This window comes from Emydura macquarii, unplaced genomic scaffold, assembly GCF_026122565.2.
Source record: "Emydura macquarii macquarii isolate MOO-44397 ecotype Brisbane River unplaced genomic scaffold, CSIRO-AGI_Emac_v2 contig_3220, whole genome shotgun sequence".
In the NCBI taxonomy this organism is placed as follows: domain Eukaryota; kingdom Metazoa; phylum Chordata; order Testudines; family Chelidae; genus Emydura; species Emydura macquarii.
Window position 1 is genome coordinate 8044360 of NW_027133357.1, and position 124300 is coordinate 8168659.

The window sequence follows — 124300 nt, forward strand, 5'->3', positions numbered from 1 at the left end:
AATGAATGAACTCAGCTAACCAGTAAATCAAAGCAACGAAACAACGCTTCTCGCTCCAGTCCTCTAGAAACATATCAACCTTCCTTCCCAAACCCTGTCCAATTGCAGCTCGTCTGGAAGATCATCAGGTTTATTTAGGTCCAAGACTTCTGTTTTGCCCAGTTTACCTTTTAAACCCAGGACTGCAATGCAAATTCCATTTATGGGCTGGAGATGCAGATTTTTTTTTTTTTTTTTTTTTTTTAGAATAAGCTATGCATTGTTCCCTCAGGTTACTTGCTAAAACGGGTGTGACGTAAGGCATGAGTTAAGGGCTGACAACCCTGCTACGCCTCTGGGCATGGAACTCCCAGTGACCTCAGCTGCAATTCAGCAGGAGGAGTAGTTGCAGGGCCAGGATATTTCTGCTCATTTGAAAGATGCAGAATTCTGAAATTAAGCAGAGAAGACCCTTGCCTAGTTGCTATTTACTTGGGAAGTTCCTTGGGAAGGCATTTCAAGGAAGCTACACAAAAGTCCTGCAGCTGCAGAACCGAAGTAAACAGCCATGTGGCTATCTAATTAGCAAATGGTAACACAAACCACAGAAAAATATAGAGGAGAGAGAGGAAATTTACAGTCCCCAGCCAGGAAGCTACTCAATCTTGCGAGCCAAGGGCACCAATAGCTTAAAGGGAAAGAATTTCCCCAGCTTTCCATCCAGATAAGTAAATCCCTGCTGCATGATATTCAAGCCCTGCGGTAAATCTTCAGTCTTCTCCTTGCAAACCCTTACTCACCTTAGCAGCCCCACTGACACCAATAGGACTTCGCAGGCGAGTAGAGATTTAAAGCAAAGGGATCTTTATCAATTTTATCAGATACAAAGTTTCTGCCTCATTTTTAAAAAGGTATCAACAGATGAGATGAATCCTGCAAGACTACCAGATTCCACTGGTATCATCAGAAAGCCGGAAGATTTTAATCCTCTCATCAACTATAAAAGATGTTGGCAAGTTAAGCACATAACCATAAGGAGCCAGCAAAGAATTCATAAGAGATTTTGCCACAAAAGGAAATTATTTTCTTTGGAGGGTGTAAAGCTCCTCAACAAAATCAAAGAAACTCGGCTAAGAAATAACTTCTTTACCATTCGTTAAACACATTTGTTTAAAAAACAAAAAACAAAAACACATACACATACACACCACCCTTGCTGGATATAAAGACTCCACATCCTCATGTGATAGGAGTGGCCAAACTGTGGCACATGAGCCGCACGTGGCTCTTTTATAGTTAAAGTACAGATCGCGGAGCCCCTTATTACCCTCCTCCCTTCTCTGCCCACCAGACTGGGGTGGGGAGTTCGGAGCTTCTGCCCTGCGGCAGGGTGGTGGGGCAGAGAATTCGAGGAGGATCGGGGGTGGGGGAAGGGGGGGGCGGGATCAATAAGTTTGGCCACCCCTCATATGAAAATAAGCCTTTTTTTTTTTTTTTTTTAATTAAATTGAAGTGGTACCAAAATGCTTTCGCATGAATATCCACAAAACCCACATTCGACAGTCAGCAGCCAAGGAAAATGAGGGACAATAAAACCCTGCCCGTGTGCGCACATAGCTGGCATTTCTACTTTATCCTTCTGCAGTACAACAGTTACCCTCAGAATCAAGCATTTCCATTTCATTGAGACACCCCAGTGCCAATGGGCTAGCCACTGGAAGCACTGAATAAGGGATGGGGAGAAGAAGAAACACACATTATATTCGAGAGCTAAGCTTGGAGGTAGGAAAAAAACTGTTTCTGCCCCTGCTATAGGGAGATGAATAGCTTTTTTCTTCAGGGGGAGACTTCATGAGGACATTACAGAGCAATGGGCTCTGATCCACGAGGACAATCAGGAAAGAGGATATTGTCACTTTAAAAAAGGTCTCCTGGAGTGGTCTTCATCTGATCCCAGCCACAGGCACCTGCTGCTGTTTGCGGATCTTGTTGAACAGTTCCATGTACTGAGCCATCGTGTCACCTGGGCCGTAGATGCTGTCATGCTTGTTGCCAAACACGGCTGGGATTCCAGGAGCGTGATTCCCCATGAAGCTTTGCATGAACTCCATTAGCAGGTTCCAGCAGTCGTTGGCTACCACACATGGGCAGTATTCCACCTGGCAACAGAAACAGGAGCACTGAAGCACGGAACAGCAGACAATAACCATGCAGGAGACAATTCGCTCTCCTCCCCTTCCAAAAATATACATATTGACTGGCGGTTTGAACCCGGATACAGAACTCTTTACTCCTTTGGAGACAAAGGGATATACAATTCTCCTCATATAAGCAAACTAAAAGGAGATGTTTATCAAATAAGTGAAGGAGGAAAAAAATTGAACAAGACAGCACCTTGGAAAACATGCAAAGAACTCGCCTTAGTCTTATTTACAAAAGCAATGGGAATGAGGGAAGTAAAAGGTTATCAGAGAGCTGCAGAGGCATCATTATTATTAAGCGACCCAAGTACTTGAGGGGCTAGATGGCACAGCAGAGGTTAATGCACTAACTTTTCGCCTTTGCAGATCTTGGTTCCATTGCCACTCTGTCTAGGAGGGACTTAGGACTGGAATAACAAGGATGTTGCATGTCAGAAGTGAGGGGGATTGGAAGATTGTGAGAGTATGTAAAAAAGAAAATCCGACAGAGAGCTGCGGACACTTGCTCAGAATATGCTACCAACAGCTGCATTTTCACCAGGCATTAAATTCACCTATTTAAAAAGCAAAACCATCCTCACAAGCTGGCAAGAATGATTACCTACAACTGGGGATCTGATAATTATATCCTCTCCTCTGCATGCTGATGAATCTCACGATTCACCAAACCCAGCTTGCCTTACTCTACAGGGGTGGGGTGAGGGCGTTGCTTGTAAGCAGGATTAAGACCAGACATGTACTTTGGGAAACCTATTTAATTAAAACCAAGACAGGCAGCTCAAATTGGGTCCCAAACACAAGTTTAGCATAAAGCAAGCTTCTGCTAAAGCAAAGATCAATAGAAATGCTGCTATTGTTATAGCAACTATGTTTATTCTACTGAAATATAACGACGTTATTACTTCATCTCTCTGTCTATTGACTAGGAATGTTGAAATGCATGTTTAGATATGTCCAATGAGGTTATTAATCAAATATTTGTAAAACAGGGTTTAAAAGTATTTAGAAAAAGAGACAAAAATCTGGCTCCCCTTTTCCACTGCATCCAAAACAAAACTACTCATCTTCACTTTCAGAGGCCACTTCATAGCTTAGCACAGCCCCATCTACTATTCTCATACACTACTGAGCCTTCAACACATGCCTCTATTCTGCTAATGATGCCAGCCGTTATTATCCATCAGTCCTATTTTTCCCCTCAGACACCTTTGTACTTTTCCCCACATCATTTCAGACACACTAGAAGATCTCCCCATGAAAAATCGGCAAAGCCAATGCATCATCCTTCTAACCTGCCTCTGCTGTGATGCCTACAATGTACCCGACAGTATTTAGGAAGCTGCTGTGCTACAACTGATGCTCATTAAGACCCTAATCATGCTCCCTCTGTCTAACAGTGAGTATAAGTTGTCTGTTGGCATATACTTACACTCTGATCCTGCATTGTAAGCTCTTTGGGGCTGAGAACATCAAGTGTATGTACCTATAAGAATGGGGCCCTGATCTCTGACACTTATCACAAAACCATTATCACTCACCTCCCCCCCCCCCCATTTCAGTGGGAACAGTTTTGTTTAAACAAAGAAACATTCCCCCTACACACTGCAGTTGTGTGCAACTGACCTGTCCATTTCCATATTTCGCTAAAGCAGGGAAGTGTTTGGGGGGGGATGGGAAGGAAAGGCAAAACCCACAATGACTTGCCTGAGTGAGTCTATGGGAGAACCACAAATAAACCACAGACATCCTAACTGCTAGTTCTGTGCCTTAATCACATCATGCCCCTGAAAGGCCCTGATCCTGCCAACTCATACGCACATGCTTAAATTTTAAGCATGAGGGCAGCAAATGCTGAACTTTTTCCAGGATCGGGGCCCTAAGTTTTCCTGACTTTGGTTGTAAGTAACCATCCTTTACTAGAACTACAGAAAAATGAAAATCTATATAGGGATTTAGGCCCTGATCCAGCAAAGCACTTATGCACCAGCTTAACTTAATGAAGTCATTGAGACAGAAGTACGTGCTTGAGTGCTTTGCTGACTCAGGGCCTTATACAAGGCTCACACTGAGCTGGTTGAGTCCTTGTCTGTTGTGCATTTCATCACATCAAGGAACAAACAGCCTTACCTCCACAGATATTCCCCGGGCACTGGGCCCCATGGTAACAGTGCCAACCTTCACCAAGAAGTCACAGTACTGGTACCGTGTGCCCCGGCTCTCTATCTTGTTCGCCTTGGCATTTTGGAAGAAGCCTTTCAGTTTCACCATCAGGACGTCAAAATTGGCATCTGCTATGAGGCAGGGGCCATTTTCAAAGAGAGCGAAACAGCTGAGGGGGTATTCAGAGTTATGCATCACATACATCAGCTTGCCAGCCTGCCCTGGAACAAGAACAATGGTATTTTAGCTGTAAAAATGTTGCTTCTCCCCTCTTACATGCTTTCAAGAAGAAACATCTGTTCGCTTTTCCTTTGTCCTTGTCAATTTTATTTCAGGATTTCGATATTACTCATGCATGTTTAATGTTATTTTGGACGCGAGATGATTTAAAAACAAAACAAAAAGAAAATCTCACACAGCTACATTAACTGTATTAACTCATTTCTGCCATTCCACAGCATGTCCTGATCTCTGTATTTCCTGTGCCCACTGAGACGTATGAGCCAAAAACTCAAATTTACAAACGTATTTTGCACTGATTATTTGAGAAAGCCATCAGACTGCTAACTTTGTCACTGTATCTCCATTAACCAATTCACTCACACGTCAGCTTGGGAAATGGGATATTTTCCTGGGGAAGGGAGATGGGAACTGCCGACTGAACTGAAGGTATTTAATGTCTAATAAAGAGAGCATGTACACTGGATGCCCTCTGCCCTTTGTAAAAAGAAGCCCAACTCTAACAAATTTAATATTTGGAGCCAGGTTTTCTTCCATTTTCAGCAACTTTACTCTTTAAAAGGGGCACTGTCAACTCATTTTTGGACCAAAATTTAGGTACTGGGGAAAAACCTTAGAACCTTCCCACAACCATCGCTTCTACAAAACTTAAGAAAAACAGGAACGTTTCCATTTTGGTTTTATAATCCCAGTGGAAGCATATTTTAGACAAATAACCCCTGCTCCACTCATGCCATAGACACAACCAAAAACCTGCAGCACTGAAACAGAAACTGACTTATAGACAGAAGTGACATTGATTTACACTGTCCAAGATGAAAGAAAGGCAAAATGTAAAGAAAGAGCATGGACAGTGATGAGTACCTTGGATTTCTAGTACTCTTTCTGCTTTAACAACCTAGGGGCCAGATTGCTAACGAGCAGTTATATGAACAATGGTAGTGACGTCAATGGGATTACCTGCATAAGTAATTCCTCACACACGTAAGGGGGTTCCAATGTGGTGCAAAGGCATTATAAATAACACAGGGCTAGACTGTGACTTAGACATACTCCCATGCAAGAGATTTAGAGGAAATAAAGAATCCCTTTGCCCATCTAGGTCTTAGGTCTGGGCACCTGCTTACTGTCCTTGTCCAGCCCTGGAGCAGGTGTACAGGGGGAAATGGGGTGAGTCTTGTCTCAACTCTCATTCTGGCCAGCACAGCTAAGCTGGGGGGGGTGGGGAGGGGCTATGTTGCATGGCCTGGTATCATAATTGGCGCTAGTACAGGCCAGCAGCCAATCACTACCAGCACATTCCAGAGTGAGAAGGCAATAACAAGGGGAACTGTGACACACATGAGAGAATCACAGTGACTCTGTGCAGGGGAACCTGTGCACTCCCGCTGAGCTCCACTGAAGTCTATCTGGGTGCAGGGATGTGTCCAGGTGTGGTCAGTCACTGACTCAGGGCCCAACATGCTTTCTGCCCACGGCACGTGTTTAGAAAATACACACATCCTGAAGATTTAGGGATCTACTCTAATTCCGATACATGAGAATTTACACACACTGTTGCTATTAAATGCTGTGGCTCTATAAGGCTAGAAGGGACCAACCAAATCATCCTATCTGACCACCTGTTTATCACAGGCCACCAACACCACCTGCACTCCAAATCCAACAACCAGAATTAGACTCTTAATGGGAGCTTGATGCAAGAATATGCCTTACCACATCGCCTTTACTTTGTTGTGAAGGGAAGTTCTTTTTTTTAAAATATAGGTGACAAAGGAAAAATACCTCAACTATATCTTAGATCACTGTTGATTCGCTAACCAATAAAGCATACCATCAGCAGAAAGCTCTTTTGGGTATTCAAGGAAAATGTATTCTTTATAACTGGTTTACATGGGGCTTTAGAACTAGGAGCTATGAAACTGTGCAGCAGCCTATATTAAGAACTAGCTCTTTAGCAGATTTCTGCAGACAAGACTCCCCTCCATGTAAATCACCCAAATCAAACTTCTGTTACTTTTCTTATATGCAAATAGCTTGGAAGTGATCAGCAAAATCCAACAGCAGGGCCACGTTGCAAGAAGTACCTTGAGCCACAGAGCCCGGTCTTAACAGAGAACGCTGCATAGGCAACAGTGAAGCCAGGCAAATTCACAGACCAGACAGAAGCACGGATGCACAGGCTCGCTGCTGACCTCTAGAGATACAGCTCTGCTATAAGTAACACTATGAGGTGCAACTAGTTCCTTGAGTCACTTTTTTTAGCACTCTGTAATCCACATGCTCAGTCAGATAGTCTTGAAAAAAATCACTGTGCATCATGAGGAACCAGGGCAGGGTTCAGGGTCTAAATCTGAAGCTGTTTAAGAAAGTGTTTCTGGAGATACAGCCCCCGCTCCCCTTTAAAAGAGTCACAACACCATTCTATGGTCTTCCTAGGAAAACAAGGGAAATTCACTATCTAAAATCCTTGTTAACAGTTAAGGTTGACTAGCATTTCCTTGTACCCTTTCAGAATAACAGGCAGAAGGACAGATTACTACAGTGTCTGTAATGGTGAGTTTGGGGCTTCACTCAAACAGGGAAAACTGGTGTATACCATAACTCTGTACTTCCTGGTTTTCAGCAGTTTAAGTACAGGTGCATTCAACTTTCTGGAAGGTACAAGGCACCACAGATCCATCTTAACTCTGTGTTAAAGCTTTTGGGAGGGTGAATAATCATCTTATTTATGGAACATCTTTCCTCCAAAGACCACCAAGTGTTTTACTACCAGCAATCAAGGCACCCAACCCCACGTGAGGTAGGTCAGTGTTGTTGTTTACATTTTACACATAGGGAAAAAGGCACAGTGATTAGCAACAACTTGCCCAGGGACACACAATGAATGTGTGGCAGATCTGAGAACAAAACCCAGGCACATCTGGCCCCTATTTTACTTTTCTTCCCTACAGCTACCACAAAGTCATTTTGGTAGTGACACCCTGGACAGAATCGCTGGAGAAAAGAAGAAGAAAAAGCCATCAGTGAGATGGAGACTCAACCTCAGAGCTGGCGCTGCCAGCTTCCTTGCCAGAAAATAAATGAGCAATTATTTCCTGTGAAATGAAGTGAAATGCAGACCTTGGTTGCCCATGGTGGAGGCAGCGGTATGGTAGGTCTCACAATCCACACAAAACGTTCCTTGTTTCTCTGCTCCCAGCAGCTCCAATTTCCTTGTTAGGATTTCGACGGTTTGCTGGACGCTCTTCCCCTCCGCCACAGGCATCTGAGACACACTGTCATATTAAAAAAGGGAAGCGACAGAAAAGATTCAGTCACTGCATACATAGATATATGTTAACCAAATTCAGCCAGTCAAGGTACTTAGGAAGTCTAGAATAGAGATTAGAAGCCAACATACATGATAGTTATCTGATCTGTAGAGTACTTAGATGCTTCCCTCGTACACTTTAAGGCCAGAAGAGACCACTGCGACAGTCTAGTCTGACCTCCTGAACAACACAGGGCAGAGAATTTTACCCAGTATTTTTTCTATCAAATGCATAAACTTCTATTTGAGCTCTAGCATGGCTTTTAGAAAGACATCCAGCCATTAAAGAGATACGTCAGGATCAGGATTTGAACCCACAGCGATGTTAGAACACCCAGGACAAGACCTGCTGGACCACTCAGCCATCCCAGCACAGCTGTGACAGGGATTTAAGAACACCCTAAGGCAGGCGGAGTAAATGTAACAGGCATCGGCATTGCACAACGTACCAAAGCAGTGCGTGCTGGCCCAGTGCCAGGGCAGATGGACACTGCAAAGAGAATTTTCCTTGTCACCCTAGACCAGTCTAAAACAAGCGTCACACAGAAGAATCCTGCGCATTTTGTTTTACACGAGGTTTTTGCTGGTGCACTGGAAGCTCCGGATAAGCAAAGGGAACGTTTGATTACAGACGTCCTCAGAGCTCGCCTATTTCCCCCTCGAGCAGTACAAAGCCTTTATTTACCTCCTGTTTTTAAACACACGTCCTCCATGCCCCTCACCTCCCTTGCCCTTACATTGCCACCGCCGAATGGACAGCGCTTGGGGCTCACAGAGCCCCCGGCTAGATGGCTGTGGGAACACCACCCAATCCCTTCTTTGCATTCGCTCAGCAGCAGCTTCTCTCTCTGCCAACACCCGCTCCGAAACAGGGTCGGGGCTCGCCCAGCCTCGTGTGTCGGAACGACCGAGGGGGTGCAGCGCCGGCGGGTGCTGGCTGAGCAGCAAGACACCTCAAACCCCAGCCAGGCTGCAGGCGCGGGCCCGGCGCGCTCCCAGCCGGCATCAGTGCAGGCGGAGAGAGCCCGGGGCAGAGCAGAGCAGCGAACGGCCGTCCCTCCCAGAGCGGCGGGGCTGAGGGGTCCGGCGGTAGGCGATGCTTCCCCTGCGGAGGCTAGCTGAGGTCCTCGCCCCTCTGCCCGCGGCCCGGCCCAGCGCCCGCACGCCCCCAGCAGCACCTACCCTGCTGGAGCAGAGCTGCTCGCGGAAGACACGCGCCAGCCTACAACCATCGTGCAGTCACCTTAATTGCAAGGAAATAAAGACCCCCCCCCCCTTACACACACACACACACCAAACAGGGCCCCTTTTAAGCCACGCAACATAGAAAGTCCCACCAGGTGACGCCCATGCTTCTTGCAGTCTGCACGTGGGGCTGGATCCGTCCCGGTGGAGGAGGAGGAGGAGGAGGATCAGCTGATTCTATGTGCAATATATTTGCAGCAGTGACTCGCACGGGTCTCTCTCCTGGGAGGAAGGAAGCAGCCTGGCTTCTCCCTGCCCTATCCCAGTGAACAGCAGCCCGCAGGAAATGATGTCAGCAGAAGAGTTTCAGGAGGGGAAGCCGGGAGTCCCTCCCCGCCAGCCAGCCGCCTGCTGTCACAGCACCGGGCGTGCTGGGCAGTCGCGCTGCTATGCGGACCCGTGGCTCAAACCTGTGAGCAGCAGCTGGCAATACACAAACGCCGGAGGGGGGCGGATTAAAATCAGGTTTTAAAGAGCCCAGGGGCACGTTATTACCAGCGATGCTAAAGACTGTAAACGAATTCCCGTGCAGAGCTGGTGTGTGTGTGTGCGCTGCTCCTGCTCGATATCCCCCAGCAGTGGCTGTCAATCTTCCCAGGCTACTGTGCCCCTTCCAGGAGTCGGATTGGTCTCGGGGACCCCCAAGTCTCACCTCACTTAAAAACAACTGGCGTGCAAACTCAGACACAGACGTAGCAGAGTGTCACCGCGCGCTGTGAATGGGCGATGGCTTGCTCTCCCATCGTTACCATGCAGTTATCAAATACATCAGTTGGAATATAAACATCGTACTTACGTTTCAGGCTGTCCTACATAGAGCAGCATAAACAAGTCACGCTCTGGATGAACGCTGAGTGTGTACTGACTTCGCCGGTGCTTTGTATGTAGCCTGTTGTTAACCTAGGCAAACAGCTGGACGAGCTGATGTGCCCCCAGGGAGACGTACCCCTGGCTGAGAACCACCGATTGCGAGTAGACATGCTTGGCACAGGACTGCAGAACCAGAGCCACGGTTCTTAGACGAGCAGGTGTCAATGCTCCCCAGCGTCCCAGCAGAAAAACACAGGCGGGAATTGACAAACGCCATAGGGGGACACACTGCAACATCCTTCATCGTGCAGAGGGCACCGTTTGGGAGGGGCGGCTCTTCTAGAGAATTATTTGGCCCAGTGACCGACATCCCCTGCCCCTCCACCAATCTCTTCCAGCCTAATGCATCTCCATGGAGTTAACAGGCGGGTCACCTCAGTCAGTCCTTCTCCTCTTTCTGCGGCGCTGAAAGCTGGGCTCGCTCTCCGTAGGGTGAAGGGCTCTGCAGAGAATGAAGGCCCTGCCCGAAGGGGAGGTTCCTGGAAGGCACAGGAAAAAATGGGACGGCTGCGCCTTTAAGAGCCGAGCCTTGCGACAGGGCGGATTCTATACTGTTGCCAGTTTTGGAACGTCAGGCGTCGCAACGTCACGCGAAGGCGCATGCGCTTTGGTGTCCCTTTCCGTTCTCTAGCCCGCCTGGCAGCAGCACCAGCGCAGCGTAGCGAAGTGCACGTTCTCCGTCCCGGTCCGCTCCCGCTGTCTTTCCCACGCCTATGCCCAGCCCCCACAGGCAGCTAGACACGTGCGCTTCCTGCGCCAGCTGCGGCCTGGGCGATCAACATGCCTAAGGTCAAGCGGCGGAGGGGCGCAGGGGAGGCGGCCAGGAACGTCTCCCTGGCCGAGCAGATCATCCAAGGGGACTCGGTGAGGCCCACCACGCGGGTGAAGAGGCGCGGCAGAGAGGGGCAGCATGGCGGTGGGGAGCAGCAGGACCAGTACGTGGATGAGAAGCTGTCTCGGAGGATCCTGGAGCAGGCTCGGATCCAACAGGAGGAGCTGGAGGCCGAGCACTGCCCTGGCAAAGGAACCGAGCCTAGGAAGGAGAAGACCACGGTGCTGGGTGAGTGGGGACGGACTAGAAGGGGACTGAGCACGCAGGAGGTGGTGGGGCGGGGTGGGGGTGAGCTGGGCTGGTTCTCCAGCCTTTGCTTGGAGTGAACTCCCCTCCGTGTTGAAGTGCAGAGCAGAGCTAGCTTTGGGGGTGCTCTGTCACTTATTAATGAGCCTGATCTCTGCTTTCTGTCAGTTTCAGGTGGGTGGGGACAACTGAGCCCCCCACCCTGTCTGCTTCCCTTTTGTATAGCAAGTTTGATGGGGAAGAGAATAGCCCTGGCTAGATTCTCATGGGAGTGGGGAAGGTAACTAACAGCCTGATTTCTCCCTCCTCTCTCTGAGGGCCCAAACTGGGGCCTAGGTAGATAGCACATGCCTATCTTTCCCTGTTTTCCCCAAGAAAATCCCAGGAGGCTTCAGGAAGTGGTACTGGCAGTTCAGGACATGGCAGTGCTCACCATAAATCCGTTTTAAACAGTGTGGGATCTGAAACTGCTTTTAACTCTCTTTAATCCATGAAGCGTCAAGTTGGCAGTGTAAGTTTTAAGTGCACTGCTGTGCTCCAACCTTACTGGTAGACCACTATAGTTCATTAGACGATTGGCAGAGGATAAGCAAGTTTTGGGCCCTGGCTGGAAATTCGGACTGCCCCTTTCCGCTGGACTGCTGCTGGAAATCTCTGGTGCCCCTTTCTCTAGCGGATGTTGGGCTACTGTGAGACAGGGGCTTCTGCAAATCACCTCACTAGCCCCACAGTGTCAGAGAGGAAAGGGTTGGAGATCATAGTGAGGCCAGCTAAGGGGATTGCGCTCGTTCAGCTGCATCTTGGCAAGCAAGTTGCCCCCTGATTTGTCCAACCTTAACTGTGTCTGGTTTATTTCAGGGTCTGGATCACATGGTGGGGATTCTGACGCAGAGGATGAGGAGTGGCCCACGCTGGAGAAGGCTGCATCCCTGGGAAAGGGGGAGTACTGTGAGGAGGTGACGGTGAACCCCGAGGACGAGCGAGCCATTGAAATGTTCATGAACAAGAATCCGCCGCTAAGGTAGGAAACAAACCCCTGAGCCAGCAGATACAAGCTAAATGTTTCCGTACTGTGGGCAGCTTCTCCTGCAGCCCTGCACTCATGTAGCGTTAAAGTTCAGAACAGCACGTGGAAGAGGGTAACTGACCGCTTAGCGGGGTTGGTTCAAGCTCTGTCACCCTTCTCCAGCTGAGGAGAGTGAGGCGTAGAGGTGAATTGTCTTGCCCAGCTCATAAAGCAAGGCTGAGGCAGAGCGAGGAATAGAAGCCAGGAGTCCTGTGCTCCAAGCAGTCGATAATGCTTCATTTCCTCTAAATGACACGTGCATGGAGCCATATGTAGTAATGCCTAGAGGCCCCAGCTGAGATCAGGATTCCCTTTGTGATTGGTGCTGTGCCCATGCGCGGTAAGACAGTCTGTACCCTATAGAGATAAGCACCATACATAGACAAGGCAGAAAGGATGGGAGAGGAAACAGAGGCACAAAAAGGGGAAGTGACTTTCCAAGGTCACCCAGCAGCTCAGTGGCAGAGCAGGCTGTGGAACTCAAGTCTGCTGAGTCCTATTGCAGTTCCCAGTCCCCTAGGCCCTGCTGCCTTTACAGGTTGGTTTGCCAAAGAATAGGCTGATACCGTCCTAAGACCAGATCCCAGCTCTACGTCGTTTCCTTCCCCTGTGTCTGCTAGGCTCACTCTAGCCGATATCATCATGGAGAAGATCACGGAGAAGCAGACGGAGGTGGAGACAGTGATGTCGGAAATATCGGGCCATCCCATGCCTCAGCTGGACCCCCGGGTGCTGGAGGTCTACAAGGGTGTCAGAGAAGTATGAGCAATAGCATTTATAGCAGCATTCAGCTTCAAAACGCCATACCTCTATGAGGACGTAGCTCAAACTGAACCCAGGTTCTTGAGCAGCCACTATTTTAAATGACTGTGGCTTGTGTCTCTATCCTTGGGGCTTGTGCTGAAAAATATCTTCACCCACTGCTGCTGTGCAGCCATCTCTGGGGGGGAGGACGGACATGGCAGTTGTTACTGTATAGCAATGTTGTGTCGCGCTCTGAAGAGGGGAACGCAGGCAGGGTGCCGCAGAGTGATCCACATGGCATTAGTAATGGTACTCAACAGTTCTGGCTCCCAGGTCCCTGTTTGTACTACTAGGCCACACTCCATGTACTTCTTGTTTTAAAGGTGCTGTCCAAATACAGGAGTGGCAAACTCCCCAAAGCATTTAAGATCATCCCAGCACTGTCGAATTGGGAGCAGATCCTTTACGTCACAGCGCCAGAAACATGGACTGCAGCTGCCATGTATCAGGCAACTAGGTATGATTATAAATCACTGTGGCTTTACTGACAGTAACTTACTGATTTTGGGTTTTACTGTGTACCTTCCATGAACTCACACCATGTCGCTGAAATCCAAACCAACCTCTTGCTGTCAGCACAGCTGAACCATGGAGGATGCAAGCCACTTGCCACCTCAGGAATCCCATGCCAATGCTGTAGATCTGGCATTTCATGGATGCTAGATTGACTCCATCCTGATGCAGTGCATGGTGATTCCCTGCAGTGTATTCTCCATGGCTGTATCCACTGGTCAGAATCCTGCCCTCTAACTTGGTGCTCATCCTGTCTGCAGGAGAACTTCAGCCTGTGACACTGGAAGCCTCCACAGCTGGAAGCGTGTCTGGTTTCAATGTTACAGGTTCACATGCCAAACTATAAAATGTTTTTTTACTCAGGGCTCTAACACAGACGCAATGCACAATCTTCTTGTCAGACAAGGGAGTATAGGACTTTAGTCTCTGATGCAGTAGCTGGAGTCTAATCTAGTAGCCGGGATACCAGTTTTTAAAAAGCAGCTGTTTAGTCTCTTCATTGATTCCCCTGGACTCTGATACTAAGCCCAACAGGTAACGCAGAGCGCCACGCACTTCTGTAGCACTTCTCTCTCCAGATCTCCAAGCCCGCTAGCTGAGCCTCAGGGCCTTACCCCTCTTCTGAAGGTAGGCATATGGTTCCTGTTCTATAAATCAGGCACAGGGGATCAGTTCACCATGCGAGTGAGTGGCAGAACCCAGACATCCTGACTCCTCATTCTCTCTACCCTCACCCCTCGGCCACACCAATCCAGCGTGGATTTCAGCAGAGCGTGTGCGCACACAAACGCTTGTTGGGCTTCTCCTACGGAAGCTTCAAACACCGGGTAATAAAACAACCAACAGCAAACTAGGACGTGCGTGGTGGGAGAGAGAGACCCTCAGATAGGAATATTAGACACTGCTTCATACTTGACTTCAGTGGTGCAGCTGAGAAGGGGGCTGAAACTTTAGTTCAGTTTCCCACTCCATCATTCCTTCTAGGATCTTTTCATCCAACCTGAAGGAGAGGATGGCCCAGCGCTTCTATAATTTGGTGCTGCTTCCTCGAGTGAGGGATGACATCGCCGAGTACAAGCGCCTCAATTTCCACCTCTACATGGCTTTGAAGAAGGCTTTGTTCAAGCCGGGAGCCTGGTTCAAAGGTAAGAAGAAACCATGTTGCAGTAAGAGGAGGGTGGGTATGTCTTCCAGGGCATTGACTGAGTGGGGTCAGGCACAGGCTGGGTTGTATACGTGTTCCTTGTTTCACAGCTATGTTAGGAGTTGTTTTCTGGAGGAAGTGGGTGGAGGACTCGGTTATCTACTTGCTCTTTGGCCTTCTAGCAGCGGCACTTTTAACCTTTCATTTTGCATGGTGAACTTCTTTCGTGTACACAGCCACCCCTAAACGCTCTCTGAAGAGGAACAGCACAGACAAGGAGGAATGCTGAAACAATGAGAGAAAACCAAGGGAGGTGCAGAAACCCTCTTGGATGACTGATTCCCTGTATCCATTTATGTGTGCTATCCATTGATGAGGTTGGCACTAGATGAATGGCAGGAACAAGAGAGAGAGTGCAGCACATCCTGCGATTCCTGCAACATTTTGCTCCGCTATGTTGCTCGTGTCAGATGTTGGGTGCCCAGAGATGAGGCGTGGATGTCCTTCTGGGGAGTGCATTCTCTCAGGCTGGGCGTGCAGGGAGATGGGAATGCGTGAGGCAGGGGTCAATCAGCTGGGACGGGTCAGGCTCCAAGCCCTGTAGGTCCAGCCGTACTGCGTTAAGAGCACGGTTGTCCAACTCTCTTCCCTCTCCCTCCCAGGGATCCTGATCCCCCTGTGCGAGTCGGGGACCTGCACGCTGCGGGAAGCCGTCATCATAGGGAGCATTCTTGCCAAGTGCTCAATCCCCGTCCTTCACTCCAGGTAATGTGGGGGTGAGGAGGGCTGGGCTGGTGTCCCAGGGGAAGGATTGGGAGGGAATATTCTCCCATTTCCTCCCCCAGCAATGTCATGGATCTGCCAGAAAGCCTCTCTGGCATTTCACAGAGCTAGGAAAGATCTGCAAGGTCCCACCTACTCCAGCACAAGGCTGGTCCCCTGCAGTGTGTTCCAGGGCTGTGTCCAGTCCCAAGCAACAGGGCGTCCATCACTTCCCAGGGGAGACTGCTCCCCATTCCAATCTCTCTTCCCCCCTGGGAAGCTTGGCCAAGAGGCACCGGTTCAGCCACAGCTACACGTTGCAGGTAGCTGGGAGTTTCCTAGCCCAGCAGCTCAGTATTAGCAGGTGGGCTGTGTCCCTGCTGGGTTATCCCACGTACTCCAGTGGCAGTGGAGAGGATTTGGTGCCGTGCAGGATCAGACCCTTACTGCTATTCTTGCTTCTGTCTTCCCAGGGTCTGGAAGCGGGGAGGGAGCTAGCACAGTGGCTGGGCACGTAGGGAGACTGCCAGATGCTAGAGAACAGTCTTGGGCTGGGTACTTGACGTCCCTCCAACTCAGTGGGAACCGACTTACATTTGCAGGGATGGGAGGGAGGAAGGTGCTGCCCGGTCTGCGAGTGCCCTCATGGGCGCCGATGTGCCATGGTCGCTCCAGCCTTTCCCAAAGGACTAGGAAAGCAGTGGTGGTCACCAGCCTTCAATCCCGGGCCCTAGAATAGAGGTGGCGGGGAAGTTTTAAGGTTGCATGGGAAAGAGCAATGGTCAGAGACTCCAGAAACAAACCTGCTCTGAACTGAAGATGCCACAGGTGCAGGGTGCTTATTGGAAGGTGCCCAGACCCGCCCCCTGCCCAGTCGCGGGTACAGCTCTGCACTTGGCTTGGTGTGTGACCGACAAGCACCTGCCCCGTGTCTTCCCTGTCTTCCTCCCCACACGCTTTGACCCTGCTCTCCCCCCTGCAGCGCGGCCATGCTGAAGATTGCCGAGATGGAGTACAGCGGCGCCAGCAGCATCTTCCTGCGCCTCCTCATCGACAAGAAGTACGCCCTGCCCTTCCGTGTGGTGGACGCCCTAGTCTTCCACTTCCTGGCCTTCCTGACCGACCGGCGCACCTTGCCGGTGCTGTGGCACCAGTGCCTCCTGACCTTCGCCCAGCGCTACAAGGAGGATCTGTCCTCGGAGCAGAAGGAGTCCCTGCTGGAGCTGCTCAAGTTCCACTGCCACCCACAGATCTCCATGGAGATCCGGAGAGAGCTGGTGAACTCCAAGTCTCGGGACGTGGAAGGGCTGCAGCCGGTGGCGATGGAGTGAGACAGGGAGAGAGGAGTGGGGACTGCAGGGACCAGGGGATTCTTTCCATCAGTGAGAAGCTGCAGCCCAGCGTTTGTCTGACGGCTCATCACTTGAGGGGGACTCTGCACCACTGCTGCCTTCTTCACTGGACGAGGATGAGGGGCTCAGCTGGTGAGCTCTACCCTCCGATGGAACCAAGCAAGCGTGTGTCCATCACTGAGATCCCTAGACTCCTTCCCTGTAGCCCAGGGTGGGAGCAGGCTGTGCTCTTCACCTGGACCTTCCTTGGGAGTTAAACTCTGCAGTAGTGGAAGCTGCCTCAGATCAGAGCATGTTCTTAGTGGCCTGACACCATCTCTGGTGTCTCTGGGAGGGTGAAGAGCGCTGGGCTGCTCCTGTGTCTGAGAATAAAATCTTTCCCCAGGACAATTGGCGCGTGCTCTAGTGTCTGCTGGAATTGAAAGGGATGCAGTCACTCACTGTCCCCTTGAAGTGGCAGCAGCTGCATGTTGCACCAGGTGGCAGGGAGCCAACCTTCCTCCTGGAAGAGGTGGCACGTTCGGCGGTGGTAACTGAGAGTGCCTGTGATCTACCCTGGTCCCAGCTCTGCTCCACCAGCCCCGCTGTCTTGGTGCACGCTAAAGAGCTCTTCCCTCCCTCCCGATGCGCCGAGCCTGCCTTCTGCCACTCATCCCTCATTTCACTGAGGATAAATTTCAAAGGCAGCCCTCGGTTCCCCTGCACAGCAGGGAAGGAAATCGCTCTCTCCCAGCTGCATCTGGGCTGCTGGTTGGTGATGCCCTGGGGAAGGACTGGTGTCTGCGTTTGCAGTTGCAGATGTTTCTGCTCGGTGAGCAGCATCAGTCATTCCCCCGTCCGAGGTGCAGTAGGCGCTGTGCTGCTTCTGCAGCCCCAGGCAAGACGGGAAGAGAAATGCGTCCAAAGGGCGGTTAGCTCCAAGGGAGGCGGATGGAGCAGCAGGTTTGTTTGGCTCCCTCAGGGCAGCCCCTCGCTAGCGTGGAGATTGCTGAACAATTCACAGTGCTGCCATCAATCCGCTCTGTAGCGTTTAGCAGGAAGGGTCACAGGGGAAGGCAGTTACTCTGTAATTACCCAGCTTCACACTGATGCACTCTGGGCTGCTTCCATGAAAGCAGCTCTATCAGAGCAAGGGATTGATAGCAGCCTGCAGCCAGTGGGGGGGGGAGCAGTTCTGCATCTTGGTGAGGAGGCGGCTGGGAATAAGCCTCTGACAGGATGTGATAGTAGCCAGTGCCCTTGAGGATGTCACTTGTCCACACACTGCACATGGTGTAAAGTTGGGGGGTGTGATGATCTCAGCTGAGCCGTGGATCACCCCCTTCTTAAGCCCTAACCATGCCTTGGCCATTTCCCCTCGAGGAGGTGCGCTGATACAGAGGAGGCCAGAACGCCTGTTGGAGCTTTTCCTCTCTCCACCTGTCCAGCTGGAAGTTACTTCTCCCTCCCCCAGCTCCTGTGCAGGGGCAGACGGTGGGACTCGCCTGTTAAATTGATGTTAGCTCCCAGGCTAAAGAAGAGGCCCATAACTCTGACCTGACGCAGCCTTTCAGGGCTCAGTTGTGATGTGCACTGAACGCTCACCTCCCCTCTCCCCCATTCCCTGGATTTCAATTGGCTCCTGAGCCACTGTTAATCCTTTAGAGGCACCTAGTCTCCTTTTCTGCAGTCAGCTCCTTTCAGCTCAGCACGTACTTCAGCTCCCGCAGTGGCAGCCAAGAGAGGAGGTGGAAGGAGACAGACACTTCGCTCTGTACAGTACCTAGCTCACCGAGGCCCGGGCCTGATCCATACTTGGGGCCTGTAGGTACTACTGCGCTACAAATAACTAACAGCAGTTGGACTCACGCCTAGAGAGGAACAAGGGAAGGGGGCTAGTTATTTGAAGAAGACGCCTCCTTGGGTCTGCCCCCTCTCAGTTGCTCTGGAAGATCAGTGAGCGTGAGAGTAAGTCACCCACGCAGCCCTTTCCACACCCACCCATTCTGCTGGAGGCAGCTAAAAGCTGGAGCTTTAAGTGGCTGAGCCGTGGTCCTCAGGCGGCTTATCCCACCTCCTCACCGCCCTGCAAGTTCAGGGCCTAGTCCCCACACGGGCAAAGCCGTGGGCTTGAAGTCAGTGGAGGCTGTGCCTGTGTCAGGCCTTAGTCCTTGCAGGGCAATGGCCTTTCTGACAATTGTACCCACCCACTCCAGCAATGCAGGCAGCTTAGAGCCTGTCCCTTAGCCTGTTCAGCCGGATCATTGTTTAATTGTCCCCTCTCTGCCTAACAGCCACTAAGAGGCTTTCACACCAAGTTGGGGTTCATCTATCTCCGTCTCCCACCAGGTGGCAGAACACAGCAGGCAAACAAAGGGGCTGGCAGAGCTGCTGGCAGAACTGGCCCTATGTCACCACTGCTCTCCCCAATTCCTTGGGTGCCACCCCAGCTGTTGGGAGAGGAGAGATCCTCCCGCTGCCCCCACCTGACTGCGAGAGGTTAGGGTGCAAAAGGGTCAGGACGCCTGGGTTCAATTGCTAACCCCCACTCACGGTGCTAGCAGACTGAGCCTTGTACCGTGGGGGTAAGATCTACCCTGGAGGGAACAGGGAAGCTTCAAAGTGCTAAAGCCCTGGAGACTAAGGTGATGTGGGGATCAGTAGATGCACTGCCAGGCATGCTTGGCCTGCTGTGAGACGTCCCCCCACCACCCCGGGCTGCACTGAAGAACGTGAAACAAGCTTACGAGTCAGTCTGCTTCTGCCCTTGTCTGCAGGGGGAAGGAGTCACCCCCAGGGGGCAGAAGCCAGGCTCCCCATTCCATGGCCTTAGGGGAAGAACAGGATGGCTCAGATGTGTTAAATACCCGAAAGGGTGAAAAAGTTTCTCTTGCTGCTGGAGGGTTTCCTGCAGGCTGGGCTGTTGCCAGGCAGAATGGCAGGGAGGAAGCAAGGTGCTAAGCTGGCTTCTGCCTCAGCCCCACCTCAACCTTTGCTCAGGCAGCTAGAGCCCAAACCCTCCTGCTGTCAGCCAGGATCCCGCAGCGCTCCGTGGAAAGTACAGCCGGCAGCGCCAGGCAGAGCTGCGCAGGGGAGTGTGAGAAAGCAGCTTGGCGAGGTGGCGGCTTTGAAGGGGGGAAATCCCCAAATGCAAAGAGCTTCTGGTACCCACGGCTAAACGACCGTCACTACAGGGAGCAGCTCCGTGCCTGGCGGGGCACCCGTGGCAGTGCCCCAGTCCCAGTGCTCCTGCCCTGTACCCCTTTCTCCAGCATGCTCCCCTCCTATGCACCCTGCTGCACCTCAGTGGAGGGGGGCCCTTCCCCGCCACTCCAGCGACCCCACTTCGCACACCCATGCGCTGCCTGCTGCCTTCCCCACGCAGCACACTTGCTGCTGTCCAGAACTCCAGCCCCCCAACAGTGCTCTCTAGTGCACTTTCCCCTGCAGCTGCTTCTCTAGTCATGCTGATTATTTCGAGGCACCAGTTTCCCTGTGCAGCTAGCTGTCCCACCTACCCTGTGTCACCTGGGCCATGTGTGTCAGTGTTCTGCTTTACTTTGTAACCCACAGTTCCTGTTAAGACTACAGCCTTGTACCCATATTTAATGTGGCTATCACTCCACTTAAAGCTGGGACTCTACTAGCTTTAATTCTTACTTTGGAGCTGCTCAGTCACGCTAGCGTCACAGGAAGATCATACTCTTGCAAAACACTCCCAGCTAGGATTGCTCTATACTAGTGATTCTCCGCTTTTTCCAGGTGGGACCCTCTCTCATGCAACTGGGATTTCCCACTATCATTTAGCAACATGGGAAGGGCAGGGTGGTCTTGCCCCCCCAGACATCTGTTCGCAGCCCTCAGGAAACTCGGGGGGGTTCTGTAAGCGCTGAAAAGTGACTGGCATTACAGGGTTCCATGTTTGTCCAGATCAAGCATTCATCATTGACACGTAAAAAGCTCATTTCCCTCCCTCTGTAATGAAATGCGACAACCTGCAAACTCAGCATGGGATCTGAGAGTCAAGCTGGGCTTCTTCACGTGTTGCCACCAGTCAGAGTTTCTGCACACCACATACTCCCATTCTCTCTCAGTTAGGCCCTCAGTGACATCTGTACAGCCCTTCGCATCAGCAGAAGGGATTGGCCCCACCATTGAAAGGTGGCAGAAAATTCTGCTAGTGATACAGCGGGAGGAGCAGACTTCAGCTCACTCTCCTGTAGCTGTGTTGGCCCTGCAGTTTTAACAGCGATAAAGGTTTCGTTGGCTACTAACACCTGCAACTCGCCTCTGAGATGCAGAAGAAGAGCAGCTGAGGACGAAAGCACCATTTTTAAATCATATTTTCTGATAGAAGATGTAAAATTAGGTAATTTGCCTGGAGCCCATCCACCTTGCACTGGCTGCATGCTTAGTGAGAGCTGCCCCTTTTCCCACACTCCCTGATTTTATCTCCTTCCTTTAAAGAAGTCAGAAGTAGATAAAATGGAGAGAGACTCTAGACTCTCACAGCAGAATTGCCATGCGCTCTCCTTAGCACAGCAAGTTGTATTTGTTGTACTAAAACCATTTGGCAAAGATTCTTCAGAGTCAGTAGATAGTTATAAAGTCTCTGTCTTCTACAGCCTGCCCCCGCCAGACCCAGCTGGCTTGATCCAAGCATACCCTCCCACCCTCCATAAACACTTTTAAATATGTATTTCTACTCTGAGCTCTGTCCCACTTCGAAGGTGACAAGCTGTTCATCCAACTATGTTCACAGAGTTACAGCAGGGGGGGTTCATTTAGCCTCTAACAGGTGCATCAGCAAAGTAAGGTACAGCTCGAAATTTGTCTTCAGCCTGCAAACGCCTGCATGTTCTCAAGGAGCCCAGTTACTGGAGCGCCCAAGTTTTCCTGCATTCTCCCATGTACTCCCACTACGACCTGTTGCTGGGGTTCTGATCACAGGGTACGGGAGTGTCTTTCTCTAATACAGCCTTCCAGTTTAGTTGAGCCACTTCTCCAGTGAGTTTAAGGCTGGTTTATTTTTCATCTTGCCACTGTCCAAACTGTTGCTGCTGCTACTACTGACTGCGCCACCCCACTGAAATCTTGCTCTCCGCTTCCCTCTCACCTGCTTTGGATTCTTCATTCTGGATTCATTCTGCTTCAAGACTTTGTCCACATCCACCCCATCCTCCAGCTTTGTTCTTAATACAACTTATGCTCTGCTCCTCCCCACCTCTTCTTTATATCTTCTCCCATGTGAACCCTATTGACACTTGGCACTTCCTTCCCCCAATGTCCTTCAAGAACAATCCACTTAATGGACACTGACATGGCAAATTAGCCCATAGCTGAGGGACCAATCAAACTGTGGATCCCCTCAGCTGTGGGCTCTCTCTTTCTGAACTAGGTCACCTGCATTTGAGTGGGTTGTAAACTCTGGGCTAGGGATCAGAAAGAAAGAGACAGCTATTATTTTTGCTGCTGTTGGGAGTGTGAGAACCTGGATAGATAGATCTCTTCGTATACAGGAACATGGCCCCCGCAGGCACTCCAAAAATAAGACACTCCAACTCAGTCTTTCAAAGGGGAAACTTTAGACACTTTAACTTTTTTATTTTTTGTAAGTCTTCTATTCCAACATCATATGCTCTCACCTGGTTTCCCAGCACTGAGATTTCTGCGTATGATTATTTCAAACAATTTTATTTTTAAATTAACGCATTTATATATATATCTTTCCTTTTATACAAACAGCCCCCAAACATAAATTCTATCCCCTCCTAACTTGAACAGCTAGCAGAAGTCAGTGGCAGACAGCTTTCCTTTTTGGCAAATCAGGCAAAGCATGATGAGGGGCAGGGATGGAAGTAAAAAGCAGCCTGAGGTTTTTGCACCTGACAAACAAGACTGTTTCCAGTGGCATCCTAGGAAGGAGTGATTCATGTTCCTTTCCCCATTTCCCCCCCTGGAGGGCGACACAGTCAGAGAGTCAGACAGCCCCAGTGTATAGAAGTCAAGGTAAGCAGCAGTGTTCTACCTCCCATCTCAGCAGACATGAGTCCAGCTGGCTTCTGCCTTTTAATAAAATAATAATCTGTAAGAATCTCTCTTATAAAAGCAGCATTCCTTTTAACTTCTTGAAAACTAACAAACAGGAACAACAAAAACAACAAAAGTCTTTTTCAGTCCGTAAGTGCTTGGAAGTATTTATGGCCTATTCTGTATGTGTGTGTATATTTATATATATAAAATGTGTATACATACACTCTATATTTGCCCCCTCTCTTGCCATTACCCTCCTGCTTTTTATTTTTCCAGTTAGTTTTGTGACCTTCTGGAGGCGTTGATAAAAATTTAGGACTATAGCAGCACAATCAGTATATACTTGAAAATAAGAGTGGCATCTGAACTAACTAATTTCCAAGTGAGAGCCCTGGTGGCACAAAGGATTGATGGAGGTCTGTGAAAGGGCACTAAAGGCACTGTTTTGGAAGGGAGGGATGCGTGGAACTAGCCATTTCCCACCCAGAAGTTGCAAATCTTCCATTTCGTCGTCTCTTTTCTGCGCAATTCGTCAACACCTCTTTTGGAACAGCAGAAAGCAAAGGCGATTTAAGGTCGTTCAGGTGCGCTGAGTACAATTGTGCCATCCCGCCAATAAGCCTCACGCTAAAGGTCTCCTTGTTGCAAGGGCTTTTACCTTAGGTACCGGCTCTTAAGACTTATCCCCAAAACAGGGAGCACTTGCACAAAGCAAGTGCAAAACAAAAGGCCATACACTTGTTCTCTAAGTTAACAATAACAGAAGCAACCCTGCTATTCCCCCCAGTAGGAGAACCCAACCAGCCTGATGTTGAGCAGCGAGGAGATGGAGTCACTCGCTCCTGTTATTTCTCTTCATACGGCTCCCCATCAATCCAACATCCAGGCCCCAAACCAAGCCACTGCGTTGTACTATGGACTGAGGGCTGCTCCACCGCAGGAGGCTTTGGGTGAATGTTCCTTCACCACGAAAGTCAGGATAATAAAAGAACTACCCCTTAACATGCGTACGGAAGGGCTGGCTGGGGTTGAGGCTGAGATACCCTAACAGCAACATTGCACCAACTTTGTTTAAGACCAACTCAACTGAAAAACTCCCTAAAACTGAAGTTAGGCTTTCTCACCCCCTCCCCAGCTGTATTTTAACCCCTGGCCACCATGAAAATCCCCCCCCCCCCCCACCATTTGGCGAGGCAGGTTAACAGTATGGACAGCAAACTACTGACAGATGCCAACCCATCAAGAGTCGCTTGAGCCTCCTCTTGAAGGGTCACCACCACTACTACCTGTCCTCCCACCCCCCTTTGATGTTACTGGGCTGATGGGTGGACAGCTGATGGGTCCTTGCCGCCTCTCAGGTGAGTGGACTGAGGCCCCAGTGTGTTTCAGACAGATGGAATTAATGGGCAGCAGGTTCCACAAGGCCTCTCTTGTCTCCAGCAGGAGGTCCCGTTCTCATGGGGCTGGGTGACTCTGGGGAAACGGGGTTCATCACAGGTTGATGTCTGTGACGTCTGTAGGCGTGCTGGTCATGTTGACGTCCTGGCTGGCTGGGTAGTATGGAGTCTTGGTGGAGCTGTATTCCTGCGGGGGTTGGGAAGCCTGCTTCAGGCTCTCAGCTAAGGCTGCCTCAATCTGCTCCTGACACGCTTTCAGGCAGTCCTGCGAGAGGGAAAAGAAACAAGACCAGAGGCTTCAATTCCACTCTGCCTCTTGGAAATCAGAGAGCCCTGCCAATGTCTCTAAACAGGTGCTGGCCTATATTTCAGGCCTGAGCATGTAAACGGACTTAGTCCTAGACAGCATGTCTCCAACTTTTTTATGAGTTCATTCTTTAGGCACCTTCTAAGAAAATGCTCTGCAATGACTCCACCTCCTCTCCCCACTCGATTGGATTCTCAAGGTTACTTTTACGGCCCACTACGGAGGGGTGCAGCTTGTCCTGGAGCACTAATCCTTAGACATGACCCCTTTCTCCACGATATCATGGCTCTTCCTACTTCTATTGAGAGAGGAAACCAAATAGATTTTGCATTGGTATTTACCTACACTACTAACATGAACCAGGACCCATGTCAGACTGCACACGCCTTAGTCTAAACACAGAAAGAAGCTCTTCATTACTTAAAGAGAAGCTTGTTTCTTTAGTCACCTGGACCTTCCAGCAATTGCATACATGCTCGCTCTCTATTCCATTTCTTCTCCCGCAGAGCTCAGTCTCTGACTGGTCTGCCTACGTTCTTTGGGGGTCACAAATCACTGCGGTATCTGGCACCTTTTGTGGAATTAAATTAAACCCACAGATCGTGGTCCTTCAGTTCCTATAGAGGACCAAGCTGTGCTATATGAGGGAAATTAGTAAAGTGAGGAACATTTGGGAACTGTTTTCAACTGAACTCCATGCCTTCCATGAAAGCTAGACCCAGACGTCTCATGCTCCAGTCAACTATCCCAACCCAAGGCTCTCATGCAAAACTATTATTTTTGCAGAGGACACTGACACTCTGCTAAGATCAGGCACATCCACATGATGAAGTAGGCACCTCATGCGGCTCCCACACTTTCTATACCATCAGAGAGCTTAATCTGATTCTCCCTAGGTTCGTCATGCACTGGAGCACAATACTGCATCCCTTGGTAACATTTTCAAGGATCCTGATGCTAGTACAATGCTTGGTGTGAGGGTCATGCCCAAGATCAGGGATACCTTGCAGCAAGAATGATTTTAGATAGCAGAGCGCTGCATTTATCGAAGATGATCCCCTTATAGCTTCGGCAGGATGAGGAAACTCCTTCAGTTTGACTAGATTGCAGTGACTCACCAGAATGCTGCACAAGATGCAGCAGAGTCTGGGGCCTCCTGCATCTACGAAGGGCAGAGGTCACCCTCTGCCCCCGGTTTCTGATGAGGGAAGGTTGCATTTTGCATAGGCGAGAGCTGGTGTTCTGGCTAAAGCCAGGCTGGACTCGGGGCCGTCTCTGTTCACAGGATTGTGTCACACATAGAATCTCTTACCAGGAATCCACAACTGGTTCTTAGAAACTGACAGAGGATGTGGCAAGCAAAAATAGCAACACCCACCTCCCCTTCCCCAAGTCATTTCCAGTAAGCGTAGCCTCTAGCCTTCTACCCGCAGCAACGAGGCGAAGAGAGCTGTACACGGGCCCCAGCAACAGCCTCTTGGCTAGTTCCCTGCTGTGTTATACCCAGGGCAGGAGGAGGAGAGGGGACAGCATGCAGGCAATGTCTATGGGCTGCAGGGGCGGGCATGGAGGATGAACAAAGAGACACCGGTTGAAGTTCAGCACAGGTCGGCCGTAACCAGAAGCTGCCACTGCTGGATGGCCTCTCTGAATTCAGCTGCTAGGTCTACTAGGAACCGAGATGGAGGTCTGCGTCTTATAAAAGCCACCACCGCAACCAGCAGAGATGCTACGAACTGTCTAGGCATTGAGAGGGAGCTCTCCTCTTGCCTTCTGGAGGGTCCTTGTACACTGGCAGAGTATGCTGTGGGAAGCTTGCCCTGCCACTTGCCCCCACCCCCGCGATACTTGTTCTGTAACCTGTCATCTTCCACCAGATGCATATTTAAAAAATGAGAAGCGGTCCCATGCCTTAAAGGAAAGGGGGAGGAAGAGTCTATCCTTGGGGAGACAGGCAGGTTAATACTACACAATCACAATCAAACCTTGTATGGGGCATGTTTACCAGAGAGCAAAGACTTGTCAAGTAGTAAACTGGCGGCACCTAACTCCTCGGTGATCACATATTTAAGATAAAATCTTTATATAACCAGGATTAATGAACCTATTAGATGAATGAGGCCCTGAGTCCTTACGACCCAGATGTCCAAGACAGGAATTTAGCAGCCTGGTGGCAGAGGCAGAATAAACCAAAGTAGCGCAGCCTGCATAATGGTAAATCATTGCATGTCCTTAATGCCCCTGGCGGAATCCCCATCATTCATGAATTAAGCCTCAATGGCCCAGGGAAGGAGGCTATCACCAACTTCTATTTAAGCAGTGGAGAAACAGAGGAGTCGCAGAGAGGGGAAACGACCTGTCCAAGCTCATGGACTGAATCGATGGCAAAGTCGAGGCCCAGGAGTCCGAGCTTGGAGTCCTTGCCCTCCCCGCTCCATCCACTACAACTCCTGTGGAAGTACCCCAAAGAAAGGTTTCTCCAGTTAGAGAAGACATCGCTGTCTCTTGTTGTATACATAGACAGTAAGCTCCTTTGGAGAGAGACCAGCTTTTTGTTCTTTGTCCGTACAGCACCTAGCACAATGGGGTCTTAGTCCACAAACGGGACTCCTAGGTACTACAAGAATACAAAGAATAAATAACAACAGCTGAAGCTCAGAAGATCAGCCTTGAAGACAGGATTGGTGTGGAGAAGTAGGAATGAAGCTGAAGGAAACTGGGAGGGGGCTATGAGGAAAGGCTGCGTTTAACACACACACTGATGGGGTTACACAAGCGGAGGCAGCCTAGTAACAGCTTTGGGCCTTGGCGACTCCCATGCCCTCTAATCTTCCCTTTGTGTTCCCCCTCACATGCCTTTGAAACCTTCCCTGCTTCCCACCTGTTCTCCTCCGCTGGCTTCAATTAACTCTGCTCACAGGGCAGCATTCAGCCTCTGCCCCGTTCACGGCAGCAGCTTGAGAGCAGCTGGCTGCAGGCAATTCAAAGTTGCTTTTTAAAGGCTCAGACAAAACGAAGTGAGCCCTCCCTCCCAGCCCCCCTCTGACAATGCTAGGCTGTGATTATCCCTCTCCCAGCTCCACTACACCCTCAAACCTCCCAATTCCCCGGAGCTACTATCTGGGGAGTGTAACTCGGTGCCAGAGTTCAAGCATTCAGTATCTGGGCAAATTCAGAGATCAAAGGGCTTGAGGGGTAACAAGGGCTTCCAAGGTGCTCAGAGCAAGGGATGAGTGAAGACAGGGACCCAGAACCATCCTAGTTAAAGCCCTGCCACTCTCTCCCCAAAGGTGCCAAGGGACCAGTTCTCCTCACTCGTGCCTTAAGGCTCTTTGCACATCTGCCTTTGATCAAGAGTCCTGGAATGCCAAGACGCTTCTGGCTCCCTTCCTGCTCGCGCTTAGAGCGGCAGCAATTGGACGCTGGCCGAGATTAGCAGATGCTGAGCCTGTTTCCCCCCAGCACCGTCAACCCAATCCCGTTAACACCTGTCCGCTCAGGAGAGCGGGCGCCTCCCTCTGTGTCTGCTTTTCAAAAGCTTCCCGCACACTCCCCCCATGCAGGACAAAAGGAGAAAGCGATCCAGGCCGTCATGCCACTGGGCAGCTGGGGAGCAGACCTCGGCATGCAACACAGCCACGCACCGCGCTACAGGCTACAAGCTGGGCAAGCAGGAGAAGAGGGGGATCTTTAATGCTTCCTCCCATGCATCCCTGCCAGTGAAGATTCATAGCCCTTGCTCCCAGCTAGCCACGGCAGGAGTCAGCACTATTATTACTATGATTAATTATTTGTATAGTGATAGCATCTAGGCACCCCAGTCAGAGACCAGGCCTCCACTGTGCTAGGTGCTGTACAGACACAGAACAAAAAGCCAGTCACTGCCTAGCCTCAGCTTTCTAAGCCAACCTGGTATGTAGAGAAGATATGTTCAGTTTCCGGACAGCGGCTGGGGAGGAGAGGATGGTGCTGGCCTGAGAGCAGCCATATACAACAGTCTGCAGGGAGGGCACACAGCCACCGCTCCTAGCACTGTCATTCCGGCAGCGTGCAGCCAAGAGAGAAGGAGCCAATGGTGGCCCACGCCCTGGGAGGCTGAAGCAGCCCTTGGGGCGAGGAAACCAGGCACTCTAGTACAGCACTCAGGGAGAGATTGGGGAGTCCTATAACAAAAACACTCAAAGGGTTATGACAGTCTGGACATTTGGGTGGTGTAGTGTAGTCAGCATTCCTTCCCTTCCATGACTGCCTAGTCTAGCCAGGACCTAGGGAGACCTTGCGTGAGGACACTAGGCAGCATAGACCGAGTTAGTCTGGGAGCTAGAGAGAACCACAGGGTCTGCCTTTGTCCAGCAGCCTCAGTGAAGAATCCCCTTTCATTCCATTACACCCAAGCCCTGTCCCTTCTCTACTTTGAAGGGTAACCGGGGGGGGACACACGACACCCCTGTATCTGAAGCTGCAGAATAAAAGCGACCAAGACCCCAAACCTGAGAGTGAGAGAGAGAAATATCCTTCCCTTCCCGCAGAATGTGACCTGAGACATCAGGCCTGGGCACTAAATTCCTGTAACACTTCTTGGCAAGTGCCCGCTTGAGCAGCTACTTCTCCAATCCCCACCTGGCTATTCCTGATGACACAGGTTTCCCTCCCCCGCGCACATATGCAACCTCTCCTCTGCCGTAAGCCCGCTAGGAGGCGAGGAAGAGCACAAATGCCTTGGGCTCTCTAGATCTAACTTAATGCAACTACCCAAGAGGGTGACGGTGACAGACTTTCCCTGGCATAATCTCTCAGCCCTTGTGCTGCCTTCTCACTTAGATTCCAACTCTTTATCCCAAAACAGATTCCTCCTGGTTGTCTCCCCACCCTAGAACAGCAACAGCCAGTGGTCAGATCAGCTGTGCAGAAATCATAAATACTACTTTGCATTACAGAGCATCTTTCAGCTATGGATCCCCAGGCCCTCTATATATATGCAGGTGAGCACCATCCTCCTGCCCATTTTACAGATGAGAAAACTGAGACACAGAGCGGGGAAGTGAATTGCCCGAGGACGTGCAATGAGTCCAGTAACCGAATCCACAGTCACCTGACTCCCAGACCTCTGTGCCAGGCTGCCTCCGAACCAGTACTTACCACCTCTGTTCCAGTAATGCTAGCCAGCAGCTCCGTGAATGCCTCGCTGGATAACGAGTCAGCCGCGACAGCCAGGCCGTGAATCGCTGCACCAATGCTGCCCGTTGCAATCATGGATGGTGGATACATAGCAAAGGTGTAGTCTACAAACCCAGGCAGGGAATGGAGTAAGGAATGTTAGCAAGGATCCTTGTGAATGTGGCTGCTTCCTGCCACAACCCTGTAAAACTAACCAGTGCCTGCAGTCCAAGGCCGGAAGAGGGATAGCTTAGGGTGGTGCAGTAGGTAGGACTAGGAAACAAGGGGTAAAACTATGGGCTTGTCTACACAGGAAAGTTATTCTGCAATAAGGAGAATGTGAATTTAAAGCTATTCTGGAATAAGTCCCCGCGTAGACAAGCCCTAAGCAAGGGAAAAAACATAGGCTGAATGTCAGGAAAGCACTGAGATCTCAGCCTGTGGAACAGTCACCGCAGGGGAAGTGCTGGAAACCTCGCTGCTTGGGTGGGTAGAACTAGACTGGAGAGTGCCCAGCAGGGAGTGATGCTGCGCTGCGCCAGTACCTGGGAAGCCCCAACAGGACTTTGCCATCCCTAACTTTTGGAATCTGACGTTAGACATTAGAACCCTGGCCTAGAGCAAAGGGGCAGGAGGTGGGGCACGCTCAGGAGTGGTGCCTTTGCGCTGCTCTCTCCACTCCAGAGGCCCGGCTGGGTGATAAGAACCTGCACAGACCACAAGCAAAATGGTAACTTTAGCGAAGAGCTGACTGCACCGTGCCAGGCTGTAGCCACTGTAATAATATTCTTATGAGTGCTTTGCTCGTGTGTGGGGAATTACAAACATTAGTGAACTCAGCCTTGCAGCCCCATGTATTATCATTCCCAGTTTTTCAGACAGGGAGACGAAATCACTGAGAGGTTAAGAGCCTTGATTTCACCAGGAAATGTGGGTGCTGAGCTTCTCTGGAAATCAAGCCTCAGGTGACTTACCCAAGGTCAACCAGCAAGTCAGAATGGCCGGGCCAGGAATCAGAACCAGGTTGCCCAGCTCCCCGTCCTGTGACGTAGCCACCGCCCAGCCTTGCTAATTGTGCTAGCCTGCCCATTCCCAACGGGACAGCTCGGCTCTTCCCAGTGCAAGGAGCAGCACCGTACCTGTGGCACACAAGGCGATGAAGGTCTGGGCATGCTTCTTCACCAGCCCCACCTTGTCCGTGGGCAGCGGGAGCTGATAGAGGATGTGAGCCAAGAAGTCGTTCGCTATCACTGACACCAGGTCCCACTTTAGCTTCTCAAGGACTAGGACCTCATAGTCCTGAGTGGGGGACAGAGAGCGAGTGTTACACAAACAGGCCAAACCTTTCCGTACAGAGAGTGCTTTGCTACTGAGAAGGGAGAGTTAGTGAGAGCTGAGAGCATGTAAGCACGGTGTCTGGGGAGGAGCCAGCCACGTGGCACAGCATCCATGCTGCAACACTACGAGGCAGGACAGAAAGAGGGGAAGCAAAGTTCCTGCCAGGGGATTCATCTCTTCCCTGTCTGTGACTGTGGGACAAATCCACATACTGATGCACAGCCTGATGTAGGGATCAAGAGAGGAAGCAACTGGCCTTTCCTCTCCTGATGCAGGTTAACTAGACCTAAAGGCTTCCCTAATTTGCAAACCTGCTGCCGTGAGCCTGGGATGGTGCAGAATAACCAGGGTTTAGGCACCCACTGTTAAGATCCCTCTCTGCTCCCAGAACGTCTCCTGCAGCAGTGGCTCCTTGTCCCTCCTGTAAGGGGACAGAGATGGGCACACCACCTCTGTGCTTGCTGGAGATGCCCCTGACTTATGGCTATGCGGCACAAAGGGATGATAGGGCACTGATGAATTCTGCCCCTAAGAAAGCCCACAGCAGTTTACAAGGGATGGCCCTGAATATTATGGCAGTGGATGCACTTTAAATGCCTACAACAGAGAGGCACAAAATGAGGGTGCAGCTAAACCAAGCTATCCTAAGGGCAAAATTACCCAGTCTTCACTCAGCCTAACCTCCCATTGATGGTAATGGGAGTCGCCAGAGTAAGAATCACAGAATTCACCCAGTAGCATTAACCTTAATACCCTCCATCTCTAACCACCTTATGTATGGATTGTCTATACTGATTGCTTCATTGACTAGTGAAATGCAACCACCTCTAGGTCGGAACACAGAAGCCATTCTGTAACCGCAACAGGGTGCGATATGTTCCTTGTTTTAGAAAAGGAAAAGTAACTTTTCCAGTTGCATCTATAGGGATGTTTAGTTGGGAGATTACATTAGTGTTTGGCTACCATGCAAAGCTTAATAGCCACCATTACCAGTATACAGGGCAATGGGGTCTTTAGTGACAACAAAGGGTCAGGTACCTCCAATAGCACAGTACCCCCTAGTGCCAGGCTGGGCCACCGGCTCAGCATAGAGCACAACCAAGTCACCACACCACTTCCATCAACCCCTTTCCGTAAGAGTCTCTTGTCGACCAAGCTTGACCCAGCTTGGCTCAGAAGACCTGGTGAGACCCCAGCCAGAGGCGTGATGGCTTCAGGCCATGGGGTGGGAAAAGGATCCTTGGCAGCTTCAAAGGACTGCCCCACTCTTCCAAATGATGCAGCTGAGTGGCCATGTGAGTTCCCATCTCTGGATCTCTACTATGAGTTTCATGAAAGGGAAGGTTCACCCACAGTTTTGAGTTTAGGGAAGAGAGGGATGCAACCATCTCTGCCCACCTTTGTGCTGTCCTGCATAAATGTCACTTGGCAGGGACAGAGGCTACGGTAAGGGCTGCTTTCAAACATGGAAGAACTAGAAAGCAGACAGAATGACAGCAACCGTTTATAACCCTAACCTTCAGCATTTCCACAAGCTGGTCTCAAAGGACTTTACCGACTCTGGGCTTGATCCCAAGAGGTGCTGTGCCCTAGCACTCCCACCGATTTCAGCTGGAGTGGCGGCTGCTTGTCCTTTCTCAGGATCATGCCCACTAAGCTTCCAAAAAGCCCTCTAAGCATTATTCCCGCTTCAGAGGGGGGAAACTGAGGCACAGAGTGGTCAAGCGGCTTGCTCGAGATCTCACAGCAAGTCTGTGGCAGAGCTGAGAACAGAACCCAGGGATCTGCGGTAGCCACTAGGTGTCATTTCCTCCTTTTATTTAAAAACAAAAAAAAACCCCTAGCTGTTTTATTCCATAGCCACTTCACCAGGAAGGATGACCTATACCATGGAGAGAACAAGCGCTGCCCAGCCCCACAGAGGAGTTGTGAAGATAAGCACATTAAAGCTTGCGTGAAGTGCTCTGATATTATAGGGGTGGGGCCCATGTAAGTGCAACAGATATTGTGCACGGGTCAGACTAGATGATCATATTGGTCCCTTCTGGCCTTAGAATCTACGAGTCTCTGAGATAAAGTGGTGACTCTACCGCTTGACATCACCTGGCCTTGACTAGGTCACTTGATTTCAAAGCGTAGTTCCCTCAGCAGAAGTCCTGTTAGTTTTAAGTGGCAATGGATTACGAGGTTGATTTTGCCCCTGGAGAAGCCAAAATGGTAGCCAGTTCTGTCAGGATATGCAGTTTTGAAGAAGTGAGATTGATTTTTCAGAACAATCTGTAATACCCTATTTTAAACCCCCCCTTTCCCCCTTACACAACAGTACCAGTTTTGAGTTGTTAAAACAACAGACTTACTCAACCTGTTTCAGATCGCTCACTGGGCAGAACGCGCGGTGTCATCTCTGCGTGGCTGCAATGCCATTTCATAGCCTGTAGCTGTCCAGCCAGCAGATGGTATTTTGCCAGAATCAGGGTTGTTTTAGGGTGTTGGGTCCCGTTCCCTCCAAGCTCCAATGGATGGATTTCCTATACACGCATCAATTAAATGCGGTGGGGAAAGCAAGGAGCAAGTAGAAGACTGATTGTAAACCACAGGTCTAGAAGATCACAGGAAAAGGTCACTTGGGATGCACAGTATAACAGGAGAATATAGAACGGACATCAGGCTTGGCTATAGAAAGGGGGTCTGAACTGCTGCAGAAGAACAGCAAGATGACCCAGAAAAAGGCCAGAGGCCAGGGGTTGGGAATGGGATACAGAGCTCTTCATCGCTAGATCGCTAGTTAGAACACAGCCCTGGCCAGTCATGACTAAAATTTGTCACCACCGGATGGCCGGCAGCCTGCCTGCCTGTATGAAATGGGCTTGCTGGGTCTCAGTCCAAATCCTTGGGAATAGGGGATTCAAATTACAGTTAGCACCTTTATTGCCAATGTCACCAGGAAGGCTGGATGGCCCGAAGCGAAGACTCCCTCTTGCCCCTATAGGCAGGCTGTCCAGGGCAGGCTAACGCCTCCTTTGTGGGGTTGGGACACCGAAGGGAAAGCAAGCATGGCCACTGCTCACACTTGGTTTATGGATAATAAGATATGCTTTAGTCAAACACGTTATTGGGCTTAACACAAGAATTACTAGATGACATTCTCCGGCCTGCGTTACACAGGTCAGACAAGATGATCTAATGGTCCCTTCTAGCCATAAACTCTATGACTCTACTAACAGGAGATGAAAGCCTCAAAGGTTGTCAGTCTGGGATGTCCCACCCAGCTCTGAAGAGAAACAAGACATCCCAACCGCAAACAAGAGACAGAGGGAGCCTGTCCCAATGGCAGGAAATGTTTGGCATGCCCTTCCACCCACCGGGAAAAACTGTAACCCAACTGAGAAAGCCAGGTAGCACAAGGGAGCTCAGCCTGGATGCACCAGACGTAGAGTGTGCGGAACATTATATCCCCCCTGCAGCACTGATCTGGTTTTATTACCTGTCTGAGTGTCTCAGTCTGCCCTTTCAAGGCGGACAAAGAAGCAGCTCTTCCCAGGGCGTGCCGGGAGGCTCAAAACCGTCTTGAAAGCTCTTCTTTCCTCAGTCCTTAATTCTGAGCAGCACCGTGCACCAGGAAACTTCTACTGAAGCCAACAGGAGCTGCAGATTCTCAGCACCTCAAAGGATCAGGCTCACAGAAGCTTCTTGCCACCCTGTCTAATAAAAACCTCTCGCTAATCTCTCTGCCTCCCACCCTCCCTCCTGGGCTTCCAGCTTTGAACTGCATGTCAGAATTTCTTAATCACTAGAAGAAGCAGAACAAAAGGCTGCAACAGATAGGATAGCAGCACACTAAAGCGACAATGTTCTCAATATTACAAACATCCTTTTCCTGGAGTTTCGTTGGCATCTAATTGACTTGCTCTGAGTTGTTAAAAAAAAATTAAAAATAGGAGATTATCCTTTGTTTCTCTAGACTGCAGACTCTATCATCACTCTGGAGGGCTGGAGAACCAGCAACGCTTCCCAGCTAGCTCTGAAGCTTCTCTGTATTGGGAGAAAGTCAGGTCCCAATCCTGCAAGATATTCAATGTGCAGAACATCCTCCACTTTGCTGGGATTTCCATGCACGGAGAGCACTCACAATCAGGTTCTTCACTAGCAAAACTGCTCTCTTGATCTCTCCCCACTGCATCGAGTGCTGGTTTCAGTAACGCACCTTCCACTGTACGTTACTTCCCCTTCTCCTGCCAAGATGACATCAAAGTATGGTTCTACTCTGAAACGGAGCCTCATGGGACCCCATGTTTATTATGTCTCAGTGATTTCTAGCTCAAGTGAACTATGCTTACAAGTATAAAGATGTTTTTACTGATTTGCAGCCCTGCAAACTCAACCTAGGATCTGAAAGTCAAGCTGGGTTCTTTTCTTAAGAATGGCCATACTGGGTCAAAGCAACGGTCCATCTAGCCCAGTATCCTGTCTTCTGACAGTGGCCAATGCCAGGTGCTTCAGAGGGAATGAACAGAACAGGTCATCATCAAGTGATCCATCCCATTGGCCATTCCCAGCTTCTGGCAAACAGCAATTCCTGCCTATCCCGGCTAATAGCCATTGATGGACATATCCTCCATGAACTTACCTAGTTCTTTTTTTGAATCCCCTTATAGTTTTGTAGATCATCATCCACAATAAAGATGCTGCAGGTCAAATTCTACCCTCAGAAATATCTGAGCAACTTCACTGCCTTTCATGCGTTTGCATACGTTTAAATGACTGGAATTTAGAAAGCAATTCTGTTCAAGATGCCCAAGGATGACTAGAATCCAGCTTGTGTTCCCACTACTGTGCTGATCCCGGAGGAGCAATGGGAGACAAAGTTCATGCTAATTTTTGTCACTAAAGTCAGCAGAGCTGATTAGCAATAAGGCGACATTTTAAATTCATTTTTCACAGCAGAGCCGCGCTTTACATTAGAAACAGCAGATTTGAGCAGCTCTGACCTCCTTCATCTACGTTCATTCGGCTGACTCAAAAAGTGGTGGGAAGAGACTGCAAAGCTGCAGTTGGTCACCCAGCCTACTTAGCAACAGATGCAGAATTACTGAAATGAGCAGAACGTGAAAGTCCATTTGCAAATAGGAAACTTTGGTTAAATGTTTGTTTCTGTCTCCTGTGACGGATCAGAGCTCAGGCTGCAGTCTATGGCAAAGGCTGGAACAATTTCCGCCTCCTCCCCCCCCCCATCTCCCTAAACATAGGAACAGTCACATCAATTGCACCCGGGAATTAAGCAAAAGCAAAACTTGCCTGATCTGCTTTCCTTGGAAATGCTCTGCCAAGGGCAATTGTCCCTTCCCATAGTCTACTGCTGTCTCTCTTTCCCTATCTCTACCCACCATGAGCTGCTGGCACTATTGAGTTTTCTGTCTAAGGGCCCACTCCTGCTTGGGAATATAAGTGGAAGATGTCTGGCATCCTGCAGGACTGGATCCTTCAATCTAAGCTCCTCCAAGAGGGGAACCTGCCTTTCTATGGGTCTCTAGAGCATCACGCACACCAACAGTGCTGTATAAAATAACTCTCCCGGCAAGGGCCATATTTTCAAGGGCTTAGCCCCTAGAACTGGGGACAGATTTTTAGAAGAGCTCTGCACCCAATGTGTTGGACTCATCTGAAAATCTGACCACTTGTTCTGATGCCTAAATGGGTGCTGAGCTTGTTTGAATTCTGACCACAAATGCCTTGGAGTCAGGAAGTCAGACTTGCTAAGATCAAAGCCCAGGAGATCTGAAGTGTAATGTACCAGATGGCAGATCCTGAGCTTTCTTTGAAGATGGCAGCTGAGAAAAGCGTCAGTGAAAGGGACTCTGGGAAGAGGGGAGGAGGAAGAAATGTTACTGCTGCCACCTAGGTTGGAGAATCTGCAGAGATGCCGGTAAGTTCTTTTGCTCGAGACTCTTGCATGGATTTTACAAGGCTTGAGCAGCAGGAGCTGGGAAGAGCAGGACAAAAGCAAGACTCCTGCTTGACAGCAAAGGCATTGGCAACTGGATTGTTTTCTTCCCTCCCACCCCACGAGCTTCAGGTCACCAGCCCAAGTGAAATTGTCTTCAGTTGCAATAGTGCAAGTCATCTTCATTCTCAACTCCCTTCTCCTGCCCTGCAAAGAGCACATGGGTTATGCACAAACAGTGAACGCCTGTGAAACCTCCTGGCAACCAAGATACTAGGAAGCACCATTGCCATATTGGAAGCCAAAACTATCATCTCTTTATAACCATGGTCTCCAATACCTAGCGGGAGGTTGTCTTAGAGGACAAGACATGCCACGGGCAAACTGGACAACCAATAAACGAAACAAACCAAGGGACAGCATGACCTGCTGACAATAACTGCTCCCTCTAACCATCTTGTGGCTAAGCACCATCCTGAACATGCAAGAAAAGCCTCTAGTCTCCTGGTTAAATGAAAAAAGAAAGGTAGATTAGATAACGCCCTTTGACGGAAACCCAACTTCCTCCAAGTGGACAAGTCATTTGCATCATTTCCTTCTACCAAGAATAACTCCATCAAGATTTTGTTTTAATTTATCCTTTTTAGAACACTGGGCTTGTGCCAGGCATCGTCTCCAAGAGGAGGAAGTGAACCTGCTGGGAAAGTGAGCCAGCTTCCTTTACAAGGGCCCAGGAGAGCGCGCCGGAAGCACAAATCTGTGATGAGAGGCCAGGATGTATCCATTGTCCAAACCTTGATGAAGAAGCTCTCCTTCCCCTCCCCACCCACTCTCACTGCAGTGTTGTGAAAGAAGAGAAGTACAGAACATTATTAGCACACAGGAGGAAAGCAGCAGCTTTCTCTGGTTTTGTAAGCAGAGCATTAACTCTGTCATGTCCCAACACAAATGCAAACCTCACCAGTTCCATACAAGGTTACCCTGAGGAGTTTGTAATCTTTCTTAGGCCATGGAGCCTATGATCCAGCAAGAGGAGAGCAGAGTGGGAAGTCATACGATAGTCTGTTCCCAACTGGGCTACAGAATTTACCAAGAGCAAGACTGCTGGGTGGGAGGCCAAAATGACTTTCAGATCACAGCTTCTTGGTGTCTTCTCTCCCAATGACCTTCAAAACCAAAGTCCTGGTCCAGGCCCACAACTGCTCTGGCCCACCTACTGCCTCTAACTACAGTGCTGCTTACTGATTAGAACACTTTCTGCTCAATCCTCCCCAAAACTAGGTAACCCCAATTACTAGAGACAACTGCCCTTAGATCTCCATGCTAACGGGTGGCGGTTCCACTCTATTGGCCACAGAAACATGCATGAGAAGCCCATCTATCAAAGCATCAGGCAGGATGCTTGGCTCCGAGGATGAAACTGTTCTTGCTCATCTCAACTGGGCATTGATTCTGAAACCTAATTGTGAAAATGTAAATAGCAGCACCGTTAACTGTTTCACTGCTGAGCCAAGCACAAAAGAAAGTGTTGCACCATTATGGTGATGGGTGCTAACGTAAGAACTAAGATGACAGAAAGGAGAGTCATAAGAAGAGCCATATAGTCTACTGAGTGTAGCGTCTTATTTTAGTGTCACAAGTAGGTGGAGCTTAGGTTGTGGGAGGAGCCTGGCAGAGGACCAATACTTATTCTCCCCACACCATAGAACACTAGGTGTTTGTGTATGAGAGAGAACTTAGGCACATCTTACCCAAGGCTCCTTGCTTACAAACCCTTGCAGTGACTCCAGGTTTGGAGCCATGAGCATTTCAGTTTAAGAATAAAGGAAAACTTCAAGGTTGGTGCCTCTTTCACAGCACAAGAACACACAGTATCACCTGCCATTTTGGCACTCCCTAATTGTTCTTTCAAAAAGTGATGTCTGTTATGACTAAGTCTGAAAATTTTAATAAAAAAAAACAAAAAAACCAAACCCACAGCCAAAAATCAAAATGATTTTATTTTGTACTTCAAGACAGCTGAACCAACCTGACCCCCGCTCAAGACCTGTGCTTGATGGTGATCAATCCAATTTCTTAGGAGCCAGATGTCCATTATCACAGAAATAACTGCAACTGACACTAACTAGCTTCCACTAATTGGTGCTCTCAGCAGAGAGGCGAAAGATTGCCTGGGCCAGGAAAACTGAGCCCCTGCCTCAGCTCTGGTGATCAGGTAAGTCAGCAGTGGAGATGATGGCAACCTATGGGAGAATGCCATTGAATCGAAGAATTCTGACCTATACGTCTCATTCTCTCCTGTGGGCATGGGGAAAAAGACCCTTCCCATCTCTTCTTTTAAATACATGTCACCCTCCTAGAAGATAACTGGTGACCCTCTCCTGCTCAGTTGCTCGGCCAGCTGCCCCCTCCCCCATCTTTGCCGGCCCAGGCGTGAATGGAGATCAAATCTGTCTCTCCACCAAATGGGAATGCTCATCATTACCACAAGACCAAATGCATACCAACCTCTAACTTAGGGCCTGATCCAGAAATGAACTCCATGCCCGTAACTCCCACTGTAATCCATGGGACGTACGCGCATGGAATACAGTCAGGCACCAGCAGGGGCTGCAAGGGGTGAAGTTTTATTAACAGAAGAGTGAAACCCCTGCATGTAGAGTTTTCATGCCCACCAAGACCCTTCTCTACAGCAGCACTAGCAAAGTGCTGCCTTCCAACCATGGGGCCAACTCCAAAGACTCAACGAGCATCTGCGACTCCTGTGGATACTTGTATCTGGGCATCACATATGGCACAAACCACCTACTCTGGTAGTGAGCATCCTCCACCAGTGTTACTGATGCAACAGCAATCCTTCATAGACCTCAGGGGAAGTCGCATGGAGGTGAAGGGAACTTCCCCCAACTCTCATTTGCATAATCATAATAAAAAAGTTCTCCAGTAACCAGAAATGCCTATCAGCTCCCACCTGAAAGTTTAGTGGGTCCACTCCCCACCCCAGGGACGAATCACTATTAGATCATCTCACCACCCCCACTGCTCAAAATAACCTAACGAGAAGATGACTAACCCTAGGAAATTCTGTTAGACAAACCGTCCTAAGGGATGTTTGTTACCCTGAAGTCAGGTGGTGGTTCCCCCCCGAAGGTCACATGTTCCGACACCGCTGATGCCCCTGTACGTTCTTCCCCCATTGATTGAGCTCCGCCAAGAAGACTCCGCCTCATGGGACACCCGGGCAGCGATGGAGTTTAGTAAATAAGTCCCAGTGTCGCTTGAGACCTTATAAAAGTTGCTTCGCTTAATTCCCAATCCCATCGCACTATTCCTGTCCTCCTGCACACAATCTCAAATGGCAACAAGTCCGCAATGCTTCCCTACACCATTCCAGCACCAAGGACGGCACTCTCCCAGTGGCAGGCATCTAGGTCACAAAAACCCCCTTCATAACTCGTCCTCTTGTGGGCAGTCTCAGAAGACCACAGCTTAGAGGACATGGAAACTCTGCTTCCCCTCTCATCCCCAGAGATTAAGTCCCTCCTGGTTTGGGCACATAAACACATTGACAGCACCTTCCCTATCCACTGCCTTTTGCAGGACCTGTTCTGTGCATGAGGGCTGTTGGTCCCTCCAGGGCTGTTGATCCAGAGCTTTTTACCATATTAAGGTTAGCCAAGGTGCCCCAATGTGGGATACAGTGAAGATCCGTGATGGGTATGTGTGTTTAATGCAGGTAATGTTTTCTATAATCTCAGTGTCATGATTTTGCCTACTAGAGCAATGAATGGGGGACAACACCAAGCCTGCACAGGACGGAGGCACGTGTCGTGGCTCTAAGTGAGGGATGCAGTTCTACCTCTCTGAAAGGTAGCATGTCCATGGGCAAGGAGGCAGAAAGGCTGTTAGGGGAACATGAGGGGAAGTGCTTGAGGAAACAAGGGAAGGAAGACAGAAGAAGCCACAGAGCAGGTATGTTGCGAAGCAGCAGCAACATGTAGATGAGAGAGTTGGGGCATGGGGTAAAGGGCTCTGTCAGGCAGAGTGGGGAGGTTACCAAGAGCTGTTTTCGCGTGATGGAATTGTCTGTGTAAATGCAGAGTTTCTCCACGGTCAGGGGCATGGTCTCTCGCAGCTTGGAAGCCAGGAGCATGCAGACGGCCCCCAGAAGCTGCAAGTGATTTTTTGGCATCGGGACTGATGACAGGTAGCGATCCACGTAGTTCATGGCCAAGGGGAAGACCTCCTCTTCGCACTTCTGCTCCTCACACACCTGACGAAACACAACAGAGGAAAGGAAGCATTTTAAATGCAGGACCCCTCGGCTCCTATTTGCATCTGGACTTTAAAACTACTAGTTACTGTAGAGCCTTTTGTCTGGTACTCTCAAAGCACTTTTGGCCTTAAGAGACAAAATTCTCTGCTGGTATAACTCCAATACTTCAGTGGGGTTACACCAGCAGAGAATTTGGCCCAATGTCCTACAACTCCCCGTACCTTCCCCTGGGATGCAGGGGAAATAGTAAAATGGGTATAATGGAGGCACAGAGAGGGTAAAGACCAAAATCTTCCAAAGTGTTCACTGATTTTGAATGGCTCCATTTTTGATTCCCCAACTTCAGGCATCTAGGTCTTAACTACCAGATGTGCTGATCACTTTTTGCTCTCCTCGACAGGGGGTGCTCAGCACCTCTGGAAAAGCAGTCCCAATGTAGCTCCAGGTGGCTACCCAAAAACCAAGGAATCAAGAATCAGTGGCCACCTTTGAAAATTCTGGGCTAAGTGACTTGCCCAACATCAGAAAAAGAATCACTGGCAGGGCCAGGGATCTAACCCAGGAGTTCAAACTCCAGGCTCCACTCCTCTATCTACACCACGCTTATGACGGCCATAAACAGAACTCAGGAGTCCTGAATTTCAGTCCCTTATTCTAGTCACTCAACTATACTATTAATACCCCAACCATATTTATTTCCTTGTTTTAACAGAACTATACAAATATTGAGGTTTCCCCTCGTGCTATAGCAAATATCATCCTTCTCTTTCAAACTGTAATTTTGCCTCCCTATGTACTCTCTACCCACATAAAACCACATGCCAGAGACTTTCTCCTTTAAAAAAAATAGACTCACTTCTCAATTCACAGACTTAATTTTGGCTACATTCCCCCTCGCCCACATTGAAAATAAAAAATGAAAGATTAGCCTTTAGAACTAAATCCCGCTGCCACTGAAGTCAATGGAAGTTCTGCCACTGTCTTCAGTAGGATCTAATTTGGTCTTAATAGCTCAAATCCTATTAAACCGCACCCTTGAGCAGTCCCAGTGATACAGACTCTAATTTTACATCAACTCCTATTGACTTGAGTGCATTACAGGGTTGGGCCCCAAAACAGCTTTTTGCCAAGTAACTATCTCAGACAGCGCATTTAAGAATGAGGATAATTTAAAAAGTTGGAATCAGCATGTACTTAAAAATGGAACCAGGCAGTTTGTCACAAGAGCCAGAGGGGTGGAGAGAGCGACAGACTGAATTCAATCCGGATTCTATTTCTCCCTCGTTTAATTTCATTTTCCTTTGAGACCAGACTATTCACTGCTTGATCATTTATGAAAAGAGACAGAGACATCTAGGATATTTTCCTCATTCCGTTGTTGAATGCTGAGGATTGCATTCCTTTTAATTTAGCGGAGTGGGTGGCTGTGCTGTTTTTCTAACCAGTCTCTCTCTTGGCGGCTTTGGAACCCCAGATTTTTCAACTGTAAGATAAAGGACGGAGAACTTGCAGCTGGCAGTTTTGGGGACTGAAGTAAGGAGGAGGAGGATGGGACCTCTAGAGGCACAAGCACACACTGCCAGGGTGTGGAGGAGAGCATGCTGTCTGGGTGGGGTTGCCCTCTGGGTGCAGAAGGGAAATGCTGCAATTCCCCATATGCAGAAGTGGAAATCATGCCCCCAAATCCCACCATCACCACCACAAAAACCCAGGGGGATGGGGACCTCTTACAAATGCCCCCTTATCCCACTATTCCCCCTACCTAACCAACCCCCCCCAAAAAGATTAACCCCTCAGCACTCCCCCACCACAGACTGAACCCCCACCAACCAGAGGGCTCTCCCTGCCCCATCAGACAGTGTCCTCATCCTGCAGCAAGTGACATCCCAGATCCCGCCATAAACTTCCCCCTAGCTACCAACGGAGACAGATCCCCTCCAGACCAAATGACTTCCCCCGGCAAAGGACCTCTTCCCCCGAATTGCCCACCGCCGCCGCTAGGTGACCCCACGAAGACAGCCGGCTTCCCCTCCACCCGCACGCCAGTGGGCTTGGGTTGGGTCGCTCTATCCCATCACTCCCGGCAGGCGCAGCCCTTCTCTCCTGCCGGAGCAGGGCCGCCGGGGTCTGCGGGGCGGAGGAAGGAAAGGAGTTGCTGCTGGGCAGCGGGATGGATTTGGGTTTTTTTTCCAGGGGCGGGGGAAGGACCCGAGTTGGGGGGGGAGGGGGTCCCCCGTACCTCCAGCATCCAAAAGGCCAGCATCCTCCGCATGTACGGCTTGATCTCCATCTGCACGCAATGGAAATAGGAGACCCGCGGGCTGTAGCGCTCCTCCTGGCTCAGCAGGTTCTGCAGCACCCGCCGGTCCCCCAGCAGCTTGGGGTCCCGCTCCGCCCGGGGCACACGGGGGGCCCCCTCCACGCACAGCAGCTCCATGTGCCTGGATCCCGGGGGACGGCTGGGAGAACGGGGGCAGCAGGAGCGAGGACAAGGGACGGACCGGGGTTTGGGGGGGGGGGGGGCAGGCTGGCGACAGGGAGAGGGACGCTCCCCGGCGGGGAGCGGAGCGGGGGGGGGGCAGGCTATCAGGCAACGCCGCCACCGAACCCAGCAGCGAGCGACCTCCCCCCTCCGCTTCGCCCCGCGCTCCCCGCGCACTGACAGCGCCGGGCTCCACGGTCACCCTTTAGAACTTCGGGATGGGAAGTGAATGGGCGGAGCCACGGGCTGGGCCCTCCTCGCCGGAGGGGAGGGGCGGGGGGACGAGCCCAGGGTGGGATGGAAGCCCCCTGGATGCCCACGAGGGGGTGGGCGGCTGCCGTCTGGGGGGAGGGGGCCGTTTCCCCGCCCAGGCGTGCTAGGCTGAAAACAACAAGGAAGGCTTTTCCCCCCCTCCTCCCAACCATTTTCTTTTTGCAAGCATTGCCTTTTTGGAAAGGGGTTCCCCCCTCATGCCCCCCGGAAATCCCCTCCTCTCTCTGCTTGCAGGGTCTCCTGCGACGGCTGCTGCTCCCCAGCCGGTGGGAAGGGACAGGGGTTTGTCACTCCAGCCAGTGGGCCCCAGCTCACCCATTGCGACTTTGCAAAGACCCTGCCTCAAGGCGTCCGTGGCTTGGAAGCATCAAGCTGCAGGGGTGACAAAACATCTCACTGCATCCATCTAGGTGACCTGCCTCAGACAATGTGCTAGGGGCTGTGCAGGAGGCACAACTGAATATTGCCCTGGCTCAAAGAGTTTAGAGTCTAAATGACGGAAAGGAAGGAGAGAGATTGGACTGGGAAACCCAGATGAAGGAATAACTTGAAGGGGGGTTGTTTGTTATTATTTATTGTTAGCATTAGTAATATTTTACTACAATATCTAATCTCTCTATCTTCAGCGCAACCACCAATGTTGTCAAGTGGTGTCAGAACATCACATCACGTTTCGGGATCCCTGAGCACACCTTGAGTATTCCTTGTGGGGCACAGGCTCACCTGGTTCACAACAGGACAGTGGAACTCACAGGACGGTGCCAACTCTATTAATCTATTATTTGCAATCTCTTCAACACTTAATTCCGCAGCTATTTTTGTCTAGGATCCCTTGGAGCTATAAGAATAATCAGCTGTGAGTCTGTTGAAAGGATGTCTGCACTAGGCTTTTTTCCTCCAAAACCTATCCCAGTATTGCTCATGCTAGTGGAGATCCCCTGGAGATAGCAACGTCGGGAGCTTGCGTAGATGAGGCTTCGCAGCCACTGGTGTTTTTAACAGCATGTAATAATGGTTTTGAAATAACACATTATTAGCTTTTGAAAACTATACAGAGCTCTTGCTTATTTAGACTAGACTCTTTAAGGTAGGGACTATCTCTCACTGTGTTTGTAAAAGTGCCTAGCACAATGGGGTACTGATCTCTGTTGGGACCTCTAGATGCTACTATAATACAAATAATAAATAATAATTAATACTTGGTTTGTCTACATTAGTGTTCCTAATATTGCTAACACTGTTGGAGCTGCACCAGTGCTGGCAATGATGAGAGATTATTTTTAAATAAAAGTTTTTACTATGTGTCTCCGCATACCCAAATCAAAGCACTGTGTATGCCCAGCACATGGTTTTCACACATGGTTTTCAAAAGTTCATAACATTTTCTTTTAAAACAATTTTTTTTTCAAATTTAGCACAGATTAGATCCCGCTTTCCGGATTGCTTGTATGTCAAATGTGAAGACTTAAAGCTGGTTTTGAGTTATCTGAGTTCAAAAGAAGGTCAACATGCACCATTTAAAATGTAAAACATATTCTCCCTTCACAAGTACAGAATTAGAAAAAGCTGAATAGAATTTCTTCCAGCTTTCAAATTAAAAAAAAAAAAATCTTTATTGGGTTGAGAATGAGCGTGAGAAATTTCAGCCCAAACGGTCAAATTATGAGAAAATTCTGAGCATATACTATGAAAGGGAAGAGGTTAGAATGAAATGGCCAGCTCATATGAACTTTGTAACTACCACAATGTTGTAATATGGCAACTGCAAGCATAGTTGGAAGCTAGTGATTAATCATATAATCATAGCTGTTAGTGGTGGAAAATACTTTCTAGATCATCTACTCCACTCATTTGTTCCCTACTCTATTTTAATGCTTTATTCAGTCTGGGATTAAATGTCTCAAAAGAAGGTGCTTCTACCATGCTGCTTTGTAAAGGGCCACATGTACCAATTTATAATGCAGTGTTACTGTGCTAAAACCACATTAGGTGTGCTGAGAAGTGGTAGCTGACCCATGAATTCAGACTGGGATGGCCAAAATTCAGTTTATCTGCAGCAATCCCTGCTAGGAAGCTTGGGAAAAAAGATGTGTAAGTCACCATGTTCAGGTAGAATTGAATACACAGATATCATGTACCTGTTGGATGAAGTATCATGTATAGCATCCTAAAATGGAGATTGTGATTGATACTGCAGGTAATAGATTAGTATAAAGCATTCCAGGAGCGTTGTCCTGGAAATATGTTTGTATGATATTTCATCTTAAAAGAATGTAAGATCAAAGACGTTAGAGATTGAATGACCAACCAGATCTTTGAATTTATTTTCTCTCTCCCCAGATGTATTCACTACCACTTTGAGGCATCTAATACTTTTGCTTAACCTTCTAAAAATCTATGTTCAATCATTATAAAAAACAGTAACCAAGAAAGAACACATTTTAAAAACTGGTTTTATTTAGTATAAACAAAACAAAAGTCTTTATCTGCCCTGTTCAGGAACATTGACTGCGTATAGAAAAAAGAAAAATCAAAAATTATTTTTGATCAGAGGCTTCAGCGTTCAAAATGCTGCTCGTTTTACATCTCCATGAACATGAAGGTCATGTACATACCAGATTTGATATAATTCACACACTAGAGTCCCAATCCTACATTCCCTGGGCATTTAAAACTTCCATTTACTTCAATGAATATGGGACTAAGCATCAAATAATCTAATCTAATCTGATTTTATCTAATCTACTATGTCTAATGATCCCATCATCATAATTATCATAATATCTTGGTGCTGATTGTATGGTGTGTTACGCAACACAAACAAAAAATCTTACAGCAAGGTAGCACAGAAGAAGAGTAAAGTGGCAGAGGACAGGCTGGGCTGATTTAGCTGAGGTTATTCCTGCTTTGAGCAGGGCGTTGGACTAGATGACCTTCTGAAGTCCCTTCCAACTCCAATATTCTATGATTCTATGTGGAATTATATTGATTCCATCCCAGTCCTAAAACGAAAAGGGGAATTTCAGTAGGTGATATTAGAGAGACAAGTTGTGTGAGTAATATCTTTTAATGGACCAACTTCTATTGATGAGAGAGACAAGCTTTCAAGCCACACAGAACTTTATCCTGGCTACAACTACACTGCATACAGTAGGGTGATAGGACATTCCAAAAATCCACCTCCCATTACAACTTTCTTCCACCTTCCTTCACTGCCTGCTGTGTGGGCATGAAATATTTGAAGAATCCATGAGAGCAATTGCTGTAGACCAGTCATCTGGATTTAAACCAGGGTGACCCCCACCCCATTCCTTTATTGTGGGCGGCATCTCTCATTTTGTACACAGAGTGAAGAGGGCCTCAAATCCCACATTTTCAGTAAAAATAGACAGCAGCTATTTTCTTTAGCCAAGCAAAAGGAAACCACAGCGCTGGATTCTTGGTCCCTACGTTTTCTGGACTATGTCCTTTGAAATTGAAAGTTTCAGGCCATACACCAGACATAATGGTCTCACTCACATTTGCTCAGTGTCCCATGGGTGGATCTAACTCAGCCTGATTGTTAGAAACTTGTTGAAGTTGGAGTCAATGCAGTCAGGGGGGCGGGGAAATGAAGGGTGTTGCATAAGAGAGAAAGTGTTCCTTCCAGATGATGACTTGGCAAAATTGATGCATCTGCCAGCCACATTATCAGGCTAGAAAGGCAAATTACAGACTGCAGGAGTCTGTGGAGGGAAGAAAGAACATTCCCAGAAAACCAAATGTTGGTCACTGTTGATCATGGATAGACAACTTCCTGGCTTCAGCAGTAGAGAACTCAGAAATGGAAAAAAAGGAAATTCCTTCAGAGAAAAAAAATTGAGGGTTTCTAGACTTCCAGGATATCAAACCAGCAATGTTTTCCTTTGCTGAATCACAAGGGGATCATTTTTTTGGTATGTAGATGATGAGCAAATAGTCACCAGCACTAGGAGCTTTTAAAGGGGCACTGTAGCTACAGTGTCTGAGTCTCAGTGGATGAGCAGCTGATATCAGACTGACATTCAAGCCACCATTAGGAAGAAGACTGGAGAAATGCCTCAAGCTGTTCATTAAATAAACAGGGCCAGTTAAATAAACAATATCGTCAGCTGGAGTAAATCAACACAGTGCCATTGACTTTGATGGAGCTACACTGATTTGCACCACCATGATGTTCGTTCATAGACAAGAGTGGGCACATCTTCCATACTTCTTTCTTTGCCTTTTGCAACCACTATTCATCCAACTTTAAACTGTCCAGGTCTAGACTACCCTCTTCTTTCTCTGTCAGACCGTGACTAAAGCATCGTCAGTGATGTCATAATGAAACTGATTAACATACATGAAGGTCCCAAAAACCAAACCCACATGAATGAGCAAATAGCTATAAAATTTACTGTAGGAAATACCCAAAAGAAGACTAAAAACAGATACCATTTTGTGTGTGACTTTAATAATAAGACTGCATACTTTTCATTTTAGGATCTCAAAGCACGTTACAAATCTTAATTAGTTAAACTTCATAACCCACTTCACCGCTTGAGGGTGATACCCATTCTACAGAGAGGAAAAGGAAGGTACAGATAGGTTGAGTCACTTGCCCAAAGTCACACAGCAATTCATTGGTACAGTGGGAAATAGAACCCAGAAGTCCTGGCTCCCAGTCCCATGCTTTAAATACTAGATAGCTCCCTCAACTCTTAACGGGTCCTCGAAGTCCTGTCTCATAACTTAATCATCCTGTTCTCAGGAAAAACTCCCACTGAGTTCAAGGACAGTTTGGCCTAGTGTGGTTTTAGGATTTGCAGGATTTGAGCCGTGGGATGTATGTCCTAATATTATTTCCTAATATTGGCAACCATTATGCTCCATTTCCTTAGACTGTGTCAAACTTTTGAGTACAAGTAACTATTTCGTGGTGATATCATCAGGATGAGCAGTCGAGCACTGAACGTCAGCAGTGCTTAGCTGCATCGCCTTGTAGAACAAGCCCTCTGATGAAGAAAGCTTACTCTTAGATCTGATCGACACACGGCTTTTGTACTGATTTAAATATTTCTGTCAGAAGTGTGATTTTACACCAGTATAGTTACACTGGTACAGATTCCAGTGTGGATGTAGTTACATCTGTATAAAAGCACTAATACCATAGCCTGTGAATAATCTATACCGGTATAACACCTTTATACTGGTATAACTCTGTCTACACTAGCGGTATCAGTTTCTAAACCAATATAGTTAAAGCAGTACAAAAGCTGTCTGTAGATAAGCCCTTAGCTTGGGATGCTTGCAAAACGAACCTAAAAAGTGATAGAAAGTGGCCACTCTTAATGAAGAGGGAAGTCATATGTCTTGTATTTTTACCCTGTAAGGGTATTTGCAACTGGCTGTCTGTATGACCTTGTGCAAATCACTTAGGTCAAAATTTCCAAAAGGGGCTACTGATTTTGGGTTCTCTGTTGTGGGACACATTGGGCCTGATTTTCAGAAACGTTGAGAACTCATATCTCCAAATGAAGTCAGAGACTTCAGTGGAATTGTGCTGAGGATCTGAAAGCCGCACTTCACCTAACTTTTTACACAAAGCATCAGTACCTATTGTCTTTAGCTGCTCATTGTTAGCAGCTGTTTCTCAGTGTTTGTTTCCCTTTTCCTAATGTGATCTAAAATTAAATTGCATTTTCATTGACTCAAAAATGTACCAAATTCAGGCATCACCTGGTGAACAGTTGCTTTTGTCTATGAACCAGGCATTTTAGAAACTAACCAAATTCAAGAAAGAAAGAAAGAAAAAAAGAAAGAAGAAAGAAAGAAAGAAGAGTGAAACTAACCAATTTCAGAAATCAAACTGAGGCTTGGAAAGCCCCCAAATTGAGATTATATTTAGTTAATTTTAGGGGATTATCTGTGGTTACAGTTCATGCAAATTAAAAAAAAAAGAGCTCTTAAATTTTACATATAAAATATATTTTTTAACACACCCTTCCCTTGTCACTCCTTCTTCTCCCCTTCCCCCATGCCAAGTAGATCACATTACTCAAGCTTTGCGCACAATACTTTGTGTGCTACATGGTTTAATATTTTTTAATGACTTTTGGCTACATGCTACTTTTGATTTCATTCAGTATAGCCAAGCCAGCAAATGCCTCTTGACCCACCAATCCAGTCATTGACAGAATGGCAGGGCCCAGTCATCAGAGCAATAAACTGGTGGTCAGGACCCCGGGGTTCTATTTCTGGCTCTGCTTTGCTGTGATCATGGACAAAATCCTCTCTTTGTGCCTTGATGTCACCATCTGTAAAATGGGATGAAGACACCTACCTGCCTTTGTAACGTGCTTTCAGATCTTCCGATGAAAAGAGCTACTGTAAGTGACAGAAAGGAATGGAGTTTGACTTATTATTTAAATATTTATTCATAAGTTCCTACCCCCAAACTGTGTATAGTCTAATGCAATATTACCCTGCCTGATTACAAGGCCGTGTACTGTTCTGCTCTACAAGAGCCTAGGGAGACGGTGGGTAGTCTACACACCCAATGTGCCCCAACCCTTAAGGATCCACATAGCTACGGATCCTCCAGTGCTACCCCAAGCTGTCCCTTCAGAATTAACGTGCACTGAGCTCAACCCCTCCGCCAATGCAGAACACAGGAACCCTTCCTCCCCAGGGTTGGGGGGCAGAACCTCACTGGTTCAGGGGACACTCCGTAGCCAGGGGGGTGAAGGCAGGATTGGCCCCCAAGTGTTTAGATCAATGATGGGCATTAGCCGTAGATTCTAGGTCTAGATCTGACCCTTCCTAAGATTTGGAGATGTTAATCATGGTGTTTAGTTTTGACCCATTATAGAGACTGGAGGGAGCAGCCAAAAATTTTTGACCCAGATTCAGATCCAAACTTCTGCCACGAAAAGAGCTGGGTGTAGGATCAGTGCGTGCAAGGGATGTACCCCTTCACCTTAAGGAAAGCAGGGCTGGAGAGTGGATGCAGGGATGTCCCCTTTCTCGAGGGCTCACCTGCTGAGAACGAGGATCATGGACTTAAGGTACCATAGTAATAGATCAAGGTTAGGAACAGTGGAAGGGAGAAAAGGGCAAATAAACCAACAAATATCTACACTGCGAGACCCACATGTTATATTTTTAGATTAAAGCTTGTCTTTAAACCTGCACTGTTGCTCACTACCCCAGTGGACTCTGAGCCTGACACTGAAGGAGAGCACTGCGGGCCAACTTCAGAGCTGGTGTCAGTGGGTGGGACTCAGATGAAGCCAAGAGTCTAGTGTGGATTTGGTTCCATGCCTTTGAGTGGGACTCTGTACATGGAGGGGCAGGGTGTGGACGTGGCTCTGCGTGTGTGTATATGTATGTGTGTAGTGACTGCACGGGGGGAAGGGAGGAGGAGAAAGCCCTATTCATTTCACCCAGCTGCACAGCACCTGGAATGGCTTCCTAGAAGGGAGGAGTGTGAACCAGAGGGTCCCGATTTAGCTCTGATTTACACCCCACTGATTTCAGTGAGGTTATACAAGGTATCAGTCAATGCAAAATTTAGCTCCAAGTCAGCTTCTTCCTGGAAGTGGAGGAGATCTGATTTCCTCTAGTAGAATGGAGGTTAGTGACTGCCCCATCTTTGCACACATGGAAGTTCTGTGCACTGCAGACTTTCCAGGTCTGTCCCAAGGATCACACAACAGCTTTGCTGTCACCCTGCTGTACTGCAGCAGGTTGCCAACCAATACTCATTATGTACTTCCCCATCCATACTGTGAATGAGGAGACACACCCATCTCTCGCTGTCCAACCACAGCCCCTGTCATAGTTAAACGGGAGAGTATTAACTCTAGGCCATCCAAAGATTTACAAACGCTAGTGAATAAAGTCTCACTACACCCTTTGCACGTAGGTTTTATATCCCCATTTTACAGGTGGAGAAACTAAGGCGCAGAGAAGCGACATAACTTGTCCAAGGCCACACAAGGAGTCAACGGCATAGGTGGGAATAGAAGCTTGGACTCTTCTGATGCTAATCTCTTCCGCTAAACCCTATATCACATTCCATAAAACGAATGCCATTCCCTGCAGATGCAGACTTCATTGTATTGCTTTATATTATAATGCCCAAGATATCAAGGGGACCTTTAGTCTCCACAATAAAAACATAATATATATGCACATCTACCAGCACATGTCTTGTCATTACATGTAATCCTATAAATAAATATACTGTTTCATTAATGACATTAATATGCTAATGAAATAAGATCTGAGAATGTATACACATACACTATGGGAAAAACTGTGATCTCACATCTGTGCAGAGCTTTAGTGAAGTGACTCCAGATTTACACTGGTGCAAATGAGACCATAATTTGGCCTTATACATCAGCCATTTCATCTAGTACGGCGCATACCATTGCATGATTGTTCTGAGTTTGCATGTCTCAAAAGATTAAAATGAGGAATGTACCATCCTGCTTCACACACGGAGCCTGATCCTCCATTGCCCTACACCTTCTTTAGTCATTTACACCCATGCAAGGTAGGTGTAAAATGCCACTCTTCTGATTTGACCACACAACCCCGGGGCAATGGAGACTCGGCTCCACTGAACTGTGACGTGCAGGTTGGGCCTGCTAGCAGGATATTGTCTGTAGCAATTAAGTGGCACGCTTCCTTCCCATTGTAAACTGACAAACCAATAGGTGCCTGTGAATAGGCATGAGTGCATCTTGATTTATTTTTGTAGCAGTGTATATTTATTTGTAAGATGAACTGACAGACCATGTCCCCAAAACAAGTGCTAACATCTGCAGTTGTGGAGCAGCATGCGGGGCAGGCGGGCTCCTTGGCTCAGCTGGCCAGATCTCGCCAAGAGGCAGGGTAACCAAAGATGTGCTTTATTTTATAAGCGCTCATTTAGAACACTTCATGCTGCACATTAGCTTTTTTCCCCATAAAAGTCTCTGTTGTTACTATCCATGCAGCTCCACCAGCAGGAGCAATGGTGGGAGCCCCAAGCCAGTGTCAGCTAGTGCTCACTCACAAAAAATACAGGGAACATAGCAGTTACAATGAGGGCATCCAGTGGCAACTGGTCTACAGTGGGGTTCTCACCATTGCTATTGAAGCTGCACCAGTATTAGCAGCTGTGAGAGTGTTGGGGGGAAAAGGCTAGTATAATACCCTCACCTAGCTCCTATATAGAACTTTCCAAAGGAGGTCAGTATCATATCCCCATTTTACAGAAGGGGAAACTGAGGCAAAGAACTGCCAGGTGACTTGCTCAAGAACACCCAGCAGACTAGTGGCAGAGCCCAGACTAGAAGCCAGTTCTCCTGAGGCCCAGTCCAGTGCTCTAACCACTAGGCCACAGTGAACAGGAGAGCTTGCACCTGAATCACAGCTAGGTGCTCCAAGGGAGCAGAACAGAAGCAGAATGATACTGGAGGTCCTGCTCAGACTTGTTCTCATGGGCTCAGTCCCCATGCAGGGGTTGTACCACAGATCTCTGCCCCGTGCCCTGCTCCAGGCAATGATCATTTGCGCACATTTTCCATTGCTCTGTGATTTGGGGCTGCAAAGTTCTAGTTCCATTCAGGTAATTTCCCATTATCTGGCAAATGACAGCTTGGCCACAGGGACCATTTTGAAATGAAAGTAGAGTTGTTGGCGCTGCTCTGGTGAGGAAGCCTCCCAACCCTGTGTCCTCTTTACCAGCCTGAGTCCAGACCTGAACTGGTGATAAGCGCAGAACTCCCACCCTTCCCAAGCACCAGCGCTGCTGGTTATCTGCACAGCCTCAGTGCAGGCCGCAGGAGAACGGTGCTTTTCAGGCCTACCAGGAGCTTTATGTTCTAATAAAAGTATTCTCTCTCTCCTAACAGGCTTGATCCAAAGCCCTCGGATTCAACCCAAAGATGCCTATTGAATTGAATGGGCTTTGCATCAGACCCTCAGTATGTTACTTGAGTGGAGATCTCTTAAGAGTCACTCCTTTAACTGAGCACTTTTCCTCCTACCACTTTGCAGATCAGGTTCTGAATCAGAGCCAAGATGGCCTGAGCAATTCAAAGTCATGGGCATGACCCAAGGAAGAGAAAGAACAGAACATTGTCCAGTGCATTATGGCAAATTATAGAGACGGATTGGGTGGGTAGATGCAATGGGTGGAGAGTGAAAGAAGAAGCCTGCAGTGATGAGATGAATAGCATTGCTCCACTCATTCTGTAACCAAAGTGTGAGGCTCAGCTGGCGAGGTGACATGAGGAAATGGCCCCATCAGGCCGGGCAGCAAGCTTTCATTTCCCAGGCTGAGGTCTGAATGGCCCACAAGATGGAAAACAGAGATAGAGAGATTTTTTTTTCCTGCCCCCACACCCAGGTTCCAACAGCATGTCAGAGGCACAGGGGCATTTCATACTAAGGATCTGGGTTTAAATGTCAATCCAGACAGAAGCACAAGGGATTTCAAATTCCAAACCCTAGACAGATCAAGAAAAATTGGAGAGATGAACACACACACTGTTACAAGAGGAAGAGAGGGGAAAGGGGAAGGTAGAAGAACACAGAAGCTAGGCTAAGGGCTAGATTTTCAAAAGAACTCAACATCCAGTAACTCCCATTGTTCTCAAGTGGGGAAGAGATGGCTTCATGATTTTAATTTTATGTTGTTTTATTTTTGAGAAAAGAACAATTGAGGAGCTAATCATTTAGTAACGGATTTAATATCTATGGAGAGGCTCGTCCAGATTCCTGACCAGGTCCAGGTCTCTGGAACAACAGAGGCAGAATGACTTCAATCTTAGCAGAAGGGTCTAGCCCTCAAACATCCAGCCTGTGTTTTACACGGGCCTGAGAGCATTCTACAATGATTTCACCATTGCGTTCTAGACCAACCTAGACACTCCAGTATGTGCTAGAGTGGCTTTGCTCTTTGTCCGGGTTCTAGACCCCCGCATGCAAAGCTGGGGACAGCCCCCGAATAGGAGTCTGAGTGACGCAATCAAATATGTGAAATGGCCATCACACTATCTGCTGCCAATAGTGGAGGATGAGTTCAAGTCTCAGTCTGATTGGGGAGACTGGTTGGTTGCCATGCCTCACCTCAGGCTGCTATCTTGGAGTTACCCAAGGCCCTTTCTTGCTTTCCTAGTCAAGGGAAGATGCACTGTGGATTGCTGCAGAGAGGAAGGAAAGGCAGGAGAGAAAAGAGGATATAAACAGTTTGAGGATGGATGGAGAAGCCACTCACCGAACTCTTATCACTTCTTCAATATCCTGCGCCCCTGCTTTGGGGATTAGGGGACACTGCATGCCGAAGGTCAAGGGAAGCCCGAGGGACCTCTAGTTAGGGGGCTCCTGATGAGACTGTTGCTCAAGGAGCTTTTCAGAACTCAGCTTTTTGGGCCTGACTCTCCTCTCTCCTCCACCAGTGTAAATCAGGAGCCGCTCACCTGAAGACAGTGGAGTTGCACTGGGGTAAGTGAGAGGAGAATTAGGCCCTCCCACTGCACTCAGATGGGGAAACACTCTTTCTGCATCAAGTAGCAAATTGCTGTGCAATAAACTGAGTCTAGAAAATCCTCCCCCCTCCTCCAGGCCTGGGCCTCCCTGGTGAAATCCGTTGGCTCACTTGGCTCTGCTGAAGGGCATCAATGCTTCGTTTGCTATTTTGGACAGAGCCCTTTTCCTGTGGTCACGCTCCATGGTCGAGGAGCCATGCACACGTGTGCAGCAACCACTTGGCGCCCAGTTCAAAATGCAGCTGCTTTTTTCCTGGGGAGGGGGGAGGGAGTTTGTCAGTCAGTCAATCCACTCTGGTACATACAGCGCCCATGAGCACTTCCTAATGCAGAAGTAAGGATCATGATAACGAGCGAATGGGCAAAGCAGAATTAAAGACACGAGGGCTTGATCTTGCTTCCACTGGAGCAAAACTCCTAGCGGACTTCAATGGAAACAGGATCAGGCCCTCAAGGGAAGAAGCCCCGCTTTGTTGGAGTCGGTAGGAAAAGACAGATAGATCTGGGCACTATTAGCAAACTGCTGGGCTTGACAGGTCATAAAGGCTTCCCAATGAGAATGCAGTAAATGGGCATTGTTTTCCATTTCCTATTTCATTGCAATAATACTCCCACCTTGCCTTTCTCAATGCATGAGCCTAAACATGACCTTTACATATCTGACAGTGGAGAGACAAGATGGGTGAGGTAATATCTTCTTTTGGACCAATTTCTGTTGGTAAGAGAGACGAGCGTTCGAGCTTACAGAGAGCTCTTTCTCAGATCTGGGAAAGATACTCCGAGTGTCATAGCTAAATGCAAGGTGGAACAGATTCTTTAGTATAATTACTTAGCACATATTCTAAGGGACCCTTCAACATAGAATGGTCCAATAAAAGATAATATCTCACCCACTTTGTCTCTCTGATATCCTGGGTCCAACACTGCTACAACTACACTGTATATTTGACAGTGTAGCCAACCCTGATTCCTGCCACTTCCTTTCCTATGAGGCCAAATGATGACATTTCTAAGCAAGATTAATCAAGGGAAAGATCATTTAATATGGCTATCAAGAATTGCCAGAGTTATCATAATGAATGATAAACTTTTTGAAAGGGATATTAGACCTTGTGCTACAGGGTATAAGCCCATCTCCAGCTATTAGAAATCAGGATGAGCGCTAATGTGATATCCCATCTTCCCTATGCTGGAGTTCTTAGCTCTGCCACAGAGGAATCTGGTGCTGGATACTGCCAGATACAGGATACTGGGCTGGATGGAATTTGGGTCTGATCCAACTCCTAATTCCTTTAGCAAACCTCCTAGTGAGAGAATGGGAAGCATTGAGACTGCCCAATCTAAGAGTAGAATTATCAATGTCCACAACAGAAGAAGGGAGAAGTGTTGGTTAGTGATTAGAGCAAGAAACTAAGAGCCAGAGCTCCTGGGTTCTTTTCCCAGTTCTTCTGATGACTTGTTCTGTAGCCTAGGGCAGGTCACGTAACCACTTCATGCCTTAGTTTACCCATATGTAAAATGGGGGTAATGGTGAAAATTCAGCTCTAGGAAAGTAGACACATCTCCCCTGAAGTCAATGGAGATGCTCTCACTTATACCACAGTGTATTTGTGTAACTCAGTGGTGTTCTGGCCAATCAGACTGCAGTTACTTACCTCATCTGTCCCTTTAATATCTGCATACCTCACAGGAGGATTGTGTGCGCATTAATTAATACTTTAAAACACTCTAAGATGCTATAAGTGTTTTAAAATCATCAGATAAAATACAAAATTAAAAGTATTATTGATTACCGTCTCATCCAAACATATCAATCAATACTGAGTCAGGTCCCAATGATCTAATAGTTATCCTTGAAAACGATATCCTGCTATGGAATGGCTCACATAAGACATGTGGAAAGTAAGCTTATAATTAACAAATAATCAGTGTAAGTTATTATTATAATTATTATTTGCATTACAATGGTGCCTGAAGCCCCCAACACGCTCATGGCCCCATTGTGCTAGGTGCTGTATGTATACATAGTAAGACACAGTCCTTGCCCTGAAGAGCTGACAATCTAAACAGACAAGACAGAGGAGGGTCAGAGGAGAGACTGAAGCACAGAGAGCGGCAGTGACTTGGTCAAGGTCACACAACAGCTCAGTGGCAGAACTGGGAACAGAACCTTTGACCTTGTCTACACTTAAAAGGTTTTGCCGGCATAGTTAACATGGCAAAACTTCTCTAGTATGGATGTAGTAATACCAGTACACAGGGGCTTATACTGGTATACCTTGTTCCCAATTCAGCAAAGATACCCCAGTGTAAAGCTCCTTGTACCTGTACAACTGCATTCACACTAGGGTTTTTACCAGCATAACTACGTCAGCAAAAAACCCACACCCTTCATTGACACAATTATGCCAGTCAAACTTTTTTAGTATAGACCGGGCCTATGTCTTCTGAGTCCCAGTCCAGTGTGCTAGCCACTGGGTTATGCTGCCACTCCTGTGTGTGTATCATTGAGACACACCCTACGAGACTGATATCAGTGATAAAGAAAATGCTCATTACCATGTGGCGTTGTGGAGCTGAGGGTTACTGAAATTAACGATTAAAAAAGGAAATCAGAGCTGGGTCACTGGAGCCTAAAGGGAAGAAAAACAAACCATGGTAGGGGAAAAAAAAATCCTCCAACCCTCACAAAGATAACAATCAAGTGCCACACCTCGGCTGACCTCAGATCACCCCCATTGCATGGCTACTGAAACTGCAATTTGACAAACTGGCAGGGTGGGGCTACAAGCAAACTTCACATCTGCAAAGAAGATCCTTCACTGACTCCGCCCACTCCTCAATAACAGCTGGAAACGGCATGTGCAAAAAAACCCTCAGCAAACCAAGAAAACTTCAGAGAGGATGTTTTTCTCCAAAAGACGATGAGAAGGGACTTTATTTTCTACCTGAAAATAAAATAGAAACATGCCATCTGTTGCTCTGTCTCTCTTTGTTGCTCCATGCCACATGTTGTCCTGCATTTATACTGTCCCTTGTGGAATAGAAGAGACAGGATTTGGCTGTGATGAATATAAAGGGGGAGTTTGTATGGAGGCTGCTGGTCACAAACATACCCTCTCTGTCTCTAGCTTCCTGACATCGGGTTTCCCTAAGTCATCATAGCATGACACACAGAGGCCAGGGAATGGGCTGTTAATTGTAGGGCACCACCCACCTGCACGCACAAGGGCTGGAATGCATATGAACTGGCAAGCACAATTCTGGGGTGTCCCTATGGAGAAGGCATGGTGCTACAGGTTGCTCAGAGAGACCACCTTCCCTTTGCCTCTTGCACACTGCGGGGCACTGGTCTGCAACCGCTTTTTCCATAGCTCCACAAAATACACAGATCCTTCCATGGATAACTTGCAATGGCTGCAGATGCTGCTATGACCCTCTAGCAGCAGTGACAGAAAAGCCATGTCTGTGCCCTGTGCCCTGGCTTCTGGCCCACAGCCACTGCATAGTCCTTTTACTAGAGCTTTGTATTGGGCCCTCTCTCCCCCTCTCCCATTCTTTTTATTATTATTATTATTACTCCCTTGTGGGTCTTTAGGAGATCTTTGCAGATGGTGGTCTGAAGTCTCAAAGCCTAATCAATGCATCCCAGCTTCTGCATTATCGGAGCTCTCAGAGGACGCCCTGCGACACGCGTCCATGCCAGAAAGGTCAGAGATAAGTGAAAGGGCCTTTTGTGCTCCAATTTCCCCGCCTGCAGTTTGTTGTCCGGATTTCTTAGAATCTATCCCCTTTTGAAAGAAGAAAGAAAAAAACAACTTCATGTTGACAGCGACTGATAGTGCTTCACTCGGCAGCTGGCGCTCTGCTTTATAACAGCCCGGGGAGTCTCGCCTCTGAGGAGCAAGCAGGGCCCTCTCTGTAAGGATGGCTTTATTCTCATTGCAAAGGGCTGCATCTTCAAAGGTGTTTGAGCAATCAAAGGTGCACGCGACCTAGGTGACAGGCTTGCCTGTGAAAATGTGCACATTCACAAGATAGCTTGTGTCCTGGAACTAAGACCCGAGCATAACTGAATTGTCATGCATTAGCACATGCAACTGTATATATTAACAAACGAGGCTTCATATAGGGTGAAACGCACCCCTTTGAAGAGCCGTCACAAAGCCTATGCTCCACCTAAACATCACTGGAGTCCTCCAAATAGAGCTTCAGCGGCTCATTGGCTGTGAGCTGGCCTTTTGCACTCAATCATACTCCTTTGAGAGTCTCAGGTGAAAGGTTCTTCTGACATGTATTGTGACTAATCAACATATGTTTAATATTAAATTATCAGGGTGATGGAGTGGCCTGCCCCCTTAAGGGACAGAGGCCTTGGAGCCAACCAGCCTGATCCTATTAGACCTGCCCAGCACATGTGGAATGGGGCGTGTGTGGTTTAATTAGTAGAACTAGCTGAGTATGGAGGAGCAGATTCCCCTATAAAGAGCAGCAGAAAGCACCAGAGAAGGGGATGCTCAGGGTGTTAGGCCATGTCTATACATACAGACTTCACCACTGCAGTGCATCTGTTGAAGACGCTCTCGTCCTTTGGAATAAAAACCCCCAGCTCCGCGAGCACTTATGTCGGTGTAACTCATGTCGCTCAGGGGTTGGTTTCTTCACACCCCTGAGCGACATAAGTTATGCCGATATGGGCCGTCCTGTAGACATAGCCTAAAGGTGTGTCTACACTTGTAGTTGTAACTCCCACCTGAAGAAGGCATAACCGTGTTAGCACATGCGTGTGTGTGTGTCAGAGATGCTACACACGTTCTTGCGGAGGCTTGCTCCTCCTGCTGCTCACACTACCATGGCTGTGCTCCATTTTTTGCATGAGCTAGCGCAGAGATGTCTCCTCGAGCTAGGAATCACACTCCCAGCTCAAAGGGCAGACATGCCTAGAGGGAAGCTGGAGTGAGAGAGCAGCTCAGGCCTGCCAAAGCAGGGAATGGCTGCTAGAGGGCGGGCAGATTCAAGCAGGAAACCCTGAGTCTTCAGCGAGAGGGCTCAAGGCAGGGAAGGCCTGCGGGACGCCTGGTGGAAAAGATGGTGTTGCTGCCGATTTGCGAACCTTATTTTGGGAATTATTTTTGTTGTTTGAATAAATCCAGCCCCAAGGAGGGGTCTGACTGAGCCAGAGGAGAGTTGTTTGATTTAAGGGGTCCTGAACTGAAGAAGAAGGAAAATGAGGCAGGGTGCCTACAGAGTGACCTCAGGTCCCGGGGGGCTTCTTGGGAGGTGGTTGGCCTGATAACAATCAGCAATTAATTACTGATTGCTAATTATTAATTACATAGCACTTCCAGCGTGTCAAGCATTTGACAATTTGCACAATGATGGGAACTGGGAACTGCTCAAGCCATTTTCTTGGATTGATTTTGCCTTGTCCATTACAAACTAGACTAGCATTGTTATGGCTCAGAAAGGTAACGTCTGGCAGGAGTACTGTGGCTCTTACCCTGCTTGTGGCTTTTGCTCTCTCTGACATTACAAGCAGCAGCTATGGATTTGGGAGGGCAGGATGAGTTAATGTTCATTTGCTAATGTTTCTGATATTTTTAATAGGTGATAAATTACAAATTAATTGGCTGTAAGCACTAAGGAAGCAAAACCTGCATTAAGTGACTTGCAGAGCTATGGTGGAGAGGCATTTCCAAAAGTACTCAACTTTTGGTCTAACTACTCTCACAGCAGTTCCTGGAAGTTTGACTATTGACTTCAAAGTCAGGCCAACAGTGAGTGATCTTGCAAATCCCACTCATGTGGTTCAATGTGGATGAATTAGTTAATGTTTGTAAAGGGCTCTGAAAATGTAGATCTCCATCTACCAGGTAGTGCAAACAATTATTATTATTATGTGGTGACAATGTTAAGGAACGTTTGGGATAAACTTCACATAGTTGATACAGTTTTATAAGTGGAATAAAACCGAGGCTTGGTCTGCATTAGTTATAGTGCTGTAACACCAGTGTAGACAGCGCTATGTCAACAGGAGGGCTTCTCTAGGCAACCTAGCTATCACCTCTTGGGGAGGTGGACTCCTAGTCTAATTGAAATCAGTTGGAGTTAGGCACCTAAATACCTTTGAGGATATAGGCCTTCCTCACTCTCTACTTCAGTTTCCCTATCTGAAAAGTGCTTTGAGATCTGTGGATGGAAAATATAATAATAATACCTGGCTTTTATAAGAGCTAAGTGTTATTTATATTTGGTGTGTTTTTAATTCCCAACTGGAGTATAAATACAAGTTGCGTAGGTCCTTTAATGGAGAGACTCAAAGGCATCCACGTTGGTCTGTGAATCCTGTATTTATCCACACTTCCTCCTTACATTCCTCCTGTAGTTTCCATTGAAAAAAGACTTTTATATGGTATTGCTGTGAGCTCTTCAACAGCTGCCACTTTTTACTCCTGCTACAGTTTTCACAGTGGATGAAGTGAGCCCTGTATACAGCTTGTACTTCATGGTGTTGAACTGGTTGAGCATTTTGGGATATGAGCTGCACTGTGCAAAGGTGACAGATAATTACAAAACTCTATGTCTTATTTAGTGAGAAGATGACTCATATGGTTTTGTTCGTTATGGTGGTGACAAGCTTAAAAAGGACATTATACAAAATAATGCTGAAACAATAGGGGAAATCAGCCTACATAAAAAGAAAACAGTCTAACTACACAAAGCACCAACATCATTATACCACACTGGAACCCCAACCCTTTGAGTTAAGTGACACCACCAGTTACTGATAGGCAGATAATATGAGAGGAAGGATGGTCTTGTGGCCTAGACTGAGACTCAGAAAATTGGGGTTCAGATCCCAACTCTGTGTCAGGTTCCCTGTGTAAGTAAAATAATCTCTTTGTGTGCCTCAATTACCCATCTGTAAAATGGACAGCATCCTATCTGATGTATTTTTTCTGCCCTTTGTCTGTTTAGACTAGAATTTCTTCGGGAGACTGTCTCTTACTATGAGTTTATACAGCACTTAGCACAAGGAGGCCCAGATCTTGGTTGAGGCTTCTATTTCTCAAAGTCTGATGTCTGCAGTCTGTAAGCTTGGCTGGTGAAATCTTGTGGAGTTTCTAACCTCAACAGAAGTAAGCCTTTTCTGCAGACATCATTACCTTTGCATATTCTTGCCAAAGCAACAAATCCCCACCTTCTGTAGTCCCCTTAGTTAACGAAATGCCTTCTATAACAGTAGGATAATCAAGGTTTGATTATCCTTGAGTTCTTTCAGGACACATCACATGCAACAGTAAGTCTGAAAGATGGGACACAAACACGCATCTAAATGTTAACTATAACCGCATGCTCATCAAGTCAGAGACCTCCAGAAAGACCAGCCACATGTCTTGGAAACCCCCAGTAAGCCATTCCACCAAGAGATGATTCATTTTATACAAGCTGATCTACTCAGATCATTATACTAATTTGATATCTCCCTGGACAGTGTATTTCCATTTTCAGGCATGCTCTTTGTTAATTAGTTTGTAAGCCTTCTGGGGCAGGGAGGCTTCTTCCTCTGTGTTTGTACAGCATCTAGCACATCAGGGCCCGGATCTGGACTGAGGCTTTTGGGAATTACCAGCAATACAAAAGAAGAGAAATAATAATGCATTGATTTTTTTTGCACCCAGTGGCCATCGGACTCCCAGATGGGTTTTGTTGATATAATTTGTCATTTCTTTTTTTTCCTTTTAGCCTGCAGCTTTTGGGCCAGATCCTTATCTGGTGTAAATCTGTGAGGCTTCGTTGACTTTAGCAGAAATGAATGCTCAGCTCTTCTGAAAATCCAGCCCAATGTGTCTCACGTTGGGCACCCAAAATCAGAAAATGTGGGCTTCAGTGTATGAATCCCAGCGAGCTGAGCTGCTTTTCAGTGTACCATTCCTATGTGTGAGCGGCTTTGTTTGTTAGCAGTAAAGATAGTCAATACAAATCAGATACCGAAAAGGAAAACACTATTCCAGAATTTGATGTCAGTTTTACCCATGCAACACCACTGTCAACTGGCGTGCATAACTTTAAGAAGAATTTGACTCACTTGGCCCCAGAACATGCAAACCTATTTTTACCACCCGTTAGCCCAGGCCAGTGACTATATTATAGCTACCCATAACTGTTTGTTTACTTCCTGAAGGGTATAAATGAAGAAATGGAAAATAAATGCTCAATAACAATTAACTAAGTTCAACTGCACAGATTGATGGTTGGGTGCACAGCTGACAACTGCAGTGGTGCCCTACACACAAATAGCTTTCTACTCCCCTTCTCCCATCACTTTTTGCATGTGCAAATCTGGCTCACCCGAGACCTTGCACAAGCAGCTACGTGCTGGAGGAAGATGTATTTGGCTGCACATACTGATGCTTCTTTAAACTAGGTTTGCAAACCACGGCTTTGGAGGTGCTAAGCAAATGCAGCATCTTGAAAATCGAGCTTGCGTTGGCTGTCCTGAGCCACCAAAGGGGTTTATTTAGGTCTGGCTGAGGTGCATCCTTTTTAGCAATTCAGTCTTTGCTGAGATCATAGAGAATTTTAAAGAGATGCAACAATATTGGCAAAGGCAAACACTATATGCAAGGGAGGGGAGATAAGTGACAGGAACATAATAATATGGAACATTGCGCAAAATTCTAATCCATTTTATGGCACGTCAGCTTCTGACATGCAGGGACCAGATAGGTGTGACTGGTAATGCCTATCGCCTTCCGCAAGAGATTTTGTAGAGGTAATGGTCATGTTTACAAACAGCACTGGGCAAATAACAGATTTTCTGGTTTCCTGGCAATTTCAAAAACTTGAAAAGAAAAAACTAATTTCAGACTGCACCCAAAACAACATTTTTCAAAATTATCCGCAAATCAAAAAGTTAAAAAAAAAATTCATTCTGGCTAAAAGAAATTAATGAAACAATACCATTTAATTTCTATTTTGAGCATTTTAACATCTTTTATTGTTCTTTAAAATAAAATTAAGGGAAATTTTAAAATCAAAATATCAAAATATTTCTTTTAAAAATGTCAGCATAAAATGTTTTGATTTTTTTTCGGAATTTTTGTTTTAGGGATTTTTCCGACAAACTGGTGAATTCTATATGAATCTGCAAATCGCTTTGGGGCAGCTGAGTCTTCATTCGTCACCAAACAAAAGTCTAGTGCGAAAAATTTCACCCAATTCTACTCAAAGCTTTGTTGGAAGACGCACCTTGGCAGATAACCAGCAAGGAGGATGGGGAAGAAGGATGTGCCATGCAACGCAGGGTCTCTTGGACTATGATTGGTATATACGGCTCTGATGCCTGTAGGCCTGCTATTCCACCCACTGGTTCTGGTTTCATTATTCAATTTACTGGGGAGCCAGACCAGCCAATATGGGGTTACAGGGCATCCCCTCTGCATGGAGATTAGGGGGTCAGCTGCCTCAATGGCACCATAGACCCTAACTGGCCTGGGACTGCAGGAGGAGTGCTTGAGGGGACGTGCATAGTTGGCCTCCCAGCCCCATTCAAGAGTTAACATGCTGAGGAGGATTCTGGATAAAATCCTGAAGCACCAGCCTGTGATGGAATAATTTGGGGAAATCTCTGCAAAAGGGTCCCAGCTGGGTTTTCTGCTTTCCTGGGGTTATTCCCAAGAAAGTGGTTGATACAGGCCTTGGCTGTTAATGAAATTAAATATACCAGACCGGTAAAGGACAGAGCTTTCATCTCATCTTTTCAACTGGCTTGGTGAAATCTAAACAGGGCTGGTTTGAAAGGTACTTTCCACAATCCTTCCCTCTTCCTGTGCTTGCTTGTTCCCAGTCCCTTCCTTCCCTAAAACAAGTGTGTGTGTGACAGAGAAATATCTAGCTCCCTCAAAGGAGCAGGTTGCCAGACATTTCAGTTTACGATTAATTAGTCAGTTTTAATTAAAAACTCTCCCAAAGCAAAGCTCCAGCAGTGCTTCTGTGTGAGGGAGCAATCCAAAGCATGCTTATGTCGCTTCATCTCTGGGGAAGTGCACATGTATGTTTGCACAAGGAAGGGCCCTGCCTGCAAAGCGCCTGTTGAAGGCAATGGCAACCATGCAAAAAGAACTGCATGATGTGGTCCATAGGGTGTGGACATATTGCATGTCGCCACTTGCATCAGGATGCACACTGCTGGCCTGCAAGCCAACAACAAAGACAATTGAGCTCTGGTCTGTTCCTGAGATTAGCCCTAATTCAGCCACTAGTAGCCGGCTACTGCTGTAAACCCCAAGACTAGACAAGGAAAGATGCAATTTGCACCCGTTTAGTTTACCCTCGTTTCAAGCCGGGGTGAGCTCTGTTGGTACAAATAGCGCCATTACGTGACTGCTCTACTGGTGCAAATAGCGGCATTGCCAGACTGCACTAGCTGCACCAGTACAGCTACACCAGTCATTGGTTGCTGATGGCTAAATCCCAAGTACAGACAGTGCTAGAAGATAGGTGATGCTTCCACTAACAAAGGGCTAGGTTATGCCCAGTCATGTGCAGGTGCACAGGAGAGAGAATTCAAGGATCCAATAAAAGGGTGTAGCAATGAGTGCTGGAACACGTGCTCATCCATAGGCCTGCTCTTGATCCCATTTAAATTCACACTGAGACTTCTATTTGGGTGCTGTGTTAGTAATAAAGAATGATAGAGCTTGCAAAGGGCCAGAGCGGTAGATCTGCACCAGCTCCCACTTCTGCTCTCAAATAGGAAGTTGATAAACCTCACTCAGTTGCAAAAAGAAAATCAGATTTCAAAACTTTTCTGACAAGGGCTCCAAGCCTTCCAGCCTTCCTCTCGTTAACCCTTTCATGAGGCCAACCTCCTCTCAGCTGCACCTGTGCATTGGCAAGCGGCCAGGCTGGGTGACATCCGACACCCTAGTACTGTCTTGCTCAGATCTTTGGCTTTTTTTTTTTTTTTCCGAGCCGTTGCTTATTTTCTCTTGTAACGATGCTTTTATCTTGGGGCCTATCACATGTCAAATCTGCTTTCATCACTAATCAGGTTGGGGGTGGGAGGGAGGAAAAACTGCCATCTCAGTTAACACACGTGCATACATATACAAAATTAGCAAGAAAACAGAAACCCAATGCTACTTTTACTGACTGCATGGCAAAATTTGTCACCTACTGAGTTACACATGCTCAACTCCTGGCAGGAAGATCACAAACATGGGGGGCAGGGTGGCTTTTATCAGCGTTCATCTCTCCACCCCGAAACCCCAATTCTGAGATGCACATGCTGAGTCATACAGCTCAGGAGGGAATGATTTTAAGCCACTGTGGTGCGTCTCATATTTTGGGCCTGCCCATCTGCTGGCATAATTTAGAGCAACCCCAGTGGCTTTTCTAACTCACCCTACCTGCAACATCTCCCTATGGATCTCTCCAGCAGATCAGAATGGTTATCACCTGGCACTATCAAGGGGGCATGGCATAGAGCTTTTATGCCAGCCTTATACTGCAAAATTCCACTTCACTGTGGGAATCTGATAATAGCAGGTTTTTCAATCTAGCACAGTGTTTCTCAATTAAATTTCCCCGTGGAACCCTTTAGGCTCCGCGGGGAAATTACACGCATACTCGATACCCACCGCAGAAAAATCCGGGACATCTTCCCTTTTTCGGCGGTGCGGAGAACAGCTGCTCTCGGCGGCGTGATGTCACTTTCTCGCAGAACCCTAACAGTGTTCCCTGGGGTTCCGCGGAACACCGATTGAGAAACACTGATCAACACAGATGAAGGTATAACAAGATCCAGACTAGAAATAAGGCACAAATTATTAACAGTGAGGATTTTTAACCATCAGAACAAATTACGAAGGGTTGTGGTGGATTCTCCTTTACAGTCCATTTTACATCAAGACTGGATGTTTTTCTAAAAGATATGCCCTAGTTCAAACAGGAATGAATGCAGAGAAGTCCTATGGCCTGTGTTATGCAGGTGGTCAAACTAGATGTCACAAAGGCCCCATCTGGCCTTATAATCTATGAATCGGGGGGCAGGTACGTTTGGGTTCCAGCCCGTTTACACTGACAGAGTGACGTAAACGCCTGGGTCCTGGCTCAGAATATGGTCTGGGTTGGTCTTGCTAGACAGTGCTATGGAGTTATAACTGCAGCTGGCTGAAGGTCATATACCCTAGAGTCTGTTCCAGGTTGACACAGAAAACCCACCCAAGTGGGAAGGATTCCATGTGACCATGGAATCTCTCCCTCCTTATCACCCGCGAAAGAAACATTCATTCAGGCTTTTGTGACTAATGGTTTTCAGACAGGGTGACTGCAAGCAAGCCCCAGCCCGGATTGTTGTGCCCACTTGAATGATATTCGGTATCAGTGAATTCACCACTGTGATTAATTTATATTTGTAGGCTTTCCAGCGGTATTTGTAAAACGTTTCCGGGAGAGATAGCACCTTCCCCCTTCTCTGATCAGCTCAGTGCCTGCAGCCCTTCCCTTCTGGTCTGGGGTTGGCACCTCTGATATAGGGTGCTGGTGCAGAGAGACAGCAGGGTCACAGCAAGCAGGCATAATGGCTCAGCCATTGGAACACAGGAACAGAGCCAGACTTAAGGGCGGGCAAGCAGGGCACCCGCCCTGGGTGTCAACTTTCGGGTGCACCAAATCGCTCTGCCACTTGGCCCTGATGGCAAAAAATGGCAAAACACCTATGGCCAGTCCCGCACAGGATTTACAAGACCAGAAGTCCACACGGTCTATACCAATGGCCAGTGTGAGCTGCTTTGGAAGAAGACGCAAGGAAACCCAGCATGGGCAATTACGGAATAACCTGCCCATTGGGAAGATTGTTTCTGTGCCGAGGCAGTCAGTGGTTGGTTTGTAGCCTGAAGCATGAGAGTTTAATCAGGCTTTTAATAATGTCTGCATCATCGTGCTACAAAAGCAGCATTCATGTGTACCCAGATCCTGCCTGAGCCCCATACTCCTCTTGTGCAGCCATTCCCAGCAGGAATCATCTGCCCTGGGGTGGGGAAATGTGCATAGAAGCCAGTGCTTGCTCAGCATGGCTACAGACATGCATCAGCCTGCCGATCAGGCCCCCACTCCCTTGGCAATGTGCCACTGTGCCTCCCCTCCACCTGTGATGTAAGAGGTCCCTACCGTCTGACTTTCCACTCCAGGCAGAATCTGGTCAGCTAATTTCCACCCTGTGCCCTCACTGCTGGCTGTGGTTTTCCTGGCGCACTCACATGCGCAGCGCAAACCAGAACCTGACCCATTGTCTCTAGGTGAACAGGTGGTCGGGGCTCCCCCCAGCACCCTCTTTCCCTCTGCTCTGTCTCATGTATCTTGCTATGATTAAATCGAACCTGTTCAACTGCCGGAGCCAGATGTGGGGACCCTGCTCATTTGTTACGAAAGGGAAAAGAAAACGAGATTGCAAGTGGTGACAGTTGTTTGCAGGTGAAGTGTGACCTGCAGCTCTTTGCGTACCCCCAAGCCACAGGCTTTCTGCTGGGGGCCGTGGGAACTCTGTATGCTCTCTGCAGAGAGAGCCCAGGAGCTCCCGAGCAAGTTAGGAGTCTATCGCTATGTTAGAAGTCAGTCGCCAAGCACTGACACCAGCAGGCTATGCACAAGAGAGCTGGTTTGGATAAAAGATTTACCCCAAAATGTGAATGGACCCCCAGACCTCAATATTCACCCCAAAACAGGCCCCTTTACTCCCCAGCCTGAGGGATCGCTCCGCCCCTTCTGATCCCATTACCAAGCCTCTGGGAGCCCTCTCCCCATCTGACCCCAGCACAGACCTCATCACCCCAGCCCCAGAGAGCCCTTGTCCCTGTCTAACCGCAGCACAGACTCCATTGTCCCCAGCCCCAGGGAGCCCACTCCCCAGCACAAACCCTATGATCCTCTGCCCTCTCTTGGTTAGACCCTGTCAGGCAAACGCTTCATTGCCCAAGACCCGGGGAGCTCTCTCCCCCTCTGACCCCAGCACAGACCCCGTCTCCGCTGGCTGAGAAAGTCAAACTCCCCAACCGACAGCAGCTCACACACTGAAGGAGGTTGCCTCCAGGGCACACTCCATCTCACTACCTGCCCCAACCCACTTTCACTATCCTTCCTTTACCTAAACATGTTTTCACCTTACTTGACCTCTTTGAAATCCACTTTTAATGTGATCGAAGAGCACCATGGGATTTCCCAGAATGCCACAGCCACCCAGCATGGTCAGCTGGGTCCCTTCAAGTGCAGCCACCCCGGGGGACCAAAGCCAGATGTCTGTTTGGGGTGGGGTGGGGTGGCTAGGGTAATGAACCAACCAAAGGGTAGAAGTGTCAGTAAATCTGCTGAGGCGAGTTAACAGGGGTTAAGGAGACGACTTTAGACCTAAAGAGGAAGAGATGGAGACATAAGGGAGGAGGGAGGGAGGAAGGAAGGGAGATTATATCCGACCCCATCCCCAGAGCTGGGAGCGTGAACAGACAGAGCGAGCAGTGAACCCTATCATTGTCTCCCAGCTGGTGCAGATCCCCAGAGACGGGCTGCGGGTCGCAGCCCTCTCGGCGCACGGCTGCTTGTCTGTGCGAGGCTTTATCAGTAGCTATTTTTCTCTCCCCTCTTACTGTCCATTTCCAAAAGGGCGGGAGATGGGCTACGCAGAATCAGCAGCGTATCCTGAACAGCTGCCACCCTCCGGCCCCTATCGCTGCCTGTCTGTGTCACTCCGGCTTTCTGCTGCTGCTTATGATTTCCCGCGAAAAGTAAAACTCCTATTGCCAGGCTAATAAGTGGGAACAGACCTGAGGCATGAACTTAACCCTGTGTCTGAATGATCCTGGATTTCAGTAAAGGCCTTGAGCAAACATAGGGCAAAGAGACGATGACCCCGGTCTTGGGCATATGTCCTGCTCTGTCCCGGAGCCTGAAGCCTCCTTTCCTCCTTAGAGAGGTGCGTGGGAGACAGGGTGGGTAAAGTCAAAGGGAGCACTGTGAGGGAGCTACCTATTGAATGAAGATGGAGCTTGGATTCCCATCTTGCCCCAAAGTGATTCCTCCGAGGCCATTGGCAGAGCAACGGGGGAAGGTTGTGACTGACCGATTACAGAGGCCGCATGGTCATCTCACTCCAGGAGAGGGGTGCTCTTTCTGTGAAGCAAAGTGAGGTGTTTCAGGGTCAAGAGCCACCTTTCCTGTCTGTGAATATGATGTGTCACAAATGCCCATGAAAGTGCCATTTATATATGCCCCCCAAGGCTGCTGGCTGCTCACCTCTGTGATTGCCAGCATTATCTCAGGGCTACTGCTTCCCTTATAGCAACCTATCACCTTTGAGGTGAATCAGTACCAAAATCCAATGGCAATTTTTTGGAAACTTCTTGTTTCCCAGTAGCCAGAAAATTAACTCTAAGCTTCACAGAGTTTTCTTGTGCCACAAAATTGAAATCCTGTGACTTCTGGATCAGTACCAGGTTTATACACAGGGTTCCAAGCATTTTGCTTATCAGCTGGTATTATTTTATTCTTTGCTTACCTCTACGATGAAATCTACCTGAGTAACCCCAGAGGGGGGATCAAACAGTTGCAGGTATGATGAAGGGTGAAGGATGAAGGGTCTTTGGAGAATCTTTATGCACTCACTGTAACACAGACGGTCCTTTATAAACAGCTACACATTTCTTTTCAGAGGTGCTGAGGAACCGGAGCTCCTACTGAAGTCAACGAGAGCTGCAGGAGCTCAACTTCTTTGAAAATCAGGCCATGAAGAAACAGCACTGCTGACCAAGGGACTTTTAAACCCTCTCTGCTTTAGGGTTTTCTGCTCAGGCATCTTTTCCAAGAGGACCCTTTCCTGGTTACGGTGAATAAACCCAGTCTTTGTCCTTTGTGGAATCTTTCTTCCCTAAATAGAGAAAATTCAAATTTCACCTGAAAGTAGGGGTGAGGGAGCTGGATTCGATCTAATAAGAATCAACTCAAACCTTAGCCCCAAACTCCAAGTGAATCTGTTTGGAAGTTTTGATATGTTCACTGTTATGATATGTTGCTGTTGTCTCTGTATTTCCAGGATCCAGCTAGGAAAAGATTGACTCCTCTTTGGACATTCCCAGTTCTGATCTGCAGATCCAACTCTTCTCATCCACAGATCTCAGAATGCTTTACAACGGAAAGTCAGGGTTCTTATCCCCATTTTATAGATGGGGAAAACAGAGGCACACAGACGTGAAGCAACTTGCCCAAAGTTATACAAGAGACAGAGCCAGGAACAGAACCCAGCTCGCAGTCCCAGAACAGTGCTCTAGCCATTGGACCACACTTCCTCATATGACATAGGAGACTCAGATTGCTCAGATAAGGTTCTGTATGGGGCTACTTTTTTGAATGTTTAGAGGTTTACCCATCATCACTGGAAGTGTCTCCAAAAGCTAATGAAGCCTTTGGATTCCACCTATGACAGGTCCAGCAAGCCAAGCTCACACTGGGGCTCAACATACCAGAGTCTTGAAGTCCAGTTTAGTGATGCCCCTGGGCCGCTCAGAGCCCCATTGACACAAACAAAAAACTTCCTACAACCTGGGGCTTAAAGAAAAGCTCCAAAAGGCTCCTACAGTCCAAATCGGACATATAGCTTTGTGCAGCCAAAGTTCAGGCACTTCATCGGGGAGCTTTTCCAACTAGCACTCTCCTCCTTCAGTCAAGGAACGTGTGGATCCATGTACTAGTTCCTTTGGATCACTCACAGTACACCCCCATAATATGCTGGGGCAATTATTTATGCTGGCACAATTCTGCTACTATGACTATAGGCAGCTCTGCTCTGCTCAGGCAGAGCACATTAACACCCTTCCTTAGATCAGGTCGCCTGGGATCCCACTCCCAGGCACTGGTATCCCAAGCCCAGCTAAATTCCTGAAGCTAGGCAGCCTGGAGGAGCAGGATTCCCTCCCCCCATTCCCACCCAACAAGGGCACCACCCGCCATGTGGTTTCCTGAAGACGATAGGCAGCTCGTCAAAGACACCGGCAAGAAACCCAACTGTGGTAAAGTGCTGAGATAAGCGGCCCTTTTTGAGTGAGAAAGCTATTGGCACTGGGCCTTGGGAGCAATGTTGTCACTGCACGGGGCTGGCAACACCTTGCTCTTTGCAAAGCGATCAAAGGCACATGCAATGCGGCACCGTGGCTTGGGTGCACCTCAGGCTCAGAAGCAGAGATGGGCTTCCTCTGGCAAGCTGTCAGCCACAGAGAGAGGTGCACAAGTGGCTCAGACACGAAAGGATGCAGACATCATCCTGCCCTCCCTTTCACTCCAGTGCCAGGTTTATCAGGGAGATGATGCCCATCTGACTCTGCATGACTTATGCTTGCAGTCTGAAGGCACTTCAGAGGATGTTTAAGGACTGGGCACAGGGCTGAAGTGAGGTATGGGGAAAGCCGAGCTCATCTTCAAATCTGCCAACCCCAGACAACCTGGGGTCTGGCTCAGTAGACACAGAGTTAATTCTGTTCACCACCTTGGTGTCATAGCACAAGACATCGCATGCAGAACTTCACAACCAGGGATGGGCCTGGACCAAAGTCTCAGGTCCAAGATTTGAGGAGGGCTGGATCCAGAGCCAAACTACATGGCTGCCCATCTCCCTGATGGGTCACATCAAAACCCTGGATCTGAGGAACCTCAGACTTTGGATGGGGTTAGATCTGGGTATGAAGTAAGCACTTCATGGTACATGAAGACAAGAGATCTGGTTACATGGAGATTTTATATCATGCTCATTTCCACAATGCAAGTTGCAGGGGGGAGGTAGAATCCTGCACTGCAGCAGCCTGCCTCTGGAATGAAGAAGAGTTTGCGTTTGAATTTTCTGAACCCAGATGTCTCCCGCTAGCCCTGTCCCCTAATGTTTGGACCAGAAGCTGTTAATAGAACATGGCCTTGAGCTCAGCTTCCTCTTCTATTCATAGCGGCCTGGGAGGAAATCAAAGTCTGTGATAGGTGGCAGGAAGACAGGGGTTTGGATCTTTGCCCAAGAGGGGGATGTGGAGTTGTACCCCTAATTGTGCATGTGCCCTGAAGTGCGTGTACAGGGTGAACCTGTGACTCTGTGCACCCAAATGGATATCTGGAGCCATGGCCTTGAGGAGATGTGGACTTGTGTCCTGAGTGGACACGTGCGGACCTAAGTGCACCTTGTAATAAAGCGACACACAAGGGACTATAAGACACAGAACTTTATTTCCTGGCCCGAGTCTCCTGACATAGATCAGGCTTACTAACACAGTTAATACCCCTGTCATGTGACAAGGGCTGGTATCCACTGACACACTCCTGATTGGCTGCATAGAAGAGTTTCCATGCTATTGAGAGGGGCTGTATAAATCTGCTATGGGATTGTGATCTCTCCTCCTTTTTCAAGATCTGCACCGTCAGCATGCTGCAGACCAAAGAGGCTGGATACAATCCTTATATAGCCAAGACAGCTCAGCAACTTAAACAACAGAGGTTCTCCTCCTCTCCTGTTCCTGAGCGTTAAGCTGGACAAGGTAGAGAAGAGAATCCTATTGTATTGGACCAACAGTAAGTTAATATCCCAGCTCTCAGGCTCCCCTCAAAAGTCTGAGGACATGAATACAGAGAATTCACGGCAATCATTGCTTCTGACAGAAACAGGAGTAATCAGCAGCACTCGGAAATCAATGATGCTTTTCAAGATCAAATCATAGAGGGTGGGACAGTGCAGCCAAGACCTCCTTCCAGAGTTACTGTAAGAAGAATAAACCTGTGCTTGGCCCAATTATCAGAATGGTTTGGGCCACTGGTGTTTCCTGAAGTCCATCAGGAGAACCAGGGATAATTGGAAGCTAAGCCACTCTGGCTGGAGCATGTTGAAAGATGAATCACAATGGTGTCCAGTTCCTTGCCAGTGGAGAAGAACAGCTAAAAAAATCATAGAATCCCAGACACTAGAGACAGAAATGACCTTTATTAGATCATCTAGTCTGTTATTAATTATTAAGCACCAACAACTCACTCAGTGCTGTATAGGACACAAAATGCACACTGTCCCTGCCCTGAAAGAGCTCAATAGTTGACAATCTATGATCCATCCATCACAGGGGTCAAAGCAGGGTTGTTCCCGACAGTCTATTCTCCAGACCTTTTTCCAGCCTTGTTTTAAATGTCCCAAGTGATGAGGGCTTTCCACCATCCTTTGATATGCCAAAAGAAAATCTGGGCCACAGATGTACTCACTGTTTCATTGCCAGTTCTCTGCTTCAGCTTCTGTGCTGAATCCCCCATTCCACTGCAATCCCAGTGGGATATTTCAATTCACAGTATATCTGGTTGTAAACGAAGGAGTTGTTTTGTCTCATGTCTCCGGTATACTCTGCAGCCGGGAGGCAGCTGAGACCTGGTGAGGTGACCTGGAGGCCGCTTTCCCGAGCCAGGAAGGTAGAATGATGACTGTGATGTTGAGGGTGAAGACTTCTATTTGATGAGGCAGAGATTACAAAGGGAGGACACAGAGTGATGACCACATGCCCTCCAGCAGGTGCTAAGCATTTGTGGTGGGTGGACCCTCCCTGCCCCTCAGCTCCCTTCACAATGTATTATGCAAACTGATCAGAGCATGCTGGCGCTACCAGCACATCCACTTCTTTGCCTTTCCAAGAAGGAAAATCTTACATCTGACCAGTGATAAAACTCACTGAAAGCTTCCCTTCCTGGTACAGCTGATTTCATCGTAACCATCAAACCCTGAAGCTTCAGGCAAATGAAGAGAGAGAATAGAACAGAGCACAAAACCCAGTGAGTCACAGATTAGACAGGGCCAGCTGACCAGAGAATTGCAATAGTTCTCGGCAGCAGAGATTCGGGACAGCCGGTAGGTATAGGTCTACATGCCTGGTTGATTAAACAGGGCACTGTGACTCAGAAGCGGAGCCATGTGCAGCTGATAGACCAGAAATGAACAGCTTTTAATGTGGGAGTCGTCTAAAAGGTCCAGCAAATAGCAATATCCCCAGCATCCCTTTTAACTACGCAGATGCAACCTCGGATTCTAATCTGCCCAGCTGCTAGGTCTTCACAGAGTGCTCTAGGGCGTGGTTAACCTTTCCAGATTATTGTACCACTTTCAGGAGTCTGATCTGTCTTGCGTTCTCCAAGTTTCACCTCACTTAAAAACGACTCGCTTACAAAATCAGACATAAAAATACAAAAGTGTCACAGCCCGCTATTACTGAAAAATCGCTGACTTTCTCATTTTGTCTGTATGAAATTTTAGTTTGTACTGACTTCACTAGTGCTTTTTATGTAGCCTGTTGTAAAACTAGGCAAATATCTAGATGCGTTGATGTACCCCCTGGAAGACCTCTGCGTACCCCAGGGTACATGTACCCCTGGTTGAGAATTGTTGCTCTAGGGTCATCCTGGGAGAGTGGGGTTAAACAGCCAAGAAACCCTGGATTTACCATCTCTGATACCTCAACAAGTATGGGGGGGGGCGGGGGAAGTGGAAGCTAGGAACACCTGAGTGCTAATCCCAGCCCTGACACTGCCTCCCCACTGTGACTTTGGGGAATCACTGATCTTCTCTTTTTGGTTCTTCATCTGTGAAATTGGAAGAACAAATACCTACACCTCACCGTGAGTATCTAGTCTAGCCTCCTGCATTCCACGAGTCATAAAACTTCACCCATGCATTTCTGCATCCAGCCCAATAGCTTGTGGTTGAACTAGAGCATCACCTTTTAGAAAACATTCGATCTTGATTTAAAGACTCCAAGTGATGGAGAATTTATCATTTCCCTGGGGAAGCTGGTCCAGTGGTTAATTACGCTCCCTATTAAAAATGTGGATTTTATGTTCAGTTTGAACTTTACTGATCTAAACTTCCAGCCACTGGATCTTCTTGTGCCTTTGTCTGCTAGATTAAAGAGCCCTCTGTGTATGTATCAACAGAGTGTGATTTCATTATTTCTTAATTTTTCAATCTAAATAGACTGAACTCCTTAACTCGCACATTTTAAGCTGTGTTTTCCAGACCAAAGACCATTTTTGTAACTCCTTTCTAGATGCCCTGCAATTTTTCCATACACTTTTTACACTGTGGACATCAGAATTGGATACAAGTCAAACTGTAATCTCACCAGTGCTACTTAGAGAGTTAATATCACCTCTCTACTCTTGCTTGATATTCCCCTATTGAAACATCCAACTATCATTTTAGCTCTTTTTGTGACTCCATCAAACCAGGATCTCATACTCAGCTGGGTAATAAAGCTGTGGCAGACATATCCATGACAATAAAAGCTTAGTAGGTTTAAATAAATAGTTATTTATCTGAATAATTAGAGCATCCACACTTACATTAGATAGGATTAATATAATAATAAATAACAACACGACTGTAAATCTCCTACTTTATGGCTATATCTCCTCCAGAACATAAGAATGGACATAAGCCGTTGGCATAAGTCAACCACTGACTGGTAGGGTTAGGAAGAATCTTTCTTTAACGGTAGGTTATTCCATATTTGCTACTCGCAACATCCTCTGAATCTGGTGATGACCACTGGCAAGATACATAACTAGATGTACCCCTGATCTGATCCAATCTGGCAATTCCTATGTTTGTAAAAGGTTTTCAGCAGGAAAAGGCTAAAAAAAGGATATTTTCCCCCTGTGTTTCGCAAGTCTGGAGGGTAACAATGTCTTTCAAAAACGCCAGGAGTCTGAAGGTTTCCTGGTAATGATCTGCCCTCTGGTGGCAAAGGTAATCAAAGTTTTGGTTTGTGAGCATGTAACTGTATGGGTTCCTCATGCGCTAGGTAAGGAAGTGGGGCAGAGATGAGGATACCCTGCCACATATACTAATACTTGGGAAATAAAGGACCCTGTTTTGTAGAAGATCTTACTAGACAACATACAGACTGGGACTGGGGAGTGTCTTCCAAAAGACAAAAACAGAAGGAATGAATTTCTCTCAGAGGCTAGTGCCACAAGGTGAGCAAAGCATCAGCAAGTTTTTTTTTCAAATGAAAATTATTTTGTCTCTTCTCCCCCTAAGTGATGCTTTTCAAAGTCTGCTTAGCTAGCCAGAAAGAACCACAGATCCTCTAGCCTGACGTTCTGTATATCACAGGCCATGGAATTTCACTCAGTTACCCCCTATATTAAGCTCAAAAATTTGTGTCTGACTAAAACATATCTTCCAGAAAGCCTTCCAGTCTTGATCTGAAGACATCAAGATTATCCATCCATGTTCCTATGGGGCCTCCTTCATTATAGCATCCGAGTGCTTCCCCAGAGTAAAAATGACAATGTCCTGGGCTATTCGCACCTAAGGAGCCTGGGAACACTGTCATCGTTTACAAACACAAATGGAAGGTTTACAGCTCCCCCTTTGAGATCAGTGAGCATCCTTATAACTGTACAGCTGGAGGTTATATGAGCATGCCTGCTCATGAGTTCAATGGTCCCAACAGGGACAGAACCCAGGAATCTAAACTCCCACTCCTTTATCTGTCTGACTGAATCATGCAGAATATTTCCAACACAATTCAAAACACACCTGATACTGAGCATTTTATTTTTTTGCATTTTGCCACAGATTAGAAAGTGGTTCCTTTTTTGATAAAAATGTCCTGCTAGGAATGGGATGATAATATGTCAGTCTTTGAGAAAAGCTGACTTCTCTGGAAAAACATGTGAATGGTGACAATCCTGCCTTCTTTTTCTTTTTCTTTTCTTTTGCAGCCAGATTAACATTTTCGTAAGGTTCTGAGGAAAATGACATGGCAGGCAAATGTTTCGAGTGAAAACTTAGTTCACAATTTCCCATGTGATACGAATTCAAGCCTTGCTCCAATTAGGAACATAGGAACTGCCATTCTGTATCGGACATGGGGTCCTTCTAATCCCATATCCGATAGCGGCCAGCATCAGCTGCTTCAGAAGAAGATGCAAGAAACCCTGCAGTGAGAATTTATGGAATAATTTGCCCCTACGGTAAGCTTTTTCTTAACCCTCACGGGTTTATGAGGCGGGCTTATGCTGTGAAGCACGAATGAATTTTGTTTTTTACTATAGTATGGGGAGAGCTAATGTACCTATAACACTGGGACTGTCTGCTTATAGCACTGGATTTCAGCTGGGTCATTTGGTACCATGCTCTTGACAGAGCAAGACACGGGGAGTGAGGCCATGACACACTGCATGGGAAAAGCTTTCCAGCTCCTTATCCGTCAGCTGCTCGCAATCCTGAATAACAGGGCTGCACAGAGGTTTCTGGATCCCCCCACCATTCCAAAAAAATTACCACTGGGGGAGGAGTCGTGGGTGTGTGCTGGAGAGTGAGCCCATCCTACACTCACCCTGCAGTGGTGGTTCCTGCTCATGGGACTGGGTCTGGCTCCCTGCCCTGCGTGAGGCCTGCAACGTTAAGGAGGGCATCATGACAAAGGAGTGGCTGGGCCAAACCTGAATGTCACTGCAACCCTGCATGGCAGGTTGCAACACCACTCGGTTTAGGGGCCCTCTCAAACAGGGAGAGAGGCAAAGTGCTTTACAAAAGAGGTCATTAACTTTATTGCCGTGCTACAGATGGGAAAACGGAGGCACACGGTGGGAAACTTACTTGCCCAGGTTCACCCAGCAGGCTGGGGGCAGAACCAGGAAATGACTCTCCCAAGTCCTAGTCCAGTGATTTACCCATTAGGCAACACTGCCTCCCCATCACAACTTTTCCCCAGGGTTTTTCTTCATCTCTGAACTAGTGCCAAAGAAAGCCACTGTAATATAAAGATCTACGTGCTTCATTACAGTGAGAGGTTTGTTTCCTGAGCTGGGACGGGAAAGTAACTTGGGAAGGAAAGAAAAAGAATACCTACCCATGGACAGAGAATAAAGTAACAGCCAGCAAATCCCACAGATGGGACTTAACTGGGAAGGGTCATGTTATTTGCCTAACAGCTCCCCACAGTGATTCAATAAGGTATAGCAGTATGCAAACCAGAAATGTTCGTGCAACTGTTGCACCAGAGAATCAACCTATCAAACAGGGGCACCCAGAGGATGACCCATACTGGCAGCATGACAGGAGCAGGAAGGCAATCACAGCAGCCCCCAGTCTGTGGAGGGAGCACATGAGATGGAGGCTGTGTGTGTTTGGGGTGGGGGGCTTGAGGGTGATTCTGGGTGCCAGTATGCACGTGTGGATGCATGTAAGAGTTGTGGGCACCGACATGTTAGTGTAAATGTGCAAGAGTGGTGGGCACCACCCTATGCATGCAGACTCATGCAACCACACGTGTGTGCGTGGGAACATCAGTACGTGGGTGGTGGCTTTATCAATGCCCTTGCAGCTGATGTCCTCAGCTGGGAAAGGAAGGTGGGGTCTGGAAGAAATAGTATTTTGAGGTGTTAAAGCTGGCCCTGGTCCCTGAGTAAGGTTCTGCCTACCGTGTGTAGCCTTCTCTTCTCTGCCATTTGTCAGAACGGTGGGGAGAGTTGGGAGACCTGCAAGCCCTCTTCTCTTGGCAGACTGAAGAGGCCACTGATTGTAAAAGACCAGGAATGTCCAGGGAAGGCAAAAAACACTGGCAGCAGGCAGCTCTGCTCTGGGTTATGGAGATACTATGTGGGGAGCATTAACAATGCTGTTGACCTGACAAAATCCTGCGTGAGCCACCAGCGTACTTGGCACTGCATAATCACCAGAGCAAAGCTGGCACTGCTTGTCTAGGCCAAGGTTGTACCCTAGGGAGCTAAATAGGAAAACAAGGACATCTGGGTATTTTCCTAAATGCAACTCTCCCTAATGCGCCTTCTGATACAGACTATCTCTGACTTTGGGTCTTAGTATGAACCTGTTCTATGCAGATCCGTGTCTCTTGTGGTTATTGTAAGGAAGGTGGTATTGTCTAGTGGTCTGAGCAAGGAATGGGCCAGGACTCCTGGGTTCTACTCCAGGCTCTGAAGCTGCATGGGTCTATTGATTAAGCCCTGTGGCTCTGGAATCCCTCAGTTCTATTTCTGGTTTTGAGAAAAAATATTGTTGACAGCTTAATTTATTGATGTTTGTAAAGTGCTTTGAAATTCTTTGGTGAAAAGGGCAATGGACATGTTTATTAAGTGTCACTCGGTTATTTGTATGGAATTATTTAATGTTAGAGTGGAGTTTCTCTCCCCCAGCCTTTTTTTGGAGGAGGTTGCTTTTGTTTTGTTACACAGCGTTTGTTGGGGTGGCATACCAAACTGGGGTGAAGCGATTTCTCCTTTGCTTGTCAGAGTGGCAAAATGTCTTCATACAAGTAACAAAAGGAGGGGCTTCAAAAGGGTGGACAAAGACGTTCACTACAGGTTTCAGAGATGAGCTACCCAAACAGAGCCTTAACCCTTCTCTCTGCTTGTTTTACACGTCCCAGGGCCTGACGAAGCCCTTAATTTGCCTAAATTCCCCTTTATCACAGCACTCTGCAATATTAGATATTTCAATCTGTTGGAAAGCAAGCTACCAGTGTTGAGGAGATCAATGTTCCAGTCAAGTAGAGGGAATTCTAAGGCCCGAGATAATAAAATAAACAGCAATAACAACAAGAATAATTAATAATGCTTTGCATTTTTATCATACCTTTCACACAAGGTTCTCAGTGTAATTAACCCAGGTGGTTAGATAATATTGGCATCCTTCCCGTTGCATAAATGGGGAAGTTCAGGCACAACAGTCTCTTGCCTAAAGTCATCGAATGAATTAGTGACAGAGGCAGGAATAGGTCCTTTACAGACATTAACCACTAGATAAAATGTCCTTACTCTGTACTCTGCCCCCACCTGGTTCTCTTACAAGGGCTCCCCATTGCATGGAATGTCTGAATTTCTGGTCCTAATCCTTTAAGGGCAAGGAGAAGTTGAGCTATTTTTCATGGGATATTTCTCCTGGACTTAGAGACTTGATGTATTTACATGGAGTAAATGGAACACTGCTCGATGCTCTGGTGTGGCGCTTGATGTACATATGCTCTCAGTCATCACCACTCCCATCTCGCCACATTCCCATTTCATATCCATTCCTACTCTGGGTTTCACATGATGGAATCCCTTGCTTGACAGATATATAAATGCACAGTGAATTAGCATCATGGCACCCCAGAGATGCATCGCTTTCTTGCTATGGATTCAGGTGTGTCATGTTACAGAAAGGCACCAGCTGTTCCATGTTGTGGATGGCTATGCTATGCTAGGTGCCACGTAAGCCAAAGTGTAGGTATGAATTCAGATGTGCAGAGCAGGTGGTAAATACTAGGTATGCCATGCTACCTGTTGGTTTGAGAGTCAGCTATTACTCTTATAAATATTACTGGCTAAGCCTGACCCTGTGCTTTAGCTCCAAGCAACAGCAGTGAGCTGAGGTTTTCAATTCAGACTACCTAGAGTTCTCCTTCCCCTATTCAACCAAACTGGGTCAGACCCAGTTAACCTGTGGATTCCACCATAAAGTACCAATACTAAGTCCTCTCACAAGCCACCTCTCTACTGTCCACCTGCAATCTTGGTTTATTCATTAAGGTCCTGCTTTTCAGAAGTTCTGGGCCGCTGAAACTCTAGTTGGAGGATGCAGGACCTCAGCACCTATGAAAAATCATGCTCTGGGTCTTTTGCAAGAAGACGCAGACATCGCTTTTTAGCCCACCAATAGGCAGAAAATCTTCTATGCCTCCATTCCAGCACTTCTGGGCAAAGACACACACACCTGCCTTGGGCTCCAGTAGTTACTGCGTCATTGCTTTGTTGGCTTCTGCCACCATCTGCACAAGGGGATCTATATACACAACGAACTCTGCACTAAGATCTACCTCCAATAAACTATCACTCCATCAAAAGGAACCATTCCTATGGGTCCCCAAGATTCTTGTGTTCGACCAATCCCTTCGAAAGCAATTTTTGCTGGTCCTTTGTTGCTTACGACATGAGTTCTCTCTCTCTTTTTCTTTCACCTTTTCAATCTACAGTTTACAGTAAAAACGCAACTAAATTGCCTCCTACCTTTCTTGATGATCAGGAAATTGGCTTCACAGGACATGTTTCCTTTCAACAATCCAGTTTTTCCTCTCCTCCACCCCTTCTTTTTCCATGGGTTGCTGTTTTCGCTACCATCGCTACTGAATAACCAGCGCTTGCATGAAAGCTGCGTCGCAATCTGAACTGACCGAGATCAGGACCTTTAATTTCCAGCGTGGCAGCTGTTGTTTACATTTCTTTTGTACAACACAGTTATTGGTTCCTAAGATGCTTTCTCTTCCCCCACACATGTACTTAAACAGGAAGCAAGAGGTGGGAGCTGTAGGACGGGGGGGGTTTCCTGTTCTATAGTTTCTGAAGCACACAACCGACTTCTGACATGCACCAAAGTTTAGATCACAAGATCTGAACACCGTAGAAGGGAAATTGAAGCTGAGCTCAAAAAGCACTGCTTACCGAGAAACAACCTGAAGAATTGCTATATTTCAAGAAACCCGACCAAGTGATTTAGGCCTTTCATGTGAGCTTTAAAAGAGATCTTTTTTTGTAGTTTCAAACTTTCCATCTATTGGACATGGAAACTCAGCAGCACTGTCTTTTGTCTGAGACTTTGATCTCGATTCTAAATGGTCATCATATGCCATGGCACTTTTCATAATGACGGGTATGTCATGGGCAAATTCCAGTTCAAATAATAATGTTCTTGTCTACAGTACCACACATTTCCCCTGCAGTTTCAACTGGATACAGTCTCCAGCCAGATCCACCCCAGCAGTGGCTGAGTTTCAGTGATGGGTGAAGAGATCCCTGTGTCTAAATTTGCAAATGCATTTGAATCCTTTGAGATGAAAGGCTCTGTGTAAATGTCAGACATTCTGTGGTGGTGGCAAAAGTGGTAAAGAAACGAAACTACTATCAGGACTGAAATAAAATAATTGAAATGGGATCAACAGGGCTAACAGTGGCCTGTGAAGGGATGTTAGATGGGGTGGGTTCTGAGTTACTACAGAGAATTCTTTCTGGGTGACTTGTTGGTGAGTCTTGCCCACATGCTCAGGGTTTAACTGATCACCATATTTGGGGTCAGGAGGGAATTTTCCCCCAGAGCAGATTGGCAGAGGCCCTGGGGTTTTTCCACCTTCCTCTATAGCATGGAGCACGGGTCACTTGCTGGTGGATTCTCTGTCCCTTGAAATCTTTAAATCATTATTTGAGGACTTCAGTAACTCAGTCATAGGTTAAGGGTCTATTACAGGAGTGGGTGGGTGAGGTTCTGTGGCCTGCGTTGTGCAGAAGGTCAGACTAGATGATCATAATGGTCCCTCCTGACCTTATATTATAGTCTATGAATCTAACTTCAGCTCTTTCCAACCCAACATAAATAGCAGGTTCCCTGAAGGACAACCCGACTATTCCTTGACCCTTCAGTCACAAAGGCAGAAAGCTCCTTGTCAAGGGGGTCCTTTCCTTTGTACTGCAGTTAGGGAGAATGGATAGTTTCTTTGTCTATTCAGGTATAGCCATTTCTCGTACTGCACTGCTTTCTGGTGGCCCTTGTGCCATCTGACGAGGGTACAGATGGAGTGGATCTTTAACACGGGGGTGGAGGGGCAGAGCTTGGGGACACGGCGATCTGGGGAACAGTATCTTGGGAGAAGCAATGGAGAGAGAGGCTGCGGCAGCGAAGTTTCCAGGATTTTCAGCAGCGCGCTGGACCGATCCCACACACAGTCCTGTCTTCTTGAGGCTGGCCAGGCTTGAACGGGAAATATAAATGAACGCGATTCCACCCCCAAACCAGGCTCCGTCTACCGGAGATGGCCAAGTGAAACCCCATGCGGAGAAGATGGTGCAGCAGATCTCTAGACTGCGATCCTGCCTGGCACCCTTTGACCAGCAGCGGAAGCGTCAAGTGTGGTCCACTTTCAGACACCAGGCAGGTGCAATTCACACTGCTTGGAGCTGCTTCAGGCTCCAGCCAGACTCAGGCAGCGGGCGCATGCTCCGTTCTCCAGCCCTGGGGATCCTCCCGGAGCCCAGGCTCAGCACCAGCTCCCCCATCGCCTAAGGGTTCTCCCTGCAACCCAGCCTGGCCCAGGGCGTGCCCAGCCTCCCTTCAGGACTACAAGTCCCATAATGCCCCGCGCGGCCGCGCACGCGCGTAGTCGTCAAGATGGCGGACACGGCGTCGAGCGGCTCGGGCACGGTAACGGCGGACATGCCGCGGGGTAGATTCTCTGGGGAACGGCCCGCGCACGGGTCCAGGTGGCCGGAGGACCGGCTTACCCGCCACGGGTCCAGGTGGCTGCGGCCCGTGAGGCGGATTCGGGGCCTGAACAGCGGGAGGCTCTGATTGGCTGAACTGAGGTCGTAGGCGGGCTTTGGAGCTGGCTCTCGATTGGCGGAAGTGCCTTTCGTTTGATTGACCGCAGTCGCTGCCAATCACAGGGCTAGGGCGCTGGGGGAGCGCGTGGGAGGGCCTCAGAGAGACAGTGATAGTGGCAGGGTGGCTACAAGTCCCACTCTTACACAGTGTCATGGTGCACAGGGCTTAGCAGGGGGGCGGGGTCCCCTTGCTCTGTCAGAGCCTGGCACTGGGGGGGCAGGTGTCAGGGCTTCACCCTCAGCGTGGAATGGAGGCAGAGTAGGGGGCATATGGGGTCCTGACCTGGGGTGCCACATTTAGCTAGGGGGTGAAGCAGAGACTGGGGGGCGCTCGCCTGCCTTCTGCCCCTGGTGCACTTCAGACCTGCTGCGCGAGGCGGCTTTCCCCTCTCTGTGCCCCCCTTTGCCCGTAGGTGTGAGGGAGCTGGTGACATGCGCCTGTGCTCATTTGTCTTGGGCGAAACAGCCGGTGTCACGGCAGTGTGACGTTACTGCTGTTGTACAAGTGGGGAAACTGAGGCACAGAGATGTGAAGGGGCCCTGCACACCCACAACTGCCACTGGATGGGATAGCAGGTGCTCTTGCACGTTACTTCTAATTTATTTCTATGATTTATTTGGAGTTTCAGTAGGAGCCATAATGTGCTAAGTGCTTTCCTAATGTACAACAAGACACTGTCCCTCTCGAACCTACCATGTGAGAAGACAAGCAACCTATGAAAGAAAGAGGAAACTAACAACTACTTTTTAAATCAAGGCAGAGCTGGAGGCCTGGCTGCCAGTGTCCTGCTGTAACCTCTACACCACACTGCTTTGTTAAAGTTTCACTTGCTACATACTTACAGTTCTGCTCCCGAGCCCCCCACATTGTTCCAGAGCTGTGAGTCTAGTTCTAGTCCCGTCCCATCTGGTGATTTAGTGTGACAATGGAACAGAATCAGCACGATTCCTAATGCTTATTTCCAATTTGTTCTTTTGCCAGTTTGGAATAGGATGGGGTATTAAAGTCAGCGCTGATGTGATGTTGGCAGAGTTGAGATTTGGTATTAGACTCTTGCATAATATTTTTCTGTACCCTACTCGTCTGTGATCAAGTAGTATTGTTTTCACTTTTCCAAACCCATTGTTGGCATCCCTTCGTTAACTGTCTCCTGTTTTGCGGGGGGATCTGTTTCTACAGAGATCAGGAGGCAAACACTCAACAACCCCTGCAGATAACTATTACTTGGCTCGGAGAAGGACTCTGCAGGTTGTGGTCAGCTCTTTGCTGACGGAGGCTGGGTTTGAGAGTGCCGAAAAGGCTGCGGTGGAAACCCTGACAGAGATGTTACAGAGCTGTAAGTATCTGTATCAGTGGTGCAGCTATTTAAACCAATAAAACAGAGATTTGAGGAGCCAGGGTAGTTTTTGAAATAAATTACTATGGTCTTAAAATCGGCTATTCCCACTGGAAATAAAAATGTGCATCTATGATACAGCAACAGTGCTATAATGTTAACATGCCTGATAGATCACGGGGTAGTTAATTGTTGTTTTATTACTGAAGCTTTACATTGGTCTTTCTAAAGTTTAGGGCAACATTTTCAAACAGGCTTCCAATCTTAAATGTATATATCTTGCATGCACTTATTCATTTGTAGATGAGGTAACTATAGAGAGAAAGGATGGTCTAATGGTTAGGGCACTAGTCTAGTACTTAAGAGACTTGAGTTCAGTTTCCTGCCCTGCCACAGACTCCCTCTGTAACCTTAGGCATGTCACCTAGTCTCTCTTTGCTTCTATTCCCTATCTATAAAATGGGGATAAATAGCTCTGCCCTGCTTCACAGAGTTGTTTTGAGGCTTAATACAATAAAGTTTGTGAGTTGCTCAGATGCTCTGGCAAAGGGGACCATAGACATAGCTAAGTCAGACAACCATGCACCTAACTTTCTGATTTGTGCATTCACTGCTTGTTGTGCATGTTTTTCTGGGTTTTCAAACATGGGGTTTTGCATGCTTACAAATGAATGTGCTGCAAACTTTGTGGTGCATTAGTAGAAGCTGTCTAATTATTTGATCTTTAATGTCTCCGTTAAATGACGTAAGGCCGTTTTTTAACAAAAGAATTAAAAATCCATCAGTGAGACTTTGTATTCCAGAAAATCTTTTCTTTCCTTTCTAACTTCAGTGAAAGGGCTCATTGAAGCTTTTATTAGATCTAAGTGTCTGAAAGTAGGATTTGTCTGATAAAAATCTGTCGGTCATTGTCTGTTTCAAATGTCAGTGTTCTGCTGGATGTTTCTTTCCCAGATGTGTCAGAAATTGGAAGGAGCGCCAAGTCCTACTGTGAGCACACGGCAAGAACTCAGCCAACCCTTTCGGACATTGTTGTTACCTTAGTGGAAATGGGTGAGCATCAGATTGTTTCACAGCAAGCCCCAGTGGTTGCCTTATGAAGGATTGGGGTTGTGTGGAGGGTTGTTCTGCTATCCTTGCTCCTTCTGGTATTAGAACATGGCTTGTTTGGCATCCTCCATCCTAACTAAGAACAGCATTGCCTTTCATATAGTGGCTAGTGAGATCATGCAAATAAGTGCCTGTATCCTACATCTTGGGGCTTACAGAAGCAGAGTTCCTGAGCGGTTGGGATGGGGTGGGGAAATGGTTTGCATTTTTCTGGCTGACAGTCAGTGGTATTAAGTTTCTCCAGATTTCTGTGCATCTAGCCTTCTTCAGCTGGAGAGAGAGTTACTAAATTTTGAGAGCTCTGGAGAGAGAAAAGGTAGGAAACAGGAACCAGGAGTAGGGGGTGATATCAGTGATCCAGTTCTTAGTGGAAAGGCCTCATTTAAATGCTCAGATAGGTATAAATATAGACCAATCATTTGGAGTGCTCTCCTATTCCCACTGAAGTAAATAGTAAAATTCCTGTTGACTTCAGTGAGATGAGAATTGGGTCTAGGAGCAGTGTCTGCTGTCTGGGCAAGCATCCATATTCGTCAGTCCTTGTTTTGTTGATAATAGTGAGATTTCTGATTCCCCATCTCCTGTGTTTCAGGGTTCAATGTAGAAACTCTCCCTGCATATGCCAAGCGCTCCCAGCGGATGGTCATCACTGCACGTAAGTGGGGCATCACCTAGCAAGGGAATTAATTTGTATTAAGGAAGTAAAGTGATGCAATACAAAACAATAAAGCAATCTAGGTAGATCGAAAATGCAGTTGAAGGGGTTTTATCAGGTGAGGTTTGATTGCAAATCTAGGTATTGTAAAAGGCAGATTTTATTGACCCTGAGACCAATCAGATGTTTCCATGGGACTTCAAAAAAGAGAATAAGGTAACATTTTTAACTAATAAAAATCCCCTTTGAAGTTTTGCAGCCTAAACATTGCAGAGTCAGGCTTGTAGGCTACAACCAGAAGGTGAAATTGATGACAAACAAATAAGAAATTGACTAACTTGCAGATTCACAAATAATTCTGTGCCTGCAAATGTTTTTTGACCATTCCTAAAATTTTAGGGACCGTAAAATCTTAGCTTGGGGATACTCCCATGAAATGTGTGAAAGCACTTGTATTCCTCACTCCACCAGCCCCTCTGCATATGTCCAAAGAGTTTCTGTTCTTTTGAGGCACGGTGGAGTCTGTTGGTGTCTGTTGGAGTCTGTTGCTACCAGAAGAGCAGTTGATATTAAGATTTTCTGTAATTGACAAGTGATAAATGAAGGAATAGGCACCATTTGTCAAAATAGTTGCTACTGTTCCAGTGTTCCCTCATTGCCCATTGAACTTCTTGGTATGGTATTGTTTGCTGTCCACGTACTTGTGCGGTGGGCTTAGTGCAGTTTACTGCAATTTTAAACTAATCATTGTTCCTTGGAGTGATTTAGAATGGAATCTGAAACTGTTACCTAGAGAAAATGGTCTGTTGTTGGTTATACTATATAAGGTCTGTAGATAGAGAGATCAGCTGAACCTCTGCTTATGCTCCTCTTATTATGCTGGGGATTTGACTGAACAATGATGACTAGGTTTTTATTATTTAACTGCAGCGCCTGTGACAAATCAGCCCGTGACTCCCAAAGCCCTGACGGCTGGACAGAACAAACCCCATCCATCCCACATCCCCGGCCATTTTCCTGAGTTCCCGGATCCCCACACCTACATCAAAACTCCGGTGAGTGGAAAAGACTTTACAAAATATGTCATTCATTGTCTCTTGCGTTGCAGCAGCAGCAGCAGCAACTTAAGGCCTCGTACACATTTATCCAGGACGTTTTTTCATTCTTTGTGGCTCATCACGTGGCTGGAAGTTCACTGGGCCACTCTTGCTGTAGGTTTCTGTATTTCTGGGCTCTGGAGTCCTCTGCAAGGCATTGTGAGTTGCGGGCTCTATGTTTAGTTATATCACCTACTCACCAATAGTGTCCTTAATTTGAGTTAGCTGTCCTGTCTCCAATAACTATATTACAGAGCTATGCATGTTCTAAGTCCGTACATCTCATTGTTCTCTCCCTCTCTGCCTAACAGACCTACCGGGAGCCAGTTTCAGATTACCAGATCCTACGGGAAAAGGCAGCATCACAGAGGCGTGATGTGGAAAGAGCTCTGACTCGCTTCATGGCAAAGACAGGAGAGACTCAGAGTCTTTTCAAGGATGATGTCAGCACATTCCCACGTAAGAACCATCTAAGATGCCCAATGCCAGACGCTAAATATAAATGATTTCTTTATCTATCTTAGGTTCTTGCCTGGCCCCCATTATTGTAATATCTGAGTACTACAGACTCTTCAATATATTTATCCTCACAACCCCCCTGTGAAGTAAGGTAATTTTGTTATCCATTTTACATAGAGAACTGAATCTCAGGCCTCCCAAGGTCACACAGGAAGTCTGTGGGAGAGCATGGAATTGAACGTGGGTCTCCCAGTCTGGTGCCCTAAACAAAGTTCCATCCTTCCTTTCTGATTCCATGTCACCAGGGTATCTCTTATATAAGAGGCATGGTCTGATCAGGATGCTGTGTGCCAGGACTCTTGAGTTCCAATCCAGGCTCTGTCACTGACTCACTTTGTAACTTTTAGACAGTCACATCCCCTCTCTGGGCCTGATTTACAAAGGTGCCGACCACCAGCAACTTCCAGCAAAGTCAGTGGGAGTTGCAGGCACTCAGGCTCTTGTGATTATCAGGTTTTCTGTGCCTCAGCTTTCCCACCTGCAAAATGAAGGTAGTAGTATTCACCTCACCAAAGTGCTTTGAGATCCTCAAATGAAAAGTGTTATGTAAGTACAAAGTATTATTATCATCCCAAGGGTGATCGGATCTCATACTTCAGGGCACAAGATGATTGATCCTCTTTGAGGGTCAGAAGGAATTCAATGTGTCTTCTGGACTGCATTGTTCACATGGCCAGAAGCATTAAGGAGGTTGTACCCTTTTCTCTGAGGCATCTGGTACTGGCTATGTTGAGGGGCAGGATAATGGACTTGATGGAGCAATGTCTTGATCCAGGACAGCAGCTTCTATTTTTCTTGATTCTGGATGGTGGAAAAATTGGGGTCAGGGAGAGAGTTTAAAAATATATTTGCTTCAGTTCTTCCTAATATCTTGGTTTAGAAATAACACACATTTAATTGAGAAGCAAGTCACCTAAGTTGTTGACTCTCTTGACCTTTTTCATCCCTAGTGATTGCTGCCAGACCTTTCACAATACCATACCTGACTGCTCTTCTCCCCTCCGAGCTGGAGATGCAGCAGATGGAGGAAACAGATTCATCTGAGCAAGATGATCAGACGGACACGGAGAATCTCCCACTCCACATGAGCACGGTATGACCAGCAGCAAAAACTTGGAATTCTTCATTGTGACCTTCTTAAATGCCTTGGGTCTGATTCTCCTCTGTCTTGCACTTTGAATCATCATTGACACAGCTGGGCAGAGTGTCAAGTGTTGATTTGAGTACCATTTTTGCATCCCTTTTGCACCAATATAAATGACTCGCAAAGTGCCGTGGGTCATTGTCATGCTTCAGTTCACAGAATAGAGCCTTGTGGCTGTTAATGTTGTATCCTGAATATATGGGGGCACTTCCTCTCCTACCTCAGAGGAAAGAGGATTTCCCTGGAATCCCATACTGTTCCCATATGAAACAAGGGACATCTATCTCCATGCCGTTCTTTATTCATGTTATCCCTATTGATCTTGGCTGCTGTGTATTTCTTTGGTCTGCATGGTTCACACCCCATCAGCTCAGCTTGTCCTAACTTCAAATATTTATGGTTTTTACCTGGCAGGATGATTCGGGAGCTGAGAAAGAGAATGCCTCAGTGTTACAGCAAAATGTGTCCTTGTCTGGCAGCCGCAACGGAGAGGAGAGCTTAATAGACAATCCCTACCTCCGGCCAGTGAAGAAACCCAAGATCCGTAGGAAGAAGTGAGCTGCAGCAAGCTGACTGCATGGAGGAAGAGGAGGCCTGCTATCCCCTGGCTGTCCCAGGGAGGTTTCCTTTGCTGCTGTGAGGGGCACAGGACAAAGAGGGGCGATACTGCTGGTTGAGTTGCAGAAGCAGAGGGATGAGCTCTCTGAACATATCAAACTACACTTTTTTTTTCCTCCCCTCATCTCCCACTGGCTTGGCACGGTCAGTAGGGAGGGGGCATTGAAATCACCAGTCCTCACACTGAAATCAGCCCATCTACTCCAGAGAGCACTGAGCTGTAGCTATGACATTTCTCCTCTTCATGGGCTGGATTTGTTCTGTAAGGAGGAGGCACTCAGAAGGGTTTCACTGCTTAACACTTCCCAGTGGATTGTACAGAATGCAAGAACTGATGTGCTTCCACAAGCTGGTGGAGTCCTCTCCTAGACTCGGAGAAAGACTTGTCCATTCCACCCTGGCTGTCTGCATTGGTGTGCACAGGATTCACACCATGGTCCCTTGTTAACTGTGATCTCTATTTGAACTAGAGAATTGCTTGAGCTGGTGTGCAGAGCTCCTAAACTTCCCCAGAGTTTGCGGTTGTCCAGAGCTAGGAGTCCTGTCATGAAATCCAGACTAGATCCAAACTTGCCCTAAGTTGTTGAATATTCAGAGTTGGTGTTTTGGTTTGGGCCCCTTAATAATTCAGATTTTTCAGGAGCAACGGGCAGGATCCTGAGGGAGACCGCCCACGTATCCTGCTTATTCTAGTGTTTTAAATGTGGAGGTTCACACTATTTTTGAAGTGCGTTTATGGTCAGAAAATTGACTATAGGCCTCTTCTTACTCAATAGAGCTGTCAAAATGGTCCCCCCCTTAATCAGCAGATCAGCTTCTTGTGTGTCTTTGTCTTACCGATGCACTTCTCTGACAAAAGTCCCAAGATTTTTACACCTGTTATCCTGGGAAGCGGAGAAGGTTTTGCTCTCATTCACGTGTACACACCCTGATCACAAATTTGGCTAAACCATGGTCCTCTCCCCAAATTGGGCTGCTTAAGGAAGAAAAGTAGGCAGCAAGTTGAGTGTTTAAAGCATTTTTTTAGGTTTTTTTTGAAAAAAATAGAAATGAAACAATTTAGAGCAATTGAAACTGGAGGTGAAATAGATCAGACCTTTTTTCAAAAGGCATGTGGAAATAATGTAGATCCTGAGATGAAAAGTAAAATCTTATTCCCTTTTCATGTCGGTAAAAGCACTCTTTAGGCTCTCTATCTCTGCTATGAAATTGGTTGTGCCCAGCCCTTTGTAACATCCAACCTACTGAGCATTTGGGCAAAGAACCAGAAGCCCATGGGAAATGTCAGTGTCTCAGTGCTGTACCTTCCTTTCTTTGTCTACACGTTGCTGTTTGTATGGTTGCCCTTTCACCTGTCACTTTCCAGCTACCTACAAATAAATCCCTTTGCCTTCCATTCAGTTCCCTCGGTACTAGCTGGTTTGATGATTCCTTGAACAATTCACCATGCTGCCTCTTGAGACTCTGATCAGGAAACAATGTCCCCTGCAGGCTGACAGCATTGCCCCTGTGAGAGTGTCATCTGCTGTTCTCTTATGCTTCAATACTTTACCCACTGGAAGAAGTCTCCTTGTCCTCCCAGCTTAAGGACCAGTGTGGCATTGGCAGGTGTTGGGGAAGTAATCATAAGAACCTCTTCCCTCAAGCCGATTATTGTTCTCAGACCCTGCTTGCAGGAGGCCAGGGCTCCCTGTGCTGTGGCTGAGATCATGGAGTGAAGAAGGGTCCGTACTTGGACGTGCATTGGTTTTCTGCTAGAATCATCCTTTCTTCAAAAGACCATCTTGGCTAAAGCAGTAGCTATTGTAGTTGATGGTGATGTCACATCAGAATTGGTTGCTAAAGGAAGAGTCTAAAGGCAGGCTTTGCAATTTATGGGTTTCATTCTGTGCCATCCAAGTCATTAGGTAATTTGCCATTGACTGCAGTAGGAGCAGGGTTGGGGCCTAAATGCCACCAATACCAGAGTATAAAATACCCTTTGTCTCTGAGGTAGAATTGTTCCATCGAGGGCAAATCAAAGAATCCCCCCAGAGGCTTTTAAACGTTATCACCAGTGAAAGAGCCCTGCACGTGCCATTGTGAAGCCTGCCGGTGCATTTGTTGTATAGAAGAATGTATGTACATACAGACGTTGTATATTTATACATTTATATCTTTGTTTGGTCATTTTGGATTAGGCTTTTTTGATTATAAAAACCTGCGTTGGACAAAAGTAGAGTGAAAATAATTATTTTTAAGTTCATAATAAAAGAAATTATGTCTCCTATAAACAGCAGTGGGTCACTGTTGACGTGAACCTTGGATGCACTTAGGGATTGAATGTCTGTCCATTGATTACTGGTTTCCCTTGGTTTGTATTTAGTCTCTTCCTCCGTGTTCTGGAATCAGGATCACACCATCCAGGCCAGCCCTGGAATTGTATCACGTTTCTGAGCTGGAGAGCAGTGCATGGTACCAGAGTCTATCTCTGCTCTCTCACTGCAGTAACGTAGACTGACCTGGGGTCTGGTACCCCACTGCATTATTCCAGTTTTACCCTGATCTAGCTCCGTTGCTTTCATTGGAGTTGCAAAAAAGTCCTTGCCCCTGCAATTCCTTGCGTGATGCTCAGAAGAGTGTGTAAGGTTCTTGCGCTCCTCGGTGACCGGAGACGACATATGAATGTGTCTGAGGTTCAGTGCAAGGTGTAGCCCTCTGTCTTGAGCATCAGGCAGCCTCAAACTTGTGCAATTGCTCCTTTCCCCACAATAGCACAGGGTAAAAGGGGGGTGGAAGTTAAGGAGAAAATTGGCATGTCTGCACAGACATCCCCATCACCAAGTGTGTTAACAGGGTGCTTAGCTGTACACTCCCCTCTTGGGCCCCACTTATGCTATGAGGCAGGGTAACTGGCCAAGCAACAGTGTCTCATGAATGCAGGGTTTCTGGCCCCTGTGCTCCCTGTCCTGTTCATCGCTTGAGGCACTGTGCCCATGAGCTAGGTGTATTAATTTAATGCCCTAAATTAATTCTACTTTATGTAACTCAAGGCTGGGGGCTCGTATTAGCCTGGACTGAAATCTGCTCAGTTTTTGCAAATCATTGCACTCCTTTCCAATGGGTGACATGATGATGCTTTTTGTTTTGCCTCCTAAGTTTCTTCAGAGAGAAATGGGGAGGCTGAGAGGGAGAAAGCCCTTTCCCCATTCTAATTTGCCAAGCACGCAAAGAATTTGCCTCATCCACAAATATACATGCATGGTTTGGTTTGTTTCCAAGGCCAACCGCTACCATTGCTATGAGCTGGAAGGTCATTCTGGGTATCCGTATACAAATGAACACGTTGGACGTCCTGATCTGGAATCACTACATCCAGTGTACTGCCAGAAGTAATTACTATAGGAAGGGGGACTTGTTATATTTCAATACCCAGCTCTTATGCAGCACTTTTCATGCATAGATCTCACAGCACTTTACAAAGGAAGTCAGTATCATTTTATAAATAGGGAAACTGAACACACTGAGAGGAAGTGACTGGCACAAAGTCATCAAGAAGGCTAGTGGTAGAGCCAGGAACGAAACCCAGATCTCCTGAATCTGAGTCCAGTGCTCTATCTGCCAGGTCACATTGTCTCCTTTGGAAGGCCAGACCAGAAAGGTAACTGGCAACAGGCAACTTCACCCCTTCCAGATCACTGCACCTGTGGAACGCAAGGAATCACAAGGGAACAAGCGGCAGAACCTTGAGTAACTATTGTGAGTGGCATGTGTGTAATCAGCCCATAACTGTCGGGCAAGACTTCTAGCAAGATTCATTGCATTTTGTCCTTGGAGCCTTGTCAGGTGGGATATGAAGTACCAGCGCCATCGTACCTGATTCAACTTCTTTTCATGTAACCATTTGATTCCCCCTTGTCTTTCTTTTGTCCCAGAGTTTATGGTCTCTGCATTAATCTGGGGATAGAGACCTGTCTGATGTTCTGTTGCTAGTAATGGGCTCCCTGACTCCAGATCATGTTCTCAGTGGGATCAAAACGGGGGGTGTCACTGACATAAGAATTAGGAGAGACGGTAATAGTGTGATTGTCCACTTAGGACATCTTTTCTTCCTACGGGGCTACACCGCTGAGCACTTACCCATGCCAGTAGGCCTACTGAAGTTCCATGCTGACTATTCCTTATAACCCTACTATTCTCTAGCTACTTACAGACTGAATGTTTAATAATTTGTTCCAGTGTCTTGCCAGGATCAAAGTTAGGCTGACTGGTTTATAATTCTATAATTCCCCAGGTCCTTGAGATGAATCATTTTGACTTGCTCGTATTGCTTCGATAAGGTAAAAACATTTCATTTTTACTTTATCGTTTCAATGTGTTTCATTTAGACTTATAGGAGTGCAAAGTAGTATCATGATTTAGTTATCATTTCGATCGTGTAGCACTGTGAGTAGCCTTAGGAACTGGGACCAAGTCAAGAACTGGAGACCAGTTTAGGACTTTAGGGTTCTAGAAAACGCCTAAGGAAGTATAGTGAGTGCATTAGTTAAGGCTTAGACGCAGTATTTGGCTCTTGCATGCAAGACAGGTTTTTACAAGATTGTTGGTATGAATCACTACCAACCGCACTCAAAATCAAGGGAATTGGTCCAGACCGTTGACAGAGAAACATTTCCTGGGCATAACTCTTGTATGAAGTGAGATCTATAGAGCTGGAACTCTTTTTGAGAAGAAGAGAAAACTTTGGCGAGAAGCTCGTCTTTCATAAAACGAGCTGTTGGTTGGTGGAGGAACTGGAAAGAACACCAAATACTGGTGAGGGGGCTCTCTGTCATGGCGGTTTAACTCTGTGCAATTCTTTTGGTTTAAAGTCCTGAAAAGACCAAGCTGTGGCCTGTGCTTTAGCGTAGAAGAGACAAAGGGGGAGTACATTAGAGAGATCCTTAATATAGCTCCCCCTAACCTGTTACACAAGCAGCAATGTGTACCTGCTCAACAGCCCTGACTTACTTTAGCCGTTAGTCTATCTCCAGGCCATTTGTCACTCACTGAAGGTTAATTGTGTTGGTTTTTTGCACTCGGCATGCTTGGGCCCTATCAGAAGCCTTCTCTTGGCACACCTTGTATCTAGCCCTCTTGATCCTTCTCTTTTTGTGTGTTGCCAATACAGCCGGGGTGCCAAGGGGATGAAGGTTTCGGAGGAGGGAAGCGTCACTGAAGTTATGTAAGCTCGTTGTGTCTCAGCCAACCACGCTAGAACACTGAGACGTGAGGCAGGCCCTTGCTGAAAGCGAGATTTTTGGGTGGACATGCAGGCTCCGCTGAAGTCATGGGGAGTTTTGCTAGGGACTTTAATGGGGCCAGGATTTCCCTTGGGTGTCTGAGCTGAGTATTAATGGATAAACAAGTTACACAAAAGGGGAGCAAAATAGGCGCCTGAGGCTGGATCCGGTGCCCTAATGCACTCCCACCGACTTTAATAGGAGCATTCCCACTAACTTCAGTGATCACAGGTTCAGACTCACAGAGGTCCAGATTCTCCCCTCCATTGGGGCTGCTTTGAGCCAAAAAGCTGCCGGATCATCCCAGTGTAGGGATATTCTCCAATGCCACAGGGCCAGTGTAGCGGTCCCAATGTCACCTCTGTGTCTGGCCCAGAGAACACAGCTGGGGGAAATGGACGTTGCCAGGGCTTCCCTGCACTCTGATGTGCCCTGGCTGCCAGATCGGCACTTTAGCAGCCTGAGGCCCAGAATTGGGGATAAGCAAAGGGGAGGAGAAAGCCCCATTTGCCAAACTCTCCTGAGGTGGTAGGTGTGCGTCCCCCACCTGCAGCACAGCATCTAGGCTGTAATATTGTAAGTGTTAGCATTTTAGTTTGATTTCTCCAAAACCATTGTAAGGGCTTAAGCGGTGCCTGGCATTCTGCTGGATCTCTGCATGGGGGAGGAGGGGAGGGATATTCCCCCCAGAGGGAATTGCTACTTGTACTTGCAGGTGGTGCTCTCCACTCCCGTAGGTAAATGGAAGGGGAAGAGGGTCTAGTTCCATCCCCCCAGACCCGCCGTTAGAAGTGCTGATGCCCTTGAATAAATGAGCTTTTCTATCTTGTGTGTTTTATTTTGCTTGTTGTTGCAGGGGGTATGGGGGGGAGAAGCAATGCAGGTGTGTGGGTTCCACGCTGATAAGGACTTTGCTCTGCCACATAAAGCACTTCTGAGTTCCCTCAGCAGGGATACGGACTTGGAAGGAAAGATGGGAAAGGCATTGCTGTGGGTCGGTGAGTAACTCTTGGATTCTTTGTCTCTGCCTTTACTGATTAAGTCAGGGTGTAACTTCCCTGGCAGGTTGGTCTCAGAGGCGAAAGCCTTTTACCCAGGGACTGTGTGTTCTAGAACTTGGCCTAGCAGATGTCCGGGGAGCAATGTACATGGAATAGTTTTATTTAATCTGGGACTGATTTAAGTATTGAAAGACTCTAGTCAAATTTATTGCTAACGCGTTTTCCTTTCTTTTTGCAGGCTTAGCCATTCTGCTGCAGTTGCAGCTGGGTAAGAGCTTCTTTTTGTGCACCTGGAGCTGATGAAACTACAGTTAAAAATAACAGTTTGCCAGACCTTCAGCCGGGGTCAATCAGTGTAGCTAGGATTCACACCAGCTGAGGATCTGACCAAATGATCCCTCTTGATTATTCTTTAATGTCTCCCTTAATTTCCTCCATCCCCTTTTCCTCACTGTAACAAACGATCTCTGACTAGAAGAATGGGTAAGCGTTTTTCATGCAATTCAGTATTCAGTGGGAGCAGAGAGCAATAGAAGCAGTATTCTCTTCCCTAACGCTGACCGATAGCTGAGTCTACTCCTCACCCGGGGCCTTGGTTTCTAGCTGAGCAAGATTATTCTGTTTACATCACGTAATTGTTCTGATCTGGGTCAAATATTTATCACTGAATTGTGGTTGGTTGAATGGGAATGCCCCGAGATTGGTGATATCTTGACAGCATAGGTTACTGACATTTGTCATTGGGAACGCGTGGTGGGAAGTTGTTTGAATGGAAATGTGACTGATTCGTAGATGTAAGTGCAGATGCGGAAAATACAAATACCAGGGTTGCATTACATAAGCAGAATTTGTGGGTAGAAAGTGACTGTTTTCCACTCTCAATACCACCTGATGTCACTATCAAGAAACAAACCGAGGTTTTCTTCTTAATTTCTGTGATTTGCTTTTCTCCTGCCAGGCTCTGCCTACAAACTTGTGTGTTACTTCACTAACTGGGCTCAGTACAGACCGGAACCTGCCAAGTACTTCCCAAACAATGTGGACCCCAATCTATGCACCCACTTGATGTACGCCTTTGCAACTATGAATCAAAATAAAATCGCCCCATATGAATGGAATGATGAAGACAGACTGTTTCCAGAACTTCAAGCACTAAAGAAAAGGTCAGCACTTTCCAATGTACAAGATTTAAAATAAAAAACTGATCTTGCTTTAAAAGATACTACTTGTCAGGGGAAATTGAGATTTTTCTTTCCGCGATGGAGAAAGATGGAGGAAAAACTATAAAGAATTTCTTTATTACAGAAAAGGGATAGTTTGATAGATATCTAGCAGCAATGCTTTCCTTAAGGGCTCTGTTCCACTGCTTTAGGTTACTCATGGCTGAAACGTGGTCTGACACAGGATTCCAGTTCGAGTTTAAACAAAAACACAGTTTAAAGCAAAGAGGAGGTGAGGAAGGCTGTGGCTAAGCAGTGGACTGAAACTTGGGAGATCTAGGTTCAAATCCCAGCTCTGCCTGACTTAGTCTCTCTGTGCCTCACTTTTCTCTTCTGTAAAATGGGGATAATAACATTTTCTTTTGTCCCACCCTTTGTGTGTCTTGTCTGTTTAGATTGTAAGCTCTTCAGGGCAGGGTTTGTCTGTTGCTATTTGTTTGTACAGCACCTAGCACAATGGGGTTCTAATTTGGCTTGAGGATACTAGGTAGCACTGTAATACCAATATTGAATGATGATAGCCAGGAAGAACTGAATGGGTTTTCTAAATGAAAAATAATAGTAATAATAAAAAAGTTCACAGCTGAGCCGAGTCTCAGACACAACAAAGTGACTGCTGCCTGCTGACCTTCCTTTTTCTTTTTTTGTGTCACAGAAATGACAAACTTGTAACGATCCTGGCTATCGGAGGGTGGAACTTTGGCACTCAGAAGTGAGAACTTTCCCCTTCACTTAATGACAAAGATGGTGAAGATGGTGCTGAGGTCTTGACAATACAGCCTCCTGCCGCTCCTTCGGAGTCAATGGGAGCTTTACTATTGACTTCACTGAAGATAGGATTAGGCAGGGCCCCCACGTGGAGGGGAAAAGGGGGCACTTTACCGGGGACCAAAGGCCCAGCCCGGGCTGCAACCCCCATTACCATGAAGAAAAAAATTGTCATGGCTCATGAGATTGTATGTATGGGATGAGGGACTGTGGGATGTGTGTAGGAGGGGGCCCACGTTACAAGTTTGTACTGGGCCTGAAAAAATTATGCTTGGGCCCTGGGATTAGGCCCATGATGATGATGAAGAATGGTGTGAATGACCAGATGTAACCTGTGGCAGTGACTGGGTAGCTGAAGAACTGTGTATTGAGGATGCTGTGGGTGCTGGGGAAAATGGGGAAGGGTTGAAGAAATGAGGAGAAGAATGGTGATTCATTAGGAAAATATAGATAGTGAAATGGTGATGATGGAATGGAAGGAGATTGCTGAGAATGGGAATGCAGAGGATGGTGATGAAAAGTTAAGGTGGAGGTTGCGGTGGTTGGAAATCCCAAGTGGATAATGGGAGCATTAAACAGAAAATCGTAATGCGATGATGATGAGATAATGAAGATACGTCCTGATCCAGTGCTAGTCTTTCCATTGACTTCACTGGATGATGAACCAAACCAACAGTGAGGATAATGACTAGGAAAGTGATTAAGGGTGCTCTGAGAAAACAGATCAAGCCGGGAATGTGATGGCGGGAGCAGTGCATACAGAATAATGGTAGAATTGTGGTGAGGATAATTTCATTGCAGTGAAGGAATGTTATGCCAGGCACCGCTGATCACAGCTGCTTGCAGGTTCTGGATACTAGGTGAGGAATAAAAACAGGCCCACATCAATTAGGTACACTTATCTTTAATCACGGCATACGCTCCAAACAGCAGAGGAAGACCCTAGAGCGCTGCGAAGCGGGCTGCAGAGGAAGGGCCAGACACTCCAAGAGGGGTTCATGGCTGAGTCTCATTTAATTACTTGCATTTCAGGCTTTTATACAGCATAGCATGTTTACTCTTCAAGCGGCCCTAACCAACCCCACCACGTCACTACCTCAAACGCGTCACAATGTATCTTCCACAGCCCCTCACTACAAGGAGGAGGATAAAGATGAGGACAGACTGATGATAAATACACGGTTCTTCACTTAGGCATGTGCAGCACATTTAATTAGGGTGTGCACCCAGGGAATTTTCATTAGGGTGTGCACTCAGGTAATCTTTATCAGGGGTGTCAAATTTGAATTACCCACCGGCGGAATTCTTGCAGTGTCTCCGCCGAGAAATGACACAAAATCATGCTGCTCTGTCCGCCAAGAAACCGTGTGCCTTTCACACTTTCGATGGGGCTTTAAACTAAGCGAGATGGCGCCGCAGGCAACATAAGAAAAACATTCGTGGGATGGATAAAAAGGGTATATTTCATACCCCTGCATTAGGGTGCGTCTAGGCACACCCGGCACACCCCAGGCGCACGCCTATGGTTCTTCATACTCTTGAGGTTGGTGATAACTGAGCTTATTATTAGTGGATTACTGGGTACACATTGCTAATGACAAAAAGGGAGGTGATTAATGGAAGTGGATTTTAATTAGACTGTTATGCACTAAGACAATTACATTTATGAAACAGGAACTGAACAAGTCTGCTATTGCATGTGTTGATGCAAAAAAAAAAAAAAAAAAAAGGGGGGGGGGGCAACTTATTTAAAAATTATCTTCTTCCAGATTCACTGAAATGGTTGGCTCACCAGCTAATCGTAAAATTTTCATTGACTCGGTGATCGCATACCTCCGTAAGTTTGAGTTCGATGGAATCGACCTGGATTTTGAATACCCAGGTTCCAGAGGAAGCCCCCCCGAGGACAAACATCGCTTCACCATCTTGATTCAGGTAAGTAACCAACGTGCTATCGCAGTTGTTCTTTACATCAGCTGGAATGAGACAGATCAGAAGCACCAAGCTCTGTATCAGCAGTATTTATACTGACACTGCATGTCTTAGTTCATTTTTATTTCCTTGAGTCCAACTATTGTGGAAATATGGTATCATACCTTGTGTAAGATATTCTTCCATCTTGTAAGGGATTTGGGGACAATTAGACATGGAAGGAAGATTGTGAGGATCTTTATGAATTTATAGAAAGGATCAGGCTGCTGAGATGTTTCTAGATAGATATTCACAGCTGGACAGGAATGACTTTTTAACAAGAATCACTACCAGCTACCAACACTCTCGTTCCCCTTTTCAGGAAATGCTGGAAGCCTTTAATGCTGAGGCCGCAAGCACTCAGCGCCCGAGGCTGTTGGTTACAGCAGCAGTATCTGCTGGCAAAGGAACTATTGACGCTGGATATGAAATTGCTCAGATAGGGAAGTGAGTAGACTGGTTTCCACATTGTGCTTAATATGCTGTAAGTCTGGTTCTCTGCTGCCTGGCCCCTTACATTCCAGGCCATTCCCTTCCATTAAATATCTGTGCAAAATAGGTGTATGCAAAGTGCTACTAAATCACAATGGTAGCATTTACACTCCCTTTATGCAGGCGTAAATGACAGCCTAAGGTTCTAGGCAATGGAGATTCAAGCCCAAAGTTTTGTGCATCCTTTAGGTCGAGGTGGGATGATGTATTATCTGCTGACTCGTTTGCCCATTAGGAAATCATGTTCCTAACTGTGTTGTTTTTTGTTGTTTCATTTAATTTAAACCAGGCTTCTTGATTTCATCAGCGTGATGACCTACGATTTCCATGGAGGCTGGGATCCCGTCACAGGGCACAACAGCCCGCTCTGTGAAGGATCCGCTGACTACGGTGACTACAAGTACTTCAACTGTGTAAGGGGACAGACAGCAGCAACTCCTTTTTTATTTTCCCCAAGAGGATGCTGAGAGTGATGGGCAGTGGTGGTAAAAAGGTTTTCTATTTGCATCTCTGCAGAAATACGCCATGGAATACTGGAATAAAAACGGCGTCCCAGCCGAGAAGCTCCTGATGGGATTCCCCACCTACGGCCGTACCTTTAGGCTTACCAGCAGTAACACATGTGTTGGTGCCCCAGCATCCGGCGCTGGGTCTGCTGGGCCTTACACCCGGGAAGCTGGTTTCTGGGCTTATTATGAGGTGAGAAGCTTGAGAAAATTAGATTTTTGTGGCCCGGATCCTGAGCTGGTGTAAACTGAGGTAGTTCCATTGGTCCTGATCCTCATGCAAAACGGAGATGCCTTTATGTCACTCTGGCAGTGCAGAGGGGCCATATGCTCACTTTACGGGCCCCTTTACATGGCTAGATAGCTAGAGGGGGCTTCGTGTCAATGAGAATCAGGCCCATTGATTTCAATGGAGCTATGCCAGTTTGTAGCCGCTGAGAATCTGGCCCATAATTGGAGATTTTTTGGCGTGTGCTTTTATGAATTCGAGGTGACATTTTCACTTGGGTTTGTTGCTGGGTTTCTCTCTCTTCTGTACACGAGGGGACGTATTCTCATCCCACTTACACCAGTGTTGCAATGTAAGAGCGCTATTGGGCTACTAGAGCGTCATGTGTGCAAGAGTTCTGTTCAGCTCAGGTCCTGCATGGGAGCTGGGCAACGGTGGCTATACTATACCATACCACCTTTACGTCCACTTCATCTCCCCTATTCTCAAGGCCAGGTCAGTCCCTGATGCAGATTAAACCAAGGCTGCTCTAAATTACTTTTTGCTGCTGCGGAGCCCAAGGGTTATTCTGGGGGATTGGAGCATAGCTGTGATGTGGCCACATCTCCTCCGCTCAGCCATGTGGCCTAGGGACCGCAAGGAGGCAGTAAGGCAGGGTATACCAACTCTGCACATGAGAGTAGCTCCTAGCTGGCCAGTTGGGCTGCCAGGCTGGCACAAAGCAGACTAAAATGGGAACAAGATCCGGCCCAGTGACTTCACCTTATGACTCCTGAACGAGGAGTTAACACCATGCTGTTTTGGCAGATCTGCACATTCCTTAACACTGCTGAAGTACGATGGATTAAGGACCAGAAAGTCCCATATGCTGTTAAGGGGAACGAATGGGTTGGATATGACGACAAGTGCAGCTATAAACACAAAGTAAGACCTTTAACTTTTCAAGTAAGCTTTACTTCTGCTCCGCTCCAGTTATTGGAAAGCACGTGGCTTCAATTCCATGCATTTCAGAGTCTCTTGTTAAAGTATATATTTGCAACTTCATTCGTATTGGATTAAGTCACTGTGAATGTGATGGGAATGTTTCCCAAAGCATTGATATTTGAGCTGGGGCGCTCTTACTATCTAGCAGTTCTGTGATCCCCGCCTAGCTCAGCAGTTACTGGTTTCAGAGTGTGTGCTGAAATTTTTAAAGGGATTCTTAAGCATCTCTGGTCATTTTATCGATAATTTTATGATTTTTTTTTCTGATAGGTTAAATACTTGAAGGAAAAAAATTTTGGAGGTGCCATGGTATGGGCTATTGACCTGGACGATTTCCTGGGCTCCTTCTGCAACGAAGGAAAGTATCCCCTAATAAGTGAGCTGAAGAGACTCCTCGAAACAAATGGTAAGATGATGCTAATGAATATTTCAGGCCTATATAATTAGGAGGTTCAATAAACCTTTCTCACCATGCTAGGATGAAATTCACTTCTCTGCAGGGGTCCACAATGAGGAGTAGGTCCACATAAAGTCCTCAATATAGGTGTTAGGTAGAACATAAGCATAGCCAGATAGATTTTTGTGCTAGGCCCCTGCAGAGAGAGGAGTGTCACCCTGAAAACACATATTTGAAACCTGATCTCCTGTTTCCATTTGCACGTCTATGAAAATGCAAGTGCTGGTCATGTGCTAAATAGGAGCTTTAGAAAGCTATTGATGAGGCAAAGTTCAGAATTTTGCTACGTGTGGTAGCCTGATAACACTGAGCCCTCATCTAGCACTTTAGGTTTTGGAAGAGCTTTGTAAGCTAGTTAATCCTCACAACATATATAAGGCAGGTCAGGCGATGCTGTTACCATAATGAGAATAGACAATAGGACCTGCGGCTCATCAAACCCAGTGCCTTGTAGGTAGCCTGGGAGGGCAAAAGGCTAAGGGAGGAACCCCTGAAAGAAAAGCTCCACAGCCTTGTGGGTGAATTCGGGAGAATGTAAGGCTATGAGAGTAAACTCAGACAGAAAACCCAGAGTGGAGCCCCTAAGGCAGTCAGGTACTAACGTTTTAGTATCTCTCTGGCAATTCCTGCAGCAGATCAGGTACCAGAGGAATTGGTTCTTCCTCTCCTCTGGACTTTACTGGTGATGCTGAGAGGCATGGACAACTCAGGACCTCAATATTGTTTACCCAGGCTTGTACCCTGGAGTGGTACTCCATGAAACCAACTGAGTAAACTTTTTACTTCTCAGGGGCACATATCCATGGTCTCTCGAGATGGAAGGATGCCAAAGAATATAAGGCAGATAAATATTACTTGCCCTATTTTGATGGGGAAACTGAGGCACTGAATTGTTTTGTGATTTCATGAAGGCAGCATCCTGCTAGTTAATCCAGAGCCAGAATTACAAGTCTAGAACAAGTCTCTGCAACCCACTTTTCAGTGCACGTGAGCCATCATCACTCTGTTCCTGATCTGCAGAGGCTATGAGTCTCTACAGCTTTTACCTGTGAGGTTCAGTGCGTTAGATCAAGTTATACAGGATCATTCTCTTAGCTCTGGTGGTCCCAGGTTCGCTCTCAGGTGAGCACTAAGGTAACAGTCATTCCAAGTCATGAAGTGTAGAGTTCAGAAATATAGACGGGTGTACATGAGCACATGTGCAGTTGGCATCTGCCTGAATCCATGCCTCTTAATGTATCGTTAATTATTCATTTTAGATCCGATTGTGCCAGACTGCCCTCCAACAGACCCTCCAGTGCCAGACTGCCCTACAACAACAGACCCTCCAGTGACACCTGGTCCAGATGACACTACAACTATCCCTCCAGTTATTCCCCCAGATGATCAATTCTGTGCTGGCAAACAAGATGGCACCTATGCCAACCCCGAAGATCAGACGGCCTTCTACGTATGTGCTGGAGGCAGGACTTATGGATTCACCTGTTCATCTGGCCTTGTCTTCGATGATAGCTGCAAGTGCTGTAACTATCCAAAACATTAACCCCATCCCCAGCTCAGAACAAACACTGAGGAGTAACATATTGTAACTGGAATGGTCCTGGCAGAGCCCCTCTTTCCCTATTAAAAAAAGCCACGTGGTAGGGATAAGGCATTAACGTGTGTGTTGTCTGTCTGCTGCGCGATTGATGACACTGCTTTTAACCAGAAGAAATAATATTCTCTTTTGGATAGTGTCTGCTCGGCCAATGCAGCACAGAACTGCATAGGCCAGATGTTTAACACAGGCTGAGCCTGGCTTAGTCAGACACTTCCTCAGGTCTTTCTGTGGTTCAGATTTGTTTCCCTCTCCATCTCAGCTCATATACTTTCATCTTATGATGATCATGTTATCTCACATAGGGACACTTTTCTTCCCTCAATCTCAAAAGAAGGTAAATATCCTTATAGCAATCTTCCAGAGGGAGAATGGGGTGCACAGAGAGTGGGAGAGATTTGTCCAAGGTGACACGGAGCGAATTAGTGCCAGAGCTGACAACACAACCTAGGTCTTGTGATATCCCGTCCAGTGCCCTATCCCCTGGGCCAGGTTGCTTGTCTTACGGTTTGATCTAAACAAGCAGAGCGTGTTGCATATAGTAGATAAATAGGAATAGGTTTGAACCATCCCTGTCTTTAACTTGCACAGTGCTTTGGAAGTGTTGCTGACACTGATCATTGTGTTGGTTGTTCAGAGCTGTCCTTTTTGAGTATTCCCACAGACCAAGTCCTTATTGTGCGATTTACTTCCCTCCGCGCTGGTGAAGGCTACACAAGACATCTTCATGCACTGGTCTACCTTCCTTGGAGAAATGTGGGAACTGAATAGCTGCGGTTGTAGCATGGCACAGCCTTACACCCGCTGTGACAGCCTACTACAACCTACAGCTCCTAATGGAGATTAAATTATCTCAGGGTGCCCCTTTAAGCATCAAAAGACTTCGAGACAATGAAGGTTCCTGCGGCCTTAAAGTCACAATAGAGCATATATTGAGAAGACAAATCATCACAGCTAATATCATTGAATTGAAGTGCGTGCCTTGAACCCTCCATTTACCTTTGCATAATGACACTACATCTCTAACAGACACAAAAAGACCAGCTTGGCCCTAATTCTCCTCACACCGACACTAGTGTAAATGAAGAGTCGCTTGCCTAGGTGAAATCTAAATAATAAAGATAATAGGAGTGACGCAGTGGTAAGACTGGTGTGAAGGAGAAGAGAATCAGGCCCCTCGTCTAGAGGAGTCCTTGATACGCCTCCTCAGAATGAAGGTGATAAACTCTATTCCCTTCAGTTCTTATGCTGTGTCCTTATGCCACAGACTCTCTTTTAGGGCATTTTTAATTCACAAGGCCCTAACAGTAAGACATCTTAGCACCTGCTACCTCTGCTTTTCAGACCAGTTCATGGAACACAATCCCCAGGAGATTACCCTGCCTCTGCAGGCTGATTGCCTTAGCTTCGGCCATTCCTTTGGGTGGTTGGCTGTAAAATGCCAGTCTGTAAAATGCCAGTTTCATTGTCTGGGTGCTTTTTTCCACTTGCAGGTCCATCATTGCAGCAGGGGGTAGGAGCCTGGCATCTTTCGCCTTCTCTAGACGGTCACAGTTTAGATTCAAGGCTAGTGTCTTCTGAACCAGTTTTAAATCTGGATCTCTTTACAACACCTGCCCCCTTCCCAGAATGCAGAGTGCCTCCTATTTCAGTTGCAGTGGAGCATCTTGCATGGCCCGTGCAGATGAGCTGTCAGATAACTGACGATCTGTGGTATGTTCTCTTTGTCCTCCAGAAAATGAACATGGGAGACAGTTTACTTTAGAGCAATTTTTTCTCCGGTGAAATACAACATCTGCTTGTACATGTAGTAGCTCAGGTGCAAGAACCCTCAAAGAAATTCAGGCCAGATCCTCAGCTGGGTGTGCCTTAGAGCAGCTGTACTGCAGTCAATGGAGCTATGGATTTACGGAAGCTGAGCATCTGACCCAGATAGGTATGAACGAAGCGCCGGGAATGTTGTATGTTGTCAGCCTGAGTGGAGTTGCCACTGGATACCAAAGAGGTTCTGGCCAAATGAATGCTTACAACCTGAAACGTGTCTAAACGCAAACAGCATCTTCAGTAAGTGGAAACGTTATCTTGATGAGCCAAATAGAGCCTGACTCACCAAGTTCAGTACAGAATTCCCTCTTCTAAAACTGATTGCTCCATGGTAAAGTCAGATAATACCTTTAACACTTCACAGTGACCAGGATGCACAACGTCCCCGGGGAACCTGAGTGAACATGAGTATCTGCAGGCAGAACTATTCCACCTTTTCCCATCTGAATGAATGAATACAGAGGGGGTGTAGAGAGAGAAAAGATAGATAGGTCGTATAGCTCATGCCCCCACCACTGCAGAATTGTTCCCTACAACACATTCTCTAATGCTTTAACCAGCATTATAGTTTCCCAGTCACAGAGCCACTTCTGGCGAGGCTATTCACCTGCTGCCGAATTCTCAGGTAACTTTAGACCTGGCCTCAGTCATGAATTTTCTTCTGGGTGAGGTTGAGGAAGAAATAGCCAAAAGAGGGGTGAGATAAAATCACACTGGACAAAGGTGTTCATGCACACACATGCACGGGCATTCTTAGAACATGCTATGGAACATTGTGACAAAATAAGAGGGATCTCAGACCGGATCAGGGAGCTGGAGGACTTTGTATATGAGGAAAGATGAAGAGAACTAAATAATGTCTACTGCAGCTTGGCTCTACCGTGACTAAAGAAGGGGCATGGCGGCCTACACACATTTGAAGGGTGTAACCTTGAGGAGGAAGCGGAATAATTTAGCGCAAGACCCAGTGGGTTCTGCTAAGAGCAATGGGACAAATGAAGAAAGGGAAGATGAATATCAGGACAAACTTATTGCCACTCTATTTGTATAAATGGGAGAAGGCAGCTAATTAGCTACTGGGCCACGTAAGCAGCAGGAGTTGGGAGTAAGTGGCAAGACACACATTTCCATTCTGCCACCCTTCTTCTGTCTTATCTGTTTACATAGTGGTTTCCGGGACGGGGACTGTCTCTTATTCTGATAGGGGCATAATGGGTTGAGGCCTCTAGTTACTGTGGTAATAATGAATAATAATAGTAATTGACATGTGGATAAAGTGGACAAATAATGGCACCATGGTACATTTCACCATACTCCGTGATGCGTGACAAGCGCTCTACACTCTTCCTAGCTGTGGAGGAGTGAGTGGGCGGCTGGCTGGCCTGGTAAATGGGGCCATTATTGATCGGAACTGCTGCTCTTATTGCAGCTGCTGGCTGTTCTAGAACAAGTTTTACCAGCTGCCTTTTTATGGCGCAACTTGTGTTTTTCTGTTGTGGTTATTTCCTCAAAACATAGGCCTGAGCACAGGACGTAGGAGGGGAAAATTCAGGAAGTGGGGAGTTAAAATATGGGAACTCAGGACATATAATTGGATGGGAGTGGATAACCTTGCCATATCTATATATATAATAGGCAGAGGCAGGCAGCAGAAAGAAGCAGGCAGCGGCCCGGGGTAGGCTGCAGGAATTTGCCAGGTCAGTGGTTGTATGCAGGGCATGTCAAGAAGGAGTTTGTTTAATTTTAGCTTTGTTCTGGGAGTTGAACTGAAAGCTGTGGCAATGGGTATAAGTTGGGGATACAGGAAACTCTGGAAAGGTAACTTAAAATCCATGATTTATTTTATAGGTTTGGTTTAAGAGAGTTTTCAGCAAAGGGCATTGAGAAAGTCCACGTATGTTCTTGCAGAATATACACTTGTTTTTATGTATGCATAGATGCTGCAGTTATTCCCAGGTGTTTTTAAAGTATGGTCAGCAGAGCACTCATATTTGTTCTTTCCTCTTTCAGTCTTGTCCACACTAGGACCACGTTCTGAAATTTTACTCCCTTGTTACATCCAGTTCAGCTCCAACAGTGGGGACAACATTGGAGCTGTTGTGTAAACCAGATATATTGGGGATTACTGGAATTTCAGCAGCTGAGTCTCCTTCATTTATTTTGAGAAGGGTTGCCTGAAACACTGGCAGGTGACCGGAACCCCGTTTACTCTGCAACTTCCATTGTTGCTCCCATGCTTTCTCTACCCACTTTTTTTTTTTTTTTTTTAATCTATAGATCATTCCTGAAGCCAAACTCTGAAGCTGAGATGGGGAAGATGCTGCTATGGGCTGGTGAGTAAATCTGATCCCTTCCCAATGACACTTTAACCATTAAAGTTTGGAGAATCCTTGCCTAGAAATGAAAGGTGTGGCTGGGATTCAAAGAAATATGTAGCCTTTCTAACATTGTCTTATGAAGGAGGTCAGACTAGATGGTTCATTGCCCCTTCTGGCCTTAAAGTCTGTGAAACAGCAGCATCCTACATGGGTACGTTTTAGCACAGACTTTGCTCTAATTGATTTTGGCTACTTTCAACTTAGTGGGTAAGAATCACCCACATGCAAAAGGCTTATGCAGCACATTGAAGGCAGGAATGGGGTTTAAATGGTGCTGGCCCTTCTGCACAGGAATGAATTTCATCCTGAATGTATGGAGACAAAAGGTACAAAGTGCCAGACTGACTTTTTTTTCTGTTGCATTTTTATCTGGTTTGCAGGTTTGGCCATTCTTGTGCAGGTGCAGCTGGGTAAGAATTTCTTATTCCCTGTTGGTGTGTCTGGCGACTGGTGACCGATTAATGTAAATAAATACAATGGGTCAAATCCTCAAGTCCCTGTTCAGTTTTCATCCATTCCTAATACAGGGGAAAACTGTCACTGAAGTTCATGAGAATTTTGCCCAACTGAAGATTGATGACATGATTCTCCTCACTGTGCAAGAGTAAAATCATGCTCTCCATGTGGACTTTAGAATTGGCAAAGGACAAGGAAGTGTTACATGGTCTTGACAGGGGGAGGGAAAGTTTTAAAATCACTTGGTGTTCCCACATGGAACAAACGTACGTGTAACTTAGGGCACCTGGTGTATGTTTTACAGGTTGGACTTACAGGAGGCCATTTATTGAATTTTATAAGATCTCATATTCAAGTGGTCTCTTTTTGTCTATATTGCCAGCCACACACAGATATAGTGACAGATGTCACATTGTCTGTGAGGATGAAACGCACATGTCTGTTCAACTTGAATTGTCTACTAGGAAATGGGAAGCAAGAGAACCATGCAGAAGCACTGATGGGAATCTGGAGTACTGGCTCTGTTTATAGTTGGGTGCTTAGTAGCCAAAGAATGTTGGGGCAGATTTTTAAAGGTATTTAAGCCAGTGCCTAAAGGTGGAGAGAAGCGTCTAACTGCCTGGGAGTTGGGTGCTTTGGGTCTTTTGAAAATCCTACTAGGCACTTATATATCTTTAAAAGTCTGTCCTTTCCCGCCCCTCTTCCCCCCAGGCATGGGGATTTAAAGTTTACAGCCCTGAGACATCAGTTATTAATACAGTGTATGCAGATGAGATCATGGCTCATGAAGCTTAACCAGTTGATTGTGTAGCCATGCCATATTTGCGATGGCTGTCAGCCCATGAGATGGTTAGATTTGCCCCACCTATGATGTATGACTACTAACATTGGTGCCACCATCTGCTCTCTTTTTTTTTACCAGGCTCTGCCTACAAACTTGTGTGCTACTTTACTAACTGGTCTCAGTACAGGCCGGAACCAGCCAAGTACACACCAGGAAATGTGGACCCTTTCCTGTGTACCCACTTGATCTATGCTTTTGCGGGGATGGATAGCCATAAGATCACCACGGTGGAATGGAATGATGAAACCCTCTACCAGCAGCTTAATGCCCTAAAGGAGAAGTCAGTAAAATCTCATGTGTAGAAGATTTTAAAAATTAGTTCATTTAAAGGTGACCTGTGTAAATGAATCGCTTGCAGTTTTGTGCCCCTTTTTGCTTCCTTGTGTTGTATTAAGAAGTCTGAACTTTTATCTTTTCTTTCAAGTTTTTCTTCCTGCTTGTTTTTTATTCTTAGAGATAGCCAGGATGTCAAAATCATATATTTCCTAAGTTTTTAAATGCAGGTCTTTTGGGTGACTCAGAAATGTGGATTGGGGAATGGGTTTGTAAAATTTTTTTTTTTTTTTTTTTTTTTTTAAAAGAGCACCCAGTTCCAGAAGTTGTTAGTAAAAACAAACCAAAACCTGAGTTTTATACAGTCTGAATACAAATCACTTTCCCTGCCAATTAAAAAATTAGTCTTCCCTGATATCTTTCATGTTATAACCCTGCTAGTTCACCAGCTGTCCACAATTTCCTTAGGACAGACAAGGTCTGAATTTATAATGTAAACAACAAGCAGGGCCACAACAACAAAGAAAAAACAAACAATACCAATCAAAATGTAAACAATTTCAAATAATTTTGATCTTTGTTAATCAACAATTAGCAAAACAGGAAGTAAACGGGCTGTTTTCTTTACAGTTTGCTTGATAATTGTTGGTTAAAATTGTTCTTAAAGCAGGTTTAGATTATTCTAGTTGTCTCGTCATGCTTTGAAGACATAAACAGAAATAGAATTTCTCTGCAAAATTTAGAACTGGGTTTGCATTTCAATCCCCACCAATACCAAAGAAATGCTCAAATCATAGTTCCAGAAAGGCTGTAATTATGGTATTCAGGTCCAGATTTGAACCCCTCAGAAATTTTGGAGGGGCTTTTTGAGTTTCAGGCCTTTGTTCAAATCCATCTGTAGATGTATCAATGTTGAATCTGTGAATCCAAATCATTTTCATGTCTGTAGACTTCAGTGTCATGAGCAAAGGATAATGGGCAAGGTTCTGATCTCAGTCAGAGTGGTGTAACTCTGGAGTAACTCAATTGAGAAGAAGGTGTGAATAGGGAAGATTGTTTAAAAACTGACAAGAGTTTTTAAAAAAATAAATTGATATAATCTTTATATATTTTGTTCACTTAATCTTTTCCCCCCAATATTTTTTCCTGCTTTCTAGAAATCCGAAACTTGTCACGCTCCTGGCTGTTGGAGGTGGAACCTTTGGTACCCAAAAGTAAGACTTTTTCTTATGGTGATGGCAAGGAAGAGGGTCCTATATTTCTTTACCAGTCTTGTGTTGATTGTTAACAAAGATAGTGGCAATCAAAATGAGAAAGTATAATGCATAGTGTGGGATAGAGGAGAAGGGTAACAGTAGGAATAATAATAATAATGCTTATCTGATCAGAAAATCTCAAAATGTTCTACAAAGGACGTCAGTATCATTATTCCCATTGTACAGATGAGGAAACTTAGGCACAGAGCCATGAAATGACTTTGTCAAGGTTGTTGTCAGTTGTTGGCTGCATGTGTGCTCTTCCAGTGTGTATTCTGTTCCAGCTTTATGCAGATAGCTGATATAGCAAACCACGACTGGATTACCCAATTAGACCAGAGATCCATTTCAGTAATGCAGGCCAAGTTTATTGCCGAAGAAGCATGGTAAAAAGCACCCTATATACGTGCTACAAGTACACTTAATATATGTATGCCTGTGACAATGGACCAACCAGTTCAGTAAACGGTGGGATTTTCCATTTCTCACTTGGCCAGCCAAAGATGCTTCCTTGGAGACCCTTTTTTATACACTGATACAAACAAGTTGTGTATTGCCCTTTTGATGCGTGTAGTTGCCACCTTGTGACATGGTAAGACACCACCCTTTACCTTGCACAGGCTGGTCTGATCAAAACATCTCTATTATTTTGTCTCTTCCTTATATTGTCAGCCTGGCCTTGGAGAGGGGTCAGTGTGTCCTCGCTATTTTTAAGGAGCGAGCTTGTATGATTCCTGGTATTGGGATGTTCTGGTATCAGCTTTCTGGAATCTGCTTGCTGAGTATTCTGTGCCTACCACTTCTTTAGGATTGTGTGGGGTTTTTTGCATTACCAGCTCTGTTCTTGCCAGATTCTGTGAACTTGCATGCAGGTTCACAGCCTGCTAACTTTGCTTTATAACAACAAGGCCTGACTGTTTCTTCAACTCAGACCTCAGACTTGGCCTCTTATACTAGGCCTCATGTCTGAGGCTTCTCACTTTCTACCACAAAGGTCACACAACAAAGTACTGGTAGAGCTGGGTTCAATTCCCAGCTCTTATGAGTCCTAATCCAGTGCTTTATCCATAAGAGCATGTAATTTCTTATTGCAGGAAGAGGTAGGGTGATTGGCTGGACAGGACACTGGGCTGGGACTCAGAAGATTTGGGTTCTATTCCCAGCTATGCCACTGACCTGCTGTGTGGCCTTAGGCAAGTCTCTTCCCCTCTCTGTGCCTCAGTTTCCCTTATTATCCTTTGTCTGTCTTGTCTCTTTAGATTGGAAGCTCTTTGGGGAAGTAACTGATTTTTACTCTGTGTTTATGTAGGGCCCAGTACAATGGGGCACCAGTCTTGAGCTTCTAAGTGCTACTGTAACACGAATAATTAATAATAATTATAATTCCAGAGGTTAGATAATGGGATATATTTGGACTTGGCAGAATTCAATATTTTTTAAAAATAATTTTGATGGATAATATCAATATTTATTTTTAAAGATTTTTAAAGACTTTTATCTATTTACATTTTCATATCTGCATGAAATTCTGTGGGGGGAGTCAAACAATTATTTAATGACAGTAGATCATAGAATCATAAAGTTGGAAGGGACCTCAGGAGGTCATCTAGTCCAACCCCCTGCTCAAAGCAGGACCAACCCCAACTAAATCATCCCAGCCAGGGCTTTGTCAAGCTGCAGCTTAAAAACTTCTAAAGATGGAGACTCCACCACCTCCCTAGGTAACCCATTCCAGTGCTCCACCACCCTCCTAGTGAAAAACTTTTTCCTAATATCCAGCCTAGACCTCCCCCACTACAACTTGAGACCATTGCTCCTTGTTCTGTCATCTACCACCACTGAGAACAGCCTAGCTCTGTCCTCCCTTGCACCCCCTTTCAGCCTCTCCTCATATGTCATGTGCTCCAGCCCCCTAATCATTTTTGTTGCCCTCCGCTGGACTCTCTCCAACTTGTCCACATCCTTCCTGTAGTGGGGGGCCCAAAACTGGACACAATACTCCAAATGTGGCCTCACCAGTGCAGAATAGAGGGGAATAATCACTTCCCTCGATCTGCTGGCAATACTCCTACTAATGCACCCCAATATGCCATTAGCCTTTCTTGGCAACCAGGCAACTGACTTATATCCGGCTTATAGATAGTGAAATGGTGATGAGCCATTTATGATAAGCATGGAAGGAGATTGCTGACAATGGGAATGCAGGGGATGGTGATGAAAAGTTAAGGTGGAGGTTGGAAATCCCAAGTGGATAATGGGAGCATTAAACAGAAAATGGTAATGCGATGATAATGAAGATAGGTCCTGATCCAGTGGTAGACTTTCCAAGCCAATAGTGAGGATAATGACCAAGAAAGTGATTAAAGGTGCTCTGAGTAAACAGATCAAGCCGGGAATGTGATGGTGGTAGCAGTGCATACAGGATAATGGTAGACTTTTGGTGAGGATAGTTTCATTGCAGTGAAGGAGGAGGATAAAGATGAGGACAGACTGACGATAAATACACAGTTCTTCATACTCTTGAGGCTGGTGATAACTGAGCTGATTAGTGGATTACTGGGTACACATTACTAATGACAAAAAGGGGGGTGATTAATGGAAGGTGATTTTAATTAGACTGTTATGCATTAAGACAGTTACATTTATGAAACAGGAGCTGAACAAGTCTGCTGTTGCATGTGTTGATGCAAAAAAAAAAAAAAAAGGGGGGTGGGCGGGCAACTTGTCTAAAAATTATCTTCTTCCAGATTCACTGAAATGGTTGGCTCACCAGATAATCGTAAAATTTTCATTGACTCGGTGATCGCATACCTCCGTAAGTTTGAGTTCGATGGAATCGACCTGGATTTTGAATACCCAGGTTCCAGAGGCAGCCCCCCCGAGGACAAACATCGCTTCACCGTCTTGATTCAGGTAAGTAACCAACGTGCTATCGCAGTTGTTCTTTACATCAGCTGGAATGAGACAGATCAGAAGCACCAAGCTCTGTATCAGCAGTATTTGTACCGACACTGCATGTCTTAGTTCATTTTTATTTCCTTGAGTCCAACTATTGTGGAAATATGGTATCATACCTTGTGTAAGATATTCTTCCATCTTGTAAGGGATTTGGGGACAATTAGACATGGAAGGAAGATTGTGAGGATCTTTAGGAATTTATAGAAAGGATCAGGCTGCTGAGATGTTTCTAGATAGATATTCACAGCTGGACAGGAATGACTTTTTAACAAGAATCACTACCAGCTACCAACACTCTCGTTCCCCTTTTCAGGAAATGCTGGAAGCCTTTAATGCTGAGGCCGCAAGCACTCAGCGCCCGAGGCTGTTGGTTTCAGCAGCAGTATCTGCTGGCAAAGGAACTATTGACGCTGGATATGAAATTGCTCAGATAGGGGGGTGAGTAAACTGGTTTCCACATTGTGCTTAATATGCTGTTGGTCTGGTTCTCTGCTGCCTGACCCCTTACATTCCATTCCATCCCCTTCCATTAAATACCTGTGCAAAATAGGTGTATGCAAAGTGCTACTAAATCACAATGGTAGCGTTTACACTCCCTTTATGCAGGCGTAAAAGACAGCCTAAGGTTCTAGGCAATGGAGATTCAAGCCCAAAGTTTTGTGCATCCTTTAGGTCGAGGTGGGATGATGTATTATCTGCTGACTCGTTTGCCCATTAGGAAATCATGTTCCTAACTGTGTTGTTTTTTGTTGTTTCATTTAATTTAAACCAGGCTTCTTGATTTCATCAACGTGATGACCTACGACTTCCACGGAGGCTGGGATCCCGTCACAGGGCACAACAGCCCGCTCTATGAAGGATCCGCTGACTACGGTGACTACAAGTACTTCAACTGTGTAAGGGGACAGACAGCAGCAACTCCTTTTTTATTTTCCCCAAGAGGATGCTGAGAGTGATGGGCAGTGGTGGTAAAAAGGTTTTCTATTTGCATCTCTGCAGAAATATGCCATGGAATACTGGAATGACAACGGCGTCCCAGCCGAGAAGCTCTTGATGGGATTCCCCACCTACGGCCGTAGCTTTACGCTTACCAGCAGTAACACAGGTGTTGGTGCCCCAGCATCCGGCGCTGGGTCTGCTGGGCCTTACACCCGGGAAGCTGGTATCCAGGCTTATTATGAGGTGAGAAGCTTGAGAAAATTAGATTTTTGTGGCCCAGATCCTGAGCTGGTGTAAACTGAGGTAGTTCCATTGGTCCTGATCCCCATGCAAAACGGAGATGCCTTTATGTCACTCTGGCAGTGCAGCGGGGCCATATGCTCGTTTTATGGCCCCTTTACATGCCTAGATAGCTAGAGGGGGCTTCGAGGCAATGAGAATCAGGCCCATTGATTTCAATGGAGCTATGCCAGTTTGTAGCCGCTGAGAATCTGGCCCATAATTGGAGATTTTTTGGCATGTGCTTTTATGAATTCGAGGTGACATTTTCACTTGGGTTTGTTGCTGGGTTTCTCTCTCTTCTGTACACGAGGGGACGTATTCTCATCCCACTTACACCAGTGTTGCAATGTAAGAGCGCTATTGGGCTACTAGAGCGTCATGTGTGCAAGAGTTCTGTTCAGCTCAGGTCCTGCATGGGAGCTGGGCAACGGTGGCTATACTATACCATACCACCTTTACATCCACTTCATCTCCTCTATACTCAAGGCCAGGTCAGTCCCTGTCTCAGATTAAACCAAGGCTGCTCTAAATTACTTTTTGCTGCTGCGGAGCCCAAGGGGTTATTCTGGGGGATTGGAGCATAGCTGTGATGTGGCCACATCTCCTCCGCTCAGCCATGTGGCCTAGGGACCGCAAGGAGGCAGTAAGGCAGGGTATACCAACTCTGCACATGAGAGTAGCTCCTAGCTGGCCAGTTGGGCTGCCAGGCTGGCACAAAGCAGACTAAAATGGGAACAAGATCCGGCCCAGTGACTTCACCTTATGACTCCTGAACGAGGAGTTAACACCATGCTGTTTTGGCAGATCTGCACATTCCTTAACACTGCTGAAGTTCGATGGATTGACGACCAGAAAGTCCCATATGCTGTTAAGGGGAACGAATGGGTTGGATATGACGACAAGTGCAGCTATAAACACAAAGTAAGACCTTTAACTTTTCAAGTAAGCTTTACTTCTGCTCCGCTCCAGTTATTGGAAAGCACGTGGCTTCAATTCCATGCATTTCAGAGTCTCTTGTTAAAGTATATATTTGCAGCTTCATTCGTATTGTATTATGTGACTGTGAATGTGATGGAAATGTTTCCCAAAGCGCTGATTTTTGAGCTGGGACGCTCTACCACCTAGCAGTTCTGTGGTCCCCGCCTAGCTCAGCAGTTACTGGTTTCAGTGTGTGCTGAAATTTTTAAAGGGATTCTTAAGCAGCTCTGGTCATTTTATCGATAACTTCATGATTTTTTTTCTGATAGGTTAAATACTTGAAGGAAAAAAATTTTGGAGGTGCCATGGTATGGGCTATTGACCTGGACGATTTCCAGAGCTCTTTCTGCAACGAAGGAAAGTATCCCCTAATAAGTGAGCTGAAGAGACTGCTCGAAACAAATGGTAAGATGGTGCTAATGAATATTTCAGGCCTATATAATTAGGAGGTTCAATAAACCTTTCTCACCATGCTAGGATGAAATTCACTTCTCTGCAGGGGGCCAGAATGAGGAGTAGGTCCACATAAAGTCCTCAATATAGGTGTTAGGTAGAACATAAGCATAGCCAGATAGATTTTTGTGCTAGGCCCCTGCAGAGAGAGGAGTGTCACCCTGAAAACACATATTTGAAACCTGATCTCCTGTTTCCATTTGCACGTCTATGAAAATGCAAGTGCTGGTCATGTGCTAAATAGGAGCTTTAGAAAGCTATTGATGAGGCAAAGTTCAGAATTTTGCTACGTGTGGTAGCCTGATAACACTGAGCCCTCGTCTAGCGCTTTAGGTTTTGGAAGAGTTTTGTAAGCTAGTTAATCCTCACAACATATATAAGGCAGGTCAGGCGATGCTGTTACCATAATGAGAATAGACAATAGGACCTGCGGCTCATCAAACCCAGTGCCTTGTAGGTAGCCTGGGAGGGCAAAAGGCTAAGGGAGGAACCCCTGACAGAAAAGCTCCGCAGCCTTGTGGGTGAATTCGGGAGAATGTAAGGCTGTGAGAGTAAACTCAGACAGAAAACCCAGAGTGGAGCCCCTAAGACAGTCAGGTACTAACATTTTAGTATCTCTCTGGCAATTCCTGCAGCAGATCAGGTACCAGAGGTATTGGTTCTTCCTCTCCTCTGGACTTTATTGGTGACGCTGAGAGGCATGGGCAACTCAGGACCTCAATATTATTTACCCAGGCTTGTACCCTGGAGAGGTACTCCATGAAACCAACTGAGTAAACGTTTTACTTCTCAGGGGCACATATCCATGGTCTCTCAAGATGGAAGGATGCCAAAGAATATAAGGCAGATAAATATTAGTTGCCCTATTCTGATGGGGAAACTGAGGCACTGAATTGTTTTGTGATTTCATGAAGGCAGCATCCTGCTAGTTAATCCAGAGCCAGAATTACAAGTCTAGAACAAGTCTCTGCAACCCACTTTTCAGTGCACATGAGCCATCGTCACTCTGTGCTTGATCTGCAGAGGCTATGAGTCTGCTACAGCTTTTACCTGTGAGGTTCAGTGCGTTAGCTCAAGTTATACAGGATCCTTCTCTTAGCTCTGGTGGTCCCAGGTTCGCTCCCAGGTGAGCAGCAAGATAAGTCATTCCAAGTCACAAAGTGTAGAGTTCAGAAATATAGACGGGTGTACATGAGTACATGTGCAGTTGGCATCTGCCTGAATCCATGCCTCTTAATGTATCGTTAATTATTCATTTTAGATCCGATTGTGCCAGACTGCCCTCCAGTGACACCTGGTCCAGGTGGCTCTACAACTACCCCTCCAGTTATTCCACCAGATGATCAATTCTGTGCTGGCAAACAAGATGGCCCCTATGCCAACCCCAAAGATCATACGACATTCTACATGTGTGCTGGAGGCAGGACTTATCGATTCATCTGTCCATCTGGCCTTGTCTTCGATGATAGCTGCAAGTGCTGTAACTATCCAAAACATTAACCCCATCCCCGGCTCAGAACAAACACTGAGGAGTAACATATTGTAACTGGAATGGTCCTGGCAGAGCCCCTCTTTCCCTATTAAAAAAAGCCACGTGGTAGGGATAAGGCATTAACGTGTGTGTTGTCTGTCTGCTGCGCGATTGATGACACTGCTTTTAACCAGAAGAAATAATATTCTCTTTTGTATAGTGTCTGCTCGGCCAATGCAGCACAGAACTGCATAGGCCAGATGTTTAACACAGGCCGAGCCTGGCTTAGTCAGACACTTCCTCAGGTCTTTCTGTGGTTCAGATTTGTTTCCCTCTCCATCTCAGCTCATATACTTTCATCTTATGATGATCATGTTATATCACATAGGGACACTTTTCTTCCCTCAATCTCAAAAGAAGGTAAATATCCTTATAGCAATCTTCCAGAGGGAGAATGGGGTGCACAGAGAGTGGGAGAGATTTGTCCAAGGTGACACGGAGCGAATTAGTGCCAGAGCTGACAACACAACCTAGGTCTTGTGATATCCCGTCCAGTGCCCTATCCCCTGGGCCAGGTTGCTTGTCTTACGGTTTGATCTAAACAAGCAGAGCGTGTTGCATACAGTAGATAAATAGGAATAGGTTTGAACCATCCCTGTCTTTAACTTGCATAGCGCTTTGGAAGTGCTGCTGACACTGATCATTGTGTTGGTTGTTCAGAGCTGTCCTTTTTGAGTATTCCCACACACCAAGTCCTTATTGTGCGATTTACTTCCCTCCGCGCTGGTGAAGGCTACACAAGACATCTTCATGCACTGGTCTACCTTGCTTGGAGAAATGTGGGAACTGAATAGCTGCGGTTGTAGCATGGCACAGCCTTACACCCGCTGTGACAGCCTACTACAACCTACAGCTCCTAATGGAGATTAAATTATCTCAGGGTGCCCCTTTAAGCATCAGACGACTTTGAGATAATGAAGGTTCCTGCGGCCTTAAAGTCACAATAGAGCATATATTGAGAAGACAAATCATCACAGCTAATATCATTGAATTGAAGTGCGTGCCTTGAACCCTCCATTTACCTTTGCATAATGACACTACATCTCTAACAGACACAAAAAGACCAGCTTGGCCCTAATTCTCCTCACACCGACACTAGTGTAAATGAAGAGTGGCTTGCCTAGGTGAAATATAACTAATAAAGATAATAGGAGTGACGCAGTGGTAAGGTGATAAACTCTATTCTCTTATGTTCTTATGCTGTGTCCTTATGCCACAGACTGTTTTAGGGCATTTTTAATTCACAGAAATGGCCCTAAAAGTAAGAGATCTTAGCACCTGCCACCTAGAATCATAGAATCATAGAATATTAGAGTTGGAAGGGACCTCAGGAGGCCTCCAATCCAACCCCCTGCTCAAAGCAGGACTAACCTCAGCTATATCATCCCAACCAGGGCTTTGTCAAGCCTCAGCTTAAAAACCTCTAAGGATGGAGATTCCACCACCTCCCTAGGTAACCCATTCCAGTGCTTCACCACCCTCCTAGTAAAAAACTTTTTCCTAATGTCCAACCTAGACCTCCCGCCCTGCAATTTGAGACCATTGCTCCTTGTTCTGTCATCTGCCACCACCGAGAACAGCCTAGCCCCATCCTCCCTGGAACCCCCTTTCAGGTAGTTAAAGGCCGCTATCAAATCCCCCCTCACTCTTCTCTTTTGCAGACTAAACAAGCCCAGTTCCCTCAGCCTCTCCTCATAAGTCCTGTGCTCCAGCCCCCTAATCATTTTGGTTGCCCTCCGCTGCACTCTCTCTAACTTGTCCACATCCTTTTTGTAGTGGGGGGCCCAAAACTGGACACAATATTCTAAATGCGGCCTCACCAATGCCGAATAGAGGGGAATAATCACTTCCCGTGACCTGCTGGCAATGCCCCTCCTAATGCAGCCCAATATGCCATTAGCCTTCTTGACAACCAGGGCACACTGCTGACTCATATCCAGCTTTTTATCCACCGTTACCCCCAGGTCCTTTTCTGCAGAGCTGCTGCCCAGCTCGTCGGTCCCCAGTCTATAGCTGTGCATGGGATTTTTCCTTCCTAAGTGGAGGACTCTGCACTTGTCCTTGTTGAACCTCATTAGATTTCTTTTGGCCCAATCCTCCAGTTTGTTTAGGTCACTCTGTATCCTATTCCTACCCTCCAGGGTATCTACCACTCCCCCAGCTTAGTGTCGTCCGCAAACTTGCTGAGGGTGCAATCTACCCCATCCTCCAGATCATGAATAAAGATGTTGAACAAAACCGGCCCCACCTCTGCTTTTCAGACCAGTTCGTGGAACACAATCCCCAGGAGATTACCCTGTCTCTGCAGGCTGATTGCCTTAGCTTCGGCCATTCCTTTGGGTGGTTGGCTGTAAAATGCCAGTCTTTGGAGGAGTAACATCGCATTTAGACCGTTGTTTTTTGCTGTTCAAGCTTTTTAGTGTAACAGGGAAATCAAAGGTTGATGGGGCTTGTATGTCATGCATGTAACTGAGCGTGGAAGTGGGGCTGAAGAAATCAGACATAATCCTATTGGTCCAAATCCTCAGCTGGTAAAAATGGGTGTAATGCAGCTTCAGGTCAGCAGAGCCGGTGTTTGCCCTTTTACACCAGTTTAGAGTCTGGATCCTTGATTTAGACGTGATCTCAGTATTTTCTTTGAAGATCTCCCATTGTCTGGCTTCCCCCAGAGGCTGGAACTGAACACAGAAACCAGGCAGTCGCTTCACATGAGTTTCAGGAATGGAGGTTTCGTTCCTTGCCTAGAAATGAAAGGTGTGGCTGGGATTCAAAGAAATATGTAGCCTTTCTAACATTGTCTTATGAAGGTCAGACTAGACCGTTCAATGCCCCTTCTGGCCTTAAAGTCTATGAAACAGCAGCATCCTACATGGGTATGTTTTAGCACAGACTTTGCTCTAATTGATTTTTGGCTACTTTCAACTTAGTGGGTAAGAATCACCCACATGCAGAAGGCTTATGCAGCACATTGAGGGCAGGAATGGGGAAGGGTTGAAGAAATGAGGAGAAGAATGGTGATTCATTAGGGAAATATAGATAGTGAAATGGTGATGATGGAATGGAAGGAGATTGCTGAGAATGGGAATGCAGAGGATGGTGATGAAAAGTTAAGGTGGAGGTTGCGGTGGTTGGAAATCCCAAGTGGATAATGGGAGCATTAAACAGAAAATCGTAATGCGATGATGATGAGATAATGAAGATACGTCCTGATCCAGTGCTAGTCTTTCCATTGACTTCACTGGATGATGAACCAAACCAACAGTGAGGATAATGACTAGGAAAGTGATTAAGGGTGCTCTGAGAAAACAGATCAAGCCGGGAATGTGATGGCGGGAGCAGTGCATACAGAATAATGGTAGAATTGTGGTGAGGATAATTTCATTGCAGTGAAGGAATGTTATGCCAGGCACCGCTGATCACAGCTGCTTGCAGGTTCTGGATACTAGGTGAGGAATAAAAACAGGCCCACATCAATTAGGTACACTTATCTTTAATCACGGCATACGCTCCAAACAGCAGAGGAAGACCCTAGAGCGCTGCGAAGCGGGCTGCAGAGGAAGGGCCAGACACTCCAAGAGGGGTTCATGGCTGAGTCTCATTTAATTACTTGCATTTCAGGCTTTTATACAGCATAGCATGTTTACTCTTCAAGCGGCCCTAACCAACCCCACCACGTCACTATCTCAAATGCGTCACAATGTATCTTCCACAGCCCCTCACTACAAGGAGGAGGATAAAGATGAGGACAGACTGATGATAAATACACGGTTCTTCACATAGGCATGTGCAGCACATTTAATTAGGGTGTGCACCCAGGGAATTTTCATTAGGGTGTGCACTCAGGTAATCTTTATCAGGGGTGTCAAATTTGAATTACCCACCGGCGGAATTCTTGCAGTGTCTCCGCCGAGAAATGACACAAAATCATGCTGCTCCGTCCGCCAAGAAACCGTGTGCCTTTCACACTTTCGATGGGGCTTTAAACTAAGCGAGATGGCGCCGCAGGCAACATAAGAAAAACATTCGTGGGATGGATAAAAAGGGTATATTTCATACCCCTGCATTAGGGTGCGTCTAGGCACACCCGGCACACCCCAGGCGCACGCCTATGGTTCTTCATACTCTTGAGGTTGGTGATAACTGAGCTTATTATTAGTGGATTACTGGGTACACATTGCTAATGACAAAAAGGGAGGTGATTAATGGAAGTGGATTTTAATTAGACTGTTATGCACTAAGACAATTACATTTATGAAACAGGAACTGAACAAGTCTG

At 46.9% G+C, this 124300-nt stretch overlaps 6 protein-coding genes and 1 long non-coding RNA gene across 10 annotated transcripts; 4 read left to right on the forward strand and 3 right to left on the reverse strand.

Annotated features, from left to right (window-relative positions):
- Positions 1–822: 822 nt before the first annotated feature.
- Positions 823–10405, reverse strand: MED20 (mediator complex subunit 20). 2 transcript variants are annotated; one of them, XM_067531924.1, is made up of 4 exons: positions 9935–10405; positions 7704–7858; positions 4308–4561; positions 823–2138 (listed from the first exon to the last, which is right to left on the reverse strand). In XM_067531924.1, exons 1-4 carry the CDS (start codon positions 9961–9963, stop codon positions 1923–1925), a joined length of 654 nt encoding a protein of 217 aa, XP_067388025.1. In that variant the 5' UTR covers positions 9964–10405; the 3' UTR covers positions 823–1922. The 2 variants fall into 2 exon arrangements, with proteins under 2 accessions (XP_067388025.1, XP_067388026.1); XM_067531925.1 differs by lacking the exon at positions 9935–10405 and adding an exon at positions 9231–9780.
- A 176-nt stretch (positions 10406–10581) lies between these two features.
- On the forward strand, positions 10582–17117 carry BYSL (bystin like). Its single transcript, XM_067531926.1, has 7 exons — positions 10582–11068; positions 11945–12107; positions 12773–12911; positions 13280–13413; positions 14454–14614; positions 15276–15378; positions 16358–17117. Exons 1-7 carry the CDS (start codon positions 10789–10791, stop codon positions 16704–16706), a joined length of 1329 nt encoding a protein of 442 aa, XP_067388027.1. The 5' UTR covers positions 10582–10788; the 3' UTR covers positions 16707–17117.
- LOC137142514 (uncharacterized) lies at positions 10815–21884 on the reverse strand. Its single transcript, XR_010916953.1, has 3 exons — positions 21823–21884; positions 15970–16105; positions 10815–11041 (listed from the first exon to the last, which is right to left on the reverse strand). It is a non-coding gene; the product is annotated as an uncharacterized lncRNA (long non-coding RNA).
- Positions 21885–23880: 1996 nt separating this feature from the next.
- Positions 23881–82717, reverse strand: CCND3 (cyclin D3). 2 transcript variants are annotated; one of them, XM_067531644.1, is made up of 5 exons: positions 82526–82717; positions 40937–41152; positions 30740–30899; positions 29583–29725; positions 23881–24401 (listed from the first exon to the last, which is right to left on the reverse strand). In XM_067531644.1, exons 2-5 carry the CDS (start codon positions 41105–41107, stop codon positions 24231–24233), a joined length of 645 nt encoding a protein of 214 aa, XP_067387745.1. In that variant the 5' UTR covers positions 41108–41152; positions 82526–82717; the 3' UTR covers positions 23881–24230. The 2 variants fall into 2 exon arrangements, with proteins under 2 accessions (XP_067387745.1, XP_067387744.1); XM_067531643.1 differs by lacking the exon at positions 82526–82717 and adding an exon at positions 43395–43732.
- Positions 82718–84673: 1956 nt separating this feature from the next.
- Positions 84674–93633, forward strand: TAF8 (TATA-box binding protein associated factor 8). 2 transcript variants are annotated; one of them, XM_067531683.1, is made up of 8 exons: positions 84674–84707; positions 86067–86223; positions 87178–87276; positions 87926–87988; positions 88919–89043; positions 89397–89544; positions 90555–90697; positions 91163–93633. In XM_067531683.1, the coding sequence occupies exons 1-8, from the start codon at positions 84675–84677 to the stop codon at positions 91304–91306; spliced, it is 912 nt and encodes a 303-aa protein (XP_067387784.1). In that variant the 5' UTR covers position 84674; the 3' UTR covers positions 91307–93633. The 2 variants fall into 2 exon arrangements, with proteins under 2 accessions (XP_067387784.1, XP_067387786.1); XM_067531685.1 differs by lacking the exon at positions 84674–84707 and adding an exon at positions 84752–85462.
- A 3967-nt stretch (positions 93634–97600) lies between these two features.
- LOC137142511 (acidic mammalian chitinase-like) lies at positions 97601–106030 on the forward strand. The gene is made up of 11 exons (XM_067531922.1): positions 97601–97625; positions 97867–97896; positions 98587–98791; positions 99504–99560; positions 101386–101551; positions 101910–102034; positions 102369–102492; positions 102596–102778; positions 103622–103738; positions 104069–104204; positions 105515–106030. The coding sequence occupies exons 1-11, from the start codon at positions 97601–97603 to the stop codon at positions 105796–105798; spliced, it is 1452 nt and encodes a 483-aa protein (XP_067388023.1). The 3' UTR covers positions 105799–106030.
- Positions 106031–109984: 3954 nt separating this feature from the next.
- Positions 109985–120097, forward strand: LOC137142497 (acidic mammalian chitinase-like). The gene is made up of 11 exons (XM_067531901.1): positions 109985–110009; positions 110435–110464; positions 111433–111634; positions 112785–112841; positions 115631–115796; positions 116155–116279; positions 116614–116737; positions 116841–117023; positions 117867–117983; positions 118310–118445; positions 119755–120097. Exons 1-11 carry the CDS (start codon positions 109985–109987, stop codon positions 119991–119993), a joined length of 1404 nt encoding a protein of 467 aa, XP_067388002.1. The 3' UTR covers positions 119994–120097.
- Positions 120098–124300: the final 4203 nt, after the last annotated feature.

What these genes read in the sequence shown, in the direction of transcription:
- LOC137142497 (XM_067531901.1), top strand. Translation starts at nt 109,985, where the DNA reads ATGGGGAAGATGCTGCTATGGGCTG. An exon ending in GAAGATGCTGCTATGGGCTG is followed by an intron (nt 110,010 to 110,434) that starts GTGAGTAAATCT and finishes TCTGGTTTGCAG; the next exon opens with GTTTGGCCATTCTTGTGCAG. An exon ending in CTTAATGCCCTAAAGGAGAA is followed by an intron (nt 111,635 to 112,784) that starts GTCAGTAAAATC and finishes CCTGCTTTCTAG; the next exon opens with AAATCCGAAACTTGTCACGC.
- LOC137142511 (XM_067531922.1), top strand. Translation starts at nt 97,601, where the DNA reads ATGGGAAAGGCATTGCTGTGGGTCG. An exon ending in AAAGGCATTGCTGTGGGTCG is followed by an intron (nt 97,626 to 97,866) that starts GTGAGTAACTCT and finishes TTCTTTTTGCAG; the next exon opens with GCTTAGCCATTCTGCTGCAG. An exon ending in TCTGCTGCAGTTGCAGCTGG is followed by an intron (nt 97,897 to 98,586) that starts GTAAGAGCTTCT and finishes TTCTCCTGCCAG; the next exon opens with GCTCTGCCTACAAACTTGTG.
- CCND3 (XM_067531643.1), bottom strand. Translation starts at nt 43,592, where the DNA reads ATGGAGCTGCTGTGCGTGGAGGGGGCCCCCCGTGTGCCCCGGGCGGAG. An exon ending in TCACGCGAAAACAGCTCTTG is followed by an intron (nt 30,900 to 40,936) that starts GTAACCTCCCCA and finishes TCCCCCACTCAG; the next exon opens with GACTATGAGGTCCTAGTCCT. An exon ending in GCATTACTGGAACAGAGGTG is followed by an intron (nt 24,402 to 29,582) that starts GTAAGTACTGGT and finishes TCCCTCTCGCAG; the next exon opens with GACTGCCTGAAAGCGTGTCA.
- MED20 (XM_067531924.1), bottom strand. Translation starts at nt 9,963, where the DNA reads ATGCTGCTCTATGTAGGACAGCCTGAAAC. An exon ending in CTCCACCATGGGCAACCAAG is followed by an intron (nt 4,562 to 7,703) that starts GTCTGCATTTCA and finishes TTCTTGTTCCAG; the next exon opens with GGCAGGCTGGCAAGCTGATG. An exon ending in CCCGGGGAATATCTGTGGAG is followed by an intron (nt 2,139 to 4,307) that starts GTAAGGCTGTTT and finishes TTCTGTTGCCAG; the next exon opens with GTGGAATACTGCCCATGTGT.
- BYSL (XM_067531926.1), top strand. Translation starts at nt 10,789, where the DNA reads ATGCCTAAGGTCAAGCGGCGGAGGGGCGCAGGGGAGGCGGCCAGGAAC. An exon ending in AACAAGAATCCGCCGCTAAG is followed by an intron (nt 12,108 to 12,772) that starts GTAGGAAACAAA and finishes TGTGTCTGCTAG; the next exon opens with GCTCACTCTAGCCGATATCA. An exon ending in GCCGGGAGCCTGGTTCAAAG is followed by an intron (nt 14,615 to 15,275) that starts GTAAGAAGAAAC and finishes TCTCCCTCCCAG; the next exon opens with GGATCCTGATCCCCCTGTGC.
- TAF8 (XM_067531683.1), top strand. Translation starts at nt 84,675, where the DNA reads ATGGCGGACACGGCGTCGAGCGGCTCGGGCACG. An exon ending in CGTCGAGCGGCTCGGGCACG is followed by an intron (nt 84,708 to 86,066) that starts GTAACGGCGGAC and finishes CTGTTTCTACAG; the next exon opens with AGATCAGGAGGCAAACACTC. An exon ending in TCCCACTCCACATGAGCACG is followed by an intron (nt 90,698 to 91,162) that starts GTATGACCAGCA and finishes TTTACCTGGCAG; the next exon opens with GATGATTCGGGAGCTGAGAA.